Raw genomic sequence first — 137,710 nt, forward strand, 5'->3', positions numbered from 1 at the left:
TAGCATGTAAACCTAAAAGCTTAATTATTGTCAAATTTGACCAAATTTCTTTTTAGTTTCCAATGAACATTAAAATTAATGGAAAAAAAAATGTACAAAAATGACCAGAAGCAATGATCATGAGTCTACAGCATGAGAAGAAAATAGTGAGCCAGAGAAAAGAGAGAAGATTACTCCATATCTTTAGATTCTTAGTTCCATGACTTCATCCCTGTTGCTTTCTGTGTCAATTGTCATCATAAAAGAAGTGCCTTTTTTGTAAGCATTGAAAGCAGCTCCCATCAGCTTTCTTTTTCTCTTTCTGTCATCTGTAGAAGTTTCCTAGATCTGCCATTTTCACCATTTTTTTTATTCTTCTTTAGCTTTCAATATCAAAAGACACAAAGGAAAAGACCAACTATAGCAGCAAAAGAAGAAACCCAACAAGCTAACAACTTTCCAGACCCTGAAGGAGGTGGAGGAGTGTGGTAGTAGAAAGGAAAGTAAGGGACAATAGGGTTGGGAGGTGGCGGTGTTGGGTAGTTTTTGTACGTTGGCGGAGGATAGTAAATGCCACCAATGACACCACTTGGTGGTGGTGGTGCAAAGTAGTTATTGCCGCCTGACTTAGGTGGTGGTGGAGAGTAGTAGATATAGCTACCGCCACCACCAGAGCTGGATGGAGATAGAGGTGGTGGGCAGTAATTGGTGTTAACAAGTGGTGGTGGTGGCGGTGATGGAACTTGCTGACATGGATTTTCACATGAGGAACACATTGTGCATTCGATCTGATACTTTGATGTCACATTGGGACCGCTGTTGCTTTCTTCTGAACAAACTACTAAACTCAGTAGCATCATCAGAAATGTCGAAATAACAATAATTGTCTGAAACATTTCCATCTATGGAAAGACAAATAACAAATAATAGCCTTTGATTACCTGATTGATCAACTGAATTTCATGAATGCACGACCCCAAGCAAGGAAGAGAGAGTGTTAAAAAGAGGATGGTGTGCCCTTATCATTGAAGCTAAACCAGAAGCTCTTTATTTTATGATGGAACCAGAAGCTTTTTCTTTTATGATGAGAAAATGGTTTACTCCAAAAGAAAGAAAAGGGAAAAAGTTGGGGTTAAGCTTGAAATTCTAAAAGATGACACCGACACGTTCTACTTTTAAATCAAGGTAGCAAACTTTGAACAAAGCACAGAATAGGGATAAAAAAAAAAAAAAAACGGAAAATCGAAAATCAATTTAAAATTATAATGTTTGGTTTAATTTTGATTAATTTTTTTTATTCAATTTGAATTAAGATTAGTATTAAATATATATTAAATTTGAATTAAATTTTAAAATAAAATATAAAAAATTAAAAAAAATCAAATTTAATTGAACTTAATTATATATTTTTGTTAGTTTATATATTTTTTAAATTTTTATAAAATAAAAATAATTATTATATATAAATTTATTTAAATATATTAAAAATTATATCAAAATAATATAAAAAAATTTAAACTTAAAAACTAATTAACTGAACAAGTAAAATTTAACTTGTATTAGATTAATTTAAAAAAAATATGATTCGAATTAAAATTAAATTTTAAAAATTTATAATATCATATATTATTTAAAAAAAATAATCGATTCGATGCGAACTGTTAGTACTCCTGAAGGTAGGCGGAATATGGAGAATTTTATGTTCATTGGGCGTAAAGATAAGGGTATTTTTGGTGTTTGCTAATACTCCTAGCACTGAAGGTAGGCGGAATATGGAGAGTTTTATGTCTATTGGATGTAAAAATAAGGGTATTTTTGGTGTTTAAGATAACAAATTTACTGACGTGTTGAGTTGCAATTTGGAATGAAGGGTTTGTCTCGTGGATAGATTTTACAGGTGGAAAGTAGGGATTGGATGACAGAATGATGACGTGGTGGAAGTAGCTTAGACGCGAAGAAGAGGCAAGCTAAACGTCTGAGTACTTATGCAGTGAAGGTGGCCTAGTTTTTGATTATTCATGAATTTACATTTTACTTTACTATTTTCAGCTGAAATTTTGAAGATTCATTTGCATAAATAAATGGATTAAGATTTATTTTATTATTATAAAAAATAAAGCTTCACAAGTTTGGTAAATGTGAATAGCTTGGCAATGTTTTAAGAGAAAGTCTTTTATTTTTTTTTTCCCCATGATTAGGCATTATCCTTTGCATATGTCATCTTAATTCTTTATTACCTTGATTTGATTCTCCTGTGGAGTTTGTATTTTAATTTTTTATTTAAAATTATAAAAATTTTAACTCTAAATATTAAAATTAAAATTTTAATATGATTATATTCGATTGTCTAATGATAATTTATCTAAAATTAGTTATCTGTAATTGTTGTATTAGTTGATGTGGTAATCAAGTTTGATAATCGAGATATCAAATTAGAGCAATAATTTCAAAAGGTAATACTTGTAAATAACAAATTTGGATTAATAGCAAAATTTAGTTATCATTCTCAATCTAAAGTGAAGTACTTATAATTAAATTTGATAATTTTAAATACAATATAAAAATAATACGAATAAAAAATATAAAAATAATATGATTTAAAATTTTAATAAAAATTATAAATAAATTTAACAAAATAAAAAATATATATTTTATATATAATTTTCGTACAAAACATAATACGAATATATAAATTATCAAATTTATTTATAATTATTAATAAACAGCAAAATTTAGTAGTTCATATTATGCTAGGGTTTGTCAAAGGGTTCAAAAAATAAGAAAGTTCACATTCAAAATATTTACTATAGGTAAAGGTGAAACCATATGAATATATAACTTCAAAAGGGAAAAATTTTAACCCGTCGAAAAAAAAATAGTCTCATTTATTTTGCTTCATTTAACTTTTTGGAAGTCTAAGGAATCTTCCACACTTTTCATGGCAAATAACCTTTTGTTCTTTTCAAGCATGATTGCTTAGTTGGAACAGCCTACCATTAGCTTTGAATTTGATTGATTCCTTAATACCTTTTCAATACAGTAATCCATACAGTAATTTTTTTTTTTTTTACAGATATCGTAGAGAATTTAAAAAAAGTTACAAGTATTTGAATTTGTATCCATAATTTAGTAAATATTATCTCTTAAAATAATTATATAAATTAATTAAATTAAATTTTGAGTTTCATACAACTAGTTACATTATGATTGAAACAAAGTTTTTAAGAAAATTTAAGGACTTGTACTTGAAAATATTTTACTTTAATTACTAATATATTATTTGTGTAAATTTCTCTAAAGTTGTTTTACACCACCATATACATAGTTAAAATAATTCAAAATAAGTAATAAGAATGTTTTACTAAAAGTTACTTCATAGAACTACTATTTATATAATAGGTCCTTCATAAAATAATTATTCACTGATCAACTTTTTTACGAAATAGCTATTTACATAGCAATATTTTTTTTTGAACAGTTATTCATGGAATAATTTTTTACGGAACAATTGTGCATAGAACAATTATTCATATAACAACACCTTTACAAAATAGCTATTCATAGAATAACTTCCTTAAAAAATAACATTAACATCTTTACTAAAAGTTTTTTTTTTTATTATTGAAAGTTGCTTCAATAAAAATTATTATACAAAAGACATTTCACCCGATAAGAAGAAGTAAAAATAATTCTAAAACATGACAAGATTTTTGGATTATTTTCATTATTGAAATGTTTCGGAGAGTTTGACTTAATCAATAAGATATGAAGATAATTAAGATGTCTTCTCTTAACGTTCCACTGAAATATGAATGCTTTTTTCTTTCTTTCAAAATAAATAATAAATTTTTATAAGATTTATATTTAATATATTGTCAGTATATAAATTTTATATATTATTAGTGAATAGAATGATGTCATCTTATTAATGAAGTGAATAAGATGATATCACTTCATTAATAAGTAAATTTTTTAAAAATATATTAATTTTTATATATTTATTTTAATGTTTGATATTTATTTATTAATAAAATGATATCAACTGATATATTGATAATATATAAAATCTATACATTAATACTATATTAAATATAAACTCTTTGTTATATTCACAATTCACTGTCACTAAATGCTAAACTTCCACAAACAACATTAACACTTTTTTATCTATGAATTTCTATCATTTACCTACTTAATAGATATATATTATGTAACCCCTATTTCTGAAACTTATATACAAGAGCTCTCATAATTCATTTAGAGACTTTTAAATTTTGGACAGATTCATTCAACTTTCTCTTTAATTCTCTCTCCAGTCCCCTCTTCCTAACTTTCTTTTTCAACTTTATTCTCTCTTTTATTCAGAATTATTTCACCGTATACCATCACATGTCGCTCAATATTTTAGTGACTGCTTTAGTCTTTTTCTCTATCATCTCCTTACACACTCCGTTTTACATCATTGCATCGCTTTCTGACCTAACCAAGAAACCCGTTTACAATGCCAATCTTTTCTCTATCAAGAAAAGGATCATTTTGAACGCAATGAAGGTAGTAACTTCGATTGAATGTAAAATTGTTAATTAAGAAGTGATCAATAGGAGTTTGAATGGACCTACAAAAACAGGGAATGTGTCTTTATGACTTGTAGTTGAGGTGCAAGGTCGGCGAATCTTCAAGTTTCAATAACCCATTTGCTCCACTAAAGTGACACAAAAGAAAATGATTTGGACTCCACTACCAATAGTTTTATGCATGGCAACACTTACAGACAATTAACAGTGATGCTAAATTCCTACCCATCAAAACCAGACAAAGTCTTTGTTTAGTTGGCAGTCTGCATTGGTCTATATTCCCGGTGTCTTTGGATGATTCTCAATCTGTGAAGAGAATTTTCCAGTGAACTTTATTCTCAACCCCTCCACATGCCATGTATGGCTAGGTTTTACCTATCTTCAAATCTGGCATGTTTATGATGCTTTTTTGATTGAAAATTTGATGGTTTCTTTGTGGGACAAATGGAATCTGGTGGTGAAGTGTCTGGTGGCAAACCTTTTTGATTGTTAAACTTATAATTATCAGAGCTGAATAATTTCAAAACTTACCACTTGCGTTTGCATTAACCACACAAGTATTTGAAGAGAACTTTGGCTGGTTTATAGAAGTAATAATCAAGCATAAGCAGTCTTTTTTTTATTATTATTTTTAGCATTGGCCTTCAAAATAAGGTGGCTGCAGAGTGATGTTGTTAGCCTTTGTAAGAGCAGATAGGGGTCTATGCCCCTAAGGAATTCAGATATACACTGAAAATGCTTTGATAGATTGATGAAAGTGGGGCAGAGTTTCAGGCTGGTGTCCAAGAAGTGAAGTTGCAGCGACACGTGCAGAAGGAAACAAAACAAGCGCTAAGAGGCCATTCGATTCGGCTATGTAGCCTAGCATCCATGTGATGATAAGGCAGAAAGCCTGAAACTGTGAGCTCATGCTGCACGCTTTCATTCATATTGAAATTTTCTCTTTCCCTGTATCTACCAGGCTGAAGATTTGTTGACGAAAAATAGGCATACATGTCTGGAACGGCCTTAGAGGACACTTGGATGGAAAAGTCATCAGGCCAATGGTGAATGAACTTGAGTTCATTGGGTAAGAACTGGATGAAGTAATTGGATAACCAATGGGCAGAAGCCAAAAATTCCTGGCTTTTTTTTTTTTTTTTAAATTGGGTTTTGGATTAATTATTTTTTGAAAAAAAATAAAAATCGGATTTTAGGTAAAATTATTTACTCCCAAACAGGTAAATATATAATATCTGTATTTATTATTTTATATTTATTTAATTTTATATTTATATTTTAAAAATAATATTTTATTAATTATAAATATTAAAATTAATATTTTAATATCAAAATGGGTCGAATTCGAATATTTAATATATAAAACAACATTAAGCTTATGACAAGTAAAAATCTATAGTTATTCAACTCATTGCCATCTTTACCTAGAGGTTGTAATTTTGTTCAAGGAAGATGGGCATACAGGATTAACGTATACAAACATGGTATTAGTTCATTAATCTTGCTGGCAAATAAGATCATTGAAGCAAAGTCTTAAGCATTAATTTCAAGCATAATTTGCGACTTTGCTTGCTTTGGAATATCTCCCCCATATAATATTCCACGGAAATGAAAATAAAGATGTTACAGACAGGCACGTTATTTTTTGTTTAAGACCATAAGTCCCAAACTAACCAGGTTTTTGTCTCATTGTTCTTAAAATGACAGGGACAAGAAGGTCGGAAAATGGCTCATTTCTGTCTATTGACATAGTTTCGATTAAATCTGATTATTTTTGTATTTGTATCATATAAAAATTAATATTCATATATTTATATTATATTTTATATAAAAATTATGTATCATACTTTATATTGATGAAAAAATATAAAATATATTTCGTTAATTTTATTAAATTTATATATAATTATTGTTATATTTTAATTATATTATTTATATATTTTATTTATATATAATTTTTATATCGTATTATTATATCTTAATTTATATTATCGGATTTAATTTGAGCATGCTCCAACTATTTGTTAAAAATATATTAAAAGATGCTTAAATGGGTTGGGGTTTGGTTTCTTAAGAATTATGGCAGATTCGTTGAATCACCCCATGATAAATCCAGTGAAATGGATAGAGCAAAACAGTGAGTCCATTCATATCATTTCACTGTTTATGGGCATGAAATCCAACACATATTTTTTGGGCGCACTACCATCTTGCATGGTTCCAAATTCCTCATAAGAAAGGGCGCATGGCGCATTTCTCAATTCTCATGTTCATATGCTTCAGGTACAGCACAGACGAAGACGTTCTCGCAACAAAACCCGAAGATTTTGCAACTTATTATTATTCTCCCATCTCTTTGCATGAATTTTTATTTATTTTTTTATATAAAATTTATTATTTGTTTATAACCTCAAGGATTCAAAAATTTTTAATATATATGAATGAAAAAAATTTCAAATATTAAAATTTAAACTTCAAATCTATTAAATAGTATTTTTCAATGAATTAAACTCAATTAAACTAAAATAAATATATCAGAATTTTGAGAAACCAAAATCAATGAATCCCATTTAGAGAAGATATCGAGTTAAATTGGATTGGATTTAATTTAATTATATTTTAATAATATATAAAGTTATAAATTTTTAAAATTTAATCCATTTCGAATTGAAATTTTATGTGATTCAATTTAAATCAAATCAAAATTTTTTGATTTGATTCGATTGAGTTTATCAGTTTTTAAAATTTAATTTTTAATTTTTTATATATTATTTTAATATAATTTTTAATAAATTTAAATAGATTTAGATATAAATAATTATTTTTATTTTACATAAATTTAAAATATATATATATAATTTGATTCGTTTCAATTTTTTTTTATTTTTTATTTTTCAATCCAAACTAATATATATATATTAAACATCTTAATTTAATTTAAACGTAATAAAAAAAATTCAAACCTAACCTAATACTATGATTTTGTATTAATTTTTAATTTTTTTGATTTTTTCTCATCTTTAAATCCCATAATATTTTATCATCATTGATCTCTAATTTTAATGAAAAAAAATCACAAAATTTATCTAGGAGTGAGTAGAAATCAATTCAAATCATTTAATCTACTGAAACCAATGAAAAATAATCAATTTGATTTGAGTATTCAATTTTAGTTATAGTTGACTTTTTAAATTAATTAAATCCATCAATTTTTTATTTTTAAAATTAATAATCGAATCATCGAATTAATCAAATTAATTAATTTTTTAATAAAAATAAAAAAATTGATATGAATACTTTTGTTTATCTTCTTTTTGTAAAATATCATTGAAATTATTAAATTTTTTAATAATTTAATTTGAATAATATTTAAATTTAAATTTTATTAGATTAAATTTATAATTAAATAATTATTTATATTAAAAAATTAAAAATTATTTAATTATTTAATTATTTAATTAAATCTATCAAATTAAATCAATTTTAATCTATCCAATTATGTTTGATTATTTACAATTTTTTTATGAATCTAATTATTTATCAAATAAAAATTAAATAATTTAATTATTAAAATTTTCAAATCAAATCAATATAAATTGCTCAACTTAAATTTATCCTCAAATAAAATATATAGAAGAGCCAAGGTGGAGCCGACAAAACAACGATTCCCAACAACTTTTCACACCCTCACACGCCACCTATAGCCATTGACTCTGTTTTTTTTTTACAAATTCAAAACAGAGAAAGAGCCAAAGCCAAACCACTTCCCAGTATTACAACTGCAACCTTCTTTCCTCACTTCTTCCCTCCCTTTTCCGTTCACATTCATTGCCCCCAAAAACATCGCTTCCCATTCCCAAACTTCTAAAATATTTAAAAACAAAAACCAAACAAAGTAAACCTAACCAAACAGAGTCATCGCCTTTAAAATATTTCCTCGGACATGGTAAAAAATATCATGCTTTCAAGTTCCAGCTTCTTCTAAGCTGTCTTGTCCGAACTCTAATCCAACACCCCTTACGCGTTTCTTTTTCGCTACAAAAACAGTTGGTTTCTCGGTTCTTTTTATCTTTTCTTTCAAATAAAATAGGACCCAAGGAATCAAAATCATGGCTTTGAGGCACTACAGTTTGTTCTTGATCTTCGGGCTTTCACACTTTTTTACACTTTTGCCCTTCTCTTTGTCTCAAACCAATGCCGCAGCCCCATCCCCCTCCGCGGATTCTTGTAATGGGATCTTCTTATCTTATGCTTACAGTTCTGGGACCAAGTTAAAACCCACGGATCCGAGTCACCAGCCGTACAGGTTCGAGTCGGTTTTAACGGTGCTGAATAACGGCGACGAGGAACTTAAATCGTGGATGGTCTTTGTGGGGTTTAAAAACGATGAGATTTTGGTTTCTGCATCGAATGCGGTTTTGGCTGATGGGACGACTTTGCCTGCCGAGGTTGGGAACGGGACCGTTTTTGCCGGGTATCCGATGAGTGATCTGAAAACGGCGATTGAGACAGCTGGAGATTTGAGTCAGATGCAAGTTCAGGTTCAGCTTGTTGGGACTCAGTTTGGAGTGGCGGCTCCTGACGTGCCGTTGCCTGATAATATTCAGCTTGCTAATGATGGGTTTGTTTGTCCTAAGGCTTCCTTGCAAGGTAACAAAAGTTCTTGTGTTAAGCTTATTTATTTATATATTTTTTATGTTTGATTGTGTTCTATTATTTGGGTGAGGTGGGATATTTGAGTAGATTATTACAAAATGAAATTGACAATGGAATTTTTGAGTCCTATATAGATTTCTGTGGATTTGGTCAAATTTCTAATTTGGGTAGGAACAAAAGAAATCATAGGTGAAATTTTTGATTTGGGTGAAGTGAGAGCCTTGCATAATATTCTAAAGAATTCTCAATAGAATTTGTAAGCCTTATATGTAGGGTCAAATGTTGGACTGAGTCTCTATTACTAGGATTTTTCTGCTGCTGTAATAAGAACCATCTCTTAGCATGTATGGTATTTTGTTACGTTGGGTTATAATAGAGATAGAAACTCTTTGAACCTGTTTCAAGTTTATGCTCCTAATTTGGCTTGTTGTTCTCATCTAGTGATAGTCTTGAGAATTAGTTTAGTTGTTCATGTCTCTCTCTGACCTGAGTTATAGTAGGCAAATGAAAAAATGGGATGTATCTTTTTCTGATCTGAATTATATAGTTGCAGTCTTGAGCACGACGTTAGTTGTTCTGAATTTATTTCAATATGCTTTTTACATATTGAGGGACATGCGTTACTCTTGGTGGTTCTTCCAGGTAACAGTGAGATGCAGGTTTGTTGCACCAAAGACCCAAATTTCAAAACAAATGTGACAGTAAACGAGGAATTTCTGCCTCGGCAAAGTGGTGATCTTACAATTATGTATGATGTGACCAGAACATATGACTCGAACTATTGGGCACAGGTTACTATCTCAAACCTTAACCCCCTTGGGCGTCTTGATAATTGGAAATTGAGCTTTGATTGGATGAGGGATGAGTTTATCTATACCATGAAAGGGGCTTATCCATATGTTGTTGATTCATCTGACTGCATATTTGGCCCACAAGGAACATACTATGCGGATCTAGACTTTGGCAATGTGTTAAATTGTGAGAGGAGGCCAACAATTATTGACCTGCCTCCAACAAAGGCCAATGATACAACCCTTGGGCTGATCCCTAATTGTTGCCGGAATGGTACAATCTTGCCGCCAACAATGGACCCTAGCAAGTCAAGTTCAGTATTCCAGATGCAGGTCTTTAAAATGCCACCAGATCTCAACCGCACTGAGCTCTATCCTCCTCAGAATTGGAAGATCAATGGCACATTGAACCCTGATTACAGTTGTGGCCCTCCAGTGCGAGTAAGCCCTAGCCAGTTCCCTGACCCAAGTGGCTTGCCATCAAATACAACTGCAGTTGCCAGCTGGCAGGTTGTTTGCAACATTACACAGCCCAAGGGTGCAAGCCCCAAGTGCTGTGTATCCTTTTCTTCATACTACAATGATTCAGTTGTCCCATGTCGAACTTGTGCATGTGGGTGCCCCAGCAACACGGCCCTTACTTGTATTACAAATGCCCCAGCCGTTCTTCTTCCACCTGAGGCACTTCTCGTTCCATTTGATAACAGGACTGCTATGGCCAAAGCTTGGGCTGATCTTAAACACCTAACGGTGCCAAATCCAATGCCATGTGGTGACAATTGTGGGGTCAGCATAAACTGGCATGTTTATACTGACTACTCTGGAGGCTGGAGTGCTAGGATCACAATATTCAACTGGGATGAAACTGCCTTCCCTGATTGGTTTGCTGCAGTACAAATGGATAAAGCAACCCCTGGGTTTCAAAAGATGTATTCCTTCAACGGCAGTACTTTGGAGTTGAATGGTGTTAACAATACCATATTCATGCAAGGCCTTACTGGTTTAAATTATCTTGTGGCTGAAACAGATGGAGCCAACCCACAGAAAGATCCTAGGGTGCCTGGAAAACAACAGACCGTGATCTCATTTACCAAGAAAAGTACCCCTGGCATTAATGTGGCTGCGGGTGATGGATTTCCCTCTAAAGTGTTCTTCAATGGTGAGGAGTGTGCACTCCCTTCAGCATTGCCAACAAGCAACAATAATAAAAAGGGCTCTACTACAGTACTCTCAATCTTCCTAGCAGTTCTTGTGTTCATGTTGGTGCAACAATAGCTGGAATGAACCACAACCTGGTTTTGTTGGTCTTCCTTGCAGTTTCTCTTTGGTTCATGTTGCATCAATGGCTGTGATGAGTGTCCACCTGACCACCTGGTTTTGTAGCTGATATTGATTCGTTCATTCTTTCTGTGGTTTGTTCATTGCATGCTTTTCGTCATTACTAAAGATGCCCATACCATGATTCGTACATAGAGGATGCTGTGAAATTTGAAGTACATAGATTGCGTCAAACTAATTATGATGGTCTCTGCATATTCATGAAAGCAGACAAAAACATGTCATGACCAATGATGATATAAGGACTGCTGTTGGATGAATATTATGTAGAGTGTAGACAGCATTGATTCTTTGTGTTCCATTTTATCCTCTGGATTTTGCTATAATTCCTGCTTTAGTTTCATATAAATTCTAAGACATTGATTACTTGATTATTCCTTTGTCCTATGCTTTAACCATTGATTATTGGATTATACCTTTGTCCTATGCTCTAACCAATGGATTTATTTTTTTTCTTTTTGGGTTTTGGCAAGATATAATGGGGAATGACAAGTGAAGAGAAAAGGTCAATTTAAGATCCAGTCACAGTTTCAGTTTATCTGTTCACGGATTTAGGGGCTGACTCGAGATTTTGGACAGATGCATCCCTAGTTAAATCAGCGAACCCATTTTTTAGGATAGTTTCATCCAAAGAGAATCGAGAAGAGTTGAATCCTCAGCAAGCACCATCCATTGAAGAGATAGTGACGAACTGAGGTAAGTCTTGGCCGTTAATAAATCCAAGTCTGGGTTGACACATTGCCATAACTTGTGACTAGAGAAATCAAATGCCCTATGTAAAATAAAATTAACAGATATGAGGATTCTATGAAAACAAAATAACCAGAAAATGAATACCTAGACTTCTGTCCAGAGTAATGGTATATGTACATGATAGTCAATTTCTTGACAAAAGAACAATGAAAAAAAATACAGAAAGGAGATAGGATAGCATCATCCCCTCCGCTCATGGCAGGGGAGAAGGGAGGTTGAAGAAAGAAAAAGATAAAAAAGGGAAAAAAAGGCAACTTCATCTGTTATTAGCGTTAGAAAGTTTACTATTGTCAATGCTTCCACAACTCGACATGACAGCTTCAAAAGCACCCTAAAATTAGTTCATCCTGCCAGATTCTGGTACCAAAAACAATCAAAATTTTGCATGATTGCCTTTGCATATCATGCAGAAGTATCTTACAACCTTCACAACTATCTTCTAATGGTAGCTCCATCTCGATTATCTAGCTGTTCATCCGATCCTGTTATGTTCAAAAGAAACCAGTACAACATGATATTGAAGATGCAGTTATTGGAACTAAGCAACATGGTTTCTTGAAGAAAAACAAACTTGAGGTCCCACTGACCGATTGCAGAAGAGATATTTGTCTTACGATGAGTATGTACATCAGAAACTGCAATCATGAAGAGAATTGGAGCATAGAAGATCCCCTACTCTTGAATATCATCCATGGAATACCCATCAAAATCAAACTCATTTTCAGCAGGTAGAATGCCTTCCTGCTGCCAGAAAATGGAACTTTAATGTCAGTGAATATCCCCATTGATTCATGGAAGTGAGTACTGGCTTAAACAGGTTATAATGATGACCAGAAACTAACCTGTTTCAGAAGAGCACTCATGAGATCTTCTTGTCCAAAGTGATTAGGGAATAGATTGGCAGCGCTGGCGTCAGCAACTCTCTCAGACTTTACCCTTATTGTATTTTCAACAAGGGAGTTGAGATGTTGATTAACATTTTGTGCATTCACATGCTCTGTACTATCTCCTGCTGAGAACATTGCCTTTCTTACAACAGCCGCACTCCTGTTCTGTCCATTCACTTGGCCAGAAGAAAATCCTTGTTGAACTAAAACTGACTGCATAAGATCAAGGTTGTCTTGAAGAGAGTTTGAATGCTGGGAGGCATCATATGTCATGCCTACATACTGTATCTCCCAATTTTGGGGTTTATGTTGATTCAAGTCGTTAAATGTATCATAACTCGACAAGAATTCCCCCAATCCTTTCATTTCTGAGTTAACATCTTCCTGAAAAGCCCCTTTGGATGTGAGACCAGAAATCCCGGGTGTACTTCCAAGAGTGAAACTATTACCTGGTAGTTCTGAAGCAGTATTCATGGGGAAATTCAATATTGAAGAGGTTTGTGAAACTGGATTATAACCAGGGGCTCTGATATTTTCTGGAATTCCATTTCTTGGAGAGACATTGACAGCAACTCCATTTGATAATATAGGCTGCCCCATGGATGAGGGAAGCGTGGGAGCATGACCAACGGTGGAATTATTGAGTACCTGCCCTCTTGACTGTGGCTGAGCCATCGGCATCAATAAAGAATTATTTTGGAAACTTTGCGCACCATGGGAAGTGACTTGCATATTAATGTTTCCTATTGATTGTGCAGTGTGATGCAAGCTGGCAAGCTGCTTTGGCTCCATAGTTGTTGGAATTCCGTGAAATAAATTTATTTGCTTATTATTGTTCATATGTTGTTGCTGCCCTTCTCCAAATCTCAACTTTGGATTTTCAAAGCTAAAAATGTTTCTTTGATCAACAAGGGGCATAGGTATGCTAGATTTAGCAGTTGACCGACCAAGCCCTGCTGCTTGGAGTGTCGCAAGACTTTGTGCAGGAAGTTGACCAGTGGCAGCAAGAGTTTGAAGATCAAGCCCATTGAGAGAAGATAGTGGTCCAAAAGCTGCTTCTTCAGGACTGATAAAAGAATTATTCGGATTACTCTGGTGCTGTGATACCCCGCTTAGCCTTTTAAGATACAAGCGATATTTCTGATCACATGATAACACGGTGATTATCATCAAAGGACCACAGATAATTCTGAAAATTATTTATTAGATGCAAACGCAGGCAAGCGGAAAGTTCGTATATTTAGTGAACATGGAACCATACCTGGAGGTGGCTGGCAACATTTTCTCTGGTAAGGCCGGGAACATTCATCAACTCCAAAATTTTCTTTGGGACAGCCTCTACATAAGAAGATCAAACAGAAAATTCATGAGAGGTGTGATAGCAGCAGGTACCGAATGTGAATGAAGAGAAATTGAGAAACACCAAAAATCAACAGGCAAATTGTTTTGGTTGAAGTTAAATTTAAAACATACTTCAACATTAAACAAACACTTAATATTTAATTATTTTGGCAATTGTAACATAATTCTAGCAAAAAACATGAGGTTATACAAACAGCAATCAACTAACAACAGAAAACATCAATAATTGAAGATGCTGCTTAGAATCAAGACATGCTAACCAATGGAACACACTTTGACTAAGATCCTTGAGTTATTTGCCGGAAACCTCCAATAAAAAAAAATTGAACAACTAACAACACTTCTGCCTATGCTTATTTCCCTTCTCCAAATTACAGGGCCGCTTGACCAGTATTCAGAAAATAAAAAGCACTATCATCAGGAGGTTTTAATGTCTTTTGGCATTGCTAGTAATTATATGTTACTACAATGAAAAAGACATACTGTCAATGCCTAGTTGATTAACAGCTGCAACAAACTGTTGATGGAGCTCAACGGACCAGACAACCCTCGGCTTCTTTAGTGTGGATGTATCATCCCTCTCCTCAGCTTCATCTTCATCATCCTTCCTCTTTTTTGAGCTTTTCCAATTCCCTTCATTAGCTGAGGATGAGTAATCTGCGTCTTCAGATTGTTTTTGCTGCCGATCTCCTTCTTCTACACTTCCTGATTGCTCAAAGTCCTTCCATTCGTCCTTCCACTTCCGAACCACATGCTGCCATATGTTCTTCAGCGCCTCCATACGAACTGGTTTGATTAGGTAATCACAGGCACCATGTGTAACACCCTTCATAACAACATGCTTTCCATCATCTGCTGACATCACTGCAGAAATCCGAGTCGAATATAATGCGAAAAAGTATTCCAAACCCACCATGTCAAACATTTATGATAGAGTGCTTACTGATAACAGGGAGGTCCATCTCCAAACCAATATGCTCAAGAAGTTTGAATCCATCCATGTCCGGCATGTGGACATCACTGATAACGATATCGAACCCGTTTTTGTTCTCTCGTAGCATAGACAAAGCAATCTCTGCTCGATTGCATTTGGTAACTGGAAAAAGAAACACCAAAAATCAACCAATCATCCATCAAATTACAAGAATATCAACCTCTTAGGTCCAAACAAAACTCATCCGCAAGAAAAAAGGAACTCCCTATTTTCCATATGCACAAATCAAAACAAATCAGACCTTTAAAGCTAATGAAAAGCTTCAAGCAATTTGTTGAGAATAAGATATCTCAAAACTAAGTTACAAAACCTTACACAACCCATGCTGGAATAAAATTATAGCTCACAGCATTACAAAATGCCATACTGTTCCCAAATCTAACAAACAAAGTTCATTTCTTTTTGTTTTTCCACTCAGTACCCACAAACAAAATAAACACAAGCAAGAAAAAAAAAACCCACGAAATGACCATGACAATTCATAGTTTAGATGCCTTAATAAACTCAAAACAAGCACAAGAATCATGTCTTGAAAAGGCAAAATAGAACTCAAAACGAAGAACTAAAGAGAACCCAAGAGAGAAATATGACCATAAAGCAAGAAAATTATGTATAGGACCTTCATAAAGGCAGGTTCTCAGCATCTTTTCCAAGATCATAAGACATGTTTGATCATCATCAACAACAAGAACACGCAAACCAGCAGGAAACTGTTCAGGAACTGCATCTCCTGCTTTCCAAGCAGCACTTGAGCTGGCAGTTGACATGGATCCTTTTCCACTGCTTGAGTTCATCTCTCAAAACACTGGTCCAAAACCAGGAAAAAGAAAAAAAATATATAGAAAATCTTACATAAAGATGCTGGCTTCACATGCTTAAACTTGAACTAGGCATAAAAAAAGATTCATACTTATATCCCAGTTGAAAATTCAAAGAACCCAAGTTAAGATAAGCTAAAATTTGAAGGGAAAGGAGAGAGATTTGGGATTATCACAAAGAAATTTGAAGACATATGCTGTTAGGAAAATGGGGTCCAGTCCCATGTAAGTGGTTTTGGACCAAGTAAAGGTCATGGGCCTTGATCTTTTATTTTACACAGAGCCCTAGCTACTTAATAAAAAAAGAGGTGGGGTTGTTTTATGTGTGTGTCGACAACCAAGCAGAGAAAGAAGAAAAGCCAGGAAAAGCAGAGAGAGAAAAAGGAGAAGGGAGAGTTGGTTGAACGGAAGTCAATCTGTGGTCCGATTGAGTTGGAACCTTGTCAGGAGGTTTATGATTCAGAGTTCTACATTCTGAACGGTCAAGATCGGGTTTGAAGCTCTCTAAAAACAAATCCAGGGTATATTTGTTGAGTCACTTATTTGGTGAGATTTCTCCAATTGTTTCTCTAGTTGTTGATTAGCTCTAGTTTTAGCTAGAGAAGAACTTTGTATAACTATTATTTGATAGTGAAGATTTTTCTGGCGGCCCGTGGTTTTTTCCCTCTACACTGGAGGGTTTTCCACGTAAATCTTGGTGTGCTTTATTTTTCTGCGCATTTGATTATTGATTGTTGTCTATTGCTTCTGTATTGTTGTGATTATTGCTTCAGGCGCAACAAGTGGTATCAGAGCGAGGGTTATTTTGAGACATCGATACAGAAGCAACCCAGGATAGAAGTAAATTCTGTTTGAGATCATGGAGGGTGATACAGGTTCCATGATAAAATTGACAGCATCGAATTATTCAATTTGGAAGCCTATGATGGAGGATCATCTATACTGTAAAGATTTGTATGAGCCAGTATTGGGTGATTCGGCTAAACCAGCAGATATGAAAGATGAAAGCTGGAAGAAGCTAGGTAGAAAGACGCTGGCTACAATCAGAAAATGGGTTGATATCAGCGTGTTCCATCATGTAGCGCAGGAGTCAGATGCTCACATTGTTTGGGAAAAATTGGCAGCATTGTATGAGAGAAAAACAGGTATGAATAAAGTTATGCTTGTTAAAAAGATTGCAACTTTACAGTACAGGGATGGACGATCTGTTACAGAGCACTTGAGTGATTTTCAAGATATATTTAATCGGATGACTACTATGGAACTTAAGATGGATGATGAAATGAAGGCATTATTTCTTTTGGGTTCATTGCCAGACAGCTGGAATACTCTAGTTGTGACTGTTCTTAATTCAGCTCCTGATTATAAGGTGACATTGGAGATGGTAAAGGACAGTATGCTTAATGAAGAAGCGAGGCGAAAAGATGTAGACCCTGGAAATCAAGCTCTAGTCACAGAGAACAGGGGTAGAAACATCGACAGAGGTCAGGACTCAAAAGGCCGTGGTAAGTCTAAACATAGATCCAAGTCTAGAGGTAAAGTGAAGTGTTTTCATTGTGGTAAGGCGGGTCATATAAAACGAAACTGTAGAATCTTAAAGCAAGAGCGAAAAGATGAGAAAGGCAAGAGTTCAGATGATGGCAATGTTGCAGCAGTGAATTCAGATAGTGATTCAGTTACTTTGATTTGTACACATGGTGATTGCAATCATGTTAGTGATCCCGGCATTGAGTGGATAGTTGACACAGGAGCGGCATATCATTGTGTTCCTAAGAAAGAGTTGTTTACAACTTACAAAGCAGGAGACTTTGGTTGTACCAAGATGGGAAACAAGAGTGTGTCGCAGATTGTTGGGATTGGTGATATTGTTGTACAAACTAGTACAGGCTGCATGTTAACTTTGAGGGATGTCAGACACATTCCAGATATGAGAATGAACTTGCTTGCTATTAATGTCCTTGATAAGGAGGGATATGAAAGCCGACAAAAGAATGGACAGTGGAAGCTTCTCAAAGGATCTATGGTAGTTGCAAGGGGAAAACTATGCTGCACAATGTATAAGACATGGATGCAATTGAACGGTAACCAGGTAAATATCGTTGAAAATGATGCTTCAGCAAACTTGTGGCACAGGAGGCTGGCACACATGAGTGAAAAAGGGTTACAGGTTTTGGCAAGGCACTCTCTCATTCCCTTGACCAAAGGTATGTCTCTCGATTCATGTGATTATTGTTTGTTTGGTAAGCATCATAGAGTTTCTTTTCGTAAAAGTTCTCAGAGAAAAGAAAATAGATTGGAATTAATTTATTCTGATGTATGTGGTCCCATTGAGGTTGAGTCATTAGGTGGTAGCAGATATTTTGTTACTTTTATTGATGATGCTTCACGTAAAACTTGGGTGTATATGTTGAAATATAAAAGTCAGGTACTGCAGTATTTTCAAAAATTTCATGCCATGGTTGAAAGGATGACAGGGTTACCCTTAAAGTGTATTCGAACTGATAATGGTGGGGAATACACATCTAAAAGCTTTGAAGAGTATTGCTCAAAGCATGGGATCAGGCATGAGAGGACAGAACCTGGAACACCGCAGCATAATGGTATAGCTGAAAGAATGAATCGCACCATTGTGGAAAAAGTCAGATGTATGTTGAGGATGGCAAAATTACCAAAGCCATTCTGGGGTGAAGCAGTCAACACAGCTTGTTATTTACTTAACAGGTCACCATCAGTTCCTTTGGGCTTTGACATTCCAGAAAGAGTGTGGACAGGAAAAGATGCTTCATACTCTCACTTGAAAGTTTTTGGATGTAAAGCATTCATGCATGTGCCGAAAGAGCAGAGATCAAAGCTTGACAGTAAAGCTACACAGTGTGTGTTTGTAGGATATGGTGATGAGGAATTTGGCTACAGGGTATGGGATCCAGTAAAGAGAAAGACAGTCAGAAGCAGAGATGTGGTCTTTCATGAAAAAGAAACCATAGCAGACCTTGAGAAAAATGAGAAGACTACACGAGTTACTGTTGAGTGTGATGTTTCAACACCGACAGGGATTTCACAGGAAAGAGCCACAGATGGTGAAAATGAGCCAGAAACAGAACTTGGGGATATGAATGAGCCAGCCATAGTTGGTGATGAGCCAGATGCTATTAGTTTTGAGCAGGGGGAGCAATCCTCTCTACCTGAGAGTGTTGAGCAGGGGGAGCTACCTTCAGCATCAAGTGATGTAGAGTCTCAGCTCAGGAGATCTACTAGAGAGCGCAGGCCATCTACCAGGTATCCAAGTTCAGATTTTATTTTAGTTACCAGTGAAGGGGAGCCAGAAAGCTTTCAAGATGTACAGGCTACTCCGGATAGAGAGCACTGGTTAAAAGCAATGAAAGAAGAGATGGAGTCATTGCGAAAGAATGGTACTTATGATCTTGTTAAACTTCCAACAGGGAAGAGGCCATTAAAGAATAAATGGGTGTTCAAGTTGAAAAAGGATGGTGACAAACTAGTGAGGTACAAAGCTCGATTGGTAGTAAAAGGTTTTTCTCAGAAACCAGGCATCGATTTTGATGAGATTTTTGCTCCAGTTGTAAAAATGAGTTCTATTCGAGTGGTACTGGGATTGACAGCTAGTTTGAATCTTGAACTTGAGCAACTTGATGTTAAAACTGCATTTTTGCATGGTGATTTGCAGGAGAACATTTATATGAATTAGCCTGAGGGTTTTGAAGTGAAAGGGAAAGAGCACTTAGTTTGCAAATTGAAGAAAAGCTTGTATGGCTTGAAACAAGCTCCACGACAGTGGTACAAGAAGTTTGATTCTTTTATGGTGAGTCATAGCTATAAAAGAACAGCAGCGGATTCTTGTGTGTATGTTAAACAATTCTCTAATGGTAACTTCATTATCCTATTATTATATGTTGATGATATGTTGATTGTAGGACAAGATGCTAGTATGGTTTGCAGGTTGAAAGAACAATTGTCTAAGTCTTTTGATATGAAAGATTTAGGTCCAGCAAAGCAGATTCTTGGTATGGACATTATCCGGGATAGGAGAGCTGGAAAGCTGTGGTTGTCACAGGAAAAGTATGTTGAACGAGTGCTTGGTAGATTCAACATGCAACATGCTAAATCAGTTAGCAGTTCACTTGCCAACCATTTTCACCTAAGTAAGAAATCTTGTCCAGTGTCTAAGGAAGAGCAACTAGCTATGTCTAGTATTCCTTATTCTTCTGCAGTCGGTTCTTTAATGTATCTTATGGTTTGTACAAGGCCTGACATTGCTCATGCAGTTGGTGTAGTGAGCAGATTTCTTTCTAATCCAGGGAAGGTTCACTGGGAAGCAGTGAAATGGATTTTTAGATATTTGAGGGGTACCTCAAAAATGTGCTTGACTTATGGAGTTTCACAACCAGTTCTAGAAGGGTTTACTGATGCTGACATGGCAGGCGATCTTGATGGTAGGAAATCTACTTCAGGGTATTTGTTTACTTTTGCAGGAGGAGCTGTATCTTGGCAGTCTAAGTTGCAGAAGTGTGTTGCTTTGTCAACTACAGAGGCTGAGTATATTGCAGCAACTGAAGCATGTAAAGAAATGCTTTGGATGAAACGTTTTCTTCTTGAATTAGGGTTGAATCAGAAAGAGTATGTGGTATTTTGTGATAGCCAGAGTGCTTTAGATTTGAGTAAGAATACCATGTACCATGCTAGAACAAAGCACATTGATGTTAGATATCATTGGTTACGTTCAGTGATTGAAGAACAGCAGATGCTATTGAAGAAAGTCCATACTGATAAAAATGTGGCAGATATGTTGACTAAGATACTTCCCAGGGAAAAGCTTGAGCTTTGTAGTAACTTGGCCGGAATGAGTTCCCTGGCCAAGGTAAGTTCCAAATGAAACTGCTATGGTGATGAATCTCCTCCTAATGGGGCTGGAGGGGGAGATTGTTAGGAAAATGGGGTCCAGTCCCATGTAAGTGGTTTTGGACCAAGTAAAGGCCATGGGCCTTGATCTTTTATTTTACACAGAGCCCTAGCTACTTAATAAAAAAAGAGGTGGGGTTGTTTTATGTGTGTGTCGACAACCAAGCAGAGAAAGAAGAAAAGCCAGGAAAAGCAGAGAGAGAAAAAGGAGAAGGGAGAGTTGGTTGAACGGAAGTCAATCTGTGGTCCGATTGAGTTGGAACCTTGTCAGGAGGTTTATGATTCAGAGTTCTACATTCTGAACGGTCAAGATCGGGTTTGAAGCTCTCTAAAAACAAATCCAGGGTGTATTTGTTGAGTCACTTATTTGGTGAGATTTCTCCAATTGTTTCTCTAGTTGTTGATTAGCTCTAGTTTTAGCTAGAGAAGAACTTTGTATAACTATTATTTGATAGTGAAGATTTTTCTGGCGGCCCGTGGTTTTTTCCCTCTACACTGGAGGGTTTTCCACGTAAATCTTGGTGTGCTTTATTTTTCTGCGCATTTGATTATTGATTGTTGTCTATTGCTTCTGTATTGTTGTGATTATTGCTTCAGGCGCAACATATGCTTGTGTCAAGCTGAATTTCTCTGTTTTCTGGATTACAATTTTAGCATTATAATGTATATTTTATTTAATAAATAATTATGGAATTTCTTTTGTTTTTTTAATCAAAAGTGGGCCACTCTTAGAAGAGTGGATCCAGCTCACACATGAAGTTAACTAACTCCACAAATCCAAATCATTCGAAATAGAAATAGAACGTTCTTCTCATTTTTTACTGTTCATTTTTTTTTTTTTAACTTTATCTGTTTAACTGAAAGTAAAAAAAATTCTCTCTTAAATTAGATATATACGTATTCAATAAAAAAACTCGATTTTTGTCGAATAAAGATAAAGAAAATTATTATATTATGGGATAAAAATGTATAATTTTAAATTTTTATATCATAAAAAATAAGACTAAATAATTAGCAAATATATTGTATGCATGTTCGTATATGTATCTTGCATATATATTTGTATATATTTAATAAATAAATTTTTATTAAATAATTTTAATTTGAAATTATTGGAATTAATATGTTTTATTTAAAAAATATATTAATATATATTTGTAAAATATTATATAAATAACACAAGGTAAAATAAAAAGAACTAAAAAATAGTTTGTTTAATTTTTTTTAAATGTTACGAGTACGAAAATTACTTATACTTATTAAATATCTATAAGGATAAAAATAAAAATAAATTTAAAAATATTGAGTATTAGTATGATGATTGATATAATATAAAAATCTAAAACAAGAATAAAAAAATATTTTATCTATCTCATACTCTATCTATTAACATCTTTAAATCAAACTTGTTTTTTTCTTCTTACTAAGTCAATTCTCATCCAAATACTTTCTAAAGTCTTAAATTTATGTTAAATCCAATTTAATTTCTGTAATTTTTTAATGATGTAATGCCGTTGTTAATTTTAGAAATTAAATTCTATCTATCATTTAATTTTTAGTTTCAAATTTTAAATGTGTACAGATGAAAATTAAGAAATGCTCCAAGCAAAGAATAGTAAAAAAAACTTAGAAGAAGTTTAAATAAAAATTAAAAATAAAAATTCAAATCCATATACTAAAAGATCTTATTAAAAATATCAAATATACATAATTTAAAAAACTTTTAATATATTTTAGATAAAATTTTAATAATTTTTTTATCGTTGAATAAATACTAATCAAATTTAAATTATAAAAAATATTTTTTAAATTTTTTACTTATTATTCAATAATTAATTTGTAGTTAATTTTTTATTAAAATTATAATCAAATTATTTTTTACCACATTATTAAAATTTTTATTAAATTATTTATAATAAAAATTTTCATCTAAAAACTTCATCCAAAATCTAACTTTGACAAGTTCTTTACACTTTTGGTAACTTCATTTGTCAAATAACTTTAAAACCTAGCATTTTACAAATTATTTCTAAAAGTTGACCTAAAACAAAACACTCTTTAAATTTATAGTTTACTATCTTATTTTTCGTCAATAAATAAATTTTTTCTCATAACAATTAAGTTTAATATTTAAACCTATTAAATCTATTTTTATGTTAAAGCAAAAAAAAAAAATTAATAATTCATATATATAAATACTAAAAAAAGTTTTTTTTCTTCAATTTTTTATTTTATTTATTTACAAAAAAAATCCCGTTAAAGGGATCCGAAAAACGAAATCTAATCGAAGATCTTTAAATTTGTTTTTTAATAATTTATTGTAACATTTTTTTTTCTTTTACTGTTATAAGCTCTACTTTTTAGAAGTTCGCTTCACCTGACTCTGATGCCAACCCTTCGTCTATTTTTCCTCTGTCAAGTTCTATTCTTCCTCGAACAGGCTTTTATTATTATTTATTCATTTTTCACCTCTTCCCTCTTTTTGACACGTGTCCGTTTACATCCGTCGCATAGATAAGGTCTCTTTGGCTTATATTGTTTTTGCTGCCTATGATTGTAAAAGAGATATTTTTTTGTCTTTTGCTAAGGTAATTAATTTTTTATTAGCAGTTTAATTAATCAAACTTGTTAATTACAAAGATTTATTCAACTTAAACGTTAAAAAGTCAACGGATTGAGTAAAGGTGGGACCACTGGCAAAACATTTAACATTATTTTATAATCAATATATTTAAATCGAATATATCGTTTTATAATTATTATAATATAATTAATTAATTATAGTTTAATATTATATTAATTTTAAAAAATATATATAATGCATACTTAAATAATAAATTTTAACATAATTATTTTTCCGATTGATCATGTACATCAACAAATAACAAGCTTGGAACTATCTTTATCAACATAAATCGGTTGTAACATCAACACGTTATATTGGATTTGCTCTTCAAATTATATATTAAAAAAAAAACCAATATATATTATTTTATTAAATTTTATATTAAAAATTATATTTATAATATTATTTAATAATTATTCGTATTTTTCTTTTAAGCTAAGAGCAAGTGCTTTCATGCAAGTTGGTGCAAGTTGGAGAAAAGTGCAAGCAGCTTTTCCTCAACTTTCCCCATCTTTCCTTTCTATTCTTTGTGCCTCTTCGAATGATGAGTGGCACTCCATGGCCAAGCAAACCTTCTCACATTTTCTTGAGAAAATTTTCATGCATTATTGTTATTATTATAATAATCTTATATTATGTTGATTTAAACTATATTTACAATTTAATAAAAAATTTACGAAAAAAAAAATTATTATCGAATTGTCACATCTAAAAAACATAAAAATAATTGAAATTAGATCTTTTCATGCATTTATCCAACACGAAATAAGATTTTATTTTTTAAATTTAAGTTCAGTTTTAAATCGTATTTATTAAAAATTATTTAATTTTATAATATGTTTTAAAATATTAGAATTAAATTTTTTAAATATTAAAAAATAAATGAATTGATTTAAACAAATTAAATTTGAACTTCATGTTTTTTAAGCATGAATCAAACTTAAATTCGTCTAGAAATACGTTTATTATTTTTTTAAAAATTTTAATTTATTTTCAAAATTTTAATTTTTATTTACTTAATTCATTGGGAGTAACATGTTTAAATTTTTTTAAATTCGTGATTTTTAAAAATTTAATAAATAATTTTTTTATGTGAGTGAAAAAAAAAAAAAAACCCTACTAAACACTATACAATTGAATATACATCAATGATCAGATGACAAATTGTTTAAACTTTAAAGTAACAAAGGTCCAGCTAAGAGACAACGTAAGAAGACTGAAACAAGAGTTAAGGGGACCCACCTTCAGGGAAAAGAAGGGAACCACAGACCCACTTTGGAGGTGTCCACGTCAGCATAAATGCAACAAACGTGACGTGTTGGATGAGCTTTTCAAATCAGTCATGGACAAGTGGTGCTGTCCCTTGTGGCCAAAGTGTGGGTCCCTTCACCAACTATGCCGGATACCAACGCGGAGAGATGGCGGGCCTACGTTTTGCAGCGTACGTGCGCCCCTTCGTAACACGTCCCTTTCACCTCATAGCCCATTTCTTTTGGAGTCTTTTGAGATTATATTTATTTATTTATAATATTATAAATGAAAAAAAAAAAAAAAACAAAGTAGGTTTGTGTATAGAGATATTAACCGGTCGGGTTGAATTTTTATAGTTTAAATTTAATTCGATTTTATATATTTAATATTTAAATTTGATTTAATTTATATTAAAATATTATTTTTATATTTAAATTTAATTTGATTTATATATGGAAAAAATTATATTAAATTTGATTTGATTTAAAATTAATAAAATATTATTTTTAAATATAAATATAAAATTAAATAAATATAAATTAAATTAAATAAATAATAAAAAATATTATATATATACTAAATCGAATCGATACGAATTTACCTAAACTTCGATCTTAACTTAAAAAAAAATTTATAAAATTAAATTAGATCAAAATTTGATAGAATTAGATTAAATTGCCAATACTATGTCTTTATTTTTTTCTTATTTTTAGCCTATGAATGTGTTTGTTTAAAGTATATATACTCATATTGCATCATTTTAAATCTCACTCTTTTTTTTTTTTTTTTTGCTTTTTGGTTTGATTTTCAAGCATAATAGTTCATAGAAAGAGATTTATTCACTATTTCCAAATTAATGACGCAAAGGGTTTGTGAAATTTGAAGTAATTGTGATAAATTATAGTAAGAAATTTTTACTATGAAAGAGTGAAACTCATCAATCAATCAGGTTGACCTTGGGTTGGAGTGATTATTACCATTTAGTTCTCCTTTGTGACACTATTTTTTTAAGATGATCGGATTAAAATAAATTTTTATTTATCTTGATTTTGATCTAATTTTATAAATTTAATATTTAATTTGATTTAATATTAAAATATTATTTTTATATTTGAATTAATTTAAAATTAATAAAATTTTAATTTTTATATATAATAATATTTATTATTATTTTAAATATAAATATAAAATTAAATAAATAATAAAAAATAATGTATTATAGAAACGGGTTGAGACAAATTGGCATAAAATTGGGCTTAATCCAACCTCGATTTAAAAAAAAAAAACCTGATTCAAAATTCAATTAAAAAAAAACCAACCTTATAAATTGAATACGTCAAAATTCTATGAGTACGGAATGAATTGTTAACCCTAGAGAGAATCATTTGTGATCTACAAAATTGTTCAGACGTACATATTTGATCCGGCTGTCGATTTCAATACGTGTTAATTTAATATCATTTTATGCAGAGGTTGAACGGCAAGATTCTGTGGTTAACGTGCCAAAAACAATGGCCTGGAGTGAATGGACACGAGAATCTGAATCGGTGCAAAATTGGGTGATCAGACAGAGATGGGTTGCTTTCTCTTGTCCTGTTTAATCCATTTATTTATGAGAAAACAATAATAACATACGAAAGGATTATTCAGCACGTGGTGATGAAACATCTTCCAGGCTTCTTTCTTTCATTGTTAAAAAATTTTCAATCAAAATTAATTGAACTGAAACTTGGAACTACTGGTTAACGAAAGCAGAGAGAGGGTTGGAAACTTGGAATTAGATCCACATCTCCTGGTTTTATAGTACACTTTGGCAGGCTTGCAAAACAGCTGCTCTCCTGCCTGCCACTTTGCTTGTCTTTAGCCAGATTTCACTGACCAAAACCAAATGCTATCAAATTCTAAAGATTTTTGCCATTGAATGCCTCCAAATTTTGTTATTCAAATCCAACAGGTTGCCTATATTGTCTCTAGTTCTGTTCTGTTTTGCACTCTCTAATGCCAAAAGAAAAACCAAGTGGGAACTGCAGATCTTCTCACTTTAAATAAAAGATCCTTGAACTGCAATCGATTGGATTGTCACTACAACATTTTCCTCTATGGTTGTTTGAAATTGGAAGTGATTGCCATGATTTACATGTTCCCTGGATTTTACGAATATATTTGTCTCTAGTTCTGTTCTGTTTTTCCTACTGGATTTTACGAATCAACTGGCATCCAATGTCCAATGTCCAATTGTAGTTTTTCACTGGGTATTCCTACGAGTGCAACAGCTTAATTGAATTGATAAGTACGTCTTTTTTAACAACATTTTGCAGCTAATTTGTCTAATATTTTCTTTTTATTTTTGAGTTAAATTGAAAGGATTCATACTTCTTTTCTTGGGTAATTTATTTACTGGAATTTGCAAATCGAATTCAAGATCAGGTGAGCATAAAAATGGAGGAAGCAACACCACTGTTGCTTTTACATAGGACACTAAAATAATCGCACCTGATTTTTGGCCTTTTAGGTTTTCCAAGATGAAACAAAACCCCACCACTTTCTCTCTCTGTCCCGTTTTTGTAGGACAATGGTGTGCTGGCATCTTACTAAATCAAATGGAAAAGGCTTTGGGAATGGGCTTTATGACACAGCATCGGGTGGCATTATTGGCTTCATCTCCAAGTCAACATCCATAATTGGACGGTGCCACCGCCGCAACTTTGCTCTTTGTGAAGGGGAAAAAAACCAAGTACATTCCTTGGATGATTCCATGGGGTTAGAATACTATCTAACCTCATCTTCTCTTAATAGCTGAATGTCTTGGCGAAGCCAGCCAGGCAAATGAAAACCATCATACAGCACTAGTAATCAAACCACATTTCTCCAATTATTTGAGTTAAAAAACCATCATTGGATAATTGGATTGCCGTATCTTCCTTACATAAGGGACAATGCTACATGCAAGTTGTGAACATATTTCAGATCTTGCAGTTTCTTTACCTTTACAGGACAAGACTGGAATGAAGAAAGTATCCAACCCTTTAAATGATAATGAAAAATGATCACATCTAATTAAGTATAGATTAACAAGGTTGGATCGCAATTGGCGACTTTAGTTTGGCTGTTGGTACTTGGCAACGTTTTCCCTGAATGGGCATTTGATTGGGCTCAGAAGATAGCCAGATAAGGCTTCTGCTTGGTTTGGTTTTGGTCCGAACAAATGTTGGGTTGTAGCGTAAGCTTGGTTAAAATAAAGCTTACAATGATGAGTTTTTGTTTTGTACTCTTGTTTCAATGTCTGCCCTTTGTCGACAAAGCTCCAAAAACACTTTCCTCCTTTTGTTCCTAGAAACCTATCTGTCTGGTCTGTTTATAATTTCAAAATGACAGTTTCAAAGGCCAATGATGAGGTGGATTTCTTTTGTTTTATTTTAAAAGTTTTGTAGGTTTTAATGCTTATTGCTGTTCAGCCTGTTTTTGAAAGTTACGTACATGGTCTAGGTGCTTTGGTGAAAATGCATTACTTGTTATTATTTGGCTATGCTTTTTTTTTTTTTTAAGCATGCAGTAAAGGTTCGTTCTTTTTGTGGAATCATAATTGTTTGATTGGATTGAGTGTCTTCCTCATAAATTTGTACTGTTTATTTTCATTATTGAATTTGCTAAACATGTCTCATTGAAACCTATGGAAGTGAAGATAGCGGCAATGGCAAACTACAGTGGAAGTTCAATGTGTTCTGTAATGTTATTGAGCTGTATAATACTTCTTTTTTTTTTTAGTAGTGTTGACAAAATTATGTATCAAATCAGTTACAATTTTTTGATTTGTTGGGATTTATATTTTTTATTTTTTATTTGTTTATATGTTTGGATGTTGTGTCCTTATTTTATAGATTTTTTCGTATATACTAATTCCTCTATATATTTAGAGATTCTTTTTAATAAAATAATACTTAGAGAATATTGTTTTTTATCTTTATTTTTATGGTATCAAGCAAGGTTTGCTCTTAATTTTCTTTTCTAATGGCCAAAATAATCATAACTAGTGTCTCTCAAGAGAGTAGATCAGAGGTGATTTCTGAACCAATTACTGCACTTATTTTAAAGTACATAATTGCACAAAAAAGGTACTATCTCTTTGCTTTGGGTCAAATTCTAATAAGTCTTGGATTATAGATTCTAAGGTATCCAATCATATGATTGGATGTCATGAATTGTTTTCAATATATAATCCATCTTTTAGACATCTTAAGATTCGTATTGTTGATGGATCATTATTTTTTATTGTTGATGGATCATTATTTTCGATTGTTGGAAAAGGAAACATTAAAGTTTCTAATATGATACTATTTTTAGTTTTACATGTTTCTAATTTAACATGTAATTTAGTGTCTATTAGTAAATTGACAAAAAACTTAAATTGTGTAGCTAAGTTCTATCATTTATATTGTGAGTTTTAGGATTTACTTTCGAGGAGGATAATTGGCAATGCTAAGAAGCATGAAGGCTTGTACTACATTGAAAACTTTCAACAAGTGAATAAATAAGTTTTCGCTCTAAGTAGTAAATTTGTTTCTATTTCTAGTAAAATTATTTTATGGCACAATAAATTAAGACATCCTAGTTTTTTATATCTAAAAACTCTTTTTTCTTCTCTTTTTAAGAGTAAAGATATCTATTCCTTTCATTGTGAAACTTATCAACTTGCTAAACACACTCATGTTCCTTATCTTTGTCATCCATATAGATTTTCTAAACATTTTTCTTTAGTTCATAGTGATATTTTGAGACCTTTATGGGAAAACAACATAACTGAAATTAGGTAGTTTATGACTTTTATAGATCACACACGAGCTTGTTGGGTTTACTTATTAAAAGACAAGTCTGATGCTAAGGCAATTTTTCAACTATTTCACAAAATGATTCAAACATAATTTCAAGTCCAAATCCAAATTTTTCGTACAAACAATGAGATGGAATACTTTAATTCAATTCTTAGTGATTATCTAAAAGAACATAAAAATTTTAACCAAAGTTCTTGTGTTAACAGCTCATAAAAAAATGGGGTTGTAGAGCATAAAAATCATTACTAGAAGTTGCTTGTGCTATCATGTTTAACAATAATGTTTTTAAGTTTTTTTTTAGGATGCTATTGTAACAGCCTCATACTTGATCAATAGACTTTCTAGTAGAGTTCTCCATTTCAAAACACCATTGAACATATTATTTAAATTATATCCACAAACTAGATTGTTTACTTCTTTACCCCCAAAAGTCTTTTGTTGCACATCTTTTGTTCACAATAAAAGTTCATCTCATCGAAAACTAGAACCTAAGCCATAAAATGTATCTTTATAGCGTACTCTCTTACTTAAAAAAGGTATAAGTGTTATTGTCTATCCATAAAATGAATATTTGTCTCATTAGATGTCACATTCTTTGAAAATCAACCTTTTTACCTAAAACCAACTCTTTAAGGGGAGATACTAGGTTAAGATAGGCTTTAGGATTTTTTCATTCCACTTTCTTTAACATTTGTTATTCCTATTATGTCACCAACAAAAGCTTAGTTAGAAATAGGAACAGATTCATTTATGCTTAATCCTCAATAAAAAATAGAGCTTCATATTTATTCACGATGTAAAACATAACCTTAGAAAGTACAAACTTTTGTGTCTCAGCAGCATTGTCAAGAATTCGATCCATAAGTAAATTTTGAATCAGAAAATGCTGAGCCTACAACACCATCACTAGTGAATATTGATATGCAAGATTCTAAATTAGAAAAGGTTATGCCTATCGCACCTTCACTAGTGAATATTCCACCTGACAATTTAGACATATCTGTAATACTCTAAAAAGGTGTAAGATTACGCACTCAACACCTGTTATCCAATTATCTATCCTACAACTGTTTGTTTACTGCATTTCATGCCATGATAAAAAAGATTGAAGGAACTAAAATTTCATAAAATATTCATGAAGCTCTAAAAATTTCAGAATGGAAAGTTATTGTACTTAAAGAGATAAGAACATTGAAAAAGAATGAGACTTGAGATATTGTGGAGATACCTATAGAAAGAACACCTGTTGGATATAAATAAAGGTTTACTATTAACTACAATTCAGATAGTGAAATAGAGAGACACAATGCCCACTTAGTTATGAAGAGATTTACTCAAACTTTTGGAGTAAACTACATTAAATTCTTTGCTTCAGTTGCTAAATTGAATACTATAAAGGTATTGCTTTCACTAACTGCTAATCTTGACCAGCCATTACACTAAATGGATGTCAAGAATGCCTTTTTTAATGGTGAGTCAGATGAAGAAATTTATATAAATTTTTATTTTGGCTTTGAAAAAGGAAATAATGACAGAAAGGTATGCAAATTGAAGAAGTTTCTTAATGGTTTAAAATAGTCATCAAAGGCTTGGTTTGATCGTTTTGCAAAGTCAATAAGGAAACATGAATTTAGCCAAAGACAAATTGATCCTACTCTTTTTTTCAAACACTTACAACATAGAAAAAAGACTATTTTGATTATTTATATTGATGATATTATATTAATAAGTGATAACACTGAAGAAATAGAGAGGCTAAATAAAACTCTTGAAAAAGAATTTAAACTTACAGATCGTGGAAAACTAAAATACTTTTTAGGGATGAAAGTTGTAAGGAGGAAGAATGGCATTATTGTTTTTCAAAAGAAATATACAATAGATCTTTTAAAAAAAATCGGTATGCTTGGCTGTTTACTAGCTGATATGTCTATAGATCCTAATGTGAACCTAGAAAGAAAAGAATAATTTCAATAGATACGAAAAAATATCAATGAGTGGTTAGAAAGCTGATCTACTTATTTTATATAAGACCTGATATTGCCTTTGTAGTTAGTGTAGTAAGTTAGTACATACACTTTCCATTTGAGGAATATCTTGAAGTTGTGTATCGAATTTTAAGGTATTTGAAGGCCACACCGAGTAAGGATTTATTGTTTAAGAAGAATGAATAAAAAAATGTTGAAGCATTTATAGATGCAGATTAGACAGGATCAATTGAAGACAAAAAATCCACCTCTGGGTGTTGTACAAAGGTTTGGGGTAATCTTATCATATAGGGGAGCAAGAAATAGCTTATTATTGCTCGAAATAATGCAGAAATAGAATTTAAAACTCGTTCACAAGGAACTTATGAACTTATCTGGCTGAAGAGACTTTTGAGAGAATTAAAAATGATAGCTTAATACCCTATAAAATTGTATTATGATAATAAGGCTATTATAAGTATTGCTCATAATCCAGTGTGTCATTGATTGAACAAAGTATGTAAAAGTTTATAAGCATTTTATCAAAGAAAAAATTGATATGAGAGTGATTTGTATGACCTATGTTCCCACAAAGCAACAAGTAACAGATATCCTAACAAAAGGACTACACAAACCAAGCTTTGAGAATCTTGTTAACAAGTTGAGAATGATAAATATCTATTCTCCAACTTGAGAGAGAGTGTTGACATATTATATATCAAATCAGGATCAATTTTTTGATTTGTTGGGATATCCAATCAAGATTAATTTCTTGATTAGTTGAGATTTATATTTTTGATCTTTTTTTTTTTTATGTTTGGATGATTGTTCCTTATTTTATGGGTTTCTTTTTACATATCGATTCTTCTATATATTTGGGGATTTTTTTTAATAAAATAACACTTAGAGAATATCATTTTTTATCTTTGTTTTCAAGTAATGTACATAACTTTATGCCATCATTTTGATTAACATTCTATTCTATTGATCTATTCCATGCTTATCACCAGAAACATGTGGAAATGTTACTCTAAGTGCAAGCTAATTTTGTTGTAGTTGATTGAGCCCAAATGATGATAGGTTCGATCAATTTAAGTTGCTTGGATCACATGGTTTTGAGCCTTTTCAACAAGGGACAATCAACAGGACTTAGGTTTTAAGACTTAAATCAACAGTAAGTTGGCTAAGAACTAGTGACATTGAGAAATGTGAACCAAGCAACGTTAGGCATGAATTCTTGGATGGATAAGTGTAGGCAAGCAATGAAATTGCAATCCAAGACCTTTTAGGGGGGAAGAACAATTGTTTGCAAACATTTATTATGACCAAAATGTTTCAAATTCTCACATTTATGTCGTAAGGCATATTATCCTTAAATGATGCAAAATTTCCTACTAATCTTAAGTTTATTGATTATCTTTATAATGAAGTTCAAATTACTGTTGCTACCCAATGCTAGAAGAATATAGTTTTGGGTCACAAAGCATGTTGTTTTGACATATTTTTTTAGTCAAGGAATTTAGCTGTTATTCAATGGATATTCCTTTTAATTGTCTATTTCTAAGACACCTTTCCTTAGGTATGCCAGTTGATAAAAGGCCTGATAATCTCAAAGACGACACAAAAATAATATGAATAAAAAATATGAAGATGACATGATTTAAAATTTTAGTAAAAATCATAAATAATTTTAACAAAACTAAAAAAATACATTTTATGTTTTTGTATCGACATGAATTATGATATGTAATTTTCATGTAAAACACGATACGAATATACGAATTATTTATATATTATATGATACGAATACATAAATTATCAAGTCTATTTCATGAAGTTGAATGGTTAGAGCTTCCCTTCCCCACTTTTTTCTATATCGCTTTTTCAGTTAGTTTAATTGCTTAGATTACTATTTCCAAGATCAAGTCTGTGAGCATTTTGCCTTTCAATCATTAGATGCAGCACATAGAGCCATGTCAGATATGGACTTGTTGACAGTGGTTGACATGAAGCTCACAATTGCTAATTTTCTTGACAAATCTTTAAAGACTAAAATGAATAGCTGAATTGCGTTTTCTTGCTTTTAACTATTTAGATTATCTATTCTCTTGTTGTGTATTTATGGATGATCATGGTGACAATTGTTCTTTCATTGCGTCACCCAATGCTATGTAATTTTCGTTTTGTTTTCAAAGTAATTTTCATTTTTGTGAAATTGCGATCCATTGCCACCTTGTGCCTAAATGAAGAAATGAACAAAGAAAGAAACAATTTCTTTTGTTGAGGGTTGAATAGAGATGATAATGAATAGTAATAAACGAATATTTGCTATTATTCAATTTGTTTATTTCGAATTTAGATAATTATGAATGAATAATTAATAGATTCAGATAAAAAATTTATTATACGTGATATATTTAAAGTGGATACAGATATTATCTCTGGATATTTAATATCTAAATTTATTTAAGTTTTAGTGAATAATAATAGATATTTAAATTTGTATTTAAATTTATTACCCATTTACATATTTAAAATATATAAAATTTAATATTTATAAAAGATTTCGGACTTTAAAAAATAATTTTTATTTATTATTAATTAAAAATAAACTTAAATTTTAAATTAAATCTTATTTATTTTATATTTTAATAAAAATTTTAAATAAATGAATAATTTAATAAATTTAAATATTTAAATCAATATTACTTATTTAAATATATTCAAATTTAAATAAATTTAAATATTACAAATATTAAATAAATTCGTATATAAATATTAAAAAAATGACGAATATCTATGCTATTCTCATTGCTAGGGTTAAACTCAAAGCCAAATGAACTAAAAAGCTATACCGTTTTTAGCAGCCGCGCACGTCGAAAGCTCAAAAAAGAAAAAACGACGTTTCAAAACGCGTTCAATGAGTAGTCCAATCAAATTCCTTCATTAACGAATATGAGTCCTCGCCCAGTGATGCAATCAGCCAATCACAGCCACCCACCGCTGCTTTCTTCCCCCAAACTTACGCAGTTTTGAAAGGAGGGGCATTTCCAAAATTTAGAAAACTTATTGGACAAGTCAGCAAAAAGACCAAAAAAATTTTTCATAATAAAGGCTGAACCCCGGACCGTAAGTTCGGTGGAGAGTGTCTCTCTGTTCTTTCCTTCCTTCCTTCGTTTCTCTCTCTCCTTTCATTTCTTCTTCTCTTCCTCCTACTTCCATCCTTCTAGGGTTTTTTTGGGTTATTCATTTCAATTTATGAACTTTTTGGGTTCTTCATTTCAATAAATTTTCCACAATAATTAGATTAAAAGAAAAAAATTGCTTTCTTTTCTTTGTGATTCCCAGAAAAATGGAGTCAAATCCATGGAGCTTTCGATTTTCCAATTCTTCTTCTTCATCTTCTTCAAGGCGTCACCTATCTCGATCTGGTTAGTATTTTCCGTTTGGTTCTGGAGACAATAGGAAATGAAACGATTTGAATTTGCGATGAATTTTGATTTTTGTTGTGTTTAGATCTGTTTCTAGGAGAAGGGTATGAAGAAGTTGACGGAGATGAGGATTTCAAGGCCGAGTTTTTATGTCCGTTTTGTGCTGAGGATTTCGACATTGTTGGACTTTGTTGCCACATCGATGAGGAACACCCTGTTGAAGCAAAAAACGGGGTACCCATTCGTAATTTCTCAAAAAAAAAAAAAAGAAATTTTGTGTTTGTATTCATGAAATTTGGGTTTTTCTTATTGAATCTAGAAAAAGATATGAGCTTTGTTTAGATAGTTTCATATAGCGATGAAGGAGTGTTTTGAGGTTTACAAGTAGAAGCAATGTGCATCAGTGTATGGAGTGGTTCATAATTGGAAATTTTTTTTTTTTTTTAAAATTGAAGTGGGATTTTACTCTTGGGCTGTTGAAATTGGGGATTTAACTAAATAAGATTTTTGATAATTTTTTTAGCTATGTGTCTTTCATTGTGAATTTTACTGCTCCTAATCTTAGAGTGGTAGATCAACCGAACTCAGAGTTATGGAATATAAGGCTTAGTTTGTTGCTTAGTTTGTTGTTATTGTAGTCTTAGAGTGGTAGATGTTGTTTGCTTTAGTATCATCCTCATTTCCCGTGTCTAGATTCCTTCACAATACCGTTTTAGGCTGTTTAGCTTTTAAATTAATTGGATAAATTCTATGATTCTTCATGCTTTTGATCTTCTTTTTATATGTGTTGTTGGCCTGTTGGATTGCTTGAGAGTTAAACTCGAAATTTGCTTAATAGGCGTTTGGTTGAATGTTACCTTTTCAGGTGTGCCCGGTTTGTGCAAAGAGGGTTGGAATGGATATTGTTAGCCATATAACCTTGCAACATGGGAATTTTCTTAAGATATCCTTTTTATGTTGGTTTTGTTTGTCTGGGTTTATTTGGTATCTCTTTTTTCGGTTCTTCTGTCGTGGCTGGTTAAACAATACTATATCCATGTAGATCTGGTCCGAATATTGATCTGTCTATTTTCAAAAGACTAAAACTATTAATCTGCTTTCATCTTCTTTGTGGTGCTTGACCACATGCCCTGTGGTGTGGCAATGCATGCGAAACATAATAGACTTTGTTAGGGGTATGGGCATTTGTTTTTTTCATCTTTATTTTAGAATCAATCTACGTATCTGCTTACAGTGACCAAATTTGTATGTTGATGTTGCTGTAAAAGAACTTTCCTTTCTCTAGTTTGTTTGTAAGTTAGGATGTCATGATGAGGGATTCAGGTTACTCCTTGACTGGATATTACGTGCAGCGCAAGAGGAGATTACGCAAGGGTGGATCCAACTTGACGTTTTCTATGTTGAGAAAAGAACTGCAAGAAGGAAATTTGCAGACCCTTCTTGGGGGTTCGTCATGCATTGTTTCTTCCTCCAATGTAGAACCGGATCCATTATTATCATCATTTATGTTTAATCCGCCCACAGGTGATGAGCCTTTAAGCTTGCAGCCTCTTTCCATTGCTGAAGCAAGTGCAGTAAAGGAAAGCACAAGTAAAGAATTTCTAGAAAGGTATAGCTGCTGGTGTCATTTATTCTTGTGATATTAGTACTTTTGTTTCTCTATCTGGTTCTCTGAAAATGATAGGGCTGCTGCTAGTCCACTACGTTCTTTGATTTAGTGAACAACTTTGAGCAAGTAACCAAAGTGTAGAAATTTAAATGGCTTAGGTAAAAGATATTTTATTGTTATTATTGGCCTTGCTGATCAGTTGGTAGATACCACTTGATCATAGTGACAATTGATGCTATGTACATACCTTTTCCGTTGTTGGAAAGGGCTATAAAGGCAATCAATGTTGTCAATTGATGAAATTTTTAACCACATTGGAAGCATCTTGCATTTTCTTTCCCAATTCCTTCTTGGTAGGAACTTTCCCTGCCTTATGCTTCATGTCATTCACCATTCTAAGTCATGAATTAGATTTAATTTTCTAACACTAGTTTATCATGACAGAAAGCCTCAACAGTCGCAACTGTCGGACAAGGAGCACGAGGAGAAAGCTCGAAGGTGTGAGTTCGTCCAAGGGCTGTTGATGTCCACCATTCTTGATGATAGCTTATAAGTTAATGGGGGTATTTGTAGTGATTAAGCCAATATAAATATTAGGTCTGAGAGTAAAGCATAAAGAGGAAGATCTTTCACTCTACTTCAGAAATGGTAATGGGGTCATCGGTTAGATCAGTGGAACTTTGTTATTTCTATTGTATTTAGAGCTTTTGTGCATAATTAAAGATGGAAGAACTTTATCTTATCCCGGACTTACCTGAACTTGAAATATCTAGATGCAGTTGCCATGCTAAACATGTTTTTAAGTAAGAGGATTATATGTTGATCTCATGTCAAATAATTACGCTTGTCATTTTTTATTGAAAAACCAAAAATGAATTATTTTTGTCCATCACTTAGGCTTCCACCAGAGCGGGTAGATTGATTAGAGCAGTGGTAAGCCGAACTTATCCCACAATGGTGGTTCTCACCAAGTAGCAGAGCTATCCTCTTATTTATGAGAAAAAGAAGCGCTATGAAGTTTGGAATTCACATTCACTCCTAAGAAAGTCACTCAAATGTTGGATAAGATTTGATTTCAAACCTTAACTACAAATCATTGGTTATCAACATTATGGATCAAGTCATCATCTTTTCACATGGAAAAGGGTGCAAATTATCGATGCCTAAAGAGTAGTGTGGGTCTTTTGTGTGGGTGAACAATTCTTTTCACCAACTGGAACGCCTGGATGGGGGGAGGGGGGGGGGGGGGGGCGATGATGACATTTGACATTTTCTACTAGTAGAATAACATAATTGCCTATGAAGCACTGAGAGATTCGTATCCCGGCCTCACTCACAAAAACCCAAAAAAAAAAAAAAAACCCATTGTCTAAACGTTTTTACCATGCCAACGTGTTGCAAATTAACTTGTCTGGGCTAACCTTTTCTGGACTTGACCACGAAGTTTTGATATTTTCTTCTTGTACTTTAGGTGTGAGAATAGATTCGTCTGTGGAAGGCACTAAAACTTCACGTGTCCAGTATCAATGAAAGGGAAGGAAAAAAAAAGGAGAAACTGTAAAAGGAAAAACACAGTTGAATATAGGTTGAAGTTTAAGGGAATGAATTTATCTCCCTCAAGAAGAAGAGCTAAACATGGTGGGGATCGAATTCCCACCTTGCATGTCTTCTTAAGCCTTTAGCCACTAGACAAAAAACTGAAGACTGAGCTAAAAGAGCTAACATGTTATTTCACCTCCACTGAAAAACATAATGTTTGGATCCAATATCAAGCTCTATAACAATGTTAGTACAAGTAGTATGTTACACATACTAAACTCCAAAAGGCACAAGTATATACAAATATCATAGAAGTTTTCATCATCATCAAAACAAACTTATTAAGAGGTTGTAGCGATTCTAACTCTTCAGGGCCATGAAGCTCATAAAAGAACATGGAGTATCAAAGGAAGCCCACCAGACCAGATGAAATGGAATATCATGTCTATCTGTGTTCTTGTATCCACCATAATCCATACAAAATAAAGCATCTTCTCACATCCATGAGGAAGAACTACAAATAGGGTATGCAATTTCAAGAATATGTAAGAGCTAAGGCTGATGGGGCTAGATAAAAGGTTTGGAAGTCAATCTTCTGAGATGCTGGGATTCTCTTCCGAGTTAAGCGGTCAGTTTCTGTTATGACTTGGACCTTTGTTCACCTGCAGTATGTACTGTGGGAAACAAAGAACCTGAAGTCTGGATGGTTCACTTGCAATAACCTAAGCCAGTTATCAGCTTCCCGCAAAAGCGAATTAGCTTTCTGAGATTCATTAACTTCATCAGGATTCCAAACGGAAACTTTGAACTTATAGAAAGCAAGTCCAAAGGGAAGCAACGGTAGCTTTGAGGACATGTCGGCACCATGAAACTCCCTAACATTAAAGCCTCGAAGGGGCTGCCCATCCATGCCAGTAGCTGCTCCAAACAATAGTCAAATCAAATTGTAAACAAAGTGTCAGGCAAAAATAATATAGACATGCAACCACATATAAAAGCGTAAAAAAGATGTTTACCTGATGAGGGTGTAGATAGAGAGTGATAGGTTAAAAAGCAGGCATCAAGATTTTGCAGAGTTGGACCCATTGGTATCCTGTATATAGGATACCTTCATAAAAAAAAAAGGTAGTCAGATATAATCAAGTTTAAAATCACAATTGGAATAAACAAAAATCATAGTTTCATGAAGTATTTTAAAAAGATAAAAACATACCATGCCACAGAAATCCAACTTGAAGGTGATAGATCACAGCTCCTGTATGTCCTTAGAGCTGGAAATTGAGATGCCAGAACCGAAATCTGCAGTATGCATGGTTATTAGAGAGAGCAAAACAATGCTAATGTAACAAAGGACAAGGGACTTACTTTGTCAGCCAACGGCTCACGACTAAATGGTTGGTCATGCTCTAAGTATTCAAAAATAAGCTGACCAGGAGGGTTACAACTATCGGTTTCATCACTTGATGATCCCCCAACGGGTCTATTTCTAAGTGACAGTCTAGTCAATGTCTGAATATTGGCATCTGCAATCTCCAGCGGATTCCAAGCCTCCTGGATGACATTGTTAGCTCTTCTTCCCATTCGACAATCACTGTTGCTACCATCACTACTTGTCTCCCTGGATGACTCAGTATCACTCTCCTCACCAGGCCTCCTGTTCAAAGATAGATTGCAAAATGAAATAACCCAAAAAGCAGCTATTAAACTAGCATTCCAAGGAAAAATTACAATTAATGATTTACAGCTCAAGAAAACTCATCACCTTGCACTTTAACCTCTGTTTATCTACGTATGATTATGGACTGGACAACTATCAGCTAAGACTTGAGCAACATGACTTCCCAAGTTAATAAAAAAGCATTTACTCATAGCATGTAGTTAGATAAAAAATAGGTGTCAATAGTTTTACCTTTGCCATGGGGAGGGTTTTGACGAGTCTATATACAACTGAATGGCAGACAAATAAGGGACATAGTATTGCATTACAGAGTCACTCCCATTCAACAAAAGAGGAACCCCTGTCCCATATGCACTCCATTCCTTAAAAGATTCCCACAAATCCTCAAGCACAAAATATGGAGGACACTCCATTCCATGCTCTTGCCCTATCCAACCTTTTATGCTTGTCTGTAAGATCACCAAAATTTCATCAATAAAAGCTTCACCAGCATTAAAAAAAACCCTTAAACACTTCATATTTTCTTAACATTTTCGAAAAACAATTCCCTATTTTGCATTGATTAATAATAAGAAATTTCTGGTTGCCTGTCTTCTGTTGTTTAGTAAAATATCTTCAATTTTACTATATGTTCTGACTAATAAAATAATGCAAAATCCTTTAATTTTCTATTGGGTTTTGATTCTTACAAAGAAATTAAAATTAAGTCAAGTAATTGCTAGGGCTGTAAATGAACATGAATGAACATATGTCTATGGTTTGTTCGTTCAATTTTAGAAGTGTAAGAGCTTAGTTCGTGTTTGGTAAAAAAATTGCTCTGTTTGTTTGAGTTTGGTTTGTTTAAATGATAAGATGTTCACGTTCAGTAATTCAATTAAGTTAAATGAACTCGTTCACAAACATTAAATCGCAAATATTAAACAAACATATTTATGTTCATAAACAATAAACAAATCATAACCAAATAAATTTAAACAAACAAACATAAACGAACCCAAAAGAACATAAAAAACCCTTAAAATAGAATTAGATTCTTACAAAGAAATTAAAGTCAAGTAATTGCATTAGTTGCAGCTAATCATTAAAAAGAAAAAACCAAATTTCCACATATTTCCTCAACATAAAACAGGACAGGACCAGTGCTTTTAATCAATCAAAGGATCCCAAAAGTTAAAGATTGAACCATTTAAAAAAAAAAAGTCAAATCTTGATTAATAAAAGTTGGTTTTTTTTTTTTTTGTATTTACCTTGGGCAAATATTGAGCTGGAACCACAGGAGTCGTAAACTCCAAGAATCGACCCAAATTCGTCAAATTATCATCATTTCCTTTATTATTACTACTATTATTCAACGACGATGAAGATGGCGATGACGTGGCGCATTCCTCGTGATCCGTTCTCTTCTCCGTCAAACTCTTGGAAATCAAGGGCCTTTGTTCTCGCCGCTGCATCGTCATCTGCTGCTGCTGCTGCTGTTGTTGTTGTTGTTGTTGTTGCTGTTGCTGTTGCTGTTTCCTCATCGGCGGCGGATTATAAAACCGATTCTCGCCGCCTCGGCTTCTCGCGATCGAAACGCCACCGGAACCAGACATTGCAAGCAACGCAGAAACGACGCCGTTGAAAAAAACAGGGCTGTTCTTTCTGTTGTGGATGTTAGGGTTTTAGTGAATCAGAGGAAGATACAGCGAAAGAGAGAGAGAGATTGAGTGAGGATTTGTGATTGTTTGTTTAAAACAGTGATTTGGGAGAGAGAAGAGAAAGATATGTGGCGACCGGTGATGAAAGGAAAAGAGAGAGATTTTTGTCTTTGGTGCTTTGATTTTGGTCAAAACGTATAAAATTTTATTTCATCAAATAATTAACATATATGAAAAATAAATAAAATATATTTTTTTCTCTTTTTAAAAATGTTAATTGACTGTAATTTTATCGTTCATTTAAAAATTTCTCGATTGGATCAATCTTTTAGCGATATTTTCTTCTTAAAATTGAACTCTTATTTCTTGTTACAATATAAAGTAATAATTATGCAAAAATATTATTTTTTTATCAAATACATTAATTCAGAAAAAAAATTTGAATTTAACTTTAATAAAAAAAATAGATGTACTTATTATAGAGTAAAATACTTTTAATAAAAAATAAGCATCCAATTATATTAATCTAAAGTGTTTTTTTTTAATTTTTGAATCAAAATAATTAAAATTAAAAATATTATTTTAATTTAAATTAATTATAGATTTAAGTTTAATTTAATAATAAAAAATATATGATTTACGTTAGCGTAGGTAAAGTCTTACTTTTTAATAAATATGATAATATATGTAAATAGTAAGATCATAAATTATGAGTAATTCTTATTATTCATGTGGTTTTAAGAAAAATGATGAAATTTATATTAATATGAAATGAGTTTATTTTTTTATAATAAAATAAGAGAAAATAGTATATTTGATAATTTTAAATATGAGACGATGATATGATATGAAAATGATTTAAATAAAATATATAAAAATAATATGATTTAAAATTTTAATAAAAATTATAAATAAATTTAATAAAATTAAAAGATATATATTTTATATTTTTTTATCAATACAAACTGTGATACATCATTTTTATATAAAATATGATATGAATATATAAATTATTAATATTTTAATGATATAAATATATAAATTATCGAGAAAAGAATTGAAGTGACGAGAAATAGAGAATTAAAAGATGTTTTTCACAAAAAAAACATTTTTTTTCCATGGAGGATTTTTTTTTTAACATTTTTTACTAAATGGAGTAAAAGTTTTGGGGATGTTGCTTTGGATTTCGGAAATTTGGTCATTGGGATATTCTATGATTCTTCTCAAGAAGGATATATTTCTGTAGTTTGAAATATTCTTTGTTGACTTTCAATTTCCTCTTAGTTTTTTTTTTTTTTTTTTGAAAATTTTCCTTTGTGTCTCTATTGAGCCACCCATATTCAAAAGCGAAAATCAGATTCAAGCATTTTTGCTTACAGCAGCTGGACTTTATGCCACCCTGGCACATGAGAGTAGCTTTTTTCTGTCTCATGTTATTATTATTATATTAATAATTTTTTTTTTATAATTGTATGATTTATTAATAAAGAGTTAAACTTTTAATTTTATTTTTTAGAATTCAATAAAAAAAAATCCAACCAATATTTTATGTATACCCATTGTTTTGTTTTGGGTGGAATTTTGGTATAAAGTCAATGATTTTATAGTTTGACTGATCTTCTTTATTACAGCTTTTATATGGAATGAGAAAAAAATTAGAAAATTAAAAATTGATTTAAAATTTTAGTGTTCATTCGATTGAGATTGATTTTTTAATTTACTTTAAATTAAAATCCAATATTAAATATATATATATATATTAAGTTTGAATCAAATTTAAATTAAAAAGTAAAAAAAATTTAAATAGAATTATATATTTTTAATAATTTTATATATTTTAAATTTTTATAAAATAAAATAATTATTTTATACTTAAATCTATTTAAATATATTTAAAATCATATTAAAATAATATATAAATAAATTTAACAAAACAATGAACCATATAATTTAATTTGGATTGGATTATATAAAAATTCGGTTTAGATTTAGATTAAATTTTAAAAATTCATAATTTTATACATTATTTAAAAAAATCAAATTAAATTTGATTAAATTTAAATTGTTATCAGCCCTATAGCTATAACAACTACTAATTTCATAGTTATAAAATATTGAACAAAATTGTTTATTTTACATAAAAAGTCTCTAATTTTTAAAATTTTTGATTCAATAATTAATGTATAATTTTTTATTCAAATAACTGTATTTTAATATCTTTGTCAAATAAAATAAATTTTTTAATATGTATACGAGCATTTGGATCAATAATTAGTATATAATTCTAATCTCAAAGAACTAGGTTTGAATTCTTATTTTCAAAAAAAAAAAAAAAAAAGCCTTAGTTGAATTTTATTTTTGATATCATCAATTATGGGTTTCAAGATGTTTAATACGCTTGGAAGGCCCAAAATCAAAATGTAGTCCAAGTCTCCAACAAGACCAACAAAGAACCAAAAATAGCATAGGCTTAATTGCTTAAAATTGAGAAACGACACCGTTTTGAAGGCTAAACGACTTCAACGGTACAAGGCGAAGCTTACAACACCATTGGAACGCACCGCGGCCCCTAGCCGAAGAAAGCAAAGACCGCTCCTTTCTCGCTTCTTCGATTCCGGTAATTCCATTGAGTTATTAAGTTTCGAGATTTTTATCTCATCTTTCTGGGGATTTAGCGATTTGGGTTTCTTGTTTTTCTATAAAAGAAGAGGCTTTAGTTTCATCCTTTGTTTTGTTCATTTGATGTTTTAGCATTTCGTTTGCTTCACATATACTCTTTGATTTTGTATCTTCTGAGAACTGGAGATGATTCGCATTCGATAAGTATTTCTATCTTTCTGTTTGATGGTGAATGGCTATGGGATAATTAGTTTGCTATCATGGGTTTCACTTGAAATTTCATTTTTAGCTTCCCTCAATGTTCCCTGAAGTTTTAACTTGATGTTATACAGCTTGCAGGGGAGAAACATGTTATAAAACAAGGCAAACCCAACTTTAAACAAGTCAACTGGCTTTGCCTCGGAACGATTCTACCGAGCACAAGCACCCAGCAACCGTCTATGTGACTCTCACTTCCCTGTTCCTCTTTTCACCAGCCATCTTGACTATCACTTCATTACTCTCAATTGTTCCCTTGTCTGATCAGATTGATAGTTCCAAAAAGATCCAGTTTGCGGATGTTGGTTGTGGTTTTGGAGGGCTTTTAATTAGTCTTTCAACTCTTTTCCCTGAAACTCTAATGATTGGGATGGAACTTGGGGATAAAGTGAGTATGTGAAGGAAAGCTTTCAAAGATGTTTTTCTTATTTCCTGATCCTCACTTCAAAGAGAAAAATCATCCTCGTAGGGTAATCAGTGCTCACTTGTTAGATCATTAGAGAATCATCCCATGTTTGAAGCCCTCTCAGACAAGGAGCTTGAAGCAGATCCTTTTGTAAAACTATTGAATACTGCAACTGAAGAAGGACAAAAAGTTGCTAGGAATGAGGACAGACTTTCCAAGCAGTTTACAGACAAACTGCGCCGGATTCATGAGAGAACAGTTTGTCTGCTCAGGCTCCATTGAACCAACACATAAATTCTTTGGTTTAGTAAAAAGGTTTTGTGCGGTTGCTTTCTTCTTCATGTATTCATGAGGATCATTGTCTTTGATATATTTGTAATGCTATTACAAGCAACACAGGGAGGTATAGCATAATTTAGTGTTTTGTGTCTTTAACCATTCAGGATTGCTAAACAATTCAGTATATAAATCTTAAACCAAGATTTTCATGAATGATTTTGTGATTATAATTAAATCACGTTGAGATTTTGTAATAACTTTCGAGAAAATCAAGTTTTGTAGGAATCAAAACTGTCTTATAATACCAAGTATGAACAAGGCAATAGCCATATCACATACCCTTCCTGAATGAAATTCATGTCATCCTATAAAACAAATGGGAAACCAAAATAAAACATAAAAAGTCAAAGTAAACTCTATTTGAGTTTGAAAAATTATGTAGTCTATTTCTCTGCAATATCCTTTTTCAGTATGATACTTGCTTTCTAGATGGTCAATTCTTCTCAAAAATTTGCCAAAAGGCCCCATGCTCAAACGTAATTATTTCATGATCCTACCCTTTTTTTTCCTTCTAGATGTCGGTACCATTTAATATTATAAATGATAGATCTTTGATTGTTTATTTGTATACTGTTATGTACGAAAAAGTACTTGTTAATCTTTACTATCCAATTAATTAATAAAAATATGAAGTTCCTTGACAGCACATTGGATTATTTACTCCCTATAATATTCTTTCCAAGTATATTTATGTTAGCATTTTCAATAAATATCAAGAAAAAAAAATGTAGCAGAAGTTTGGTACAAAACGTTTAAAATGATTAATTGGAGATTGACCATGAAATTTTCATGCAAGGTGCCTTCTTTGACTACCGCAATTTCTTTGTGACTGGATCTATCCAATTAAAAAATTGAAGAAATTAAATAGTTAAGCTTCAAGGTCAGTCTATAAATATCATCTTAATTCTCACTTGTTTCCACACCTCAAACACTCAGTTCAATCTTCTTTTTCATTCTGTTTATCTTCCTTAAAATTAAATCATGGGTGTTTTCACTTATGAAATGGAGGTTGCTACCTCAATCCCCCCAGCCAAGATGTTCAAGGCCTTTGTTCTCGATGCTGACAACCTTTTCCCAAAGGTTGTGCCACAGGCAATCAAGAGCTCTGAGCTTCTTGAAGGAGATGGTGGCCCTGGAAGTATCAAGAAGATCACTTTTGGTGAAGGTTAGTTTTCATTTCTTGCCACTTGAAATTCCTTTTCGTTTTATGTTATTTATTTGATTGGTGACAAATGTAGGCAGCCAATTCAAGTGTGTGAAACACAAGGTTGAAGGAATAGACAAAGAGAATTTCTCATACTGTTACAGTGTGATCGAAGGCGATGTTTTGACGAACACATTTGAGAAAATCAGTTATGAGACCAAGTTCATGGCAGCACCAGGTGGAGGATCAATTTGCAAGAGCAGCAGCAAGTACTATACCATTGGTGGCATTGAGATCAATGAAGAGCAAATTAAAGCTGGCAAAGAAAGGGCCTCTGGAATGTACAAGGCTGTTGAAGCTTACCTCTTGGCAAATCCTGATCTCTACAACTAGGTTGCTACTGCTTGATATGTCATTCATGTCATCTCAGTTTTAATGGTTTGATTTTGATATTTCTTTCTCTCTTGGCCAAAATTGCCATTGGTTGTTTAATAAGAGTGGTAGTCTCTGGCTGTGCTCATCTGTATTTCATTATAATTAAAGAGTTTGAGTTGTATTATCTTTGATATACGAAATAAAATCAAGGTTTGGGTTCACTTACAATATTAATTGGTATTTATTTTGCATTTTTTTATTTCATAAATCTTTGGAGTTTAATTAGGAGTGATGGAATCCAAATCCTCCTATTGCCTATGCATCAACCTTAAGTCAGATAGAGAATTGAATCTGAAACTTAATTCAAGTGGTTCATAACCATCATTTAAAAGGTGGCATCGAACAGACATATGATTCAAATTCCAGCATATATAATTCTTTCTTTATTTTTTACTGCGACCTTAAAAAAAATGAAAAATTAGATAAAAAATTTGACATTTGTTGTTCAAAATTTCCACTTAATAACTGATATGGGCAGTGATACTAAGTCTACAACAATCTTTGACAGCATTACTCAATAGAAATAGGCAAAGGGTTGGTGAATTAAAAAATAACATATAAGGAGAATATTTATGTCACTACCATTGGTTCACCTGTCAACAGTGAGAGGAGAAATATGCTAAAGAAACAGGGTCTTTGGTTCACCTGTGGCCAAAAGCTATGAGTTGAAGGTTATTAGGTGGAAATTTTACCACATAGCTACGAGTTCCTAATAGTCCAAGCACTTGAATTCAAGCTCTTCTTCTGTACTTAAAATACTAGAGTTCTTTCCTTTTAATCTTCTTCTGATATTGACTGCTTCCAAGATCCATAAATTTGTTCTTTATAGCAAGCTTGTGTTTTGCATTTCCAAGAATATGTAAGGTAGGTACACAAACCAGAATCAATCGCAAGTTTTATTAGGTGATTTCTGGACTAAATTACAAAACCAGGAAAGTTATTCTTCATTCTGACTCTATAAATACTACAGCTTCAGCTTCTCATCTCACGCCTCAAATATCTCAATCAATTCTATTTTCATTCATCTGATCATTTCCAAAATCACTAGTAATCATGGGCGTCTTCACTTACGAATCTGAGGTTGTTATTGCAATCTCACCAGCCAAGATGTTTAAGGCTTGTATCATTGATGGTGACAAGCTCATTCCCAAGATTGTTCCTCAGGCTTGTAAGAGCGTTGAGTACATTGAAGGCAATGGTGAGCCCGGCAGCATCAAGAAAGTTACTTTTGGAGAAGGTTAGTTAATTTGTATATGCAACTAAATACATTTTTTTGGTACAAAGACATCAGCCTGGGGATAAGGTAAAGGATTGCACTTGCAGTGCTGGGATTTGAGCTCCTGCTGAGCTAATCTCCGATTCATCTAAGTACTTTGAATAAAATATTGAATTAGAACTTAGAAGCGCTGTTACTAAGAAGTAATAACTACTCTATATTTGCTTTTCCAAATACACGAAGTCAATTCAATTACGTGAAGCAGAAGGTAGAAGCACTAGACAAAGAAAATTTTGTGTATATGAAGGATTTAGAGCAGAGGAAGAACAAAAAACAGCAGAAACTAATCTGTCACTTGAAGTAAATTGGCTCATCAGATCATGAGCTTCATTTCATTAATATATAGGCTTTAAACATACAAAAGTTTGTTTAACTACTATAAGAGTTGTTTGCCTAACAGTATGGATCACCATGCATAGATCCATCATGTTACCTAAACTGATCAGATGGCAGAACCTATTACAAAAGTGCCAGTAGAAATGCCATACCTAGTTGCTTCAACCACTAACACACTAACAGTATAGTTATAGTGTGATCGAAGGCGACGCTTTGATGAACACACTTCAGAAATCGCTTATGAGACAAAGTTAGAGGCCTCTGCGGCTGGGGGATCGGTATGTAAGACTATTAGTAAGTATTATACCATAGGTGACTTTGAGCTCAAGGAGGAGGAAATCAAGGCAGGCAAAGAAAAGGCTTTGGGAATGTTCAGGGCTGTTGAAGCCTACCTCCTATCAAATCCTGATGCCTACTAAAAACCCCAATAGCAATATCCACTTCAATGATCATACAATGTGGAATGAATATGTGCTTGATTGAGAGAGTTTCCTTTTTTTTTTTTCCTTTTATTTTTGCAGTTATTGGTCCATATGACCTTCAGATTGGTAATAAGAGTTCATAGTTTGTCTGGGAAACTTGAACTGTAACAAATAAAGGAGCATGGAAATGGAATATGTTTACTAAAAATTGTTGTGTGATCAAGCTATTGATTGAAAATGATGAGTGCATTATCTTCATCTTTCAAGATTTACTAACTATATATTGAACATAAGAAAGTCAAGTTTCAGAAGAAATGTAATGCAATTTGTAAGACAGATTTATTGAGGAAATCTAAATCCATAATTTTGACATTGGATGGTGGAAAGGGTTATGGTGGAATTTAGGGTCATTGAGATGATGATTTCCACTAGCATTTTCCAAAAGGATGCTAACATAGCTGGTTCAGACAATATAGATAAATTTTGTTTTTTGTTTTTGGTTTTTTTAATGAAATAATATTTGGGAATATTTCAAACCCCAAGAATTGTGAAAGGGGTAGATAAAGCAAAATTCACTCTAACAACGAGAAATGGAGTACTCAAGATGTTCTAAGTACCCAACGGTGAAGTTCAAGGGTGACTTTTGGCAAAAAACAGGGGGCTAATTGTTGAAGAAAAATTAGAAATTGTATTAATTTAGTTAGTGTAAAAGAAGCATTTGAGAAAAGCAAAGTCTCAAAATTTCACCTTTGCTTTATCTTACATGAACATAACCACGTTAAAGCTAGGCATAGAAACATTCAAGATTGGCTGAGGATCCTGACTGGGGGAGAACTGGAAAGGGGGACAGAATTGCTGTTGCTGGGAGAAATTATGTAACTTGTTCTATTCTAACTCCTTCTAAAGTCGTTTCATGTTATTTTGTTGCCTTGCTGCAACATGTTTTATTCCGGGGAAAATGAAAAAACAATTACCAACAAATATATTCTCAAACTAAATTTTTCTTGCATCATTATCGTTTCAACCATGTTTGACCTGTGACATATATAGGATGAGATTTATAAATTGGCAAGAATCTAATCGATTAGAATGTCAACAGAAAGTAGCTATAGTTAGTTTCACATAATCCAAGCACTTGAATTCAAGGTTTATTAGGCCATTACAATGTCAACGTGACCGTTTGCTATCATTGTTTTCACTTGCATTTTCATTTTTAGCTTCCCTCAATGTTCCCTGAAGTTTTATCTTGATGTTATACAGCTTGAAGGGGAAAAACATGTTGGAAAACAAGGCAAACCCAACTATAAACAAGTAAACTGGCTTGCCTCGGAAACGACTCTACTGATCACGAGCACACAGCAACCCTCTAAGTGACTCCCATTTCCCTGTTCCTCTTTTCCCCAGCCATGTTGACTATTCACTTCATTACCCTCAATTATTCCCCTTGTCTGATCAGATTGATAGTTAAAAAAAGACCCAGTTTGCGGATGTTGGTTGTGGTTTTGGTGGCGTTATAATACGTCTTTCAACTCTTTTCCCTCAGACTCTAATGATTGGGATGGAGCTCAGGGATAAAGTGAGTATGTGAAGGAAAGAATATCTCTGTTGTTCGGGCTAATTCGATGAAATACATTCCCAACTACTTTCAAAGATGTTTTTCTTATTTCCTGATCCTCACTTCAAAGAGAAAAACCATCTTCATAGGGTAATCAGTGCTCACTTGTTAGATGAGTATGCTTATGTTCTTCAGGTTGGTGGGATTATATACACAATTACATTTGTGGAAGAACTTGGAGAATGGATGAAGTCTTGTTTAGAGAATCATCCCATGTTAGAAGCCCTCTCAGGGAAAGAGCATGATGCTGATCCTGTAGTAAAACTCGAGTACTGCAACTGAGACAAAAAGTTGCTAGGAATGGGGACAGACTTTTCAAGCAGTAACAGACGAATTGCGCTGGATTCATGAGAGAACAGTTTGTCTGCTCAGGCTTCATTGAGCCAAAGGATAAATTGTCTGCTTTAGTAATACGTTTAGTGCGGTTACTTTCTTCTTCATCTATTCATGAGGATCATTGTCTTTGAAATACTTGTAATGCTATTATTAAGAAGAATAAAAGAAAAAGCAAAAAGCAAAACATGGAGGTATAGCATATTTTAGCGTTTTGTATCTTTAACCATGCAGTGTTGCTAAACAATTCATAATATGAATCTTAAATCAAGATTTTCATGAATGATTTTGTGATTATAATCAAATCACGTTGAGATTTTGTAATAACTTTCAGAAAATCAGAAAATCAAGTTTTGTCGGGATCAAAACTCTTTGTCTTTAAGACCAAGTATGAACAAGGCAATAGGCATATCACATACCGTTCTTGAATGAAATGCAAGTCATCCTACAGTCATCCAAGACAAAACATAAAAAATCAAAGTAAACTCTATTTGATTTTGAAAAAAGATGTAGTATGTTTCATATTTAAATTTGGCATATGTTGACATTGAATTTTTCTCAGGAATAGCCTCTTTCAATAAGATGCTTTCTAGATGGTCCAACTCTTAAGAATTTACAGTCTGTTCAGATGCCAAAAGGCCCTTGTTCAAATGTAATTATTTCATGATTCTACCTTTTTTTTTTCTGTCTAGGTGTCTATAAACCATTAAATATCATAAATGGTAAATCTTTGATTGTTTATTTGTTTACTGTTGTGTACGGAAAAGTACTTGTTAATATTTAATATCCAATAAATTAATAAAAAATGAAGTTCCTTGACAGCAAAATTTGATTATTTATTCCCTATAATATTCTTTCCTAGTATATATATGTAAGAATTTTCAATAAATATCAAGAAAAAAAATGTAGCAGAAGTTGGTACAAAACGTTTAAAATAATTAATTGGAGATTGACCATGAAATTTTCATGCAGGGTGCTTTCTTTGACTACTGCAATTTCTTTGTGACTGGATCTATCCAATTAAAAAATTGAAGAAATTAAATAGTTAAGCTCCAAGGTCAGTCTATAAATATCATCTTAATTCTCACTTGTTTCCACACCTCAAACACTTAGTTAAATCATCTTTTTCTCTCTGTTTATTTTCATTAAATTTGAATCATGGGTGTTTTCACTTATGAAATGGAGGTTGCTACCTCAATCCCCCCAGCCAAGATGTTCAAGGCCTTTGTTCTTGATGCTGACAACCTTTTCCCCAAGGTTGTGCCACAGGCAATCAAGAGCTCTGAGCTTCTTGAAGGAGATGGTGGCCCTGGAAGTATCAAGAAGATCACCTTTGGTGAAGGTTAGTTTTCATTTCTTGCCACTTGAAATTCCTTTCCATTTTCTTTTGGGAAATATAGCAGTATGTAACTTATTTGATTGGTAACAAATGTAGGCAGCCAATTCAAGTATGTGAAACACAAGGTTGAAGGAATAGACAAAGAGAATTTCTCATACTGTTACAGTGTAATCGAAGGCGATGTTTTGATGAACACATTTGAGAAAATCAGTTATGAGACCAAGTTCATGGCAGCACCAGGTGGAGGATCAATTTGCAAGAGCAGCAGCAAGTACTATACCATTGGTGACATTGAGATCAATGAAGAGCAAATTAAGGCTGGCAAAGAAAGGGCCTCTGGAATGTACAAGGCTGTCGAAGCTTACCTCTTGGCAAATCCTGATCTCTACGACTAGGTTGCCACTGCTTGATATGACCTTCATGTCATCTCAGTTTTAATAGTGTGATTTTGATATTTCTTTCTCTCTTAGTCAAAATTGTCTTCGATTGGCTAATAAGAGTTGTGCTTTCTGGCTGTGATCATCTGTATTTCATTATCTTTGATATACAAAATAAAATCAAGGTTTGGGTTCACCTGCAATATTAATTGGTATTTATTTTGCATTTTCTTTCTTTTTGTGCATTTTTTTTTCTTTTTGAGTTTAACTAGGAGTGATGGAATTCAAATCCTCGTATTTCCCATACATCAACCTAAAGTTAGATAAAGAACTGAATCCTAAACTTAGCTCAATTAATTCCATCCTTTAAGAGGCGGCTTCCATCAGATATAATTCCAGCATTTGCAACATTTTCTTTATCCTTAACTGAAATATATAAAAGTCAGATACAGAATTCGATGTTTGTTGTCTCCACAACTATCTTTGACAGTATTACTCAATAGAACTAGGCAAAGAGTTGGTGAATTAAAAATAACATAAGAGGAGAATATATATATATATATATATATTATATTTATGTCACTGCCTTTGGTTCACCTGTCAACAGTGAGAGGAGAAATATGCTAAAAATCAGGATCTTTGGTTCACCTTTGGCTAAAAGCTATGAGTTTAAGGTTATTAGGTGGAAATTTTACCACACAGCTATGAGTTCCTAATAGTCCAAGCACTTGAATTCAAGCTCTTCTTCTGTACTTAAAATATTAGAGTTCTTTCTTTTTAATCTTCTTCTGATATTGACTGCTTCCAAGATCCATAAATTTGTTCTTTATAGCCAGCTTGTCTGTTGCATTTCGAAGAATATGTTAAGGTAAGTACACAAACCAGAATCAATTGCAAGTTTTAATAGGTGCTTTCTGGACTAAATTACAAAACCAGGAAAGTTTCTTCATTCTTACTCTATAAATGCTACAGCATCAGCTTCACATCTCACTTGAAAATAATCAATCAATTATATTTTAACTCATCTGATCATTTCCAAAATCACTAGTAATCATGGGTGTTTCCACTTACGAATCTGAGGCTGTTACTGCAATCTCACCAGCCAAGATGTTTAAGGCTTGTATCCTTGATGGTGACGGGCTCATTCCCAAGATTGTTCCTCAGGCTTTTAATAGTGTTGAGTACATTGAAGGCAATGGTGAGCCTGGGACCATTAAGAAAGTTACTTTGGGAGAAGGTTAGTTAATTTATATATGCAACTAAATACATTTTTTTTTTTTGGTACAAAGAGGCATCAACCTGAGAATAAGGGAAGATATTGCACTTGCAATGCTGGGATTTGAACTCCTGTTGAATGCCACATTAGTGGCTACATGAGCCAACTGAACTAATCTCCAGGTTCAACTAAATATTTTGAATAATATATTGAATTAGAACTTAGAAGTGCAGTTACAAAGAAGTAATAACTACTCTATATTTGGTTTTCCAAATGCAGGAAGTCAATTCAATTACGTGAAGCACAAGGTAGAAGCACTAGACAAAGAAAATTTTGCGTATAGTTATAGTGTGATTGAAGGCGATGCTTTGATGAACACACTTGAGAAAATCACCTATGAGACAAAGTTAGAGGCCTCTGCAGCTGGGGGATCCATATGTAAGACTAATAGTAAGTATTACACCATTGGTGACTTTGAGCTCAAGGAAGAGGAAATCAAGGCAGGCAAAGAAAGGGCTTCGGGAATGTTCAAGGCTGTTGAAGCCTACCTCCTAGCAAATCCTGATGCCTACTAAAAACCCCAAGAATTGTCAAATAGGTAGACAAGAAAAATTCACTCAAACAATGAGAAATGGAGTACTCAAGATGTTCTAAGTACCTAACAGTGAAGTTAAACGGAGTACTTTACATAACAGTGAAGTTCAAAAGAGAATTTTGGGGTAAAAGGATCATTTGGGAAAAGCCAGCTCTCAAAATTTCACCTTTGGTTTATATTACATGAACATAACCGTGTTAAAGTTAGGCATAGAAACATTGATCAAGATAGGCTAAGGATCCTGACAGGGGGAGAGCTGGAAATGGGGGACAGAATTCTGGCCTATGCTGCTGCTGGGAGAAATTTATGTAACATGTTTTGTCATGATTTCTAATTTCTACCACCTTCTAAAGTCATTTCATATTATTTTTTTGCTTTTTCTGCAACATTTTATTCCCAAAAAAAAAAAACAATTATCAACTGAAACAAATCTGTAAAGAACAAATGTTATATCCTATATCATTTAGGGTTATGGCATGTATATTTATATCATGAGAGAGAACAAGTATATTTACACATAACTAAATGTACAACTATTGACAACATATTCTAATACGTTCCCCTCAGCGATTGAGGAGAACTTCACAAGAACTTATTCGTAAATGGATGAAAAATTGAGGAAGAAAGGCCCTTGGTAAATATATCAGCTAGTTGTGATTGAGAACGAACAAAAAGGACTTAAAGAAAATGCTTGTAAACAAGGTCTCGAACAAAGTGATATTAGGTCTCTATATGTTTTGTGCGAGCATGAAAAACTGGATTGGCAGCAAGTTGAGTAGCACCGATATTGTTAGAATATACAGAACAAGGTAGTGCAAGAGGAAATTCAACCCCATTCAATATATAAGAAATCCAAAGTATATCTTAAAAAGCTATAGAAAAAGCCCTATACATTGCTTCAGTACTAGATTGAGCAACAAAAACTTGCTTTTTAGTACACTATGAAATAGGATTGGAACTTAAGAAAACACAGTGACCCATTGTAGAACGTTTAGTGTATGGACAATCAACCCAATCAGCATCAACATAGCATACTAGATTCGGTGTAGTGCAAGGAAGTAATTGAATACCACAATTGATAGTTCCTTTAAGATATCTCAAGATTCGTTTTACAGCTTGAAAATGAATATCAGAAGGTGCATGCATAAATTGATAGACTTGTTGTATAGCATAGGTAATGTTAGGTTTAGTAAAGGTAAGATATTGCAAAGCTTTAACAATGGTGCGTTATTGTAATGGGTTTGAAAGTAAAGTTTCATTAGATAGAGAAAACTTCTTACTAGTAGTTATTGGAGTAGAAGTAGGTTTATAGCAAACGTGAAAGTAAAGATAACATATATTTTGTTTGTGTCAATAACAAATGATTAAGTGTACGATGTGATTTTATTCCAAGAAAATAATAAAGATCATCGAGATATTTCATTGAAAATTGTGAAGAAAACTATGAAATGAATGGATAACACTTAATGAAAAGCTAGTGAGAATGATATCATCCACATAATGTAAAGGTAACATTATGTCAAATGAGGAATGCCATATGACCATAAAAGGATCTGCTTGACTACTTTTGAAACTAAAGGCATGAAGAACAGAACTAAATCTCTAAAAGGAAGCTCGTGGAGCTTGGCGAAAAACATAAAGAGAGCGATATAATTTACAAACATGATGAGGATGATTAAGGTCCACAAACCTTAGTGGTCATGCCATATAAACTTCTTCATGCAACTTGCCATATAAAAATGCATTTTTGACATCTAATTGCCTAATGGACCATAATCTACTAACAACAATAGAGAGAACAATTCGAATAATGGTGGCCATAACAATAAGACTAAATGTGGAGTCAAAGTCAATACCTTCTAGTTGTATGAAGCCTTTGGCTACTAATCTTGCTTTATACCATTCAATGGTACCATCAGCTTGCTCTTTGATTTTATAAATCCAATGACAACCAACAATATTCATGGATGAATTACGAGGCACTAAAGACCAAATATTATTTTGCATCAAAGTAGAATATTCATCATTCATAATTGAAATCCATTTTGCATCTTAATATGCTTCTTTGAAGGATCTTGGCTTAGGAGATGGATAATTTGTAGCATGTAATGAGTATGGTACTTTAGGCCTTCGAGTATCATCTCGACTTTGTGTAACAATAGGATGTATAGTTCTAGAACCAGAAGAAGTGGAAGGCTCAGATGATGGTTGAATAGAGGGTGCCAACACAGTTGTATCAAGTTCAGAAACAATTGTATTTAGGATTGAACCATTTGGTAATGGTTCTAACACAATTGTAGTAAGAGGTATGGGTAGAGATACCTCGAAACTAACTTCAGGAGATGTAAAAGAGTCAATGGGATGAGAAAAAATCCCAGGAGCTGTAAAACCAGAACATTCTGCAAAAAGAAAGCAATTTTCATTAAAAATAACATGTTGTGAGATATAAACCCGACCATTAGAAAGGTTTAAACAATGATATCCTTTATGGACTTAACTATACCTCGTGAAACCTCAACGAGTGAATTTTAGAGAAAGCTTATCTTTTCAATAATAAACTAAATAAGGATAACAAGCACATCCAAAAACTCTCAAATGATTGTGGTTTGGGACATAGTTAAATAGTACTTCAAAAGGAGAATGATTACTTAAAATTGATGTAAGAAGCCGATTGATAAGATAAATAGCTATAGAAAATGCCTCAAGCCAAAGAGATCATGGTAAAGAAGCTTGAAATAACAAAGTTAGGCTCATTTCCTCAATATGTCTATGTTTTCATTCTATTAAACCATTCTATTTATGGATATATGGATAGGAAATTTGAAAAGAAATACCATAGTGATCAAAAAGATTTTTAAAATCACTTTTAACAAGCTAATTAGCTCCATCACACTGAAAAAATTTAATTTTATTGCCAAATTGATTTTCAACCATAATCTTAAAATTCTCAAAACAAGTAACACTATCAGAACAACGCTTCAATGGATAAAACCAAGTATAATGACTAAAATCATCCACAAAATAATATAATAGTAAAAATGAGTAACAGTAGCAGTGGACGATAGCCTCTAAAGATCACAATGAATTAATACAAGAACATTAGAAGTAGTAGATAAACCAAAAGGTAAACATTTACTTTTTCCCGCTTGCCAAGTTGTACAAGTTAAGTTATTTGTTGATATTATAATTCAAGTTATCAACAAATGTTTATTTGTTGATATTATAATATTAACAAATATATTCTCGTACTAAAATTTTCTTGCATTATCATCGTTTCAACCATGTTTGACGTGTGAGAGATATAGGATGAAATTTACAAATTCGCAAGAATTTAATTGATTAGAATGTCAACAGAAAATAACTATAGTTAGTTTCATATAGTCCAAGCACTTGAATTCAAGGTTTATTAGGCTATTACAATGACAACGTGACCGTTTGCTATCATGGTTATCACTTGAATTTTCATTTTTAGCTTCCCTCAATGTTCCCTGAGGTTTTAACTTGATGTTTTACAGCTTGCAGGGGAAAAGTAAGTTGGAAAACAATGCAAACCCAACTATAAACAAGTCAAATGGCTTGCCTCGGAAACGATTCTACCGAGCGCGAGCATACAGCAAACCTCTATGTGACTCTCACTTCCCCGTTTCTCTTTTCCCCAGCCATGTTGACTATTCACTTCATTACCCTCAATTATTCCCTTGGCTGATCAGATTTTGATAGTTCCAAAAAGATCCAGTTTGCAGATGTTGGCAGTGGTTTTGGAGGGCTTTTAATTAGTCTTTCAACTCTTTTCCTTGAAACTCTAATTATTGGGATGGAGCTTAGGGATAAAGTGAGTATTTGAAGGAAAGCTTTCAAAGATGTTTTTCTTATTTCCTGATCCTCACTTCAAAGAGAAAAACCATCGTCGTAGGGTAATCAGTACTCACTTGTTAGATGAGTATGCTTATGTTCTTCAGGTTGGTGGGATTATATACACAATTACAGATGTGGAAGAACCTGGAGAATGGATGAAGTCTTGTTTAGAGAATCATCTCGTGTTTGAAGCCCTCTGAGGGAAGGAGCTTGAAGCTGATCCTGTAGTAAAACTCCTGAGTACTACAACTGAAGAAGGACAAAAAGTTGCTAGGAATGGGGGACAGACTTTCCAAGCACCGGTTCATGAGAGAACAGTTTGTCTGCTCAGGCTTCATTGAGCCACCGATGGATAAATTGTCTGGTTTAGTAATAGGTTTAGTGCGCTTACTTTCTTCATCTGTTCATGAGGATCATTGTCTTTGATATATTTGAAATGCTATTACAAGCAACACAGTGAGGTATAGCATAATTTAGAGTTTTGTATCTTTAACTATTCAGTGTTGCTAAACAATTCACTATATAAATCTTAAATCAAGATTTTCATTAAGGATTTTGTGATTATAATTAAATCACGTTGAGATTTTGTAATAACTTTCGCAAAATCAAGTTTTGTAGGAACCAAAACTCTATCTTAATATCAAGTATGAACAAGGCAACAGACATATGACATACCTTCTTGAATGAAATTCAAGTCATTCTATAGAACAAAGGGGAAAACAAAACAAAACATAAAAGGTCAAAGCAAACTTTATTTGAATATGAAAATTTATGTAGTTTATTTCTCTGCAATAGCCTTTTTCAATAAGATACTTGCTTTCTAGATGGTCGAACTCTTAAGAATTTGCAATCTGTTCAGATGGAAAAAGGCCCCATGCTCAAATGTAATTATTTCATGATCCTACCCTTTTTTTCCTTCTAGATGTCTATACCATTAATATCATAAATTGTAGATCTTTGATTGTTTATTTGTTTACCGTGTGAGCAGAAAAAGTACTTGTTCATCTTTATTATCCAATTAATTAATAAAAAATTGAAGTTCCTTGACAGCAAAATTTGACTATTTATTCCCTATAATATTCTTACCAAGTACATATATGCAAGCATTTTCAATAAATATCAAGAAAAAAATGTAGCAGAAGTTGGTACAAAACGTTTAAAATCATTAATTGGACATTGACCGCGAAATTTTCATGCAGGGTGCTTTCCTTGACTACTGCAATTTCTTTGTGACTGGATCTATCCAATTAAAAAATTGAAGAAATTAAATAGTTAAACTCCAAGGTCAGTCTATAAATATCATCTTAATTCTCACTTGTTTCCACACCTAAAATTCTCAGTTCAATCTTCTTTTTCTCTCTGTTTATCTTCCTTAAAATTGAATCATGGGTGTTTTCACTTATGAAATGGAGGTTGCTACCTCAATCCCCCCAGCCAAGATGTTCAAGGCCTTTGTTCTTGATGCTGACAACCTTTTCCCCAAGGTTGTGCCACAGGCAATCAAGAGCTCTGAGCTTCTTGAAGGAGATGGTGGCCCTGGAAGTATCAAGAAGATCACTTTTGGTGAAGGTTAGTTTTCATTTCTCGCCACATGAAATTGCTTTCCGTTTTATGTTACTTATTTGATTGGTGACAAATGTAGGCAGCCAATTCAAGTATGTGAAACACAAGGTTGAAGGAATAGACAAAGAGAATTTCTCATACTGTTACAGTGTGATCGAAGGCGATGTTTTGACGAACACATTAGAGAAAATCAGTTATGAGACCAAGTTCATGGCAGCACCCGGTGGAGGATCAATTTGCAAGAGCAGCAGTAAGTACTATACCATTGGTGACATTGAGATCAATGAGGAGCAAATCAAGGCTGGCAAAGAAAGGGCCTCTGGAATGTACAAGGCTGTTGAAGCTTACCTCTTGGCAAATCCTGATCTCTACAACTAGGTTGCTACTGCTTGATATGTCCTTCATGTCATCTCAGTTTTAGTGGTGTGATTTTGATATTTCTTTCTCTCTTGGCCAAAATTGTCATTGGTTGGTTAATAAGAGTGGTGGTCTCTGGCTGTGATCATTTGTATTTCATTATAATTAGAGAGCTTGACTTGTATTATCTTTGATATACGAAATAAAATCAAGGTTTTGGTTCACCTACAATATTAATTGGTATTTATTTTTTTCTTTCATAAATCTTTTGAGTTTAACTAGGAGTGATGAAATTCAAATCCACTTATTACCCATACATCAACCTAAAGTCAGATAGAGAATCAAATCAAAAACTTAACTCAATTGGTTAATGCAACCATCCTTTAAGAGGTGACATCTAACAGACATAGGATTCAAATTTCAGCATTTGTAACATTTTCTTTGTCCTTGGACTTCAATTCAGATAAAGAATTTGCCATTTGATGTCTAAAATTTCCACCTCATAACTTGATAAGGGCAGTGAGTTAAGTCCACAACTATCTTTTACAGTATTACTCAATAGAAAAAGGCTTAGAGTTGGTGAATTAAAAAATAATAAATGAGAAGAATATATATCTCACTACCGTTGATTCACCTGTCAACAGTGAGAGGAGAAATATGGTAAGAAGCAGGGTCTTTGGTTCACCTGTGGCTAAGAGCTATGTGTTCAAGCACTTGAATTCAAGCTCTTCTTCTGTACTTAAAATATCAGAGTTCTTGCTTTTTAACCTTCTTCTGATATTGACTGCTTCCATGATCCATAAATTTGTTCTTTATAGCAAGCTTGTCTTTTGCATTTCGAAGAATATGTAAGGTAAGTACACAAACCAGAATCAATTGCAAGTTTTATTAGGTGCTTTCTGGACGGAATTACAAAACCTGAAAAGTTATTCTTCATTCTCACTCTATAATTACTGCAGCTTCAGCTTCACATCTCACGCCTCAAAAATCTGAATCAATTCTATTTTCACTCATCTGATCATTTCCAAAATCAGTAGTAATCATGGGTGTTTTCACTTACGAATCTGGGGTTGTTACTGCAATCTCACCAGCCAAGATGTTTAAGGCTTTTATCCTTGATGGTGACAAGCTTATTGCCAAGATTGTTCCTCAGGCTTTTATGAGTGTTGAGTACATTGAAGGCAATGGTGAGCCTGGTAGTATCAAGAAAGTAACTTTTGGAAAGGTTAGTTAATTTATATATGCAACTAAAAACATTTTTTTGGCACAAAGATACAGCCTGGTGATAAGGGAAAAGATTGCACTTGCAGTGCTGGCATTTGAACTCCTGCTGAATGCCCCCTGAGTGGCTACATAATACAACTAAGCTAATCTCGGGGTTCAACTAAATGCTTTGAATAATGTATTGAATTAGAACTTAGAAGTGCTGTTACAAAGAAGTAATAACTACTCTATATTTGCTTTTCCAAATGCAGGAAGTCAATTCAATTACGTGAAGCAGAAGGTAGAAACACTATATAAAAAAATTTTTGTCTATAGTTACGGTGTGATCGAAGGGGATGCTTTAATGAACACACTTGAGAAAATCACTTATGAGACAAAGTTAGAGGCCTCCGCAGATGGTGGATCGATATGTAAGACTACCAGTAAGTATTACACCATTGGTGACTTTGAGCTGGAGGAGTAGGAAATCAAGGCAGGCAAAGAAAGGGCTTTGGGAATGTTCAAGGCGATTGAAGCCCACCTCCTAGCAAATCCTGATGCCTACTAAAAACCGCCTTAGCAATATCCACTTCAATGATCATAAAAAGTGGAATTCATGTGTGCTTGATTGAGTGAGTTCCTTTTTTTTATTTTCTTTTTAGTTTTGCAGTTGTTGGTTGAAGGATTTAGAGCAGAAAACAAGAGAAACTAATCTGTTACTTGAAGTAAATTGGCTCATTTGATCATGAGCTTCATTTCATTAATTTATAGGCTTCAAAAATACAAAAGTAGTTGGCCTAACAGCATGGGTCACCATGCACAGATCCATCATTTTACCTAGACTAATCTGCTGTCAGAAAGTTCCAGCAGAAATGCCATACTTAGTTGCTTCAACCACTAACACACTAACATGCTTCAACCATTAACACACTAACACTCCTCCTTGGTATTTCTGCTGGAAACACCAAGACTTTTCCTTAATGTTTCAAACCTTGCCTTTGGTAAGGCTTTGGTCAGAATATCTGCAATTTGATCTTCTGACTTGCAATGCACCAGTTTCACTTCATTCTCAGCTTCAACTTCTCTAATAAAGTGATACTTGATCTTAATATGCTTAGTTCTTCCATGAAACACAGGGTTCTTGACCATTGCAACTGCTGACTGATTATCACAAAAAATTTCTGTTGGATCATCTTGCTTTTGACTCAAATCCAACAAAATTTTTCTTAGCCAAATTGCTTGATTAACAGCAGTTGCAGCAGCTATATACTCTACTTCTGCTGTTGATTGAGCCACTGTTCCTTGTTTCTTTGAATTCCAGCTGAACACATTTAATCCAATGAAAAACACATAGCCTGAAGTGCTTTTCATGTCTTCATGAGAGCCAGCCCAGTCACTATCTGTGAATCCTACCAATCTTGAACTGTCATTCTTCTTGAACCAAATTCCAAGTTCATTGGTTCCTTTGACATATCTCAACACTCTTTTTGCAACCTTAAAATGCAACTCACTAGGATTTTACATGAACCTAGAGAGTAAATTTGCAGCATACATGATGTCTGGCCTTGTTGCTGTCAAATACAATAAGTAACCAACCAAGCTTCTATAAATAGAGCCATCAACTTTGTTAGCTCCATCTTCTTTAACAAGTTTCTCATTTTGAGCCAAAGGAGTGTTGACTGGTTTGCAATTTTCCATCCCAAACTTATTCAGGATTTCATTTGCATATTTTCTTTGACAAATGAAGATTCCTTGCTGGTCTTGATGAATCTCCATTCCAAGAAAATAAGACATTTCTCCCATGTCTGTCATCTCAAAAATTTCTTGCATTTGGAGCTTAAAATCTTCCACAAGAGCTGATTTGCTACCTGTCACCAGAAGATCATCAACAACAAAGAAACAATCAACAGATCATTACTGTTAAAAACTTTAATGTACAATGTTGCTTCACTGAGGCTTTTCTTGAATCCTAACTTCAGTAAATGTAATACCCCAGCCCAAATAATAATTGGGCTAGACTAATACTAAAGCCCATCAGTTTATTAAGACATTATTTTACTAAAAGAAAAAGGGCAGAAGTATTAGATGAAAGAAAACCTACCTATCGTGAAATAGAAAGGAAATAGAGTTCTTCTTCTTCATCTTCTTTAGGGTTAGAGAATATGAAAAATCAGGTTGGAGATTCACAATCAGAGGCTACAATCAAGTTAATCCCTTAAAGGTGAGTACATGTCCTCTTTTTATTTAAGAAGAAATATCAAGTTGATTGCTATTATTTGGAGTTAAAGTTTTGAGAGAAAAATCAAGAAAAATCATGAAATCCTTCATTAATCTTGATGATCTATATGGGTAAATTACTGGGATTTGTTTATTTTATGTTCTTAAGATTTATTGATGATTATTGAATGGAGTTTGAAGGCTGAAAGTAAGGATTTGAGTTTTTAAAGATTGAATGGAAAATTCTATTTTTGGATGAGATGTTATGATCTGTAATAATGAATTAAAATAGAAATTTGTATTAATGGATAGATTATTGCTGTGATTATTATATATGGTTGGAAAGCATGTTGAATCTACTTTCTAATGAAACAAACGGGAGTTGAATTTGAGTTCTCTATGAAGAGTTATCCAATTTTTAACTTAAGGATATGCAGGCTGTAAGATAACAGCATCAGGGTTGAATTACGAAATTCTTTTTAATTTGTATACAAGGATTTATAGATTAAGCCATATATGTTTGGAAATCTTATTGAGTCTACTTTCCAATGAAACAAGCGGAATTGAATTTGGAGTTTCCTGTGAATAATTATATAATTTTTATTAGAAGGTATACAATCTGTTTGGCAGCAGTATATGACGAGGATTTCAAAAATTGTTATAATTAATCTACAAGGAATTACAAGGTGTGCCATATATGGTTAGAAAGCTTATCAAGTCTAGTTTCTAACACATTAAAGAGATCATAATTTCGATTTGGATATATTGAGATATGACTGTTTTAATGAAAAGAGGTCAGGCTGCCAATATTAATTAGTTAAGTTAACCCTTTGTGTAACTTAGTTGATTTTTGTATAAATGGTCTCAAAAAGGGTTGATTAAATTCTGATCTGTTGAAATGATCTTGGATAGGCCATTAATTATTTTGGGGGAAAAACTAAGTGATGGAATTGAATGGAGGTAAGTAGAATCTCACACACTTTGTTTGTTTTCGAATCTATGTATATATATGTTTCTAAATGAAAGAATGTTTTATTTCTTTATTTTTGATATATGAAAATAGGATCAAGCATATGATTATTTTGTGTTTCTTTATATAAATGTTGGATCATGCTTATGAATGAAATGAGAAAATGATTTATGTTTAAAGAATGATTTTATGATAGCTACGGTTTTATATCCCTGGGAAGTGGGATCATCGACACCAGAACTAGTTCTACGACCCTGGCTAACGGGTAATAGTAGTTAGCAAAGACATGATCATACGACCCTGGCTAACGGGTAATAGTAGTTAGCGTAAGCCCTGGCTAACGGGTTATAATAGTTAGTAATGATCATGAGAATGAAATTGTCGATACGGCCAATATCACGGGTTATAGCAGTGACCGTAGCTAACGATTTGAATGATAATGATGATTTATGATAATGATGATTTACGACGATTTTTAATGATTGATCCATGATTTGGTTTGACTACGATATTTGAATGATAGCATATTTTACAATGATTTATGAATTTACGAAATGTTTGACAGAACGATGATATTGAAATATTTTGACATTATGATTTGACAAATATTTTGAATGATTTATATGATATGTATGAAAATGATGTTTGATCCGGTAAGATGTGTGAACCTATACTTACTGAGCTGTGGTTTGCTCATTCCCCTTTTACTTTTTTTTTACAGATGACTAAGTGATAAGTTTGGTTAGTCTTGTGTGAAGCTAGAAGATGAAATGGGTATGATTACTTAATCATCAGAGAATATATTGGCCAATGAGATTTTAAGAGGCAGTTTTGTATTTTATATGATTTTTATTTGGATATATAAAGATATATCATCAGTTGGATTAAAGATATGAATTTTACTTGGTATATTGTTTTATTGAAGAATTTTAGAATGTTTAAGAAAGAAGGCTTCGTATTACTTTGAGATTTTTTTCAAGGTAATATGGCCGTGTTACGTCTTGATCTTGGGGCGTGACAGTAAATGATCATCAATTCTGGAATTCCACACTCTGGGAGCTTGTTTTAATCCATACAAAGCCTTCTTAAGTAGATAGACTTCGCTTTCATGTCCCTTGGCAACAAAACCACCATGTTGTTTAATGTAGATCTCCTCCTCAAGATAACCATTCAAGAAGGCAGATTTGACATCAAGTTGGTATATTTTCCAACTTTGCTGAGTTGCTAAGGCTAATAGCAGCCTTATAGTGTCCAACCTTGCAACTGGAGCAAATGTCTCTAAAAAATCAACACCAAGCTGTTGGGAATAGCTTTTAGCTACCAATCTAGCTTTAAGTTTGTTGATGGAACCATCAGCATTCAACTTTGTTCTAAAAATTCATTTGACACCAATGATGTTTTTGTTACTTGGTCTGTCAACCAGCATCTATGTTTGATTTTTCTCAATCATTTGAATCTCCTCCTTAATGGCATTTCTCCACTCTGAAAATTTGACAGCTTCTTCAAAGCTTGCAGGTTCAAGAATGGCAACATTTGATCTTTGATAAATATCTGTGAGTGGTCTGATTCCTCTCACTGGTTCATGATCAATGATTTCATTTTCAAACATATAATCTTCTTGATCTTGGAAGCTTATCATGTCTGCAGCAATTTGCTTGACTGATTCTCCTTTTGATTTTTCCCAATTCCAGGCAGCTTGCTCATTAAATCTCACATTCCTACTTACAATCATCTTGCTTGTAAGTGGATTGTAAGTCCTATAGCCTTTGGTGATGTTGCTATAACCCAGAAAAATACATATTTTTGCTTTTTGATCAAGCTTGTCCCTTTTGATATCAAGAACGAACACATAACAGATGCTGCCAAAAATTTTGAGGTGGTGCACTGATGGTTTGCTTCCATTCCAGGCTTCAAAAGGAGTGTTTCCCTTCAAAACTTTTGTGGGCAGCCTGTTGAGCAAGTAGACAGAGGTATTGACTGCCTCTGCCTAGAATTTCTTTAGAAGATTTTTCTTAAACAACATGCATCTTGCCATCTCCATGATTGTTCTATTCTTCCTTTCACTGACTCCATTTTATTGTGGAGTGTAAGTTGCTGTCAGTTGGTGTTCAATTCCTGCAACTTCACAAAACTCATTAAATCTGTCAGATGTGTATTCAATACCATTGTCTGACCTTATGATCTTGATTTTGCAGCCACTTTGATTCTCAATCCAAGCCTTGAACTTCCAAAATACATTTGTAACTTCAGACTTTTGTTTCATGAAGTAAATCCAACACATTCTAGTAAAATCATCTATAAAAGCAATAAAATATCTACTGCCATTCAAGGACAAGGTTCTCATAGGACCACAAACATCAGTATGAACAAGTTGTAATTTTTCAGTTGCCCTCCATGCTTTGTTAATTGCAAATGGCAACTTACTTTGTTTTCCTAGTTGACAGACTTCACACACTCCAGCACTGACTTCAACAGTAGGCATGTTTAATACAAGATCATTTTTATGCATGAAATTCAATGCATTGTAGTTGAAATGTCCCATCCTTTTATGCCATAAAGAAGATTCATCATGTGAAGTAACATATGCAGAGGAGTTTGCTTCATGCCAATTCAAGGAAAAACATTTTCCTTTCATATTAACAGTAAAGAGTTCATGGCCAGTGGGATCATGAATTATGCATGCCTTGTCTTTGAAGATTAAAGAGTAGTTATTTTCTAGCAACTATCCTACACTCAACAGGTTTTGATCTATTTTGGGCACAAATAACACATCTGAAATGAGTTTGATACCTGTTGGTGTCTCAACTGCCACTACTAATTTTCCTTTGACTTCTATGAAATCACCATTACCTATTCTGACTTTAGAGGTGCAGGTCTTGTCTAGTTCTTTGAATATGTTGATATCAGATGCCATATGGTGTGTGTAGCCACTGTCAATGAGCCATGCACTGGAGGAGGTTTTGGTTCCATAGCAAGTTGCAACAAAAACTTGCTCTTCTAGCTGTTGTTGATTGTCAGCAACTTTGGCTTGTTGATCTGGCTGCTGCTGTTTTTTGTTTTTACATACCTTCTCCATGTGACCAAGCTGCTTACAGTACCTACATTGTATGTTAGGTCTGTACTAGCAATATTTCTCCAAGTGAGTAGTCTTTTTGCAGTGAGAGCATGGTGAAAATTTTTCTTTCTTTTCACTATTTCTAGAACCTTGGTTTCTTTGATCTCTTTGTTTTCTGCCTTTGCTTTCTGTTTGCATCTTGCCTTTCTCCTTGGCTGTAAAAGCACTTTCTGTTGAATCCTCTTATCTGATAGCCCTTCTTTGCTCTTGAGCTTGTAGAGCATTGAACAATTCTGCTGGAGTTATTTTGGTCAGGTCCTTAGAGTCTTCAAGGGATGAGATTTTTGACTCAAACCTCTCTGGTAAGCTGACAAGAACCTTCTCTACAATTTTTTGTCTGACAGCTCCTCACCAAGTAATCTAATCTTGTTTACTATCTTCATGAGTCTGTCATTGTACTCCTTTAAATTTTCAGACTCCTTCATCTTTAAGACTTCAAACTCTCTTTTAAGATTCAACACTTGCATTTGTCTTATCTTGTCACTACCTTGAAACTCTTCCTTGAGCACATCCCAAGCTTGTTTTGCAGTTTCACAAGTCATGATTCTAATGAATATGTCATCAGAAACTGAAGACTCAATATAGCTTTTAGCCTTGTACCTCTTTGCCTTTTCTTCACTATAATTTTTCATTTGAGTTACTGTTGGATTTGCAGGAAGTTGTGGTGGTTCCTTCTCATTTTTCACCACTTCCCACAAATCAAAAGCACTCAAATAAGTCTTCATTTTGACAGCCCATATCTCGTAGTTTTCACCAGAAAAAATAGGAGGTGGAGGTAAGGAGCAATTGCTTGAGGCCATTTAAGGTTGACAAAGGCTGGCTGGAAAGTGTTTGATGGCTTTTCACTTAATTTTTGGGACTCACAGATCCTCTAAGAACTTAAGGAATGCTCTGATACCAATTGAAGGATTTAGAGCAGAAAAGAAGAGAAACTAATCTGTTACTTGAAGTAAATTGGCTCATTTGATCATGAGCTTCATTTCATTAATTTATAGGCTTCAAAAATACAAAAGTAGTTGGCCTAACAGCATGGGTCACCATGCACAGACCCATCATTTTACCTAGACTAATCTGCTGTCAGAAAGTTCCAGCAGAAATGCCATACTTAGTTGCTTCAACTACTAACACACTAACATGCTTCAACCACTAACACACTAACATTGGTCCATATGACCTTCAGATTGCTAATAAGAGTTCATAGTTTGTCGAAACTACCGGGAAACTTGAACTTTAACAAATAAAGGAGCATGGAAATGGAATATGTTTATTAAAAATTGTTGTGTGATCAAGCTATTGATTGAAAATGATGAGTGCATTATCTTCATCTTTCAAGATTTACTAATTATATATTGAACATAAGAAAGTCAAGTTTCAGAAGAAACGTAATGCGACTTGTAAGACAAATTTGTTGAGGAAATCTAAATCCATAATTTTGACATTGGATGGAGGAAAGGTTTATGGTGGAATTTAGGGTCGTTGAGATGATGATTTCCACTAGCATTTTCCATAAGGATGCTAACATAGCCACTTTAGACAATATAGAGAAATTATGTTTTGTTTAGTTTTTTTTATGAAATAATATAACATTGGGATAATTTCAAACCCCAAGAATTGTCAAATAGGTAGATACGAAAAATTCACTCAAACAATGAGAAATGGAGTACTCAAGGTGTTCTAAGTACCTAACAGTGAAGCTCAAAGGAGAAATTTGGGGTAAAAGGAGCATTTGGGAAAAGCCAAGTCTCAAAATTTCACCTTTGGTTTAGCTTTGATGAACATAACCCTGTTAAAGTTAGGCATAGAAACATTCATCAAGATAGGCTGAGGATCCTGACAGAGGGAGAGCAGGAAAGGGGGACAGAATTCTGGTCTATGCTGTTGCTGGGAGAAATTTATGTAACATGTTCTGTCATGGTTTCTGATTTCTACCTCCTTCTAAAGTCGTTTCATGTTATTTTGTTGCTTTGCTGCAACATGTTTTCTACCTGAAAAAAAAAAAAAACAATTATCAACAAATATATTCTCATACTAAATTCTTCTTGCATCATCATCGTTTCAACCATGTTTGACGTGGGAGATATATAGGATGAGATTTACAAATTCGCAAGAATCTAATTGATTAGAATGTCAACAGAAAGTTGATATTAGTTAGTTTCACAAGGTCAAAGCACTCGAATTCAAGGTTTTTTAGGCCATTACAATCTCAACGTGACCGTTACCTTTCTGTTTGATGGTGAATGGCTGTGGGAATTATTAATTTGCTATCATGGTTTTCACTTGAATTCTCATTTTTAGCTACCCTCAATGTTCCGTGAAGTTTTAACTTGATGTTATACAGCTTGCAGGGGAAAAATATGTTGGAAAACAAGGCAAACCCAACTATAAACAAGTCAACTGGCTTGCCTTGGAAACGATTCTACCGAGCACGAGCATAAAGCAACCCTCTATGTGACTGCCATTTCCCTGTTCCTCTTTTCCCCAGCCATGTTGACTATTCACTTCATTACACTCGGTTATTTCCGTTGTCTGATCAGATTGATAGTTCCAAAAAGAGCCAGTTTGCGGATGTTGGTTGTGGTTTTGGAGGGCTTTTAATTGGTCTTTCAACAAATTTCCCTGAAACTCTAATAAATGGGATGGAGCTTAGGGATAAAGTGACTAAGTATGTGAAGGAAAGAATATCTCTGTTGTTGGTACATTCCCAACTACTCTGAGAAAGGACAGCTTTCAAAGATGTTTTTCTTATTTCCTGAATCTCACTTCGAAGAGAAAAACCATCGTCGTAGGGTAATCGGTGCTCACTTGTTAGATAAGTATGCTTATGTTCTTCAGGTTGGTGCGATTATATACACAATTACAGATGCGGAAGAACTTGGAGAATGGATCAAGTCTTGTTTAGAGAATCATCCTTTGTTTGAAGCCCTCTCAGACAAGGAGCTTGAAGCTGATCCTGTAGTAAAACTCCTGAGTACTGCTACTGAAGAAGGACAAAAAGTTGCTAGGAATTTTGGACAGACTTTCCAAGCACCGTTTCATGAGAGAACAGTTTGTCTGCTCAGGCTTCATTGAGCCACCAATGGATAAATTGTGTGGTTTAGTAATAGGTTTAGTGCGCTTACTTTCTTCATTTGTTATTGAGGATCATTGTCTTTGATATATTTGTAATGCTAATATAAGCAACACAGGGAGGTATAGCATAATTTAGAGTTTTGTATCTTTAACTATTCAGTGTTGCTAAACAATTCACTATACAAATCTTAAATCAAGATTTTCATTAAGGATTTTGTGATTGTAATTAAATCACGTCGAGATTTTGTAATAACTTACGGAAAATAAAGTTTTGTAGAAACCAAAACTGTCATAATACCTAGTATGACCAGGCCAATAGACATATCACATACCCGTCTTACAATGAAATTCAAGTTACCCGATGGAACAAATGGGAAACCAAAACAGAACATAAAAGGTCAAGTAAACTCTTTTGAGTTCGAAAAATTATGTAGATATTTCATACTTATAATTAGGCACATATTTTGACGTTGAATTTTTCTCAGCAATAGCCTCTTTCAATAAGATACTTGCTTTCCAGATGGTCCAACTCTTCTAAAGAATTTGCAGTCTGTTCAGATGCCAAAAGGCCCCATGGTGAAATGTAATTATTTCATGATCCTACCCTTTTTTTTCCTTCTGCATGTCTGGGTACCATTTAGTATCATAAATGATAGATCTTTGATTGTTTATTTGTTTACTGTGTGCACAAAAATACTTGTTAATCTTTATTATCCAATTAATTAATAAAATATGAAGTTCCTTGACAGCACATTTGATTATTTATTCCTTATAATATTCTTTCCAAGCATATATATGTAAGCATTTTCAATAAATATCAAGAAAAAAATGAAGCACAAGTTGGTACAAAACGTTTAAAATGATTAATTGGAGATTGACCATGAAATTTTCATGCAGGGTGCTTTCTTTGACTACTGCAATTTCTTTGTGACTGGATCTATCCAATTAAAAAATTGAAGAAATTAAATAGTTAAGCTTCAAGGTCAGTCTATAAATATCATCTTAATTCTCACTTGTTTCCACACCTCAAACACTCTGTTAAATCTTCTTTTTCTCTCTGTTTATCTTCATTAAATTCGAATCATGGGTGTTATCACTTATGAAATGGAGGTCGCTACCTCAATCCCCCCAGCCAAGATGTTCAAGGCCTTTGTTCTTGATGCTGACAACCTTTTCCCCAAGGTTGTGCCACAGGCAATCAAGAGCTCTGAGCTTATTGAAGGAGATGGTGGCCCTGGAAGTATCAAGAAGATCACTTTTGGTGAAGGTTAGTCTTCATTTCTTGCCACTGGAAATTCCTTTCCATTTTCTTTTGAGAAATGTAGCAGTACGTAAATTAATTGATTGGTAACAAATATAGGCAGCCAATTCAAGTATGTGAAACACAAGGTTGAAGGAATAGACAAAGAGAATTTCTCATACAGTTACAGTGTAATCGAAGGTGATATTCTGATGGACACATTTGAGAAAATCAGTTATGAGACCAAGTTCATTGCAGCACCAGGTGGAGGATCAATTTGCAAGAGCAGCAGCAAGTACTATACCATTGGTGACATTGATATCAATGAAGATCAAATTAAGGCTGGCAAAGAAAGGGCCTCCGGAATGTACAAGGCTGTCGAAGCTTACCTCTTGGCAAATCCTGATCTCCACAACTAGGTTGATCCTGCTTGATATGTCCTTCATGTCATCTCTGTTTTAATGGTGTGATTTTGATATATCTTTTCTCTCTTGGCCAAAATTGTCTTTGGTTGTCTAATAAGAGTGGTGGTCTCTGGCAGTGATCATCTGTATTTTCATTATAATTAAAGAGTTTGTATTGCATTATCTTTGATATACAAAGTAAAATCAAGGTTTGGGTTCACCTGCAATATTAATTGATATTTATTTTTTTTCTTTCATAAATCTTTTGAGTTTAACTACGAGTGATGAAATCCAAATCCTCGAATTTTTCATACATCAACCTAAAGTTAGATAGATAATCGAATTCAAAACTTAATTCAATTGGATCGTACAGCTATTCTTTAAAAGATGACATCAAACGGACATAAGATTCAAATTTCGCATCTACAACCTTTTTTTTATCCTTTGACTGTAATGGTAAAAAAAAAAAAAAAATTCAGATAGAGAATTTTTCATTTGTTGTCTAAAATTTCCACCTAATAACTTGTTATGGGCAGTGAGACTAAGTCAACAACTATCTTTGACAGTATTACTCAATAGAAAAAGGCAAAGAATTGGTGAATTAAAAAATAACATACCTTTGGTTCCCCTGTCAACAGTGAGAGGAGAAATATGTTAAGAAGAAGCGTCTTTGGTTCACCTGTGGCTAAAAGCTGCGAGTTTAAGGTTATTAGGTGGAAATTTTACCACACAGCTATATGAGTTCCTAATAGTCCAAGCACTTGAATTCAAGCTCTTCTTCTGTAATTAAAATATTAGAGTTCTTTCTTTTGATCTCTTCTGATTTTGACTGCTTCCAAGATCCATAAATTTGTTCTTTATAGCAAGCTTGTCTTTTGCATTTCGAAGAATATGTAAGGTAAGTGCACAAACCAGAATCAATTGCAAGTTTTATTAGATGCTTTCTGGACTAAATTACAAAACCTGAAAAGTTATTCTTCATTCTCACTCTATAAATACTGCAGCTTCAGCTTCACATCTCTCGCCTCAAAAATCTGAATCAATTCTATTTTCATTCATCTGATCATTTCCAAAATCACTAGTAATCATGGGTCTTTTCACTTACGAATCTGAGGTTGTTACTACAATCTCACCAGCCAAGATGTTTAAGGCTTGTATACTTGATGGTGACAAGCTCATTCCCAAGATTGTTCCTCAGGCTTTTAAGAGTGTTGAGTACATTGAAGGCAATGGTGAGTCTGGTAGTATCAAGAAAGTAACTTTTGGAGAAGGTTAGTTAATTTATATATACAACTAAATACATTTTTTTGGCACAAAGATACAGCCTGGGGATAAAGGAAAAGATTGTACTTGCAGTGCTGGCATTTGAACTCCTGCTGAATGTCACCTGAGTGGCTACGTAATACAACTAAGCTAATCTCCGGGTTCGACTAAATACTTTGAATAATGTATTGAATTAGAACTTAGAAGTGCTGTTACAAAGAAGTAATAACTACTCTATATTTGCTTTTCCAAATGCAGGAAGTCAATTCAATTACGTGAAGCAGAAGGTAGAAACACTAGACAAAAAATTATTGTGTATAGTTACAGTGTGATCGAAGGAGATGCTTTAATGAACACACTTGAGAAATCACTTATGTGACAAAGTTAGAGGCCTCAGCGGATAGTGGATCGATATGTAAGACTACCAGTAAGTATTACACCATTGGTGACTTTGAGCTGTAGGAGGAGGAAATCAAGGCAGGCAAAGAAAAGGCTTTGGGAATGTTCAAGGCTATTGAAGCCTATCTCCTAGCAAATTCTGATGCCTTCTAAAAACCGCCTTAGCAATATCCACTTCAATGATCATACAATGCGGAATTCATGTGTGCTTGATTGAGAGAGTTCCTTTTTTTTTTTTTTTTTTTTTAGTTTTGCAGTTGTTGGTCCATATGACCTTCAGATTGCTAATAAGAGTTCATAGTTTGTCGAAACTACAGGAATCTTGAACTGTAACAAATAAAGGAGCATGGAAATGGAATATGTTTACTAAAAATTGTTGTGTGATCAAGCTATTGATTGAAAATGATGAGTGCATTATCTTTATCTTTCAAGATTTACTAATTATATATTGAACATAAGAAAGTCAAGTTTCAGAAGAAATGTAATGCAACTTGTACGACAAATTTGTTGAGGAAATCTAAATCCATAATTTTGACATTTGATGGAGGAAGGGTTATGGTGGAATTTAGGTCGTTGACATGATGATTTCCACTAGCATTTTCCAAAAGGATGCTAACATAACCACTTCAGACAATATAAAGAAATTATGTTTTGTTTAGTTTTTTTTATGAAATAATATAACATTGGGATAATTTCAAACCCCAAGAATTGTCAAATAGGGAGATAAGAAAAATTCACTCAAACAATGAGAAATGGAGTACTCAAGATGTTCTAAGTACCTAACAGTGAAGTTCAAAGGAGAACTTTACGTAACAGTGAAGCTCAAAGGAGAAATCTGGGGTAAAAGGAGCATTTGGGAAAAGCCTAAGTCCCAAAATTTCACTCTTGGTTTATATTTGTCACACTTTGAGATCGAAACATAACACGATTATATTATTACTTTGAAATAAAATCTTAAAATAATACGAAATCTAATCCATAACCATTGAAAAATCTTCAAATAAAATAAGATTCTTAAAAAGTTTTAATATTTGTTAAATAACTAAATAACAAATTTTCAAATTGTTAATGTCGAGTATTACAATTAAAAGAAATAATACTTCACAAAATCCTATTTGCTAAGTAGTTCTCAAATGTTCAAATTCTTCTAGCTTCTTACAAGACTAATCATACTTATCATTTACATCATTTGTAAAAGAAAAAAAAATGGAGAATGTGCAAACTATAGCTTAGCAAATATAGACTCATACACTTTTCTGGATCAAACATCGTTTTCATACATACTATATAGATCATTCAAAGACATTCATCAAATTATTCCGTAAAAAACAATTCAAAGATCATTATTCTATCAAACATTTTGTAAATTTATAAACAAATATTAAATATATTAATTCATAAATCATTTCAAATACGTTGTCATTTAATATCATAATTAAACCAAATCATGGATTAATCTGTAAAAATCATCATAAATCATTAGTTCATCGTTAGTTATGATTACTGTTATAACTCGTAACATTGATTATATCAATAATTTTATCATTATGATCATTGTTAACTATTAGAACCTGTTAGTCAAGGCCTAATGCTAACTATTATAACCCATTAGCCAGGTTGTAGAACTAGTTTTGATATCGATGATTCCATTTGCTAGAAATATAAAAACGTAACTATCATAAAATCATTATTTACACATAAATCATTTTCTCATTTCATTCGTAAGCATGATCTATCATTTACATAACAAAACACAAAATAAACATATGTTTGATCAAATTTTCATATATCGAAAATAAAGAAATAAAACAATTATTCATTTAGAAACATACATAAATACATAGGTTCGAAAACAAGCAAAATATGTAAGATTCTATTTACTTTCATTCGATTCTATCACTTAGTTTTTTCTTTTAAAATAATTAATGACCTATTCAAGATAATTTCATTAGTTTTTTCTCCTAAAATAATTAACGACCTATTCAAGATAATTTCATCATAACAATAATTAATCAACCCATTTTGAGACCAATTATATAAAAAACAATTAAGTTTCAACTAATTAATACTGACAGCCTGAGCTCTTTTCACTAAAACAACCATATTTCAAGATATCTGACTTAAAATTAAGATTTTTTTAATACGTTAAAAACTCAACTCAATAAGCTTTTTACCCATATATGACCCATCTCGTAATTCCTTATAGATTAATTATAATAATTTGTGCAACGTTATACACCACTATCAGACACTATGTATACATTTTAATAAAAATTACACATTTATTTATAGGAAACTCCAAATTCAATTTTGCTTATTTCGTTGGAAAGTAAAATCAATAATCTTTTCAAACATATATGACTTAATTTGTAATTCTTTGTATAAAAATTAAGAGGAATTTCATAATTCCACTTTGCTACTACTACTAAGCAACCTACACATCCTTAAGTAAAAATTAAACTACTCTTTAAAAATAACTTGGAATTAACTCTCATTTATTTCATTAAAAAGTAAATTCAGCATTCCAACTATATATAATAATCATAGCAATATTTTATCCCTTAATATAGAATATTATTTTTATCCATCACTACAAACACTACGGTTCATACGAAACAAAAATTTTCTTTTCTAACCCCATTAAATTTTTATTTTTTATTTTTATAGCAATAAAATCACATTACTAAATTTTTTCAACACTTTATTAGACCCTAATTAAAATATAAATTATTTGTCAAAACTAATCTTGAAGAGAGATACTGAATTTCTTAAAATTTTAGAGTTTTTCGATTATGCATTGTACCTCAAGATTTAACAATCAATATTATTTTTTTAAAATTGAAAAAAATTATTTACTCACATCTGACAAACAATTCTCTCTGTAAATTTTGTTCTTATTTTTCACTTGAAATTCTTTGATTTGTCTTTTTTGTATAAGAAAGAGAAGAGAAATAAACATTTTTCTTTCTCGATCAATTATAGGCCAAACAAGTTGTAGATGCTAACCTTATTAAAAGTTTAATTATTTATCAATAGGTCGTATGCATTTCTTATTCTTTATTAAAAAGTGCCTCAACTTATAAAAATACTTAAATTTTTTTTTTCAGGTATTACATTTCTCCAATCCTATATTAAAAGAATATGTGGATATAATATGATATATATGTAGAAAGCTAAACCCAAATTTATTAGGAGTTTTTTGGCCGATAATACTTTGCAGGTTGGGTATGAATCTCCACAGTTTATTATCCAAAACTATGTTTTTTTTCTTATTTGATGTGAGATCCAAATATCTTATTTATTTTCTTTGAAGCACTTGGCATGACGTGATAATTCAAGCACTTGAATTTAAGGTTTTGCTAGCATAAAATATTAGAATTCATTTCCTTTCAGAGAAGGAAATGAAGTCTTGTTTAGAGAATCATCCCATGTTTGAAACCATCTCAGAGAAGGAGCTTGAAGATGATCCTGTAGTAAAACTCTTTGAGTACTGCAACTGAAGAAGGACAAAAAGTTGATAGGAATGGGGGACAGACTTTCCAAGCAGTTTACCGACGAATTGCACCGGATTCATAAGAGAACAGTTTGACTGCTCAGGTTTCATTGAGGCAATGCATAAATTCTCTGGCTTGGTGATAGGTTTAGCGCGGGTACTTTCTTCTTCATCTATTCATGAGGTACATTGTCTTTGAAATATTTTTAATGCTTTTATAAACAACAAAGGGAGGTATAGCATAATTTTGTGTTTTGTATCTTTAACCATTCAGTGTTGCTAAACAATTCAGTGTATGAATCTTAAATCAAGATTTTCATGAAGGATTTTGTGATTATAATTAAATCACGTTGAGATATTGCAATAACTTTCGGAAAATCAAGTTTTGTAGGAATCAAAACTGTCTTAATACCAAGTATGAACAAGGCAATAGACATATCACAAACCCTTCTTGAATGAAATTCATGTAATCGTATAGAACAAAAGGGAAACCAAAACAAAACATAAAAAGTCAAGTAAACTATTCGACTTTGAAAAATTATGTAGTTTGTTTCATACTACACATATAAAATTAATTTGGCATATTTTGACATTGAATTTTTCTCAGCAATAGCCTTTTTCAATAGATACTTGCTTTCTAGATGATCCAACTCCTAAGAATTTGCAGTCTGTTCAGATGCCGAAAGGCCCCATGTTCAAATGTAATTATTTCATGATCCTAACTTTTTTTTTTCCCTTCTAGATGTCTATATACCATTTAATATCATAAATGGTAGATATTTGATGGTTTATTTGTTTACTGTTGTGTACGGAAAAGTACTTGTTAATCTTTACTATCCAATTAATTAATAAAAATATGAAGTTCCTTGACAGCACGTTTGATTATTTATTCCATATAATATTCTTTCCAGGTATATATATTAAAGCATTTTCAGTAAATATCAAGAAAAAAATGTAGCAGAAGTTGGTACAAAACGTTTAAAATCATTAATTGGACATTGACCATGAAATATTCATGCAGGGTGCTTTCTTTGACTACCGCAATTTCTTTGTGACTAGATCTATCAAATTAAAAAATTGAAGAAATTAAATAGTTAAGCTTCAAGGTCACTCTATAAATATCATCTTAATTCTCACTTGTTTCCACACCTCAAATTCTCAGTTCAATCTTCTTTTTCTCTCTGTTTATCTTCCTTAAATTTGAATCATGGGTGTTTTCACTTATGAAATGGAGGTTGCTACCTCAATCCCCCCAGCCAAGATGTTCAAGGCCTTTGTTCTTGATGCTGACAACCTTTTCCCCAAGGTTGTGCCACAGGCAATCAAGAGCTCTGAGCTTCTTGAAGGAGATGGTGGCCCTGGAAGTATCAAGAAGATCACTTTTGGTGAAGGTTAGTTTTCATTTCTTGCCACATGAAATTCCTTTCCGTTTTATGTTACTTATTTGATTGGTGACAAATGTAGGCAGCCAATTCAAGTATGTGAAACACAAGGTTGAAGGAATAGACAAAGAGAATTTCTCATACTGTTACAGTGTGATCGAAGGCGATGTTTTGACGAACACATTTGAGAAAATCAGTTATGAGACCAAGTTCATGGCAGCACCAGGTGGAGGATCAATTTGCAAGAGCAGCAGTAAGTACTATACCATTGGTGACATTGAGATCAATGAGGAGCAAATCAAGGCTGGAAAAGAAAGGGCCTCTGGAATGTACAAGGCTGTTGAAGCTTACCTCTTGGCAAATCCTGATCTCTACAACTAGGTTGCTACTGCTTGATATGTCCTTCATGTCATCTCAGTTTTCGTGGAGTGATTTTGATATTTCTTTTTCTCTTGGCCAAAATTGTCATTCGTTGGTTAATAAGAGTGGTGGTCTCTGGCTGTGATCATTTGTATTTCATTATAATTAGAGAGTTTGACTTGTATTATCTTTGATATACGAAATAAAATCAAGGTTTTGGTTCACCTACAATATTAATTGGCATTTATTTTTTTGACTTTAACTAGGAGTGATGAAATTCAAATCCTCTTATTACCCATACATCAACCTAAAGTCAGATAGAGAATCAAATAAAAAACTTAACTCAATTGGTTAATGCAACCATCCTTTAAGAGGTGACATCTAACAGACATAGGATTCAAATTTCAGCATTTATAACATTTTCTTTGTCCTTGGACTTCAATTCAGATAAAGAATTTGCCATTTGATGTCTAAAATTTCCACCTCATAACTTGATAAGGGCAGTGAGTTAAGTCCACAACTATCTTTTACAGTATTACTCAATAGAAAAAGGCTAAGAGTTGGTGAATTAAGAAATAACAAATGAGAAGAATATATATCTCACTACCGTCGATTCACCTGTCAATAGTGAGAGGAGAAATATGCTAAGAAGCAGGGTCTTTGGTTCACCTGTGGCTAAGAGCTATGTGTTCAAGCACTCGAATTCAAGCTCTTCTTCTGTACTTAAAATATTAGAGTTCTTGCTTTTTAATCTTCTTCTGATATTGACTGCTTCCAAGATCCATAAATTTGTTCTTTATAGCAAGCTTGTCTTTTGCATTTCGAAGAATATGTAAGGTAAGTAGACAAACCAGAATCAATTGCAAGTTTTATTAGGTGCTTTCTGAACGGAATTACAAAACCAGAAAAGTTATTCTTCATTCTCACTCTATAATTACTGCAGCTTCAGCTTCACATCTCACGCCTCAAAAATCTGAATCAATTCTATTTTCACTCATCTGATCATTTCCAAAATCACTAGTAATCATGGGTGTTTTCACTTACGAATCTGGGGTTGCTACTGCAATCTCACCAGCCAAGATGTTTAAGGCTTTTATCCTTGATGATGACAAGCTCATTCCCAAGATTGTTCCTCAGGCTTTTATGAGTGTTGAGTACATTGAAGGCAATGCTGAGCCTGGTAGTATCAAGAAAGTAACTTTTGGAAAGGTTAGTTAATTTATATATGCAACTAAATACATTTTTTTGGCACAAAGATACAGCCTGGTGATAAGGGAAAAGATTGCACTTGCAGTGCTGGCATTTGAACTCCTGCTGAATGCCCCCTGAGTGGCTACATAATACAACTAAGCTAATCTCCGGCTTCAACTAAATACTTTGAATAATGTATTGAATTAGAACTTAGAAGTGCTGTTACAAAGAAATAATAACTACTCTATATTTGCTTTTCCAAATGGAGGAAGTCAATTCAATTACGTGAAGCAGAAGGTAGAAACACTAGACAAAAAAATTTTTGTCTATAGTTACAGTGTATGTAATCAAAGGGGATGCTTTAATGAACACACTCGAGAAAATCACTTATGTGACAAAGTTAGAGGCCTCCGCGGATGGTGGATCGATATGTCTACCAGTAAGTATTACACCATTGGTGACTTTGAGCTGGAGGAGGAGGAAATCAAGGCAGGCAAAGAAAGGGCTTTGGGAATGTTCAAGGCTATTGAAGCCTACCTCCTAGCAAATCCTGATACCTACTAAAAACCGCCTTAGCAATATCCACTTCAATGATCATAAAAAGTGGAATTCATGTGTGCTTGATTGAGTGAGTTCCTTTTTCTTTTTTTTTTTTCCTTTTTAGTTTTGCAGTTGTTGGTCCATATGACCTTCAGATTGCTAATAAGAGTTCATAGTTTGTCGAAACTACCGGGAAACTTGAACTTTAACAAATAAAGGAGCATGGAAATGGAATATGTTTATTAAAAATTGTTGTGTGATCAAGCTATTGATTGAAAATGATGAGTGCATTATCTTCATCTTTCAAGATTTACTAATTATATATTGAACATAAGAAAGTCAAGTTTCAGAAGAAACGCAATGCAACTTGTAAGACAAATTTGTTGAGGAAATCTAAATCCATAATTTTGACATTGGATGGAGGAAAGGGTTATGGTGGAATTTAGGGTCGTTGAGATGATGATTTCCACTAGCATTTTCCATAAGGATGCTAACATAACCACTTCAGACAATATAGAGAAATTATGTTTTGTTTAGTTTTTTTTATGAAATAATATAACATTGGGATAATTTCAAACGCCGAGAACTGTCAAATAGGTAGATAAGAAAAATTCACTCAAACAATGAGAAATGGAGTACTCAAGATGTTCTAAGTACCTAACAGTGAAGCTCAAAGGAGAAATTTGGGGTAAAAGGAGCATTTGGGAAAAGCCAAGTCTCAAAATTTCACCTTTAGTTTATCTTTGATGAACATAACCTTGTTAAAGTTAGGCATAGAAACATTCATCAAGATAGGCTGAGGATCCTGACAGAGGGAGAGCAGGAAAGGGGGACAGAATTCTGGTCTATGCTGTTGCTGGAAGAAATTTATGTAACATGTTCTGTCATGGTTTCTGATTTCTACCTCCTAAAATCGTTTCATGTTATTTTGTTGCTTTGCTGCAACATGTTTTCTACCTGGAAAAAAAAAACAGTTATCAACAAATATATTCTCATACTAAATTCTTCTTGCATCATCATCGTTTCAACCATGTTTGACGTGTGAGATATATAGAATGAGATTTACAAATTCGCAAGAATCTAATTGATTAGAATGTCAACAGAAAGTTGCTATTAGTTAGTTTCACAAGGTCAAAGCACTTGAATTAAAGGTTTATTTGGCCATTACATTGTCAACGTGACCGTTACCTTTCTGTTTAATGGTGAATGGCTGTGGGAATTATTAATTTGTTATCATGGTTTTCACTTGAATTCTCATTTTTAGCTTCCCTCAATGTTCCGTGAAGTTTTAACTTGATGTTATACAGCTTGCAGGGGAAGTATATGTTGGAAAACAAGGCAAACCAACTATAAACAAGTCAACTGGCTTGCCTTGGAAACGATTCTACCGAGCACGAGCATAAAGCAACCCTCTATGTGACTGCCATTTCCCCAGCCATGTTGACTATTCACTTCATTACACTCGGTTATTTCCGTTGTCTGATCAGATTGATAGTTCCAAAAAGAGCCAGTTTGCGGATGTTGGTTGTGTTTTTGGAGGGCTTTTAATTGGTCTTTCAACAAATTTCCCTGAAACTCTAATAAATGGGATGGAGCTTAGGGATAAAGTGACTAAGTATGTGAAGGAAAGAATATCTCTGTTGTTGGTACATTCCCAACTACTCTGAGAAAGGACAGCTTTCAAAGATGTTTTTCTTATTTCCTGAATCTCACTTCAAAGAGAAAAACCATCATCGTAGGGTAATCGGTGCTCACTTGTTAGATGAGTATGCTTATGTTCTTCAGGTTGGTGCGATTATATACACAATTACAGACGTGGAAGAAATTGGAGAATGGATCAAGTCTTGTTTAGAGAATCACCCTTTGTTTGAAGCCCTCTCAGACAAGGAGCTTGAAGCTGATCCTGTAGTAAAACTCCTGAGTACTGCTACTGAAGAAGGACAAAAAGTTGCTAGGAATGGGGGACAGACTTTCCAAGCACCGTTTCATGAGAGAACAGTTTGTCTGCTCAGGCTTCATTGAGCCACCAATGGATAAATTGTCTGGTTTAGTAATAGGTTTAGTGCGCTTACTTTCTTCATTTGTTATTGAGGATCATTGTCTTTGATATATTTGTAATGCTAATATAAGCAACACAGGGAGGTATAGCATAATTTAGAGTTTTGTATCTTTAACTATTCAGTGTTGCTAAACAATTCACTATACAAATCTTAAATCAAGATTTTCATTAAGGATTTTGTGATTGTAATTAAATCACGTTGAGATTTTGTAATAACTTACGGAAAATAAAGTTTTGTAGGAACCAAACTCTGTCATAATACCTAGTATGACCAGGCCAATAGACATATCGCATGCCCATCTTACAATGAAATTCAAGTTACCCGATGGAACAAATGGGAAACCAAAACAGAACATAAAAGGTCAAGTAATCTCTTTTGAGTTCGAAAAATTATGTAGATGTTTCATACTTATAATTAGGCACATATTTTAACGTTGAATTTTTCTCAGCAATAGCCTCTTTCAATAAGATACTTGCTTTCCAGATGGTCCAACTCTTCTAAAGAATTTGCAGTCTGTTCAGATGCCAAAAGGCCCCATGGTGAAATGTAATTATTTCATGATCCTACCCTTTTTTTTTCCTTCTGCATGACTGTGTACCATTTAGTATCATAAATGATAGATCTTTGATTGTTTATTTGTTTACTGTGTGCACAAAAATACTTGTTAATCTTTATTATCCAATTAATTAATAAAATATGAAGTTCCTTGACAGCACATTTGATTATTTATTCCCTATAATATTCTTTCCAAGCATATATATGTAAGCATTTTCAATAAATATCGAGAAAAAAATGTAGCACAAGTTGGTACAAAACGTTTAAAATCATTAATTGGAGATTGACCATGAAATTTTCATGCAGGGTGCTTTCTTTGACTACTGCAATTTCTTTGTGACTGGATCTATCCAATTAAAAAATTGAAGAAATTAAATAGTTAAGCTTCAAGGTCAGTCTATAAATATCATCTTAATTCTCACTTGTTTCCACACCTCAAACACTCTGTTAAATCTTCTTTTTCTCTCTGTTTATCTTCATTAAATTCGAATCATGGGTGTTATCACTTATGAAATGGAGGTCGCTACCTCAATCCCCCCAGCCAAGATGTTCAAGGCCTTTGTTCTTGATGCTGACAACCTTTTCCCCAAGGTTGTGCCACAGGCGATCAAGAGTTCTGAGCTTATTGAAGGAGATGGTGGCCCTGGAAGTATCAAGAAGATCACTTTTGGTGAAGGTTAGTCTTCATTTCTTGCCACTGGAAATTCCTTTCCATTTTCTTTTGAGAAATGTAGCAGTACGTAAATTATTTGATTGGTAACAAATATAGGCAGCCAATTCAAGTATGTGAAACACAAGGTTGAAGGAATAGACAAAGAGAATTTCTCATACAGTTACAGTGTAATCGAAGGTGATAATTTGATGGACACATTTGAGAAAATCAGTTATGAGACCAAGTTCATGGCAGCACCAGGTGGAGGATCAATTTGCAAGAGCAGCAGCAAGTACTATACCATTGGTGACATTGAGATCAATGAAGATCAAATTAAGGCTGGCAAAGAAAGGGCCTCTGGAATGTACAAGGCTGTCGAAGCTTACCTCTTGGCAAATCCTGATCTCCACAACTAGGTTGATCCTGCTTGATATGTCCTTCATGTCATCTCTGTTTTAATGGTGTGATTTTGATATTTCTTTTCTCTCTTGGCCAAAATTGTCTTTGGTTGTCTAATAAGAGTGGTGGTCTCTGGCAGTGATCATCTGTATTTTCATTATAATTAAAGAGTTTGTATCGCATTATCTTGGATATACAAAGTAAAATCAAGGTTTGGGTTCACCTGCAATTTTAATTGATATTTATTTTTTTTCTTTCATAAATCTTTTGAGTTTAACTACGAGTGATGAAATCCAAATCCTCGCATTTTCCATACATCAACCTAAAGTTAGATAGAGAATCGAATTCGAAACTTAATTCAATTGGATCGTACAACCATTCTTTAAAAGATGACATCGAACAGACATAAGATTCAAATTTTGCATCTACAACCTTTTCTTTATCCTCTGACTGTAATGGTAAAAAAAAAAAAAAAAATTCAGATAGAGAATTTTTCGTTTGTTGTCTAAAATTTCCACCTAATAACTTGTTATGGGCAGTGAGACTAAGTCAACAACTATCTTTGACAGTATTACTCAATAGAAAAAGGCAAAGAATTGGTGAATTAAAAAAAAACATACCTTTGGTTCGCCTGTCAACAGTGAGAGGAGAAATATGTTAAGAAGCAGGGTCATTGGTTCACCTGTGGCTAAGAGCTATGAGTTTAAGGTTATTAGATGGAAATTTTACAACAAAGGTATGAGTTCCTAATAGTCCAAGCACTTGAATTCAAGCTCTTCTGCTGTACCTAAAATATTAGAGTTCTTTCTTTTAATCTTCTTCTGATATTGACTGCTTCCAAGATCCATAAATTTGTTCTTTGTAGCAAGCTTGTCTTTTTCATTTCGAAGAATATGTAAGGTAAGTACACAAACCAGAATCAATTGCAAGTTTTATTAGGTGCTTTCTGGACTGAATTACAAAACCTGAAAAGTTATTCTTCATTCTCACTCTATAAATACTGCAGCTTCAGCTTCACATCTCACGCCTCAAAAATCTGAATCAATTCTATTTTCACTCATCTGATCATTTCCAAAATCACTAGTAATCATGGGTGTTTTCACTTACGAGTCTAAGGTTGTTACTGCAATCTCACCAGCCAAGATGTTTAAAGCTTTTATCCTTGATGGTGACAAGCTCATTCCCAAGATTGTTCCTCAAGGCTTTTAAGAGTGTTGAGTACATCGAAGGCAATGGTAAGCCGGGGAGCATCAAGAAAGTTACTTTTGGAGAAGGTTGGTTAATTTATATAGCAACTAAATGCATTTTTTTGGTACAAAGACATCAGCCTGGGGATAAGGGAAGGGATTGTACTTGCAGTGCTGGCATTTGAACTCCTGCTAAATGCCACGAGTGGCTACATGAATCAACTGAGCTAATCTCTGGGTTCAACTAAATACTCTGAATAATATATTGAATTAGAACTTAGAAGTGCAGTTACAAAGAAGAAATAACTACTCTATATTTGCTTTTCCAAAACGCAGGTAAGTCAATTCAATTACGTGAAGCAGAAGGTAGAAGCACTAGACAAAGAAAATTTTGTGTATATTTATAGTGTGATTGAAGGCGATTCTTTGATGAACACACTTGGGAAAATCACTTATGAGACAAAGTTAGAGGCCTCTGCAGACGGGGGATCGATCTGTAAGACTATTAGTAAGTATTACACCGTTGGTGACTTTGAGCTCAAGAAGGAGGAAATCAAGGCAGGCAAAGAAAGGGCTTTGGTAATGTTCAAGGCTATTGAAGCCTACATCCTAGCAAATCCTGATGCCTACTAAAAACCCCAATAGCAATATCCACTTCAATGATCATACAATATGTGATTGATCGAGAGAGTTCCTTTTTCTTTTCTTTTTTTTTTCTTTTTAGTTTTGCAGCCGTTGGTCCATATGACCTTCAGATTGCTAATAAGAGTTCATTGTTTGTTGAAACTACTGGGAAGCTTTAACTGTAACAAATAAAGGGGCAAAGAAATGGAATGTGTTTACTAAAAATTGTTGTGAGATCAAGCTATTGATTGAAAATGATGAGTGCATTATCTTCATCTTTCAAGATTTACTAATTCTATATTGAACATAAGAAAGTCTCAGTTTCAGAAGAATTGTATTGTGACTTGTAAGACAAATTTGTTGACGAAATCTAAATCCATAATTTTGACATTGGATGAGTAATAGGTTTAGCGTGGTTACCTTCTTCTTCCTCTATTCGTGAGGATCATTGTCTTTGAAATATTTGTAATGCTTTTATTAAGAAGAATTAAAAAAAATGCAAAAATCAACACAGGGAGGTATAGCATAATTTATTTTGTATCTTTAACTATTCAGTGTTGCTAAACAATTCAGTATATGAATCTTAAATCAAGATTTTCATGAAGGATTTTATGATTATAATTAAATATCGTTGAGATTTTGTAATAACTTTCAAAAAATCAAGTTCTTTAGGAACCAAAACTCTTTGTCTTAATGCCAAGTATGAACAAGGCAATAGACATATCACATACCCTACTTGAATGAAATTCATGTCATCCCATAGAACAAATGGGAAACCAAAACAAAATATAAAAAGTCAAGTAAACTCTATTTGAGTTCGAAAAATTATGTAGCATGTTTCATACTAATAATTTGGCATATATTTTGACATTGAATTTTTCTCAACCATAGCTTCTTTCAATAAGATACTTGCTTTCTAGATGGTCCAACTCTTCTCAAAAATTTGCAATCTGTTCTGATGCAAAAAGGCTCCATATTCAAATGTAATTATTTCATGATACTACCCTTTTTTTCCTTCTAGATGTGTATACCATTTAATATCATAAATGGTAGATCTTTGATTGTGTATTTGTTTACTGTGTGTGCAGAAAAACTACTGGTTAATCTTTATTATCCAATTAATTAATAAAAATATGAAGTTCCTTGAAAGCACATTTGATTATTTATTCCCATACAAAACGTTTAAAATGATTAATTGGAGATTGACTATGAAATTTTCATGCAGGGTGCTTTTTTTGACTACTGCAATTTCATAGTGATTGGATATGTCCAATTAAAAAAATTGAAGAAATTAAATAGTTAAGCTTCAAGGTCAGTCTATAAATATCATCTTAATTCTCACCTGTTTCGACACCTCAAACACTCAGGTAAATCTTCTTTTTCTCTCGGTTTATCTTCCTTAAATTTGAATCATGGGTGTTTTCACTTATGAAATGGAGGTTGCTACCTCAATCCCCCCAGCCAAGATGTTCAAGGCCTTTGTTCTTGATGCTGACAACCTTTTCCCCAAGGTTGTGCCACAGGCAATCAAGAGCTCTGAGCTTCTTGAAGGAGATGGTGGCCATGGAAGTATCAAGAAGATCACTTTTGGTGAAGGTTAGTTTTCTTTTCTTGCCACTTTAAATTCCTTTCCATTTTCTTTTGAGAAATATAGCAGTATGCAACTTATTTGATTGGTAACAAATGTAGGCAGCCAATTCAAGTATGTGAAACACAAGATTGAGGGAATAGACAAAGAGAATTTCTCATACTGTTATAGTGTGATCGAAGGTGATGTTTTGATGAACACATTTGAGAAAATCAGTTATGAGACCAAGTTCATGGCAGCACCAGGTGGAGGATCAATTTGCAAGAGCAGCAGCAAGTACTATACCATTGGTGACATTGAGATCAATGATGAGCAAATTAAGGCTGGCAAAGAAAGGGCCTCGGGAATGTACAAGGCTGTCGAAGCTTACCTCTTGGCAAATCCTGATCTCTACAACTAGGTTGCTCCTGCTTGATAAATCCTTCATGTCATCTCAGTTTTAATGGTGTGATTTGATATTTCTTTTTCTCTTGGCCAAAATTATCTTTGATTGGCTAATAAGAGTGGTGGTCTTTGGCTTTTATCCTCTGTATTTTCATTATAATTAAAGAGTTTGAGTTGGATTATCTTTGATATAGGAAATAAAATCGAGGTTTGGGTTCACCTGCAATATTAATTGGTATTTATTTTTTTTCTTTCATAAATCTTTTGAGTTTAACTAGTAGTGATAAAATTTAAATCCTGATATTTCCCATACATCAACTTAAAGTCATATAAACAATCTAATTCGAAACGTAACTCAATTGATTCATGTAATTATTTTTTAAAAGGTGACATCCAATAGACATAAAATTTAAATTTCAGCATTTGTAATCTTTTCTTTATCTTTGGACTGCAATGTAAAAAAAAAAAAAAAAAATCAGATAAAGAATTTGTCGTTTGTTGTCTAAAATTTCCACCTAATTACTTGATATGGGCAGTGAGACTAAGTCCACAACTATTTTTTTATAGTATTGGGTGAATTAATATTAACTTATGAGGAGAATTATGCATATGATTGTTAACCAAATTATAATTATAATATAATATAATATAATAATTTTGATATTTTATAATAATAAAATTAAAATAATTATCATCATACTAAATTAAATTAAAAATGTAAATTTAAGTTTTAAAAAATAAATATAACAAAAACTTAAGATTAAAATTTCAATACAAAATAAACGTTTAATGTTTCTTTGTTTTGATTCTTTTTAGAAGTTTTCTTTTTAGTCTTTTAGTATTAAGTCATCATCTTCATTCTTTTTTTTTATATATTTTTCTTCTTTTTTTATTTTTTTTGACTATAAAAAATTATCTTCTATCACAATCAAATCAAATCAGATTTTGTATTTTCCTTTTTCTCTATTTTATGTTTTTTTCTAGAGCTTTTTAAAATTTTTTTAGTGGTGGATTTTTATTTTCAATTTTATAAATTTTTTAGGCAATTGATCATTGCCGAACTCATTTATAATATTACTTTTCATCTATTTACCATTGAAAATTTAAATTTGTTATTTTGATTTGAAACCAAATTGTTATAAAGTTTTTGTTACTTGAAATAAAGTAAATATATAACTTTTTTTTCATTACTAAACTTCTATTTTTAACGTATACTTATTTATGTAATATAAATCATTTTGTAATTTCATTTTATAGTAAAAAATGGCATCCTTACATGAATTTTACTAATTAAAAATATTAATTTGTAAACATATTCTAAAAAAAAGATATGAAGTAATAAAAAAACTATTAGTAAATTGATATAATAATCAATGATGTTTATTTATATATTTATATGGGAAATTGACTAAAACTACTTTTAGTATCGAATACTGATTTCTTAAAAAGCAATTAAATATACATAACTTACTAAAAGATGTTACACTAAGAGTTTAAATAACAAACTTTACTTAAAGGTATACCTTATCCTAATCAAATAGTTTTTTATGTTGTTCTTTAAATATTCAAACACTTTTTTCAATTAACTTTGATTCAATATTATTATTGTTTGTTAAATAATGAAATATCATAATTTTAAAATTAATAAGATATGATCTATTTTAGTCAAATATCAAAAGATATATTTTGAAGGTAAACTATATTTTAAATCTTAGACTTTAAAATTGATAGTGAATATATTTTTAATATTTGAACTCTTTTCTAATTAAAATGGAGTAATTTCGATGAACACTTAATTATATATTAAGTATAAGTCATGCAAAAAATTCATTATTTAAACACTATTGTTATAAAATTATAATTTATAAAATTTATACTATTATTAGTATTATTTGATCATATATTTTAATTTAAAATATTATGTATCTGAGAAAATAACTAATAGGTAATTTTTTTATGGTGTTTCCCAATAAATTTAGACTCATTATTTTTCTCTTTCATTTTAAAAATATCTTTGAAGACAAGAATTTTTTATATAATAGCTATCAATGTTATTAATGACACCATAAAACACAACAATTTATTTTGGTAAAGATATAGCATTAATCTAGTTACTATTAATATATTATCAAATAGACAATCAATGACATGCAAATATAGATAAAGTTGCTACAAATTTTCACTTCAAAATTTGGTTTTTGTAATAAAAATATGTTGTTATAGTAATTGGTAGATGAATATTGTTTTAATTATTTATATATGTGTACAATATCCACAAATATTGTAACTTAATACCTTAGTATTAAATGGCAATTAATATAATTTTTAAATGAATTAAATATGTTAGACAAATTAAAAAATATAGCTCTATATCAATATTTAACCAAAAAAAATACTAAGTTAGTAATGATTTACTACTATATGTTATCGATGATTTGCTGCTAAGTTATATCACTAATTTATTATCAAAATATGAATAATTTACTATTAAGTTATCCAAACTTTACTATTAAGCTAAAACGGATTTACTAATAAGTTATCATTGATTATTATCATCACTTATTTACAACTAAATTATAAGTGATTTAGCATTTAGTTATCACTAAATAACGACTAAGTTAACTCTAATTTATTATTATAATTGATTTATTACTAAGTTTTTACTTCACTCTTGTTAGTAATTGGAGTTCAATCCCTAAAAACTTCAAATATAAAAAAACTTATCATCGATTGACAATTAAGTTATTACTGTTTTATTATTATGTTATCAGTGATTTATTATTAAATTATTAACTATTTACTATTAAGTTATGAATGATTTACTACTAAGTTATTGATGATTTAATACTAAGTTATTAATAATTTATTATAAAGTTATAACTAATTTATTATGAAGTTATCGATGATTTACTACAAAATTATCATTGATATACAACTAAGTTATAAGTGACATATTACTACGTTATTAGTGATTTACTATTATATTACTATGCATTTACTCATTACCATTGATCTATTACTAAGTTTTCAATAGGTAGTTGTTAAGTTATCAATTATTTACTACTAAATTATCATTGAATTACTACTAAGTTATTTATGATATACTATTAATTTTATCAATTAATTACAATATATGAGATAATTTTCTTTTTATATAATATAACATTATTGTTTCGTTCAAATTTATAATTTTTCTACTAAATTTTTGAAAAAGTTCATTGTAGGTTTATCCTAATCCTTTTCTCTTTCTAGTAACCAAGGTTCAATCATTAGTAACTTTAAGTATAAAAAAAATGTTATCACTAATTAACAAATAAATTACTACTCACTTACTATTACCTTATCACTTATTTACTACTAAATTATCATGATTTATCACTAAGTTATAAATGATTTACTACTAAGTTATAAATGATTTATTACTAAGTTATTAATAATTTACTATTAAGTTATTAATAATTTATTGTAATGTTATTATTGATTTACTATAAAGTTATTAATAATTAACTAATTTATAACTAAATTATTATTAATTTATAAATAAATTATCAATGATTTATAATTAAATTATCAATATTTTACTATTACATTATTAGTGATTTACTACTAAGTTATCGATAATTTACTACTAAATTATTAATGATTTACTACTATAGTGTTATGCATTTGTTACTTTGTTATTATTGATTTACTTCTGAGTTTTAGTGATTAGTTATTAAATTATAATTGATTTATCGCTAAGTTATTTATGATTACTACTAAATTTATAATTGAATTACTATTAAACTAAAATAAATTTACTATTATGCTATCACTAATTTACTACTAAATTTTCATTGATTAACTACTAAATTATCAATGATTAACTATTAAGTTATCTTTTTTTATGAAGTTATTATTAATTTACAACTATGTTATTATGCATTTACAATTACATTATAATTGATTTATTATTAAGTTATTATGCTTTGACTATTATATTATTACTAATTTACTACTAAATTATAATTGATATACTATCAAGTTATATCTCTAATTTACTATACTAAATTATTATTGATTAACTATTATTTTACTTATAATTACTATTAAGTTATATTAATTTACTTTTAATTTTCAATTATTAATTATTACTTAGTTATAAATTATTTACTATTAAATTATCATTTATTTATTACTAAGCTATTTATGATTTATTACTAAATTTGTCAATTAATTACTACGCCCTTTATTTGTCCAATTAAATTGTCACAATTAAATTTTTTTTGTTAAATTTTTCTAACTTTGACATCTATTATTTTAAATATTTTAATAAATTAAATTTTACAAAACATATATTTATAAACCACTTCATTTAAAGTTTTTAAAATATTTTTGTTCATATTTTTATCAATAATAAATAAAAAATAATAGGTGATAAAAATTGAAAAAATTTAACCAACAAAAATCAAAATGTGACAATTTTATTGGGATGAAAGGAGTGTTAAACTGAATCTTATTTATTATTAAGTTATCATTAATTTACTATTAAGTTATCATTGATTTATTACTAAGTTATCAATAATTAACTACTAAGTTATCACTTATTTTTTATTAAGTTATTCTTAATTTACTAATATGTGTTATACATTTACAATTATGTATAAATGATTTACTGTTAAGTTATTTGTTATTTCCTACTATGTTATTATGTATTTATTATTATGTTATCATACACTATTTTATCAATTATTTATTATTAAATTATTATTTATTTACTATTAAGTTATTATTATTTTACTATTAAGTTATTTATAATTACTATATAGTTATCATTAATTTAGTATAAAGTTATTATTGATTTTGTCTAAATTATCACTAATTTATAATAAAATTATCAATAATTTGCTACTATATTATTATACATTTACTACTAAGCTATAATTGATTTACCATTAAATCTTCTATAATTAATTTAACTGTGTAAATCATATTAATAGGTGTAATATATTATAAACACTAAATTATTTATTTGTAGAAAAACTATTTTAAGCCTTCTAGTTGTATTGCTCACATTAACTGGGGCATGAATGACTTAACCAAAGAAAAACTATTTTAATAAGAAAATAAATAAAAAGTAGATAATATTTTAATTTAGTAAAAAATATTAAATAAAAATAAATAGAGAGAATTTAATAAATTACCACATTTTATATATAATATAGATATATATTAAACATTTTCTTAATTATAGAATATCTTATTCAAAGTAGGCTGTAAAATTTAAAATATGTATATGTTTGTGAGTATTCTAAATATTTAACTAAAATTTAAATAAATTTTTTTATAGTAAAGTTGGCTAAATTCCAAGTGGAGCACTTTTTATACATTAAGAGAAAAAAAAATTAAAGGTCATGTTATCATTTATCATCCAACACCTTTATTTTTTTAATCATTTTCATATATATTATGATACATTAACCCATTGCGTAATAAAAAGACTAATTTAATAATTTTACGATCTATATGAAATATTAATTGATTCATTTGTTTTATTTTTGTATATATATAATTCAACATTATCAATTGAATTAATTTCTGATCTTAATTGTAAGATTATATAAATAAACATATTTATTTCACATCCTCGTACTTGAAATTTTTTATTATGTAACTACTGAGTTTAATTGTAAATCTTTCTTTATGAATTAAAGAACTAGTTGGACAAACATGATTGGCATGTAATGTATTATTAATAGGAGTGTATTAAATAAAAAATCACTTTTAATATTATTTACAGTTCACACTTTTATATGTATATATCATAGATGATACATGTATTTATCTATAATAAACACACTTATAAAGTATAAATAATTATTTAAATAGATGCTTTCATGATAAGAATACAAATTAATAATCATATACTTAAAGAATATAAACAAATAATAGAAAATAAATTATAATATTATTGATTCAAAGAATATAATAATTGGTTACAAAACTAACAAAGCTTTGATTATTCAACAAAGTTCGCACAATTAATCATGTTATTAAAATATTTTTCACTATCAAAATACAAAAATATTCTAAAGCATTCTTAATTGAAAAAAAATAAATTTATATTATTCAAGGAAAAATTATAAAATATATTTATAGTAGAGTTTTTAAATTTCACAATTGAAATTAGTAGCGTAACACACATACCCTTTAAACTTCAGAGTATATTAAAAAAGGCTAATTGAAAAAATAACTGAGTGATATTAAAAAAACAAACCTAATTGAAAATATAAGTGAGTGATGTGTTAATTTTTTAACCCACTTGTGAAATTAAAAAAAAAAAAACTCAACCAACATTATATCAAATAATTTCTTTTCTTCAAGATTAATGTTTCTTAACAATATTGACTATGGTTTTATAAAAATATCTTAAGTATAAAATATTTTAAATTAAAAATAAAAAAATAAGGATTGAATGAAATTAACTTGGATGTAATATAGAATAAATATATAGAAGATAAAATAAAATCTAAGTTTAGTAACAATTCACATATACGGGAGATTATGTTCATAAATCAAATATTCATTTAGGCATTGTAACGTTAAAACATAATTGCATAAAGTGATTAGAAATATTATAATAAAATAAATCAACAATTGCAATCATTAAACATATAAATGTATATTTATCATAAAAAATAAAAAAAATCAAACTTACAAATTTACCACAATACATGTATTACTCTTTCTCAATAATTTTTTGATAATTTAATTAATAATTTTGTATGAACTTTAATTTTAATTGATCTAAATTAAATAAATAAATAATATGAATATATTTAAGGACTCATGATATGTACTATTAATGAAGATAAAGAGCAAATTAGATTGTATCTTAAAAAAAAAAATTATATGTTTTACTTAAGATAAAATTAAAAGTTTTTTGGACATAAACATTATGATATAATAATTTAGACTAAAATAATGACTAATTGAGCAACAGAGGAAAGATTTTGTCTATGCTTTGTTCAATATCACGGACTCATAGTATGCAATAACCCATATGATGAAAAATGTATTTTATATTAATTTAATTGAATTATTACTTATGAAATTGAACAAAAAAGAATCCTACAAAAAAAAAGAGTAAATTTGAGTTAATTTTCAACAATACATCCACCATATCCCACAAATAAATTTTTAATGTAGTTTAATTTGATATAAATTCTATTCATAAATTTTAATTGATTTAGATTTAAATAACTAACAAATAAAAAGCTATATATTTAATGGCAAATAATCTTTATTAAATATATAAATAAATAAATGCTAGAAATTTAAAGGTAAATTTGTTATTTTTTAAATTTCATAAGGGTATTTATGCTATTAACTTTTAACACTTTTGGATTAATTTAAATAATTAAATAATAAATGCTATATTTAATGGAAAATAATTTTTAATACATAAATAAAAAATGCTAGATACATAAATAAAAAATACTAAAAATTTAAAGGTCAATTTGTTTTTTCTTAAAATTTGTAAGGATATTTATGTTATTCACTTTTAATAGTTTTAGAGTTCACACTTTTATATATAGATGATATATATATATACACACACGTAGCTACCTTTGATTCACCTGCCAACAGTGACCGGAGAAATATGCTAAGAAGCAGGGTCACTGGTTCACCTAGGTTATTAGGTGGAAATTTTACCAGATAGCTATGAGTTCCTAATAGTCCAAGCACTGGATTTCAAGCCCTTCTTCTGTACTTAAAATATTAGTGTTCTTTCTTTTTAATCTTCTTCTGATATTTTCTGCTTCCAAGATCCATAAATTTGTTCTTTATGGCAAGCCTGTCTGTTGCATTTCGAAGAATATGTTAAGGTAAGTACACAAACCAGAATCAATTGGACGTTTTATTTGGTGCTTTCTGGACTAAATTACAAAACCAGGGAAGTTATTATTCATTCTCACTCTATAAATACTACAGCTTCAGCTTCACATTCACGCCTCAAAAATCTCAATCAATTCTATTTTCACTCATCTGATCATTTCCAAAATCACTAGTAATCATGGGTGTTTTCACATACGAATCTGAGGTTGTTACTGCAATCTCACCAGCCAAGATGTTGAAGGCATGTATCCTTGATGGTGACAAGCTCATTCCCAAGATTGTTCCTCAGGCTTTTAAGAGTGTTGAGTACATTGAAGGCAATGGTGAGCCTGGAAGCATCAAGAAGATTACCTTTGGAGAAGGTTAGTTAATTAATATAACTTAATACTTTGAATCTTATATCTACTAAGTTGGAAGGGTTGTTATTTGGTGGGATAATATCATGAATAACCCCTGAACTATAATGAAATATAACTACCTCTATATTTGCTTTTCCAAATGCAGGAAGTCAATTCAATTACGTGATGCAGAAAGTAGAAGCACTAGACAAAGAAAATTTTGTGTATAGTTACAGTGTGATCGAAGGTGATGCTTTGATGAACACACTTGAGAAAATCACTTATGAAACCAAGTTGGAGCCCTCTTCAGCAGGAGGATCCATATGTAAGACCACTAGTAACTATTACACCATTGGTGACTTTGAGATCACAGAAGAGGGAATCAAGGCCGGTAAAGAAAAGGCCTCGGGAATATTCAAGGCTGTTGAAGCCTACCTCCTGGCAAATCCTGATGCCTACTGAAAATCCCAATGCTGAGATAGCATCCACTTCATTGATCAAAAATTAAATGTGGAATGCATTTGTGCTTGTGTGAGGCAGTTGCTCTCTCTTTTTCTTGTTTTTTCACCTTTCACTTTTGCAATTGTTGGTCCCGGTGACCTTCAGTTAGCTAATAGGGGGTAAAAAAATGTCATGACCACTGGGAAGCTTGTACTATCAATGCTAGCAGTAATAAATAAAAGAACCTCTATTATACTTACTAGAATCTGTCATGTAATGAACTCAATTGGTTCAGTGATCTCAACAGATTTAGAGTTCAAATCATAACACCTGTAATCTCTTTCTTTGTCTTTAAGTTGCGACTTTGTTTTTTTTTTTTCTAATTGTTATGCAATGCAAGCTATCTATTGCAAATGAGTTTGGTGCATTAGCCATTTATTTTCATCTTTCCAGATTTACCAAATTATTGAACGCAATGTGGTCAATGTTTTGAGAAGAGATGCCAAATCAGACAAACTATTAGGCATCCAACCTGCTTGCAATAACCTAGTTTTGGGAGTTTTAAATCCATTGCCAAAAAAACAACCATGGTCTCTCCATCAATTACACCTTTTCATTTAGTTTTATAAATATACAGTTAATTCTGTTCTTGGATGAGTGTTTGTGAGAGAGATTTGTTTTTTCCTTCCCTTTTGTTCAGAGTCTGTGATCAGTAAGCAACTTGTTCGTTTTGAACCATTGAAACTCAAAGTTAATTGTCTTCTGCTAAACAAAGGAGTCATTCATTTTTGGAAATTTATAATCAAATTGTTTGGAACAGGGCCATCAACTTGAATAAAGAAGAAATGGTTAATTACGCAAGTGATTAAGATTTAAGATTTGATATCAAATATTCAAATTTAAACTCTCACGATTTTCTTAGTAAATGATATATAAACTTGAAAAGTCTCATAAAATTCATAAACTTTATTTGTGGGTTAATAATTTATTTTCGTCTTAAAAATGAAATAATTTCTCTTATTCTTAAATTATTTTGGACAAAAAAAAATGATTAAAGTATTTTTTGCTTGAAATCTTTTAACCTAATTAGACAAGTTGTCGGTGATTCTTAAATCAAAATGTGAGAGCCCCACCTATGATCAATGTGGTAAATTAAATTAAGCAAAACATTTTAATCTTAGACTTGATTGGAGGGAATTGGTCCCAGAAGCATCAAGAAGATGACCTTGGTTGAAGGCACCAATTGTAACAAAATCACCATATATATATATATATATATTACTTTAGCATACTTCAATTTGCCCTATTTTACTTGGATTAATTTCTCCCATTTTGTGCAGAATTTCAGTTCAAGATCACAAATAAGGCCATTGCCTTCCCATCCTTGATGACCTCTTTCTTGATTTCATCTTATGCTTGTTAATTTTAAAAATTTTGTATCATAAGATTAAGTTCGAAAACTTGATCACGACATGTTACAAAGGCGGCGACAAACTTAATTTCATGTGAGATTGACTCAACCTTGTTCATTAAGTCATCATCCAACCTTGTTCGTTAAGTCATCATCCTCAGAGTCAACTAACAAGAAAAATAAAATAAGTAAAGACTAAAGAATCTAGAGTTAGGGTATTTGGGTAAAATTACGTTAATATCGGAATTTCTTTTACAATTTTTTTTTTAAAAGTAACTTTTAAAAATTTATAAAAACCCTACATATTCATAATTCTTAAGTAGGTGCTTTGGCGTCTGAACTAGCCGATTGACATCAACCCCCACAACTATAATTATTTCAAGAAAAGTAAGTAATTTCTTCATGGGTTTCTTGTTAAAACTCATTTTTTAATCTAAAGGATTAATTTTTATTTTTTTTTGTGGTATTCAGGATTGTTCTTCGATTCGATTGAATTTCGATAAGTGAAGAGTAGATGGAGGACTGGGGTATTTCTTTTATTGGCCAAATTTGATTACTTGTTTGTTCTTTCAGTAGGGCTTTGATTGAACATTACTTATCCGTTTTCTTTCGTCTGTTTTGTTATGTATGAACTTGCATGTGGAAGCTTTCTTTTGATAAGAGCTTAAAATTAATTGGGTGGATTCAAAGTTGGAATTTTTATTTGTTTTTGCTTTCGTTTTTCTGGTTGGGATGTTTGAAAGCTTCTGCTTTGGGTAAAGGTTTGTTGGGAAATCAGCTATGGTATTGCCAGGTGGAATGGAGTAGATTATGGAGATATTTAGTGGGTTTTCTTTTTTATTTGGCATGCTTGTGCTCAAATTGAGCTCGAGCCATGGCCTGACGATGGCCCCGTAATCTTGTCTAGGAGGTTTAAAGAGTAAAGATGCCTACATTACCTTAAAGTGGCTTCAATTCTATTTATCTTTCATCTGCTTTTAAGTTGTTAAGAAGTACTAATACCATGGTCTGTTTTAGAAATTTCAAATCGTAATTGAAGAACCTATCACATTATGTCCTTTTTTTCTCATGATGTCGTTTGCTAATGTTGCAGAGGATGAGATTCCATCTCTCCTTTCAAAGGAGCAACCCAAAAGCAAATGGGATGATGAAGATGCTGATGATAATGATGTTAAGGAATCATGGGAGGATGAAGATGAACCTCCTCAGGTATGATGATTTCATTATAATTTGGTATTAGTTCAGTGTACTAATATTTTACTGTCAGGGCTCTTTAGTGATTATCAATATTTATGCTACCTTTAAAAATATTTTCAGTAAAATCTGTGCAAAATGGCAATCTTAGTAGCAAATTACTGCTACCTGAACATAGGCTAGAAGATCTGGTTACAAGTGTTGAGTGTTGGTGCATGGGTCTTCTAGTCTAATTTTGAAAGTTATTAGCACTTTTGGATTACAAGAAGTAATATCCTGATTTGGTTTTGATACATATATCCCAGAGGATTGTTAGCTGGATAATTAGTAGCATCTAATATTGAATTACTAACCAAATTTGTAACTTGGATTTGGTGTTGCAAACTTTATTAAGATGAACATCATTCTTGATGTCATAAGAATTTCTTGTCCTGGCTTATGACTATCCTGCTGCATCAGTTAAGTAATCTGATTGATGATTTAGAGTGATGGGACTCATAGGACAGAAACCTGCCGTCAATTCTTACCATTTGGCACTTGAATCAAGTAGATAGAGTGTTTCCTAGGTTATATTGTCTTCTAAACCTGTATCTCTTTTGACTACTGGCATAACAATTGCTGTCACCAGTAACATGGTTAATTACCTTTCCCGTATTACCATGAACATTGACAGTATGATAGTGTTTTCCTTGAAGATCTGTTGTTTTGAATTCATTAGCAAAAATTACTTATTGCATATCTAAGTTGTTACTTAGCTGCTTACTATGGACATTCTATGCAAAGAATGTTATTGTAGACAAGTTTTCTTGTTGAATAACTGACAATAGAGTAAAAGTATTTTGCTTGCGTTGATGCGATGTTTCAGCAACCTGTAGCAAAAGCTCCTGAAGAGAAGCCCCCTAAGAAACCTGCATCAAAAGCTACTGAAAAGAAAGGGAAAACCATTGAAGTAGCCAAAGAAGAGCCCCTTGATCCTGTGGCCGAGAAGCTTCGCCAACAAAGGTAGAGATTTAGTATTTTTAGCTTCTCCAGTGTTGACACTGAGAAACTTCCTCAGTCATTTATAGTGGTTATTACTGCATAATAAATTACTAGAACTTAACTTAGCTCACCTAAGTTTCGAACTAATTCTTTGTAGTTCATTTCTAAATTAACTGAAGCCATATTATTTTTCTCTGCCATCTGCATGCATGGATCTCAGAATTGTTATGGCACCACGTTTTACTTGTATCTGTCTCCAAAATTAATATTTTTCTGGCGTTTGCTTTCTTCATAGGCTTGTGGAAGAAGCTGATTACAGGTCTACTACTGAACTTTTTGCCAAGAAAGGTGATGACAAGACTCTTGATAATTTTATTCCCAAATCTGAAAGTGACTTTGCAGAATATGCTGAGCTTATTTCTTATAAGCTTCACCCATATGAGGTGAGTTTAATCATCCTTCTTTTCTAGTCTTGGCTCTACATTGAGAAAGTTCTTATGTTGCCCAAATACATCCTCTGATGCAGAAAAGTTACCATTATATTGAACTGCTCAAGGCAGTGATGAGACATTCAATAGTTTCTTTGAAAGCAGCTGATGCCAAAGATATTGCATCGTCAATCACAGCAATTGCAAATGAAAAGCTAAAAGCAGAGAAGGAAGCCACAAGTAAAAAGAAGACAGGTAAATTGTCTGCAATTCCTTTTTTCGTTCTTGAGTCCCATGTTATATGCCTTAGTCAAAAAAAAAAAAAAGAAATGCGTGGTGGTTCAAATTTTAACTTAATTGAGAATTTTGTCAATCGTGGGAAGAAAATTACGTCCACTCTATTTTTAAAGGAAGAGAATATTGACTATAATTAAGCAGAATTACTTAGATATGTGATTGAGCATTATGCTTATAGCAAGAGTGGTTTAATGCCACTCTCTTACATAATTTCAAAGTAGGGCAATTTAATAAATTTTTAAAGTTCCTTCACATGATGGCAATCACCCCCTTCAGCTGACAAAGATCTTCTAGAAAGTTATAGGTGTAAAAGCCTATAAATCTTTATTCCTTGAAATCCTTAGGTTTAGGCAGTTAGGCTTGCTTTATACAATAAGACAGGTTGGGGTTGACATATGATGGTTCCTCTTATAACCTTGGTTTGCTGTGGGTTTTAGATCTGAAACAGTTCTGGACATTAAATAAGAAGAAGATTAAGAGGCATATAGATCTTTATCTTCTCTTTTATTTCCACTGCTGTTTCAGATATACAACTTGCTGGTCAGCCAATCTTTCACACTCTAAATGTAAATGGTCATATATCACACTTTGGCCAAACCCACACTGAAGTAACCCTTAAATTTAATCCTAAGCCTAAAGTTCATGTGGCCCTTTCCGATGTCCTATGATACCTGCTTTTGCAAAGTTTAGAGACAATTCCTCCAGACACAATTCCTCCAGACATCTGTAGCCCCGATTACTTTTCCTATATAGACAAGCTATGTGTTTGATTGACTCAACTTTTTAACTACTGTTCTGATTAAAAATGCTTCTTAATTTCATGTTATACTCCTAATCACCTTTAAATACTGCAATTCTCTAACTGCTTTTTGACTTTTTTCTTTCAGGTGGCAAGAAAAAACAGCTCCATGTTGATAAACCGGACGATGATTTGGTTGTTAATGCTTATGATGACATTGATGAGTATGACTTCATGTGATTCATTTTGGGCAAATGCCACCTTGTTCTTGTGTTTGCAATAGGGATCCCGTGTTTACTGCAGCAGCAATGTGGAGGTAGATCCTGCGGCTCTTCTAATTTTTTTTTTCCAATTCTTGGAGAAATAGTTGTCTGGTGAACAGCCATAAGATGGAGGATAGTGTTACATGAACCATTAGATTAAACCTCAGAAACCAAGTCTTCTAGATGGTTTTGGGTGGTTTTGGTTTGTTACCTTTAAAATTCACATGATGTTAGAGTAAGGTTGAGAATTGTTTCTATTGTAATAATATACAAATTATACTATTTGTTTGTGCATTATGAGAACTAGTTTGCCATGATTTAATAAAATTTTCTTGTAAAACATTATTTTGGGACAAGTTGAGTTACAAGCCTGAAAGAAAGCATACTATGCTGAAAGCAATAGAAAAGAGAATGGGTTTCTTTCATTACCAAATGAAAAAGGACAATAGAATGATATTCAACAAGGCGCTGGCTTAAAAATATTAGTTGAATGCTACACAGATGCCATGAAAAGATCAGGGAATAATGAATATGCAATTGGCCAGGTGGTTGATTGATGCATACAAAGTGTTGCCCAAATATAATGGCAAAATAATCAGATTCTAAGAATAGGATTGGCATATACTCTAGTGTTAACTGTACCAGACAATTTCAACCGGGAATGTTCCACTAAATTGGATTAAAAAAATGGGTTTTTTGTTTGTCTCTGTTATTCTTGCATGAAATTAAACAGAAACAAATAGATAAAATAATCTCCATCGAAATTTTCAAGTGTTTTTAGCCCCTTTTGACCATGATTTTACCAATAATTTACCTTTTTTCTCTTATTGCTGGATTCAAATTTTTTTACTTCAAAGCCATTTTCTACAATGAGTGATTAAATATCCAATAAAAAATTATAAAAAACAATAAATTACAAGTACAAAAATTTAAATTTTAAATTTGTTGAATGTTATTTTTTAAAAATAATCATATGAACTAGAGTTAAACCCCGTTAATAATTGTGATAAAGATTCTTGCATTTGTCATTAGTACAAATGTTTTGGATCATTGATTCTACAATCTAGTAATTGGCATTTGTAGCAAATGAATGTATTTAGTTATTAATAAATAGATGGAGCTACCTCCTTACTCTCTAGAGTTTGATTTGGGTCAACAAGAGAGATCCATAATTTGTTCTTTGCATTTGTACTAACATAAATTTTCTGGTGCTTTAGTTGCAGGCACAATCTCATGTCCTTGGAAACTCAGCCTTGAAACTGACTTTACAATGAAACAATTTCAGGGATAAGCATCCTTGAATTTGAACCTATAAATACACCCTGCTTGAACCACTGTCAATCACATCATCAAGTTTCAAAAAATAAAAACTTGTTAGCCCAAATAGAGCTTAGCCATCTCCTTTTTTGCTGATATATATCCAATGGGTGTGACCACTTGCAGTGATGAGTTCACTTCTCCAATTCCTCCAGCCAGGCTATTCAAAGCCTTGATTGTTGACTCTCACAATCTCATCCCAAAACTCATGCCATTGGCTGTTCAGAGCATTGAAATTATTGAAGGTGATGGAGGAGCTGGAAGCATCAGGCAGGTCAACTTTGCTGAAGGTGAAATAACCTACAATATCCACACTATCTACATTTGAACAAAGAATTCCTACTGCTAAAACACTTCTATATAAAAGTCCGTTATTGGATTAAAAGAATGAGTTTGTTTTCTATAACGGCCTGTTAAGTTTATAAATTCTACAAGCGGGATTTTCAGATTAATCACATAAAAAACTATAGACTTGTTGGCCTAGTAACATATGTATTATACAGGTAGCCAAGTGAAGTGCATCAAGAACCGGATCGATGAGCTGGATGAAAAGAACTTTTCATACAAATACAGTTTGATTGAAGGCGATGGATTGATGGATAAGCTGGAGAAAATTACGTATGAGGCTAAGTTTGAGCCAACAGCAGATGGTGGTAGCAAAAACAAGATGACAAGCACTTACTACACCAAGGGTGATTTTGTGCTTACTGAAGAGGAAGTTAAGGCTGGCAAGGAAAAGGCCTTGGCTATGTACAAAGTTGTGGAAGGCTATCTCATTCAGAACCCTGATGCTTATGCTTGATCAAAATCTGATGTTTATGTCTTTGCATATGATGCTCAAGGGGTTTTCAGTGTCTGCTGTGTTACACTACTCTAGCTTTTAGCTTGGAACTGGCAATAACTGCCTTATTAATAAGGATTGAAACCCACCCAAATCTTTGGTGTGGGTTTAGTCAATGTTTGAATGTGATAAGATTGAGAATATTATGCAAGAAAAAAATATCAATACCCAATTCAGGTATCTTAAACTCTTAATAAATTAATAATAATAAAAACTCAAAATTTAGTTCAATTAATTCATTCTGTCGTTAGAAGACATGTATCAAGTTTAAAATTTATATCTTAGCACCTGCAACCCCTTTTCTCATCTCGGGTTTTGGCTTACTTTGTAAATAATAATAATAATAATAATAATAATTGAGTAATTCTGGGTACGTTGAACATTTCAAAGCCAAGGTGAAGACTTTCCTAATCCTGCAGCTGAAGTATTGACTTCAGAAGCAGCTACCAACTTTTTTTTGACAAACAAGTTTTAATAAGCCTTCATTTTCCCATCTTCGGAAGAAATTTTCCCATTAAAACTTGGTTCATTCTCCCATCTTCACAATTTTATCATAGCACATCTCTGAATTGTAAGCACAAAAAGAAAACATGGGTGTTATTAAGATCACTCAAACATTTCGAACCCGAGTGACTCCTTCGAGGATGTTCAAGGCCTTGATCCTGGACTCTCACAACCTTGGCCCCGAGCTCATGTTTTCATCTATCAAAAGTATTGAATTCATTGAAGGGGAAGGTGATGCTGGTAGCATCAAACAGATCAACTTCACTGAAGGTTAGTGCAACCAATGGTTCAACGTATTATCTTGTTTTAGGTTAGTTTTCCTTCATAAAGATGATTGTCATAATTGAAAAATTGTTGGTTTTGATTATATTTGCAGCTAGCCCTTTTAAGTATGTGAAACATCGAATTGATGAGCTTGACAAGGAGAAATTCATGTGCAAATATACTTTGATCGAAGGAGATGCGTTGATGGACAAACTTGAATTCATCACCTATGAGGTCAAATTTGAGGCGTATGGTTATGGAGGTTGCGTCTGTAAGGTAACAAGTGAATACAAACCGAAAGAAGGTATAGAGATAAAAGAAGAAGACATTGAGCTTGGGAAGGATAGAGCTATTGGCATGTATGAAGTTATAGAAGCATACCTTATGGCACATCCTCATGCCTATACTTAAAAAATGATTTGAAATTCCCTTTCCCCATATTCTACTAGGTCCGGTCTCTTATGTATATTAAAAAAAAATGCAATATATACCTTTAATTTCATTGTTTCACGATCCAAATTAGCTCATAACCTTGCAAATTGATAATTTATCTTTGAGAAAACAATATCAGAACATTATTGTTGTAGACTGCTTGCTTCCTTTCTTTTCTTTTGGTACGAAACTATTTAGGAGCCGAAGAGGTTATATCTGTTGTAGACTGCAGGTCAGGGCAAATCACCAACCCACAAGGGGATTTACGAATCCTTTGAGACTTTTCAGACTTACAGATCATCTACCAAGAGGAGATCGTGAAGGTTCGAACTTGAGTGCTTTGCATCTAAATTCTAAATCTTAACTACTTGTGCTAACCCCTATTGGCACTGCTTGCTTCCTTTCATTTTCACACATTTGGCCCCCTCGATCTAGATGCTCCCTGAGTAGCATACCCAAACTAGGAAAGCAATGCTGGCATTCCCTAGCCAGCCTGTATATTCCCACAAATGATGTGCCACACAGGAAACAAAGAGCTGCATGTCAACTTCACTCTTTTGAAATATGCACTTCCTCTTCAATAAAAAAAGAAAGAAAGCATCCTGGACCCTCTCTCTTTAACTTTCCAAGCTACAGCTTCAATGATCATAAGAGAATTTCCCATCCCAATTCACAAAAAGTACTATAAAATCACTCTCTAGAAAGCAAATATAAGGGTGTTTTGAGAAACCCAAAAATTGTCTGATCAATTTGATTCTTCTCCTAGTTTTGTTTAATGTTATAGAGTCCCTTGTTGGCCATGACAGATGACACTTGTTGGCCTGTGAGAATTAAAAAAAAGAAGGGTTTCCAAGGCATGAATTGTCCAAAAATAGCTATATTCCTTGTTGCCTCACCTAACTGTCATTTTTTTTTAGAATAAGAAGTTTATAGGTACAAAATTTGGCAACTCTTAAGAATAAGAATCTGTATAAATTAGGAGTTCAAACAATTCAAAAGGTGATCACATCAATTAAAGTTGATTAGAGGGGCAAAATAATGGTGTTTTGTTATTCTATCATCTTTTCTCATTCATTCTTTCTCTTATTCTTATACTGTGAATGAAACAGGCAAACAGGCAAATGAGAGATTAAACTCTTCCAGCAAAGTGGAGTAAATGGAAATATCAATTATGGCATTACCCCTTCATAGAGACAATTTTGTATGAAATAAAACCGTAATACTTTAAATTCAAGACGGACAATACCTCATTGAATGCAAATCTATCCTACTATAACAAATTCTACTTTTCTCAGCTAAATCAGAAGTCAATAGAGAAATAAGAGATGGTTAGATCATGAGTGAGCTGCAAAATCTAAAGCAGACATTTGGCAGGTACTGGCTGGTCAAGAGTTAGTGAAAAATATTGTCCATCTCCATCCTTTACAGCACATAAATTAAAGCCTTCCAATATGTTTAAAAGTCCTTAAATACAGGCTGGGATCAATATCCCACAGCATCAAGCAACTCTATGCTTGATTCTCCTGTTGAGAGACAAGTTATGATTATCAACTAGAAAATGATTTCTGACGTCTTAAAATATCTCGGAGAACTGCAAAATCACATTGCCTGTAATAACCCAACCCATTCCATAATCTTACATCTGATCTCAAGTTAATTTTTTGCTCAATATTAAGGTTTTTGAATTAATCTTTTGATACTTACAAGCTGAACTGGCAAGTGTGAATTTATTGTTTGTCATCCAATAAACTTTATCAGCTCTAGGGCACGTTTAGGCCCTGGAGAGGAATCTGGCTTTCAATCTCCATCAACCTTTATGACAAAAATGAAAGGCAGGGCTTCTACTCAAGAACAATTTCTTGTCATTTTATCTGCTATATATAGTGATATTTTACTTGTGACAAAAGGATTCCTTGAGAGTGGATATCCATGCCTTCATACACCTATAAAGCTACTTTGATCGTTGTTGACGAATGAAACCATGCATAGGCAAATGATTTAGCTCTATCATCTGTTCTCACACTTTAATTCTCTTCTGTGGTCGGTTTTGGATATTCTAAACCGCACATAAATAACTCAATTATGGATGGATGGATGCTGGCTTGATCACGGCCATCCAAGCTAAAGCAAATTCCCTCTGGCTCAACATTTCAAGGTCCATAAAGAAACACCGACTCTTTTCTGAATCCACATCCCCCCTTCTCTTTCCCTTTAAGATTTGATAATGACCCTTGAAGCCTAACCAAGCTATAGCTAGCAGCAAACGCTCCCTCCCTCTAACCCAGAAGAAAAGGAGATTCCTTGCATGCCCCACATCTTTTGCCTTTGAAATATTCCTTATTAGGCGTGTACAAATAAAAGCCACCTATTGATTCTTCCTTCATACTCTCCACTATCTCCAATATCTCATACAAAGCTTAATCTCCTCCAGGTTTCTCCATTCCTAGGCCTCATGGTGCCGGAGTTTGAGGTAAGCTTTTATTGCTAGTGTACTTCTACATCTACATGCATCAATAGAACAACAACTACATTTCAACAATCTCAATAACCGGTCTTTTATCTCATCAAATGTTGCAGAAACCTCAAGTCACCGAGATACAAGTCCGAATGGACTGCAACGGCTGTGTACAGAAGATCAAGAAAGCGCTGCATGGCATTCACGGTAATAAGCAATTAAGGGTTTGGTTACATTCTGCCTCATCCTGTTTCTAAACATTGCTCAAATCCTGATTTTTGAGTTAGTTCATGTTTTCCACAGGCATATATGAGGTTTATCCTGATATTGCTCAACAGAAACTAACAGTGATAGGCTGGGCAGATCCAGAAAGAATAGTTAAGGCAATTAGGAAAACTAGGAAGATTGCAACAATCTGTTCCCATTCAGAACCAACACAAGCCGCTGCAGAGCCAACAGAACAACCACCTCAAGGTGGTGGTGCAGCTTCAGAGGCAGCAAATCCACCCCCATCAGAAGCTCCACCAGCTAAAGCTGCTCCGCAACCTCAATCACAACCTGAAGAAGCTCCACCTGCAGAGCTACCAAAAGATGAACAGCCACCGGATAATCCACAACCAGAGCCAGCACCTGCACCTGCAGCTACTGATGCCAATGCCGGCCAGCAACCACCACAACCTTCTGGATCAAAAGATGTTGGAGAAGTTCATCCAATATGCCCCCACCCACCTGATTATGGACATAGATATGGCTATGTTCACAGCTATGGAAGGCCCTGGAGCAGACAATACCCCAATAGCCAAGGCAATTTCTATCCTGAGCCAGTAAGCACACACCCTAATAGCCAAATTTTCCACCATGAACCACCTCAACATGCCTTTGTAACTCACAGCTACAACACATACAAGCCATCACCATATGTAACAGAACATGAATATGTTCATTCACCACCACAATACACGCATTACAGTAGGATTGATCACTACAATGAAGACTATCACAATAATTACAGTAGTGGCAGCAGCAGCAATGGCAATGGAAATATTACATCCATATTTAGTGATGAAAATCCCAACGCTTGTAGAATAATGTAGATAAATTTAGCAAGGAAGATATGAACAGAAGGGGCTCTTTCTTTAGCCTCTGCTAGGAAGACAGCTAATAAGGAATAAATCATGGAGAACTATAGAATCTTGAGGCGGCAATGTAAAAAAACTGCACATGTTGAGGGAGGTATAGATTCTATGCTTGTAAGTGCTGGAAGAACCAATTCTGCAATCCACTTTTGAGCTCTGAGAGAGGTTTTATTTGCTAAAGACATTTTTATATTCTAGTTCTACAATCAATCTTCTCAGCCAGCCAACCATCCGATTTTGAAAAATATCAACATCCCTTTATATTTTATCATTATTGATATTGTTTCACTTTTATAAATTACAACAGTAAACTCCCGTTCCCATACATCTGTAATTCAGTGACAAAAATAACCAGCAAAAAACAAGGATATTCAAATTTTAACATAAACAAATTAACTTGTACCTAGAAAAAATCAGAGGCCATAATAATACTAACAATAATAACCTATATTTCTAAGGATCAAAGAACAGGATGAATATAAACAAGGGAAAATGGGTGACACAAAATTGTAGACAACTATGGCTGGTCTGATACTTGCACGGCTGGACTATGGAAACGTCACTCTCAGAGGAACCATATTGGCAGCTCCAGAAAATAACCGAAACAAAGTCATAGAAAGTTGAACTAGGAAGGCCAGCACTCCAACACGCATTACAACTAATCCCCCATTGTTTTCAATCCACTTGAAAATTAACACTATTCTGCAACTTTGGATATGTGACATGCAACAACCAACAATAAGCCCCTAACAGGTATGCATTTATGTCACGAAACAATTAAATCAGGTAGAAACACATAATGTCATCTACAATAAGAATACATAGTATCAACGACCCCAATTACGAGAGTTTTCCCATTACGCACGACAAATTTTCAACTACAAATTATGTTGGTTTCTTATCAACGGCTTTGTGCCATCTTAACAACATAAAGTAAATCTACTCAAGATAAGATAATTCATATTAAAATCTTCAACAATCAATTCAGTGAACAAACTAATTGCCCCACAATTAGCAAGAAAACATAGTATTACTAATTACTATCTTGAACCAAAGGCAGTTAATCACCATCATCTTTACTTATTTGGGATTCATCTTCTTCCCTGTAAAGAATATCATCTACATTGTCATCATCTTCATTTTCATCTTCATCCATTTGGTGATCACTTGCGGAGAGTCGACTTTGTTCTGAGCCACCTTTTCAATCTGTTTTGAGAACATAAGAATTACAATCAAATACAGACAGCAAATATTTAATTAGAGTAATGACATTAAGTTACCAACCACAGCTGTTATTAGCCATAATCGCCCAGATAATTGTAGCAAAGACTGAATAGCCAACCCTCTAGATCTGGTATTCTGGAAAAAAGAGACATTATGGATCATCATAATACAATTATTATAATGATCTCATTTCTTTAAGATAACAACAAAAGGATAATTTCCCACAGAAAGAGTAGAATCTGGGCAACAACGACACAAGAGCATGATTCTAAAATTCACTCAATAACATTTGCAGAACCACCTATAAAGGTACCCAACCAACAAGCATAAGAAAGTTCCTTTGGCATTTTAAGCAACTAATAAAATCACACCCTCAACAAAAGCTTAAGCTAAAAGAAGATAAAAGAATGCATGTGCATATCCAGGATGGCAATCACTAACTCTCCACTTCAACTGACCAGCTGAACATAAAGTGCTAAGACGTCACCACTTCCCATTCCCAATACTAGCAAAGAACTTCCAAGTTTCCTTTTCTTCTGCAGTAATTAATAGTTTTGGTCCAAAAGTTACTCCATGATAGAAGAAAAATCCACTTATTTTAAATCCTTCAAAAAAAGTTTATCAATATATGAAAAGGCAAACCTCTTTGTCCAAATCCAACCACTTCGAACATTCCTAATCAATCAAAAGATGCCCTGTTTCCGCCTTAGCATATATGTTTGTTGCCTCACTTGAGACAATGTCTGCAAATTCAGTTTGAATTTGTCCCTTCAAAGTGTCCCAAATCTAACAAGACATAAAAGTATTTAAAAGAAAAAGAAAGCAGCATAGTTACACATTGAATCATAAAATGCAACCACTTGTTCTCAAAATTCCCATTATGCAATCACAAACTTGGAATGGTTTTACCTACCTTAATACGACCACATCCAGAACTGATAGCAAAGTAGTCCAAAAAAAGACTAAACGCTGTCAAGATATCTCTAAACGATCCCATAACCTTGAAATAGCATAAGGTGAACTACATTAGCATAAAATTCAATAGTCTTGCAAGCAAAAATACAAACTTCTGAATTCCATGCACAAATGAGAGAAAACCTGGAATTACAAAGCTTTAGCTCAAGACAAAATCAAAGATAAAGATAAGGAAAAACCCAAATACAAAAAGTGGTGCTTTTTCAAGCTATAAGTTTCCAACAAGAGTTTCTTATAGTTGAAGCAAATGATAAGCTTAAAAAAGGGTAGACAAAAGAACTAGTATCAGCCAGAAGAAACATAGAAACTTGGGTTGTTTAAATGCTTACAGCAAAGAGCTCGGTTTGTTATGTTAAGTTTAAAGTATCATTTTTTTTCAAAGAAGGAAAACAAAAAATGAGACTTACCCAACAAGAGATGGTAGGTGAGGCACCTGAAACCGCAAAGGGCAAAGAGAGAGGGAGCCATTGCAGAAGGAATCGGAGCCAAGGGCGATTTGATTTTGAGTTTTGTTGTAAGGATGGGCATTTGGTTCACTTACAAATATGATTTAGAACCTTTTTGAATTGGGTCAATAGCCCACTCTCAAGAAATTTTGGGCTTAGCCCATTTAATTGCAACCCAATATTTCTCGTATCTCTTTTTTTTTTTTTTTTGGTATTTTCTTTGATTAGGTTAAGTTTATGGAAGATAATGGTTGAATTAAATTAAATTAAATTTCATTTGATCCAGTTTTTTTAGATAATATATAGTATTATAAATATTTAAAATTTGATCTAAATTCGAACCGATTTTTTTTAAAACTAATTTGATCCGAACCAAAATTTATTAGTTTGATTTGATTCAACGACTTTTAAATTTTAAATTTTTTATATATTATTTTAATAAAATTTTTAACATATTTAAATAAATTTTTATGTAAAATAATTATTTTTATTTTATAAAAATTTAAAATATATATGTAAAAACTAATAAAAATATATAATTTGATTTAATTTTTTTTATTTTTTACATTCTAATCTGAAATTTGATTCGAATTTAATATATATATTTAATATCCGAATAATTCAAATCGAATGAAAAAAATCGATTCGAACTAAATCAAACATTAGGATTTTGAATTGATTTTCAATTTTTTTAATTTTTTTCTCACCTTCAATTAAATTATAATGGATCATAAATAAAATTGATTTTTAATATACTGATAATAAAATTTTTTAATTCAACAAATAAGATTAAAACATTGACTTATATCTTACTTTTTTAATTAATATTTTATTATATTATAAAAAGTATGTATCTCTTTATTAATTTTACTTGTAAAATTTAAAAATTTCGTTGCCAATGATGAGATAATTTCTCCGAAAAAAATAAAGATAGCCCTTTTATTTATGATGCAAAAAGGCAGTCACTTTGAGATTGTAAATTATGAGTGCATTTAAAAAAAAAAAAAAACTTTTTATAATGAATAAGTTTGTTTTTTTATGAGTGACTTGAAATTCCAATTTCTAATATTAAATATTTAGGTTTACAAGTCAGATTATTTTTTTTAAATTAGTTGATTTGTTATTTGAGTTAATATTTAAAAATTACGAGAGTTTGAGAAAAATTATGTACGTAATATCTTTTTCAATCAAATAAGTAATAAAGTAAAGAATTTAAAAGTATATTAAAAATTATTTAAAAAAATTTAAGCCTACAACTCTAGATGAGACAGGAATTTGTATCAACAACATTTCATTTTTGTCTTTGTCTGCTCCATGTAAAGACATCCAATGCAATTGGAAACTGTTTTTCTTTTTCATTTTCCAGGAAAATTGGAAATTGCATAGTTCCTTCTCTTTACTAGGAAAATTAATGCAGATGGATTTTCCAATTCATCCTTCTTTGTTTTATGGTATCTTGTAATTTAGCTTGTTAACCATGTGTTGCCAACAAATCACTGTTATTGGAACCATTACATGCAATAATTTGAATGTAACTGAATTGAAAATCGAAAACACCTAAACCCAAAGTTTAGCGGAGACGTCAGATCATATCTCTGTACATGCAATCTTTTTTTTTTTATCCTCGGATCATGACTTTTCGATGATAGTGAAAATGGAAGCAAAGCCATCTCCAATTGATTGACTAACAACAGTTTATTCAATCAAAGGACCCCTTTGGATATCTCTTTATCTACCATTATCACTCAGCAAATTCAATCCAAATGATGTAATGATTTTACAATGAGACTGGATCAAAACTATGAACACAAGGAAAGAAGAAAAGAATTCAATAGACAGCAATACTAAAAATACCCCCAACATCCTTTTGTGCTTTTGTACCACCACTACCAAAAATTTCCGTACACAAAAATTAAGAAATGAAGCTATACAAGCAATCTGCAGGTTTCAACATGCCAGAATCCGAACGGAAGGGATGAAGAAACAGGTATTCTAGACATGTGTTTTATTGGAAAGAATCTGACCTACTCTTGAATTGGTAAAGGGTAGAAATTTCCGAATTTATATATTTTCTAGTGGGAAGGAATGGTATCATAAGATCGCGACTCTACCTTTAGGCTTCAGGATGGAAAAGCATGATGAAGAAGTATTTGATTTCTCAAGGTCGGGGCATGGTTCGGGGAAGACCGACTCTGAAAAACCAGAAACATATGAACATATCCAAGAAGTGGAAGAGGCAGCATTGATTGACAAGGAGATATTGGATAGACATATAGATGTGAAGGGAGAGTCTTGGATTCCTGTGAAGTTTCCGGCAACAGTGATGTTTGTACCAATAATATTCTGCAAGGTGATGTTCTGCAGCACTGGTAAAGCACCGGGATCAAATTTGTCATCTGGATGGGATCCATAATTACCAATGGCACCAAAAGCCGTGTTAACATTTAGCAACTCAACATCTGATATGATGATCTCTTTAATATAACCACCCCTACCCCTGGTTGTTCTAAACTCAATACCACTGAACGAGTTGTAGAGGTGGACCTGCTCCACTTGGACATCAGAAATGCCACCAGACATTTCACTACCAAAGGCAAGAGAAGAGCCTGAGGATGACTGAAGGTGGGCCCTTCTGATGTGGACATTTGCGGTAGGTCTCCCATAAGCAATGCCATACTCATCCCAGCCACTCTTGAAGGCAATCGCATCATGACCCATACTAATGTTGCAGTCCTCAATGCAAACATTATCAGATGAATCTGAAAGCAGAATGCTAAGAATGATTCAGAAATTTTTGCTGCAGAACCATCTTTATACACAATGAAGGATGATTGCACAAAACACTAGATGACACTTGAAAAATGGGAGAGATAATCTAGCTCCACCTAGAAAGTTGGATGAAAATACTGAAATGAATGCTTTAATATCAAAAGAAAAAAAATATATATGAAAAATACTTCTTATAGAAAATTAGCAAATTTACCAGATCCAAGTCTCTGTTGTATGAACACAGCCACTCACTAGCTGCTACTAAGTACTAATTTTCGAGGCAGCTAGTAACAGTTAACATACAATTTGTTCCTTAGAAACTCTTTATGATACATTTGACAGAAAAACGAAACTAAACAACTCCTATAGTTACCGTTGTTTTCAAGACAGATGATGTTTTCAAGAGAGATAATGTTATAAAGCAAGATTTAACCACTTGCAGAAGCAATCTCCGAGTAGCAATACAGCACATGATAAAGAAAAAAGAGGGTTTACAGATTTCTTTAAGTAAAATCGATTTAATCTTTTCTTAAGATAAATATTGATAAAAGCACCAAAAAAATGAAAAGAAAAAGCAGGTATTCTAATTTGCAAGGCAACTAGCCTATAATGAAAGATGTTGACAATGGGCGATATTAGTCATCACAAACCTGGGACTATGCCAACAGTATGTGGTGATTCTGATGGAGCATGGACAGATATGTTATGAATATGTACATTGCTGCATAAAATCCAAGTAGATATAATTTAACTTTCTTCGTGGATCAACCGATCAAACAAAAGTTTAAAGAATTAGCTCAGCAATCAGCAAGGTATTGAAAACAAACCTACAATAGACTGGATGAATGTTATATGCAGGGGCATTCAGAAAAGTAATGTTTGAAACAAGTACGTATTCGGAAGACACAAATTCCACAAGGTGAGGGCGGCTATAGTTTAAAGAATGAGATGTGAACCATTCCCACCAAACGGAGCCCTGCCCATCTATGGTTCCATTATCACCTAGTGCAACATGAAAGTGTGAGTTTATCTGAGACTCAATCAAGATTGTAACTAACAGACAGTGAAAGAATGAGCATAAATGAAGTTAAGAGGTAATCTTACCAGTTATTTCGACATCACGCAACATATACCCATTTACCAAACTTCGATATCTTCGTCCGGGAAGTTCAATTCCTCGACCATATGAGGGTAAGGGTTCAACAATATCCCAGTGAGATGGATCCTTAACAAGCAAGAAAAGCAAGTGTGTTAAGGAAATCAAGGCTAAAAGTTGTTCCTAGTAACATGTATTGTTTTTATTGGACAACATAGCTTAAAACAAGAGAAAAACAAATAGAAATGAGGGCAAAGGAAACAGAGAAAATATACCTGAGATCCAAGAATGACAGCACCTTTTTCCAAGAAGAGAGTGAGATGGCTGGTAAGATTGAAACTTCCAGTAAGCCATCTTCCAGGTGGCACATAAAGTTGGGCACCACCCTTGTCAGCAAATGACTTGAGATAGAAAATGGCATTTTGAAAGGCAATGGTATTCAAAGTTTTGCCATCTCCAACAGCACCAAATTCCAATATGGATACACTATGTGGTCTTGGGTCCAATCTCAGCTTATGGTCACACTGCTCATTGCTCTCTTCTCCATTAATTTTGATTGCATTGCACAATGCCAGCAGCAAGAGCAATGCCACCTGCAGCAGAATGGAGAAAACAAAAAAGGCAGCCAATTGAAACTCAGAAGAAAATATGCTATTAAAAAGGAGATCAAGAATTTCACATCAAGGATACAAGACAAAACGAAGAGAATCAAACCCTTAATAGCTTAAAGATTGAAAACATATCAATCTGATAAGTAGTAGAGTGTATCAAAGATTCAAAGCTGTTGTACAAACATCTCAAAAAAGAATACAAATGCTAGCAGCAGAAACAGCTGTGCCTAGTAATGCAGTAATGCCAAAAAGAGGAAACTACTAGCCGGCATTTCTAACAAAGAAAAGACATAAACTTTGGACATATTATACAAATATAGTGAATCATCATTATTGAAATGATGAGTGATTGTAGCAAATAATTTGAAAAAGAATCCAAAAGAAATCAAGTTAATTGACGTGGCAAATGACCAAATTTTTATAATTTGACTAAAATAAAGGAATTACCAGGAATTTAAGGTAGCATTAAGGCAACAATAAATGCAGAAACTAATAAAGCATCTTAAATGTTAATGTCAGAGAGTGATCTTATAACTCCAAAAGCAAGGAAGATGGAAAAGTTGAAAGTGTTTAGAATCCAATGAAACCAAAAGTCTGCTAAATAAAGGGCTGTAAAAATGAACTAAAATTCCACAAACTGGAGTGACTGAATATCAAACAAGAAGAAGGAAAATGGAAGCATCACTATCATTAAAGGTGAACATAGAAAAATCCAGAAGAGACATATATAAGTTGAATTGCCACCATTGATGATGAGCAAATCCAGTCAACAAAAAATCCCAGAAAAGAAGTCAGTTTTATTCATCAAAAACACTTTAAACAAATCCGTAAAATTCAAAGCTTGAATTCGTTTTGATTTGGCAATCCAAAGAAAAAACAGGAACCAAAAGAGAAACTCAAATCCCCAGTTAAAAGAAACGTACTTACTGGCATCTTCATATGTCAAAGGCCTCAGCAACAGTTGACCAGAGAGACAAAGCAGTGAAGAAGTAAACTAGAAAAGCTGATATGCTCAAACACCAAAGAAACAAACTGCAAAAGAAGAAAAAAAAAAAGAGAGGAAGGAAAAAAAGAAGGAAGAAGAAGAAAAGAACCACAGCAAAAACGGACAGCTTTCTGGATGTATGTGAATTATGAGCATTAATTATATACAAAAGACAGAAAATATGACAGCTTTTTTCATGCATATAAATTAGAATTAAATGGCCCTAATCAGCAATTACCCCCATAAGTAAATATGATTAGTAACGTCTCTCGCCGACAAATTTGCTTGAAACGGGCCTCCCCCACTCCAGTGAACCGTACCGGGATACTAGGAAAAAAAAAAACTGTGTTTTTCTTACATTTTGTTAAGCATTGATTAGTGAGAGACAATAAGTGAGGTGGGAAGTGATAAAGTGACATGGATTGGTAGATTTGAGATTTGTTTTCAGACAGGAGTTGAGTTTAGAGGTGGGTTTTGTCAGTATGTTGGGAGATAAAGACACAAGAAGGTAGGATGGAAGGAGGGTGGAACCAAGGGTGAGAGAGAGGAGAATAAAACAAGGGGTGGGGGGGGGGGGGCGGGTGAGAGAGTGCATGGGGCATTGAGACCACATGTGGGTTGACAGGGCAGAGTGGGGAAAATGGGTCCCATGTTCAATCATGGCGATGATGCTAGCCTGGCTGCAATCACTTGACAGAACATAACACAGTACAACAGAAAGAGAGAGAGAAAAAAAAACCCACACCTCCATTTTGAGCGCTAGTCGTGCTGTGATTTGTGTCCCGTTTTGCCAATTAGACCAATTCTTGGATGACATGTCACAGCTTTTATTTCTACCAAACAAAAATAACAAAGCATTAGTCGCACAGCTGTTTGTAGTTCGGATCAAATAAGGTTAGAATCAAATTTAGATAGATATTAATAATTTATATATTTATTTAGAATTGATTTGATTTGACATTTTAAATTTTAAAAATTTTTTAAGTTGATTTAAATTAAAAAAATAAATTTGAAATTTATTAATTAAATTTAATTTATATAATAAATTTTTTTAATTTAAAAATATAAAAATTTACATATATACTTAGATAATTATAAATATTTTAATTATATATAATTTATTCAAGTCAAATCATATTGGGTTAGGCCTTTAATTTATTTGTTTAGGATTTGATTTGAAATTTAAATAAACTTAAAAATTATGTTTAAATTCATTTAATGAATTTTAATTTTTTATTTAAATTATCTTAAAAATTGAATAAATTTTTAAATTTAAACGGATAATTCGATCTTAACAAATAAGATACTAATCACTAATGTGATTGGAACATTTCAAATTGTGAATAATTCAGGTTTTTACAGGGCAATGAAGTCTATCATAAAGGTAGCATTATATGGATATAGCTAAACTGTATCCTGATCTTGTTACCAAAAAAAATTATCATATTACTCTTAGTATGTAAATAAAATGAAGTAAATTAATGCATGATTTGAGCCCAGAAAAGGCATTTATAGTCAGATTGCTATTTATATTCGACTCATCCTGTCAAATAAGAATTACAGAATCAGATAGTGGCATATAATGTTCATTCTATGGAGAAGAAAGCTTTGTTTTCTTCTGCTACTTTGAGTTTACATGTGCAATGGAATGGAAACTACAGCTCATCACTGGTATTTTCTAAACGAGAAACTTCGATGCTTTTTAACGAAACAGACAAAGTGGGCACGTCATTTTATGATAATGGTGTAATTGATTTTCGTAAATCTAATAATTTAAAATACGATACGATATGAACATGATACAAATAAAAGATATAAAGTTAATATGATTTAAAATTTTAACAAAAATTATAAATAAATTTAATAAAATCAAAAATATATATTTTATATTTTTATGTTAACATAAATTATAACACATAATTTTTATATAAATATAAAATAAATATACTAATTATCAATATTTTATGGTACATATATACATACAAATTATCAAATTTAGATTTCAGCAGGGAATGAGGGATTTTCTCCTTTAGGGCACATAGAGCAGAATCAAAATTTATCAGTCATGAAGCTGAGAAAACATTGTAGTGTTTTCCATGGGTAATTGGTGGGATTGGGAAAGATGAAAGAGGGTTTAACTAACCCTGAATCATTGTTTTGTGGGGGCTAGCTTTTGTGTCTTGGGTTGTGGGTTGATGGTTCTTCCTTTGGATACTTCTGTTCTGCACCACTTTATGGCATTGCCCCACTGGCGCAGCCTGGATTTGGACAACTTTAAAAGCTTGAATCTTCACCATTACTACTTTTTTTCATTTCAGATCTATAGTTCGTATTATCATATCATATAAAATATTATATTTATATTATATTTTATATAAAAATTATGTATTAAAATTTATATTAATATAAAAATATAAAATATTTTTTTTAATTTTATTAAATTTATTCATGATTTTTATTAAAATTTTAAATTATATTATTTTTTTATTTTTTATTTATATTATTTTTATATTTTATTATAGTATCAAATTTCATATTATTAGATCTGCTCTCAACTTATTTTAAAAAAATAATAATAAAAATTAGCAGACTGCTTTTCTTCTCATTTGTGTTTCAGTAAAAATTTTTTTAGAAGCAATATCTTTGTAGCCTTATTCTCGTGGAGACCAAAAACCAATGGGAATTTTGTAAAATGTGGGAAGCAATGTGAATAAGCAACGTCAAAAAAAAAAAAAAAAACTTAATTGATTTATGTAATTAAAAATAATATTTAATTAATTTAAAATTCAAATGCATAATTTCTTTCATTACGTAATAGCCTCAAAGTGAGAAGGCTTCGAAGGCTGCAATCTTCAAAGGCAAAAAAAAAATTAGGGCCATTGAAATTATGACACCAAATAGAAAGATGAAAAAAAAAAAAAAAAAACCCATTAAGTCACTGTTTATCTGATCATGATCCCCTGCCTAACATGAGAGGCAGCATTATGTAGGCCAGGAATTCTTAGCATGTTGGAAGTTGGAACAACTAAAGGCTTATATGAGACACCTATAAAGGAAAATGAAATAAGCTGATAGCTGCCAAGGATTCAAACCTAAAATTATTCAGAGCTATATATGCAAACCAAGTGTTTCACCTTTTTAACCTCCTGAAATTAGACATGAATCACATCTAAGTTGTAACAAAATCCAATCCATTCTAAACCATATTTCAATTATGTTGACAAATTTTCATATGAATCATGGATTGGATATAGACTGAATTCTTGCCCCAACCAATGAACATGACAAGTTGGAGCTCATCTGATATTGAACCACTACCAACAATAATGATCAAGCTGAACCACAGATCATTCCAGATGGCAAGAAGAGTTCAAAGTGACAAGATCTGTAACCAGGTGTACCATAATCCTGTACATTAGAAATTTTATGAATACATAGATTTATGCTGACCAATGTGAAAACACACACAAAATAGCCCTGCAAGAGCTTTTGTCTGTATCAGTTTTCCTTGGGGGCCTACAAACTGAAGCATCTTCTAGTAAAAAAGGTGTAGGACAACATTCCCTGTTCACCACGCAGCTGTCTTGTTGTTTTGTATACAAGAAACATAATGCAAGGAGGAGAAACTGCAGAAGCAGTTCCAGAGTCCAGGCTTCCGGATGAAATCAATTTGGCACAGTTGACATAAAATGCTGAATAGCAAATACAACGAGGAAGTAAAAATAGAGATGATGATTGGAGCAAACGATTTTTTTTCTGATGTTAAAGGGAGGCAGGTTGATCCTTTGTACAGATCAAGTGGGAGAAGTGCCTGGTCCTATAGAAGGGCCTAAGGTTTCTAAATCTAAAGGCATGTAGCCCAAATCCATGGGGATCAAAAGTAATGCTATATGGCGTATTAATTGTATGAATCAAATAATCTAAGTTTTGCCGATGAATTTTTTTCCCTTCCTCACTAACAATCTATTATATATTTCATTATAATCAGGTTCTGTTACAATTTTATTTTTATCATTCTTCCCTTCTTTGAAACTTGATTTTCTAACCGCAGCTGTTCTTTCTTTGTTTTTCTTTTCAAGAGCCAGATGGTCTTTTGGATTTGATGACTAGATGCTTTGTAGGGAAGTAGGATGTGCGGTTGATTTGAACGCTGGAGTGATTTATAACACAAAGAATGGTCAAAAGGTCGTTGGAATTAAGATTTCGAAGCATACTCCGATGCCTAAGTCAACAAAGTATAACCGGTGAAAGAAGGTAAACAATTTTAAAAAGCAGGAAGAACAAGCAACAGTAAGTGTGAAATGCTAAGAATGAGAAATATGTAAACTGACCTTACCTTTTATAACGAGTTAGTGTTGACATGATCAATTAACTTATCTGATATTGATCAAGTGTTAAATCAATTAAGGTGATCGCCAACATTGACGGTCAAGATATTGATCGATTGGACGACTAGGATATAACAAGCCAAATGCTCTTTTTTTCTTTCTTCAATCCATCTCTCATTCTTCACGACATTTCCATTTCTCCAAGTAAATGTCCCTTGATTACTCCAGTTGCAGCAAGCCATCTTTCACCAGCCCTGCTCTCTCCAATGCCTTGCCTTCTAACTCTTGCAAAATCTGTTTTCGACTAAAAGGGACATTCATCTGTGAGATTATGCAACAAACTAAAACTTCATCACCTCACCATAATGGCAATTGTGCAATTCCCACAAAGTACAGCACTATTCTCAACTTCCTTTTTTGCTCCAATCAGTGATTAAGTCTTCGACATTTGCAGCTGCTGCTGCTGCTGCTGAGTCCATTAGCTTACAAGAAATATATATGTCGTACATTATCTTTGTCATTGCACCATTGATATATCTTCAAGAACTACCAGTCGTTTTGAAAGCACTGCCAGTTAGTATATGGGAACTGGGAAGCGTTGAATTTGAAGTCTTCCCAATCATTTGAAACGGCAATCGACTGTCACATTTATCAGAGAGATTAGCGTCCAATATACATGCATGATTATATCTTTGCTCATTTGATCTAACATTTTTTCCCTATGCTCAAACACATATAATTAGACACATAAAAATGGACAAACTACAAATTTTGCAATATGCATGGATGATTTACAAATTACGAAGCAAAAGGGATGTTAATTTTCATCTCTGCAGCTGCTCAGAAGTGTTTTTGGTGGATGATGTTGCCATCCAGCCATTCTCTGCTCCATTATAGACAGGCACAGGCAGTCCCCACTTCCTTTCCGCCTCTGAGGGTTCTATAACTTTCACAGAGCCGTCTGTCAGTCCCACGGCCAACTGATTGGCTTCCTGTGGGTGTGCCGTGACAACAAGTGGGTGTACAGTTTGGCTGTCACAGTAGAACATTAAAATTGAAAGTAAGACCTCACATGCATGTTTCACGTTAGTGGAAGCGAAGGTACTTATATGCAAGGTTTTTCAAAGCGTCACATGAATAAACCAAACCGTACAAGGTCATATAAGCCGTAATGTATTACCTGTTTGACAATGCAGGAGAGATATACGCAGATGGGGCAATACGACATCTGAGCCTCAAACTATCAGCATCGAATATTCCAATGTTCCCATCAGTAAAAGTAGCATAAACTAGTTGGCTATTGCAGGAACATGCTGCACTAGATATAGGTGAAGAAAGTACTTCCTGTGGCATCCACTGCAATGTAAAAGAACATTAAAAATTTGTTCACCGCATATTTAAATTCATTACATAAGGTGTAGCATTTTACCAGCCGCATTTGTTCCATCTTGTTAGCATCATATACAGCAAGTTGTGTTTCATGGCACACTAACAAGCGAACTTGATCAGAGTAAAATTGCACTCGAGTGTCACCCTGAGGGGCCTTTCGTGTTGGCAGTTGAAGTGCAACTGATTTTATCTTTTCCCAGTTATCAGTGTTCCAAAAGAAAAGCTGCCAAAGAAGGAAGCCAATAACATCATCAGTAATAAAGGACAATAAGAACCACTGGTCATAGCTATCCACCAACTAGAACAAAAAAAATACAACTGCGAGAAATCATGAAGCATTAAAAATGATTATGATATAATCCGAGACAATGAGAGAAGCTTTTTTCAGGCAAGTGAAATCAATTTCTTTTGTTTCTGAGGCAAGAACAGAAACATTGGAACCATTAAGAAAGAAATTTAGATACCGTAATCTCAGACATATTGCAACCTTCTACAATTACTCTTTTTATCTAGGAAACCGAAACAAAGCAAATGCAGAAAGAAGTATATCTGATCTCTTTTCCACATTAACCACGTTTTCATTAGAAATAATGATAGGTACAAGTACACACAACCAGACACAAAGAGGTATGATGGTGAAGGATACCTGAGCATCAGCACCAGAAGAAACCAGGATGTTATGGCTGTTGGAAAATGCTAAACCAGTGATGTGTTTTTCGTGACCTTTCAATTTTGTTTTGACCTACAGGAAAAAAACACCTCTTTTCATATTGAATATCAAAAGGAACTGCTATCAATGAAAGATATAAAGATAAATCATCTACCTTATCCACCCTGACATTGTAAATATGGATGGCTGTGTCTTCCATTCCTATCGCTATGATATTATTATCTTGAGGATGAAATGCCAGGAAGGTTGAAGCTGGAGGAGGTGGCATAAAAGTTATCATTACCTGCAAATCAACGCAATTTTCTATCAAGTGAAAGATCATTAAAGATGGAAATAAAGTTGGCAAGAAACTCCACTTTAATTCAAAATCTGGCAGTCACAACAGAAAAGATTCCAAAATACACATTAATTTACCTTGAATGTCATCATATTAAACACCGAAACCTGTCCACCACATGCAGACATTATATAGGAGTCATTCTTTGACAATGCTATGCATGGAATTGCATTTTCAGTATTATCTGGGACATCATTAGTCATAAGAAGACCACTATTTGGTTGCCAATGTTGTGGAACAATGCTAGCAGTGGCCTATAAAACCACAAAATATGAAAAAATGATTACACAAGGAAATTTTTCTACCAATATCACATGTACAAAACAGGCACATGAAACATTATATGTAAATATGTGAGTATACTTCATCAAATAATTATATATATAATGTCTGCAAAGCATAACTCAACCTTGCCAGTAGGATTTTGTTCACTGCGACTCCATTTCCATAGCTTTTGGACCCCACTTGTTCCAAGAGCAAGAACCCCGACACCGGAATTTGTGTAAAGAAGTCGAGCAACCTTGATATACAAGCAATTTAATAATCATAAAAATGGTAAACTGGTCAAGATAGTCCTGAAAGATAATGTTAAAAACAAGAAAGAAGAGAAAACAAAAATATTATATTAAAGGAAAACCTTGCTAGTAGTATCTAGGTTGCCCGGCATGGTGACTGTTCGACATTGAGTAGGGTCAACAATCACGGTTAGTTCCCAAGTTTTGGTTTTATCTGACACATCCTCCAAATTTCTTGGCTTTTCAATGCCTCTACTCACTGGTTCAACTCCACTCTACAGGAAATTGTAATTTGAATTACATGCTAGTTTGAAAAAGTAAAAACTAGAATATTGCATCTGAAGACAAGCAAACTAAACTGCATCAAGCAACATGTCCGTATAATCTCTCAGCTTTATTTTAATAATTTTTTATGTTCGTTAATGTGTGAAGAAATCGATACTCATTTTCTAACCAAAACATAAACTATCAGCAGAAAGTAAAGCTTAGTGCATGTGCAGCATACAAGAATAGGAGTAGGTCTGGCAGGACTGTCTACATGTTCTACTTTGCTAACAACTGGACTGATGCTTGTACCCATAGCAGAACTAGATACCTGATCCATTATTAAGGAAAAACCAAGCTGTCAATAGAAGTTCATAACATAAAGAAATGCAAAGCAAGTTAGCATTGGGATGGAAGATATAACCTTCATCTCAAGTGGTGTTCTAGATGCTTCATAAGATCGAGCCTCCATTGCCCTTAATGCTCTAAGACCATTGGAATTTCCAAGAACTTTGAATCCGTTGTCTGCTGTAGTAACAACAAGCAAATTTCCTTCCTTGTTAAATCTCAATCGGGGAAGACTCTGCACCATCCCAATGTCAAGTAAGATACCCAATTTGAAATCAAGTATCTATTCATTCAATCTACAAAAGATGGATAAACAGAGAAGCTCATTTGAAAATTGAGATGCTAACCGGAAGTCCCCCCTCAGCTTCAGTGCTCGTGAGAATATTTGTATTGTCCATATCCCAAAATTTAATCTGGCTATCATCACCAACAGCCAAAAAGTGATTCCTTGTTGTGTCAAACTGTACTACACCAGTAGAGTTCTTTCCAAAACCAGAATATGTCCTCTTTATTTTTCCTTCACTTCCATTCCATTCAACCAAAAATGAATCCCCGTCCTTACTTGTCCCACAAGAGAATAATCTGAATTAGATAGAAGATTGTTAATTTGTTACATTTCACATAAGGCCAAGGAGATTTGCAGCATCAGTGTAAGAGAAAAAGGCTAACCATTGTGGATACTACTTTCGAGATTTCATCTACTTACCTACTACCATCAGCACTGTAGAGCATTGTGGTACACCACTGTCCAGGAGAATCATAGTCAACCCTTGAGCCCATATTGTCATACAACCACGCCTTGATTTTGCCATCAACAGCAGTTGAAAATATAAACTACAAAAATATGACAGAAGTTCATGCAATAGCTTAATGCACAAACAATTCACAATTGAAAAAGGATATGCTATTTTCTATGCTACAACAGATTTATCAAGCTCAGACCTCATATAAGCCGATTAACAAAACATGAAACAGATTAAATATAGAGACAAATAAGATAAGGCCCAGTGACTCACATGGATGCAAAACATTTTTCCTAGACTTATATAAGGGATACGACAAAAAATACACAGGCACCACTGCCTTCTGATCTTAAGTAGAGATGAAATTCCAGCATGCAAAGTTAAATAAATAGCACAAATTATCATCAACAATAAAGCTTTCCTTCATAAAATGTGATCACACAGATTTAGTAGTTGTACATATTACTGATTCAAAAAGCAGCCATCTTTTCTTGTTGCAGATCAGAGTACACTAAACTTGCATCACACGGTTCCTTAAACAGGTAATAGCCTATTGCAGCACATACTAAATACATCTATATCAAAATATCAGCTTATCCACAATAAAGTAGTTTCCCATAAAGGGTGAAGTATCTTCCAGACTTCATTTAACAAAACTGCCTACCTGAATATTTTCCTTCTGGTGAGGACAAACAGAATAAACAGGCGCCTCGTGGCCTTCAAAATGAAAAAGCTTATTTCCGGCCAAATCCCACACCTATAGTTGTTACTGAAACTGAGAACACATGAAGTTCAAAGAAAAAAGAACAAACAGTACACTTTTTTCCCTTCCCTCACCTTTATTAACTTATCATCTCCACAAGTAACAACACAGAGTTTTTTGTTTGGATGAGAGAAAGCTAAGTCGTTTACACCACCCACATGGGCATCAATCTATCAGAAATCAGATCGCATTTATCAGTTTATATTTAAGGGTAATGCCTCCTAAAACAAAGAATAAGAAAATGAATTAGAAACGTGCCTCTAGATGTAGACGTAGATCATTAGACCCTCGATACGCATGCAAATGAACAAGATGTTTCGTAAATGCAACTCCTGGAACAAGAAAAGAGCAATAAAGAAGCCCAAAACTGGAGTTAATAGAGGTAAATCACTCGCACAACACATACCAATCAAATTTCCATCTGGGCTCCAAGCTACACGGCTTACAGATATGGACGAATCTTTAACAAAATTAGCCTGCAAGAGACTCTCAATTATAATCCTTATCTTGTTTCAAGAACATTTTAAAGAAGATAGGAAGAGGGGAGAAGAAGAAAAACAACTCAGTTGATTGAGTCAGCAAGACAGGGTTTGTACTTGAAGTATAGATTTGATAGAGAAGAGAAATATTTATTAAAAAAAAAGATTGGCCAACTCTTCAGTAACAGAAACAACTTCTGAATATTAAAACTTCAATAACTGAAGTATCATGCCTTTATAGACACTGATCACTAGCAATTGGAACTCTCGTCAAATATTCAGACATATTTATCTCATTCAAATTGATTGTGTGAATCAGTAATCCTGCCTTCAGTAATAGCATATGAATATTTTTTAGTCAAAGATATGATATCAACCTGAAATGGAACTGAACAAGCAGACATATTCCATATCTTGAATGGTTTTGACACCAACCTCTCTCGCATGCCAACTTCCCATAAGGAAATTTCGCCATTGCTACAACCGACTATAGAGAAAGATGCATAAAGCAAGATAAGAAAATACAAATAATAGCAACTAAACTAAAGGAATGAATTTTGATCTAAAATCACTCTAGGCAAGATGCTTTGTTAAGTTGTCATTGATTTTACCAGTAAGTAACGTATGATGAGAAGGATGGAAATCCATGCTTGTCACATTGGACCCCTGGTGAATGGTACAAGCAACAGATCTGGGTAGGTCATCAAGTGACCATGAAGCTTGTTGAGGAGGAGGAGGATATGTGACCTGAACACATTAATTAAGAATTCCCATAATTGATTATCACATATTACAGCATAGTTGCAAAATATGAGGGAAGTATCTAGAACTCCTTCAAAGAATATGAGTTCTTGAAGATTTACCTCATCAACAAATTGTGCAGATCGCAACCGTTTCATTAATTGCTCATGATCAGTGCTTCCATACTCAATCATTCCAAGTGTATTTGATGGTGTTCTCGGATGTTTCAAAACTGAAAGTAAAGTAACACTCAGAATCAAATCAGGTTAGCTTATACCTAAGGAATTAATTAAATTGGTACAATCTCCCCCCCCCCCCCCCCCCGGCCCCTTCTCTCTTCCAAAAGCACTCCTTTAAGCCATTTCACATGAAGGAAATTATATATCTTAGATATATTATTTTAACAACTGACAACTCCATATCAAGATTTAAGACTATACAGAATGTCCATCTTTAAATTAAACTTAAATCAAGTTTAAGGAGTATATACAATCCAAGTCTTGGAGTCTCTCGACTTCCCTTCATCAAGATGATCCCCACATCTTTATTAACAGAGAGAGAAAGAGCAGAAAACAGAGAGGATAGATATAATCGACTATATGTCAGTGAAAATTCTACTCACATGAATATAATATCTGAGAGAAAATATAAAAACTGCAAAGTATCCAACCTTAAAAGATGATTATTTTGACTACCATTATGTACCCGACTTCCAAAATGCCAACGACAATAAAAACATTAATTTTACCTTGATTTTGAGAAACAGGCAATGATGAAGCAGAAGCAGCAACAACAGCAGGTTGGACTGATGAGGAATGATTGGCATTTGCCATCCAGCCGACTAAAGCATTAGCTTTTGCAGCAGCAGCTGCTGCTGATGATGGAAAAGGCTGCAACATCATCACGGGAAACAAAAGACATTTTCAAGTTCAGCTCAAGAAACATGCATCAACAACATCCATGATTCAAAACTGCAGTAAACATTAGGATCATACTCCACCATGCGCTCCAAGTGAAGCAAAAGTTGAAGCCTTAGCAACTGCAGCAACTGGAAGAGTTACTGGAGTAGGTGCACGAGCCCCATTTGGAGGTGAGCAACTGTGATCAGTGAATAAGGTTTTGATATCTGGATTAGGCCTAGGGTTCTTACACAGCTGATGTTGCCAATTCAAACTGCAAATAAACAATCAGTCATAATTCAATATCATCCATTTTTCAAAATTAAAACCAAAAAATGTCATGTGACATAAAATCCACCTTTGATTAATCAAAGTTCGCAATCGTGATGCCTTCAAAGTAGGGAAAACAAGCTTTTCCCAGAACAAGGGATTCGCTTCTATTAGTTTTTTAAGCTCAACCAGCATTATGCTCCGAGCCGATTTAGTATCACCATACTTTGATAACTGCTCATTTTCCCTACATTATATCAAAAACAAATAACTTAAACTACTTATAATTCTACATCCACAACCAACCATCAAATTCCACAATCTTAAATACCTAAAGTTCTCCAACGTTAAAAGTTGCGTAATTTCCTTATAAAGTTCTTCATTAAATGTCGAAAAAACCTTCAGATCCTTCACCAAAATTTCAACAGCTTTAGCTCTATCATGCCTGAAACAAAACAAAAAGCAAATATATATATATATACATGATTACACCAATATCATTGAAATTAATTAAGAAAAAAAAAACAGAGATTACCCGTCCAAAGCTTCTAGATACTTCTGCTTTCTGATCTCAAAAAAAATCTTCATTGAATATCGATTGTCGTCAACTTTAGTGAATCCAGAGAGGTATTTCTCAACTTCGTCCCATTCTCCGGCGAGAGCTTTCTCTTCTAAGTATTTCATGTTGAAGAAGAACCCCGACTCTTGCTCTAACCTGTCAGCTCCATCAAAAACGACACAAACTCCAATTAAAACGACAACAACAAACAAAAATGGAAATTAAAATTAAAATTTAAATGAAAATGGATTTAAACACTTACCTGTGAACAGTCTCTTTGAATTTTTCTTCCTCGAGGAACTGGCGAATTAAAAACACTAATTCTCTGTTAAGAGACGACATTTCTTCTTAAAGGCTTAGCCGATCGATAAATTGAGAGTTCAAATTAGGGAATTAGGTTTTTTTATTTAAACAAAAAAAAAAAAAAAACAAAGAACAGAGCGAAAGTGAGAGACAGTAGAAAATGGGAAGTCAGAGATTGAATTAAAGGGGGACGAGAAAGAAAACAGGTGGTTGAAACGACGGCGTGTCGTGGAAGTTAGCGGCTACTGACAGACCAAAATAGAAAGTTTAAACGACGGCGCGTCTTGGACTGATTTCTAGGGTTAGCTGTTCCATCTCATGCTCGGCGTTCAACGACAACAGTAGAATAAAAAGCTGCCAAGCATAAAAGAAAATCAAATTAAAAAAAAAAAAAGGTAAAGAAGAGAGAGAAAGTCAGTTCTCACTTTTCCCGATGCCTTCCTGCGGTGTCTCTGCGTCACACCGACATATCACTTGATAAGTACGATAACTTATCAAGAGATTGATAAGCCCCTGCTACTTATAATTTTCCTAAAACGGTACTTCCGCTAGGCTGAATATTCTTATGGTTATTATTAGGTACAGACAGGACATTGTGAAACCCGGTTTAATGAATGAAGGTGGAGTATTGTTGATTACGTGGAAAGAAATAAATGGTTTGGTGAAGTTGTTAAGAGAGAGGTTAGATGTAGAGGATGGTTATCCCGGAACCGAAAATGGGAAATAAAGTGGATTGAATAAGAGGTACTAGATTCTTTTATGTTACTGACGTGCCGCACTCTGACGCTGCACCGGTTGACTCGTTCAACTGTGTCCCCATTCTTTTTCATTTTTATTATTTTTTTTATTTTTATCTATAATTTATGGAGCAGAGAGTGGGTAAGGAAGTTGGAATTTAAGAACCGGAAGCTTCCAATGAATTAAAGACGGGAAAATTAAAAGTTAAATATATTCATATTCATATTCTTTTCGCTTTTCGCTTTTTATTTAATTATGACAATGACATGTATCATATTCCATTAATCAATTTTATAAGGTTCGTTGTTATGACACAATGATGATGAAATTAATTTTAATAAAATCAAAAATAATTATTATTATATTATTATAATAATTACATTTGATCTTAAAATTTTTGATTTCGTGATTAAAGATATTTGAGTGAACATCAAAATTTTAATTTTGAGTCAATTTTTTTTTTTTTTTTACTTATACTAAAACTTAAATTTTTTGATGTAACAAAAAATAATAATAATTAAATATGATATTATAATTTGATAATTTAACCTTTATGATGTAACAAAAAATAATAATAATTAAATTTACCATTATAATTTGATAATTTATAATCATCTAATAATTAATTTAAATGAAAAATAAAATAAAATAAATCATTTATAACTTTTTTCGCTAATAAACTTTTATTCAAATTCATTTTTTTTTACGAAAAATTATAACGAAAATGATGTCACAATTTTGGATAATGAAGCATCAATAATCTAAAAACAATAATCAACTAGGTTATCTTCCCTCCCAATAAAGATCTTTTCCAACTTTCAAACCCCTACCTTTAGCAAGTAAAGTTCGTTTGGAGTCAAAATGCTTACCACTAAATCAACACCTTGTTGGTGTATTTGATTATTTATTGGTGTATGATTTCTGCACCTTAAAAGAGCATAACTTGCCATTAAATAAGTTGATACATTATTAAAGTTTTAATTCTTAATAATTAATGTTTAATCTCCAACCATCTCAAATAAGAAAACCATAATTTAATTTTTTTTTATAAAAATAAGTTTAACCCAATTCCATTATACTACTTAAAACTCAATTACATGTATTAAACCGGTAAAATATAAATCTTAATTAAAGAAAAATAATAAAAAAAGCTAAAAAAAACTAATGCATTATACAATGATGATAACAGATCAAATTTAATTAAATTCGATTTAATTTTTTAAATAATATATAAAATTATAAACTTTTAAAATTTTATTCGATTCAAATTCTATTAGTTTTAGTAATCGATTTTTTAAATTTAAATTTAAATTTAAATTTTTATATGTTATTTTTAATACATTTGAATATAAAATAATTATTTTTAATTTTATAAAAAAATTAATAAAATATATAATTCAATTAAAATTTTTTATTATCCAATTTAAAATTTAATTTAAATTTAATATATTTAATATTCAAATTTAATTAAAATTAAATAAAAAATTAATAAAATACTATAAATTTAAATAACTTTTCGATTTTTTTTTCTCTGTGAAAAGTGATAGATTGATTTGAGTTTCACAGGTCACGTGACAAGCATCTATCGCAATCTAACTTTAGTGGTACGATATAAACGCGAGTCTTATCACGATCGAACATAGCGCTTGATATTGAAGCGTACAGATTTCTTCCATGAAAGCGACTTCCTAACGTGTCAGTTGGCTGTGTCATCTGTAGTCCTTTCTTAGCTGCTTGGGCCCACAAACGTTATCCAGCACTTAAGGACAGCGAGTCGTTCGTTACATGTGGCCATTTGTCATTGGATGTAATGCTTATTGTCAACGAGTCCCTGACAGTTACAACGATTTGGATGTACCAGATGATGTATTAACCAGTCCCTGACAGTTATTGCGACTCAGCTTAAAAATTTCTAATTGGATAAATAATTATGACATTATCAAATCAAGTTTTTTTATTTATTGAACGAATAGAGTTTAAATATTTAAATATTTAACTTAAATAATTTATAAAATTAATAAAAATTATATATATTAATATATTTTTTATTATTTTAATTAATAAATTATTATTATTATTATTATTATTTATAAAAATTTAAATTTAAGTTCAAATATAAACTATCAAATTTAAAATTAAATATAAAAATTAAATTTATTTTTTATTCTATAGATTAATTTAATTAAATAAATTTAAATAATATAATTTTTATTTTAATTTATATTCAAATTTAAATTTTAAAATTTAATTAAATATGAATCGAATTCAAACTCAAGTGGACTCAATTACATCTTTAATTGAGTTTAAATATTTAAATATTTAAAATCAAGTTTTTTTATTTATTGAACGAATAGAGTTTAAATATTTAAATATTTAACTTAAATAATTTATAAAATTAATAAAAATTATATATATTAATATATTTTTTATTATTTTAATTAATAAATTATTATTATTATTATTATTTATAAAAATTTAAATTTAAGTTCAAATATAAACTATCAAATTTAAAATTAAATATAAAAATTAAATTTATTTTTTATTTTATAGATTAATTTAATTAAATAAATTTAAATAATATGATTTTTATTTTAATTTATATTCAAATTTAAAATTTAAAATTTAATTAAATATGAATCGAATTCAAACTCAAGTGGACTCAATTACATCTCTAATTGAGCCCACCAAATCATAGGCCTTAGATCATGGGTTGGACTATTAAGCATCACAGCCCAGCCGAGTCCGCCCCTTCCAACCAAAACGCAAAACCGTCTACAACAAAACCCACACACTCAACCCCAAGCGCGCAAGAGGAGAAGAAGAAGATACAGCTCAGAGCTAAAGCTTCAATGGCGGCCAAAAACCAACAAACACCAAAACCCAAATAGAGAAAGCAGATTTCAAGCGCCAAAGTCGAGCGGGATAGCTCGAAATCCAAGAAGCCGAAGCCCCTTGCCTCCAACGCATCAAAAAATCCTTCAAACAAGCCGTTGAAGAAACCTTTTAAACTACCCAAACAAGAAGAACAACACCCAAACCAATCAAAGTTTAAGAAATCAGAATCTAGGTATGAAAATAAAGAGCTCACAAAGCGAGAGCGTCGCCTCCAAGCCAAGGTTACTTTATTTGTTCTGAAAAGAATTGAAGACAAACTTTTTTTTATTATTGTTTGACATTTATCGTTTCATTGTTTTGACAGGAATTGGCTGAACCTAGAAGGAAAAGAGGAACCCACATTATGCTCTTGAATAAGTAAGTCCATTTGCTGCCTTTATTACTCAACAAAGAATGGTTTACAGTGGAATTAAGAATTAAGGAGAAGAAAATATATGGGAGTTATTTAGAACTTATATGATGGCTGACACTGTGAGGTTATGGTAGTTATTGACTAAAAAGCATGTTCTACTTCTTTTACTTTATAATAGGAGCTTGCATCTCTATGGGAAAAGATGAGACGTCGAAATATTGCTAAAGAAGACAGATCAAAGTATGTTTTTGGGAACAAATATAATGCTTTGTGGCTTTTTTTTTCTTAAAAAAATGTTATTTGAATTGTTCTCAGACTGATAACTGAAGCTCTAAAAAAAATGAAGGGAAAGATTCCAGAAATTGCTGGCTCTCATTTTTCTTCTCGTGTTTTGCAGGTGTTTTTTATCCGTTTCATTAAGTTTCAAATAATCATGATGCAATAGTTTATGGGTGTCTAACTTCTTTTTTTTTTTTGTTTGACCCCACACTTGTGTTAGTACTGCTCACAAAAGGAAAGGGATGCTGTATTTGCGTAGCTTCGGCCACATCTTCTCACCCTTGCATGCAATACCTATGCAGTGCATCCAGTGAAGTAAATGTTAGATACTGGTATGGTGATGCTGCTTGATGGACTAGTTTGCATAGTCTCTTCTAGGTGATGTTAACCCTGTTGTTATCATAGTCTAATGTTACACCCTAAAATGCATGCAGCATCTAAAACACAGCTGGCAGGGGTTATCTCCACTCTCTGAGGGCATGTTGCTTCTCTTCTTTGGCATATGGTTGGATCTGTAGGTATGTTAGAGTTTATTTGCTCACCTAAATAGTCAAATTTAATGGTACATTTGCTATAAACATATGTGTGTAAGTCAGCTCGATTTATTTGCATGTGATGTGTGTTGACGTGAGTATAACTGCTTTATTTCCATTAGGCAGATCTCACTGTAGGTTTTCAGGATGTAAATCTCTTCACATGCCTTGCTGACATCAGTTTTATCCGTCTGCAGTTATTGAGCATGCATATCAACTAGGAAATGCCACTCAAAAACAAGAGCTTCTGATGGAGTTATATTCTACTGAGCTTCAGCTGTTTAAAGACATTGTATCCATCAAAGAAAGCAGGTAAAACATATCTATTATAATTTCTAGTCATCGTTGTCATATATTTGGCGAATGGTCAAAGCATAGTATCCTTTCAAAAATTCTAAAGAACTGATAACTAATCATGGAGGCTGATATGCACTCTCTAAATTTTGTGATGTTATTGCTTCCATGGCTCTGTTGGTTGCGAGTTTCTAAGGTAGTGTGTTGCATATATGTGATTCCACAATGATATCCTACTTCTAGCATGATTTAACATGCTTTTATGCAAGTCGGGAACAAATTTTGACAAAATTTTCTATCACATTTCAGGTTAATCGATGTAATTTCAAAGCTGGGCCTGCAGAAATCTTCTGTTTTATGACACGTGAGTTCAGTGCTTCAGCCAATTCTTGAAAAAGGAATAGTAGACCACTCAATGATACACAGGGTGTTAATAGAATATTTGAGTATAGCTGATCAGGTATTTAAGATCTTAACATGCATTAATGAAACATTCTCTAAGGAGTTTCTTGCCTGTAGCACTGGTTTGGCTATCCAATTTTTCTCTTTCTAAATTGAGTTTGTTGATAGTCCTCTGCTGCAGATCTAATTCAACAGCTGTCTAGTCCACTCCTTGTTCGTATGATCCATACCCAGGATGGATCTAAGATTGGGATGCTTTGTGTCAAGCATGGTAGTGCAAAGGTTTGTTGCTGTTGGTTGAATGAATTTCATAAAACCTAATACATAAAACATACCTTTTTTCAAAGAAAAAAAAAAAAACTGATCTTACTATTTCTGTGTGGAATTCCTAGTTTTTGTTAGCTCCTGAATCATCCTTCATTATTTGTGTTTTATTTTAGGAAAGAAAGAAAATTATCAAAGGAATGAAAGGCCATATAAGCAAGATAACTCATGATCAATGTAGGCGCATGGTAAGGGTTGCTTATGGAATTCTATCCACTCAAATTTCTTCTGTTAGAAAATGCTATATTCCCAATAAAATTGTACAGGAAGTCTTTGTTGGTGGCTTATTTTTAACCTTATTAGCATGTAAACAGAGTTGAAGTTGTCACTAATTCATTGACAAAATTTACATTTTCTTGTTCCGGGATTTAACTGTATGGTTCTATGTCTGAAATGTAATTGACTCTTGGTAAATTCAACTATGGCACAAGTAATGAACAGATTTGGTCTGATGATATTACTGATGTGTTATGATGTCTTTCATTAAGATTTAAAATGCTTGATGCATTTGTCTCCAAGTTCTATTTTATTACGCTTTTGGATTTTTGTATAACTTTTGTTTTAAGCTTCATCATGTATCATATAATTTCAGGTACTCAATCTCTATTGTTTCAATGGTTGATAACACAAATCTTATAACAAAGGTTAGTTGCTACATAGCCTGTTATTACTACTTCTCTATATACTATTATGTAATGTTGATATCTAATAGTGCTTGACTTTACTTTTCTGATGACAGACTGTCATCTGTGACCTTCAAACAACATTGAAAGAGCTTGTTTTGGACAAGGTTTCTATTCATTCTAAACCTGTTATCATAACAATGGATTTTAAGAAGATAACTTGGTTGGGAAATAAGTATGGGATGATGGCCTTTTAAGCCAATAAAAAATTATGGAAAATTGCTAGTCACTGTTGGTAGTCCGATTTTTTCTAAAATATATACGCTCATTTTCATCTGAAGTATTTATCTGGAGAATCCTTCAACTCAAAACCAATAAATTGAGGAGTTGATCTGCTAGGATCATGTAAAATACTGTTCATCTTTTTTTAGTCTAGAATGTCCATAAAATGGATATTATCCCTAAAGTTGTGCCATTTGTTGGAGCTACAGAATCTGGTGGACCTCCATTTAGTCGTCTAGCTTTAGTTCAGTCTTTAGTACTTCTGCATTGCTTATGGGTTTCTGTTTCACCATTTGTGAATTTCAGAGTGGAAGCCACTTTTTGTTACAGTTGCTTCATCCAAATTGTTCACGCTATTCAAATCGTGATGATCTGGCCTCCCTAAATGTATATGTTCCCTCTCTCAGTGCTAAGGTAGTTTAACAGCTGTGATCTTTTGTAGAGCTGTCTTAGACTGAAAACAACCTGTGCTAGAATTTAGTTTACTATGGTTTTTTTCACATTGTCAGGGTGAATCAGAAGTCCAATCTGAGAAAATTTCAAGGGATGAAGAATATAGTATGGAGGCAGCCAGGAGTGATCCTGATGTGACAGCAATTGATTCTGGTAAAACTGATACTCCTGCAGAGAACCTTTTCTTGGCTGAGGGTGGGAAGAAGGATCCTTCCTTAAGGAGGAAGCAGTTGCTAGTCGGCAGTGGGCTTGCTGAGGTTTGTTGCCTGTCTTCCCCATTGAGGTGATCTGTCCTTGTTTGTATATTTAAAGAAAGATCCTTTATCTGTCCATTATATTGACCTTTTCCAGTTTACAGTTGTTGTAATAGATTCTTCTAGGATATATCTGCTATATTTCATGTCTGGAATTATGCTAAACTTCAGCTTAGTTGAAGAGATTAAAATTTTAATTTCTGGTTAGCTTGTGAGGTGCTTGGTTTTGCAGAAC

The 137,710-nt window shown here is 32.5% G+C and overlaps 21 protein-coding genes, 1 long non-coding RNA gene and 10 pseudogenes across 39 annotated transcripts in view; 25 read left to right on the forward strand and 7 right to left on the reverse strand.

The window, feature by feature from the left end:
* Positions 1 to 235: 235 nt before the first annotated feature.
* On the reverse strand, positions 236 to 1,056 carry LOC111280061 (uncharacterized). Of its 2 annotated transcripts, XM_089756434.1 has the most exons (2): positions 921 to 1,056; positions 236 to 808 (listed from the first exon to the last, which is right to left on the reverse strand). In XM_089756434.1, exon 2 carries the CDS (start codon positions 753 to 755, stop codon positions 372 to 374), a length of 384 nt encoding a protein of 127 aa, XP_089612560.1. In that variant the 5' UTR covers positions 756 to 808; positions 921 to 1,056; the 3' UTR covers positions 236 to 371. The 2 variants fall into 2 exon arrangements, with proteins under 2 accessions (XP_089612560.1, XP_022722950.2); XM_022867215.2 differs by having other exon boundaries at positions 236 to 1,032.
* A 7,564-nt stretch (positions 1,057 to 8,620) lies between these two features.
* LOC111280227 (COBRA-like protein 7) lies at positions 8,621 to 11,772 on the forward strand. The gene is made up of 2 exons (XM_022867435.2): positions 8,621 to 9,203; positions 9,852 to 11,772. The coding sequence occupies exons 1-2, from the start codon at positions 8,663 to 8,665 to the stop codon at positions 11,273 to 11,275; spliced, it is 1,965 nt and encodes a 654-aa protein (XP_022723170.2). The 5' UTR covers positions 8,621 to 8,662; the 3' UTR covers positions 11,276 to 11,772.
* Positions 11,773 to 12,141: 369 nt separating this feature from the next.
* Positions 12,142 to 21,741, reverse strand: LOC111280226 (two-component response regulator ARR1-like). 5 transcript variants are annotated; one of them, XR_016334848.1, is made up of 9 exons: positions 21,680 to 21,701; positions 16,245 to 16,349; positions 15,954 to 16,139; positions 15,284 to 15,436; positions 14,824 to 15,204; positions 14,240 to 14,316; positions 12,934 to 14,118; positions 12,679 to 12,832; positions 12,142 to 12,573 (listed from the first exon to the last, which is right to left on the reverse strand). XR_016334848.1 is itself a non-coding variant. In XM_089756706.1 (8 exons), exons 3-8 carry the CDS (start codon positions 16,126 to 16,128, stop codon positions 12,764 to 12,766), a joined length of 2,043 nt encoding a protein of 680 aa, XP_089612832.1. In that variant the 5' UTR covers positions 16,129 to 16,139; positions 16,245 to 16,349; positions 21,680 to 21,701; the 3' UTR covers positions 12,142 to 12,763. The 5 variants fall into 5 exon arrangements, 2 of the variants coding, with proteins under 2 accessions (XP_089612832.1, XP_089612833.1); XR_016334847.1 differs by having other exon boundaries at positions 12,706 to 12,835; positions 15,954 to 16,349; positions 21,680 to 21,741; XR_016334846.1 differs by having other exon boundaries at positions 12,679 to 12,835; positions 15,954 to 16,349; positions 21,680 to 21,741.
* A 12,963-nt stretch (positions 21,742 to 34,704) lies between these two features.
* LOC111280053 (protein DEHYDRATION-INDUCED 19 homolog 4-like) lies at positions 34,705 to 37,521 on the forward strand. Its single transcript, XM_089756150.1, has 5 exons — positions 34,705 to 35,170; positions 35,256 to 35,404; positions 36,036 to 36,113; positions 36,517 to 36,779; positions 37,224 to 37,521. Exons 1-5 carry the CDS (start codon positions 35,092 to 35,094, stop codon positions 37,330 to 37,332), a joined length of 678 nt encoding a protein of 225 aa, XP_089612276.1. The 5' UTR covers positions 34,705 to 35,091; the 3' UTR covers positions 37,333 to 37,521.
* A 963-nt stretch (positions 37,522 to 38,484) lies between these two features.
* Positions 38,485 to 41,845, reverse strand: LOC111279866 (uncharacterized). Its single transcript, XM_022866931.2, has 6 exons — positions 41,244 to 41,845; positions 40,228 to 40,445; positions 39,684 to 39,972; positions 39,532 to 39,617; positions 39,335 to 39,426; positions 38,485 to 39,236 (listed from the first exon to the last, which is right to left on the reverse strand). Exons 1-6 carry the CDS (start codon positions 41,586 to 41,588, stop codon positions 38,977 to 38,979), a joined length of 1,290 nt encoding a protein of 429 aa, XP_022722666.2. The 5' UTR covers positions 41,589 to 41,845; the 3' UTR covers positions 38,485 to 38,976.
* Positions 41,846 to 44,600: 2,755 nt separating this feature from the next.
* On the forward strand, positions 44,601 to 45,404 carry LOC111279734 (tRNA (guanine-N(7)-)-methyltransferase pseudogene; annotated as a pseudogene).
* Positions 45,405 to 46,160: 756 nt separating this feature from the next.
* Positions 46,161 to 47,004, forward strand: LOC111279297 (major allergen Pru av 1-like). Its single transcript, XM_022866314.2, has 2 exons — positions 46,161 to 46,420; positions 46,494 to 47,004. Exons 1-2 carry the CDS (start codon positions 46,237 to 46,239, stop codon positions 46,790 to 46,792), a joined length of 483 nt encoding a protein of 160 aa, XP_022722049.1. The 5' UTR covers positions 46,161 to 46,236; the 3' UTR covers positions 46,793 to 47,004.
* Positions 47,005 to 47,887: 883 nt separating this feature from the next.
* LOC111279299 (major allergen Pru ar 1 pseudogene) lies at positions 47,888 to 48,865 on the forward strand (annotated as a pseudogene).
* Positions 48,866 to 49,742: 877 nt separating this feature from the next.
* On the forward strand, positions 49,743 to 51,043 carry LOC111279296 (tRNA (guanine-N(7)-)-methyltransferase pseudogene; annotated as a pseudogene).
* An 862-nt stretch (positions 51,044 to 51,905) lies between these two features.
* On the forward strand, positions 51,906 to 52,737 carry LOC111279298 (major allergen Pru av 1-like). Its single transcript, XM_022866315.2, has 2 exons — positions 51,906 to 52,158; positions 52,252 to 52,737. Exons 1-2 carry the CDS (start codon positions 51,975 to 51,977, stop codon positions 52,548 to 52,550), a joined length of 483 nt encoding a protein of 160 aa, XP_022722050.2. The 5' UTR covers positions 51,906 to 51,974; the 3' UTR covers positions 52,551 to 52,737.
* An 848-nt stretch (positions 52,738 to 53,585) lies between these two features.
* Positions 53,586 to 54,434, forward strand: LOC111279628 (major allergen Pru av 1-like). Its single transcript, XM_022866595.2, has 2 exons — positions 53,586 to 53,769; positions 54,028 to 54,434. Exons 1-2 carry the CDS (start codon positions 53,586 to 53,588, stop codon positions 54,321 to 54,323), a joined length of 480 nt encoding a protein of 159 aa, XP_022722330.2. The 3' UTR covers positions 54,324 to 54,434.
* A 2,890-nt stretch (positions 54,435 to 57,324) lies between these two features.
* On the forward strand, positions 57,325 to 58,639 carry LOC111279127 (tRNA (guanine-N(7)-)-methyltransferase pseudogene; annotated as a pseudogene).
* Positions 58,640 to 59,536: 897 nt separating this feature from the next.
* On the forward strand, positions 59,537 to 60,342 carry LOC111279587 (major allergen Pru av 1-like). Its single transcript, XM_022866539.2, has 2 exons — positions 59,537 to 59,767; positions 59,841 to 60,342. Exons 1-2 carry the CDS (start codon positions 59,584 to 59,586, stop codon positions 60,137 to 60,139), a joined length of 483 nt encoding a protein of 160 aa, XP_022722274.1. The 5' UTR covers positions 59,537 to 59,583; the 3' UTR covers positions 60,140 to 60,342.
* An 818-nt stretch (positions 60,343 to 61,160) lies between these two features.
* LOC111280223 (major allergen Pru av 1 pseudogene) lies at positions 61,161 to 61,805 on the forward strand (annotated as a pseudogene).
* A 4,718-nt stretch (positions 61,806 to 66,523) lies between these two features.
* On the reverse strand, positions 66,524 to 68,745 carry LOC111279837 (uncharacterized). Its single transcript, XM_022866892.2, has one exon. It carries the CDS (start codon positions 68,421 to 68,423, stop codon positions 67,947 to 67,949), a length of 477 nt encoding a protein of 158 aa, XP_022722627.2. The 5' UTR covers positions 68,424 to 68,745; the 3' UTR covers positions 66,524 to 67,946.
* A 1,232-nt stretch (positions 68,746 to 69,977) lies between these two features.
* LOC111279251 (tRNA (guanine-N(7)-)-methyltransferase pseudogene) lies at positions 69,978 to 70,909 on the forward strand (annotated as a pseudogene).
* Positions 70,910 to 71,696: 787 nt separating this feature from the next.
* Positions 71,697 to 72,563, forward strand: LOC111279252 (major allergen Pru av 1-like). The gene is made up of 2 exons (XM_022866229.2): positions 71,697 to 71,959; positions 72,053 to 72,563. The coding sequence occupies exons 1-2, from the start codon at positions 71,776 to 71,778 to the stop codon at positions 72,349 to 72,351; spliced, it is 483 nt and encodes a 160-aa protein (XP_022721964.1). The 5' UTR covers positions 71,697 to 71,775; the 3' UTR covers positions 72,352 to 72,563.
* Positions 72,564 to 73,423: 860 nt separating this feature from the next.
* On the forward strand, positions 73,424 to 74,151 carry LOC111279158 (major allergen Pru ar 1 pseudogene; annotated as a pseudogene).
* Positions 74,152 to 78,631: 4,480 nt separating this feature from the next.
* On the forward strand, positions 78,632 to 79,457 carry LOC111279274 (major allergen Pru av 1-like). The gene is made up of 2 exons (XM_022866267.2): positions 78,632 to 78,882; positions 78,956 to 79,457. Exons 1-2 carry the CDS (start codon positions 78,699 to 78,701, stop codon positions 79,252 to 79,254), a joined length of 483 nt encoding a protein of 160 aa, XP_022722002.1. The 5' UTR covers positions 78,632 to 78,698; the 3' UTR covers positions 79,255 to 79,457.
* Positions 79,458 to 80,259: 802 nt separating this feature from the next.
* Positions 80,260 to 80,988, forward strand: LOC111280216 (major strawberry allergen Fra a 1-2 pseudogene; annotated as a pseudogene).
* A 1,182-nt stretch (positions 80,989 to 82,170) lies between these two features.
* On the forward strand, positions 82,171 to 83,142 carry LOC111279129 (tRNA (guanine-N(7)-)-methyltransferase pseudogene; annotated as a pseudogene).
* An 879-nt stretch (positions 83,143 to 84,021) lies between these two features.
* Positions 84,022 to 84,852, forward strand: LOC111279307 (major allergen Pru av 1-like). The gene is made up of 2 exons (XM_022866325.2): positions 84,022 to 84,255; positions 84,349 to 84,852. The coding sequence occupies exons 1-2, from the start codon at positions 84,072 to 84,074 to the stop codon at positions 84,645 to 84,647; spliced, it is 483 nt and encodes a 160-aa protein (XP_022722060.2). The 5' UTR covers positions 84,022 to 84,071; the 3' UTR covers positions 84,648 to 84,852.
* Positions 84,853 to 87,813: 2,961 nt separating this feature from the next.
* On the forward strand, positions 87,814 to 88,708 carry LOC111279612 (major allergen Pru ar 1-like). Its single transcript, XM_022866578.2, has 2 exons — positions 87,814 to 88,037; positions 88,131 to 88,708. Exons 1-2 carry the CDS (start codon positions 87,854 to 87,856, stop codon positions 88,427 to 88,429), a joined length of 483 nt encoding a protein of 160 aa, XP_022722313.1. The 5' UTR covers positions 87,814 to 87,853; the 3' UTR covers positions 88,430 to 88,708.
* A 7,396-nt stretch (positions 88,709 to 96,104) lies between these two features.
* LOC111279703 (major strawberry allergen Fra a 1-2-like) lies at positions 96,105 to 97,306 on the forward strand. The gene is made up of 2 exons (XM_022866712.2): positions 96,105 to 96,653; positions 96,796 to 97,306. The coding sequence occupies exons 1-2, from the start codon at positions 96,470 to 96,472 to the stop codon at positions 97,089 to 97,091; spliced, it is 480 nt and encodes a 159-aa protein (XP_022722447.1). The 5' UTR covers positions 96,105 to 96,469; the 3' UTR covers positions 97,092 to 97,306.
* Positions 97,307 to 98,739: 1,433 nt separating this feature from the next.
* LOC111279953 (uncharacterized) lies at positions 98,740 to 102,739 on the forward strand. The gene is made up of 7 exons (XM_022867034.2): positions 98,740 to 98,868; positions 98,953 to 99,008; positions 99,575 to 99,690; positions 100,541 to 100,677; positions 100,952 to 101,099; positions 101,183 to 101,339; positions 102,269 to 102,739. Exons 2-7 carry the CDS (start codon positions 98,996 to 98,998, stop codon positions 102,358 to 102,360), a joined length of 663 nt encoding a protein of 220 aa, XP_022722769.1. The 5' UTR covers positions 98,740 to 98,868; positions 98,953 to 98,995; the 3' UTR covers positions 102,361 to 102,739.
* A 725-nt stretch (positions 102,740 to 103,464) lies between these two features.
* LOC111279788 (major strawberry allergen Fra a 1-2-like) lies at positions 103,465 to 104,657 on the forward strand. The gene is made up of 2 exons (XM_022866842.2): positions 103,465 to 103,990; positions 104,204 to 104,657. The coding sequence occupies exons 1-2, from the start codon at positions 103,807 to 103,809 to the stop codon at positions 104,500 to 104,502; spliced, it is 483 nt and encodes a 160-aa protein (XP_022722577.2). The 5' UTR covers positions 103,465 to 103,806; the 3' UTR covers positions 104,503 to 104,657.
* Positions 104,658 to 104,988: 331 nt separating this feature from the next.
* On the forward strand, positions 104,989 to 105,822 carry LOC149510815 (major strawberry allergen Fra a 1-3-like). The gene is made up of 2 exons (XM_089756125.1): positions 104,989 to 105,315; positions 105,422 to 105,822. The coding sequence occupies exons 1-2, from the start codon at positions 105,132 to 105,134 to the stop codon at positions 105,718 to 105,720; spliced, it is 483 nt and encodes a 160-aa protein (XP_089612251.1). The 5' UTR covers positions 104,989 to 105,131; the 3' UTR covers positions 105,721 to 105,822.
* Positions 105,823 to 105,924: 102 nt separating this feature from the next.
* LOC111280011 (uncharacterized) lies at positions 105,925 to 109,338 on the forward strand. Of its 3 annotated transcripts, none has more exons than XM_089756122.1 (4): positions 105,925 to 106,064; positions 106,851 to 108,211; positions 108,319 to 108,403; positions 108,500 to 109,338. In XM_089756122.1, exons 2-4 carry the CDS (start codon positions 108,194 to 108,196, stop codon positions 109,288 to 109,290), a joined length of 894 nt encoding a protein of 297 aa, XP_089612248.1. In that variant the 5' UTR covers positions 105,925 to 106,064; positions 106,851 to 108,193; the 3' UTR covers positions 109,291 to 109,338. The 3 variants fall into 3 exon arrangements, with proteins under 3 accessions (XP_089612248.1, XP_089612249.1, XP_089612250.1); XM_089756123.1 differs by having other exon boundaries at positions 105,927 to 106,064; positions 108,173 to 108,211; XM_089756124.1 differs by lacking the exon at positions 106,851 to 108,211 and having other exon boundaries at positions 105,928 to 106,064.
* Positions 109,339 to 110,154: 816 nt separating this feature from the next.
* Positions 110,155 to 112,076, reverse strand: LOC149510816 (uncharacterized). 7 transcript variants are annotated; one of them, XR_016334559.1, is made up of 6 exons: positions 111,939 to 112,072; positions 111,470 to 111,556; positions 111,199 to 111,299; positions 111,015 to 111,092; positions 110,617 to 110,691; positions 110,155 to 110,538 (listed from the first exon to the last, which is right to left on the reverse strand). It is a non-coding gene; the product is annotated as an uncharacterized LOC149510816 (long non-coding RNA). The 7 variants fall into 7 exon arrangements; XR_016334556.1 differs by having other exon boundaries at positions 111,199 to 111,342; positions 111,939 to 112,068; XR_016334558.1 differs by having other exon boundaries at positions 110,998 to 111,092; positions 111,199 to 111,342; positions 111,939 to 112,068.
* A 1,595-nt stretch (positions 112,077 to 113,671) lies between these two features.
* LOC111280177 (putative polygalacturonase) lies at positions 113,672 to 117,856 on the reverse strand. 2 transcript variants are annotated; one of them, XM_022867366.2, is made up of 6 exons: positions 117,677 to 117,856; positions 116,118 to 116,435; positions 115,851 to 115,971; positions 115,574 to 115,748; positions 115,397 to 115,467; positions 113,672 to 114,736 (listed from the first exon to the last, which is right to left on the reverse strand). In XM_022867366.2, exons 1-6 carry the CDS (start codon positions 117,680 to 117,682, stop codon positions 114,069 to 114,071), a joined length of 1,359 nt encoding a protein of 452 aa, XP_022723101.2. In that variant the 5' UTR covers positions 117,683 to 117,856; the 3' UTR covers positions 113,672 to 114,068. The 2 variants fall into 2 exon arrangements, with proteins under 2 accessions (XP_022723101.2, XP_022723100.2); XM_022867365.2 differs by having other exon boundaries at positions 117,381 to 117,856.
* A 4,493-nt stretch (positions 117,857 to 122,349) lies between these two features.
* Positions 122,350 to 130,542, reverse strand: LOC111279761 (topless-related protein 2-like). 3 transcript variants are annotated; one of them, XM_089756743.1, is made up of 26 exons: positions 130,472 to 130,542; positions 130,006 to 130,400; positions 129,720 to 129,899; positions 129,516 to 129,629; positions 129,273 to 129,431; positions 129,011 to 129,188; positions 128,764 to 128,905; positions 128,138 to 128,247; positions 127,886 to 128,021; positions 127,652 to 127,761; positions 127,202 to 127,271; positions 127,054 to 127,127; positions 126,870 to 126,965; positions 126,697 to 126,789; positions 125,996 to 126,123; positions 125,637 to 125,871; positions 125,366 to 125,524; positions 125,183 to 125,272; positions 124,800 to 124,952; positions 124,572 to 124,682; positions 124,240 to 124,416; positions 123,980 to 124,108; positions 123,802 to 123,897; positions 123,196 to 123,378; positions 122,947 to 123,122; positions 122,350 to 122,798 (listed from the first exon to the last, which is right to left on the reverse strand). In XM_089756743.1, exons 2-26 carry the CDS (start codon positions 130,083 to 130,085, stop codon positions 122,591 to 122,593), a joined length of 3,387 nt encoding a protein of 1,128 aa, XP_089612869.1. In that variant the 5' UTR covers positions 130,086 to 130,400; positions 130,472 to 130,542; the 3' UTR covers positions 122,350 to 122,590. The 3 variants fall into 3 exon arrangements, with proteins under 3 accessions (XP_089612869.1, XP_022722524.2, XP_022722525.2); XM_022866789.2 differs by having other exon boundaries at positions 130,006 to 130,534; XM_022866790.2 differs by lacking the exon at positions 125,183 to 125,272 and having other exon boundaries at positions 130,006 to 130,489.
* A 3,027-nt stretch (positions 130,543 to 133,569) lies between these two features.
* The window catches only part of LOC111279130 (pumilio homolog 24-like), a 5,587-nt pseudogene continuing 1,446 nt past the window's right edge, over positions 133,570 to 137,710 (forward strand). Inside the window, exons 1-16 of the transcript XR_016334521.1 lie at positions 133,570 to 133,900; positions 133,984 to 134,036; positions 134,210 to 134,271; positions 134,347 to 134,428; positions 134,531 to 134,642; positions 134,745 to 134,828; positions 135,041 to 135,155; positions 135,447 to 135,597; positions 135,708 to 135,821; positions 135,980 to 136,038; positions 136,238 to 136,249; positions 136,456 to 136,507; positions 136,603 to 136,653; positions 137,075 to 137,182; positions 137,278 to 137,478; positions 137,708 to 137,710. The exon at positions 137,708 to 137,710 is cut by the window's right edge and continues 72 nt beyond it. The product of XR_016334521.1 is annotated as a pumilio homolog 24-like (transcript). The remainder of the gene's footprint in view (positions 133,901 to 133,983; positions 134,037 to 134,209; positions 134,272 to 134,346; positions 134,429 to 134,530; positions 134,643 to 134,744; positions 134,829 to 135,040; positions 135,156 to 135,446; positions 135,598 to 135,707; positions 135,822 to 135,979; positions 136,039 to 136,237; positions 136,250 to 136,455; positions 136,508 to 136,602; positions 136,654 to 137,074; positions 137,183 to 137,277; positions 137,479 to 137,707) is intronic.

This window comes from Durio zibethinus, chromosome 27 (assembly GCF_047325235.1).
Source record: "Durio zibethinus cultivar Kanyao isolate XHJ-2024 chromosome 27, ASM4732523v1, whole genome shotgun sequence".
NCBI classification, from domain to species: Eukaryota; Viridiplantae; Streptophyta; class Magnoliopsida; order Malvales; family Malvaceae; genus Durio; species Durio zibethinus.

Coding starts and splice junctions, on each gene's coding strand:
- LOC111279628 (XM_022866595.2), top strand. CDS start 53,586: ATGGGTGTTTCCACTTACGAATCTGAGGCTGTTACTGCAATCTCACCA. Junction 53,770..54,027: donor GAAAGTTACTTTGGGAGAAG/GTTAGTTAATTT, acceptor TTCCAAATGCAG/GAAGTCAATTCAATTACGTG.
- LOC111279788 (XM_022866842.2), top strand. CDS start 103,807: ATGGGTGTGACCACTTGCAGTGATGAGTTCACTTCTCCAATTCCTCCA. Junction 103,991..104,203: donor GCAGGTCAACTTTGCTGAAG/GTGAAATAACCT, acceptor TGTATTATACAG/GTAGCCAAGTGAAGTGCATC.
- LOC111279703 (XM_022866712.2), top strand. CDS start 96,470: ATGGGTGTTTTCACATACGAATCTGAGGTTGTTACTGCAATCTCACCA. Junction 96,654..96,795: donor GAAGATTACCTTTGGAGAAG/GTTAGTTAATTA, acceptor TTCCAAATGCAG/GAAGTCAATTCAATTACGTG.
- LOC149510815 (XM_089756125.1), top strand. CDS start 105,132: ATGGGTGTTATTAAGATCACTCAAACATTTCGAACCCGAGTGACTCCT. Junction 105,316..105,421: donor ACAGATCAACTTCACTGAAG/GTTAGTGCAACC, acceptor TTATATTTGCAG/CTAGCCCTTTTAAGTATGTG.
- LOC111280011 (XM_089756122.1), top strand. Junction 108,404..108,499: donor AGCGCTGCATGGCATTCACG/GTAATAAGCAAT, acceptor TGTTTTCCACAG/GCATATATGAGGTTTATCCT.
- LOC111279953 (XM_022867034.2), top strand. Junction 100,678..100,951: donor GAGAAGCTTCGCCAACAAAG/GTAGAGATTTAG, acceptor CTTTCTTCATAG/GCTTGTGGAAGAAGCTGATT. Junction 101,340..102,268: donor CACAAGTAAAAAGAAGACAG/GTAAATTGTCTG, acceptor TTTTTCTTTCAG/GTGGCAAGAAAAAACAGCTC.
- LOC111279612 (XM_022866578.2), top strand. CDS start 87,854: ATGGGTGTTTTCACTTATGAAATGGAGGTTGCTACCTCAATCCCCCCA. Junction 88,038..88,130: donor GAAGATCACTTTTGGTGAAG/GTTAGTTTTCTT, acceptor TAACAAATGTAG/GCAGCCAATTCAAGTATGTG.
- LOC111279761 (XM_089756743.1), bottom strand. CDS start 130,085: ATGTCGTCTCTTAACAGAGAATTAGTGTTTTTAATTCGCCAGTTCCTC. Junction 124,417..124,571: donor AACAAAATCCTACTGGCAAG/GTTGAGTTATGC, acceptor GTGGTTTTATAG/GCCACTGCTAGCATTGTTCC. Junction 123,898..123,979: donor ACAATGTCAGGGTGGATAAG/GTAGATGATTTA, acceptor TTTTTCCTGTAG/GTCAAAACAAAATTGAAAGG.
- LOC111280226 (XM_089756706.1), bottom strand. CDS start 16,128: ATGAACTCAAGCAGTGGAAAAGGATCCATGTCAACTGCCAGCTCAAGT. Junction 15,437..15,953: donor GAGAACCTGCCTTTATGAAG/GTCCTATACATA, acceptor TTCTTTTTCCAG/TTACCAAATGCAATCGAGCA. Junction 14,317..14,823: donor TAATCAACTAGGCATTGACA/GTATGTCTTTTT, acceptor CTTCTTATGTAG/AGGCTGTCCCAAAGAAAATT.
- LOC111279587 (XM_022866539.2), top strand. CDS start 59,584: ATGGGTGTTTTCACTTATGAAATGGAGGTTGCTACCTCAATCCCCCCA. Junction 59,768..59,840: donor GAAGATCACTTTTGGTGAAG/GTTAGTTTTCAT, acceptor TGACAAATGTAG/GCAGCCAATTCAAGTATGTG.
- LOC111279274 (XM_022866267.2), top strand. CDS start 78,699: ATGGGTGTTTTCACTTATGAAATGGAGGTTGCTACCTCAATCCCCCCA. Junction 78,883..78,955: donor GAAGATCACTTTTGGTGAAG/GTTAGTTTTCAT, acceptor TGACAAATGTAG/GCAGCCAATTCAAGTATGTG.
- LOC111279307 (XM_022866325.2), top strand. CDS start 84,072: ATGGGTGTTATCACTTATGAAATGGAGGTCGCTACCTCAATCCCCCCA. Junction 84,256..84,348: donor GAAGATCACTTTTGGTGAAG/GTTAGTCTTCAT, acceptor TAACAAATATAG/GCAGCCAATTCAAGTATGTG.
- LOC111279837 (XM_022866892.2), bottom strand. CDS start 68,423: ATGGCCTCAAGCAATTGCTCCTTACCTCCACCTCCTATTTTTTCTGGT.
- LOC111279866 (XM_022866931.2), bottom strand. CDS start 41,588: ATGTCTGGTTCCGGTGGCGTTTCGATCGCGAGAAGCCGAGGCGGCGAG. Junction 40,446..41,243: donor CAGCTCAATATTTGCCCAAG/GTAAATACAAAA, acceptor GTGATCTTACAG/ACAAGCATAAAAGGTTGGAT. Junction 39,618..39,683: donor GTGAGCCGTTGGCTGACAAA/GTAAGTCCCTTG, acceptor TGCATACTGCAG/ATTTCGGTTCTGGCATCTCA.
- LOC111279298 (XM_022866315.2), top strand. CDS start 51,975: ATGGGTGTTTTCACTTATGAAATGGAGGTTGCTACCTCAATCCCCCCA. Junction 52,159..52,251: donor GAAGATCACCTTTGGTGAAG/GTTAGTTTTCAT, acceptor TAACAAATGTAG/GCAGCCAATTCAAGTATGTG.
- LOC111280053 (XM_089756150.1), top strand. CDS start 35,092: ATGGAGTCAAATCCATGGAGCTTTCGATTTTCCAATTCTTCTTCTTCA. Junction 35,405..36,035: donor CTGTTGAAGCAAAAAACGGG/GTACCCATTCGT, acceptor TTACCTTTTCAG/GTGTGCCCGGTTTGTGCAAA. Junction 36,114..36,516: donor AACATGGGAATTTTCTTAAG/ATATCCTTTTTA, acceptor ACTGGATATTAC/GTGCAGCGCAAGAGGAGATT.
- LOC111280227 (XM_022867435.2), top strand. CDS start 8,663: ATGGCTTTGAGGCACTACAGTTTGTTCTTGATCTTCGGGCTTTCACAC. Junction 9,204..9,851: donor TCCTAAGGCTTCCTTGCAAG/GTAACAAAAGTT, acceptor TGGTTCTTCCAG/GTAACAGTGAGATGCAGGTT.
- LOC111279297 (XM_022866314.2), top strand. CDS start 46,237: ATGGGTGTTTTCACTTATGAAATGGAGGTTGCTACCTCAATCCCCCCA. Junction 46,421..46,493: donor GAAGATCACTTTTGGTGAAG/GTTAGTTTTCAT, acceptor TGACAAATGTAG/GCAGCCAATTCAAGTGTGTG.
- LOC111280061 (XM_022867215.2), bottom strand. CDS start 881: ATGGAAATGTTTCAGACAATTATTGTTATTTCGACATTTCTGATGATG.
- LOC111280177 (XM_022867365.2), bottom strand. Junction 115,972..116,117: donor CTGTCATTCTTGGATCTCAG/GTATATTTTCTC, acceptor TTGCTTGTTAAG/GATCCATCTCACTGGGATAT. Junction 114,737..115,396: donor TACTGTTGGCATAGTCCCAG/GTTTGTGATGAC, acceptor TTCTGCTTTCAG/ATTCATCTGATAATGTTTGC.
- LOC111279252 (XM_022866229.2), top strand. CDS start 71,776: ATGGGTGTTATCACTTATGAAATGGAGGTCGCTACCTCAATCCCCCCA. Junction 71,960..72,052: donor GAAGATCACTTTTGGTGAAG/GTTAGTCTTCAT, acceptor TAACAAATATAG/GCAGCCAATTCAAGTATGTG.